The sequence below is a fragment of the Aquarana catesbeiana genome, linkage group LG03 (assembly GCF_042186555.1).
Source record: "Aquarana catesbeiana isolate 2022-GZ linkage group LG03, ASM4218655v1, whole genome shotgun sequence".
Taxonomy (NCBI): Eukaryota; Metazoa; Chordata; class Amphibia; order Anura; family Ranidae; genus Aquarana; species Aquarana catesbeiana.
Genome location: NC_133326.1, coordinates 123,890,140 through 124,034,318, shown reverse-complemented (window position 1 = coordinate 124,034,318; position 144,179 = coordinate 123,890,140). Strand labels below are relative to the sequence as shown.

At 42.4% G+C, this 144,179-nt stretch overlaps 3 protein-coding genes across 14 annotated transcripts in view; 1 reads left to right on the top strand and 2 right to left on the bottom strand.

The window, feature by feature from the left end:
- The window catches only part of HERC1 (HECT and RLD domain containing E3 ubiquitin protein ligase family member 1), a 253,741-nt gene extending 220,655 nt beyond the window's left edge, over positions 1-33,086 (top strand). For all 12 annotated transcript variants that reach the window (XM_073619149.1, XM_073619158.1, XM_073619159.1 and 9 more), the window contains 14 exons: positions 352-533; positions 12,342-12,497; positions 16,080-16,202; positions 17,324-17,426; positions 17,617-17,786; positions 19,648-19,786; positions 21,652-21,821; positions 22,210-22,379; positions 22,492-22,657; positions 25,045-25,121; positions 25,350-25,602; positions 26,892-27,044; positions 29,232-29,537; positions 32,503-33,086. In XM_073619149.1, coding sequence (XP_073475250.1) covers positions 352-533; positions 12,342-12,497; positions 16,080-16,202; positions 17,324-17,426; positions 17,617-17,786; positions 19,648-19,786; positions 21,652-21,821; positions 22,210-22,379; positions 22,492-22,657; positions 25,045-25,121; positions 25,350-25,602; positions 26,892-27,044; positions 29,232-29,537; positions 32,503-32,688 — 2,354 coding nt within the window. In that variant the 3' untranslated portion in view covers positions 32,689-33,086. The remainder of the gene's footprint in view (positions 1-351; positions 534-12,341; positions 12,498-16,079; positions 16,203-17,323; positions 17,427-17,616; positions 17,787-19,647; positions 19,787-21,651; positions 21,822-22,209; positions 22,380-22,491; positions 22,658-25,044; positions 25,122-25,349; positions 25,603-26,891; positions 27,045-29,231; positions 29,538-32,502) is intronic.
- Positions 33,087-38,100: 5,014 nt separating this feature from the next.
- Positions 38,101-46,511, bottom strand: FBXL22 (F-box and leucine rich repeat protein 22). The gene is made up of 2 exons (XM_073619160.1): positions 46,067-46,511; positions 38,101-41,383 (listed from the first exon to the last, which is right to left on the bottom strand). The coding sequence occupies exons 1-2, from the start codon at positions 46,417-46,419 to the stop codon at positions 41,020-41,022; spliced, it is 717 nt and encodes a 238-aa protein (XP_073475261.1). The 5' UTR covers positions 46,420-46,511; the 3' UTR covers positions 38,101-41,019.
- A 10,424-nt stretch (positions 46,512-56,935) lies between these two features.
- Positions 56,936-120,830, bottom strand: USP3 (ubiquitin specific peptidase 3). Its single transcript, XM_073619147.1, has 15 exons — positions 120,643-120,830; positions 105,239-105,299; positions 102,809-102,946; positions 101,909-101,992; positions 101,591-101,669; positions 98,457-98,539; positions 98,247-98,360; positions 91,808-91,921; positions 86,527-86,673; positions 84,783-84,889; positions 81,629-81,709; positions 78,600-78,718; positions 63,948-64,061; positions 62,131-62,198; positions 56,936-62,029 (listed from the first exon to the last, which is right to left on the bottom strand). Exons 1-15 carry the CDS (start codon positions 120,731-120,733, stop codon positions 61,864-61,866), a joined length of 1,566 nt encoding a protein of 521 aa, XP_073475248.1. The 5' UTR covers positions 120,734-120,830; the 3' UTR covers positions 56,936-61,863.
- Between the last annotated feature and the right edge of the window lie 23,349 nt (positions 120,831-144,179).

Here is a 144,179-nt window from a genome sequence, read left to right as displayed (position 1 = left end):
GTCAGGTTTTGGGGGACATCAGTAATCTGGGATTTTCTCTCAGTTATGGAAGTTTTCCTCCTGTCTCTGGGAAAGGTACTGAGGGAAATATCCTTAATGGAGACCACATTAAAAACTGGATCAATGTTCTATCCAGGGTTTTTTTTTTTTTTTTTTTTTTCTTTCTAAATAAAATGCATCCTTATACAGAAATGACACAGAACACCCAAAGCAGAAAATATCTAACACCATCTATAAAAAATATAAGGCAGACAAATTATAAAGAAATTCAGACAAAAAACTCATTTGTATTTAAATTTTGTTGTGCAAAAATTTAAATAATTCTCAAATCAGGCTTTTTCTTGATAACAGGATTTGTGGTGACACAGCTTGTGACCTCTTGTGGCTCAGATGGACACTCCATGGCACTGACAGAGAGTGGAGAGGTGTTCAGCTGGGGAGATGGCGATTATGGCAAACTGGGACATGGAAATAGTGACCGTCAGAGGAGACCCAGACAGATTGAGGCATTACAAGGAGAAGAAGTGGTGCAGGTACACTCACACACACTATTTATTTGGTACTATGGATGTACACAGGACTTTTTACATAATGTTCTCCTATCTGTAATGCTTAGCTCAATTAAGCCTCTTTTCCTGATAATGTATTTGACTATTAATAATCTCTTTCTAACAGTTTCCCTAATACTATAGCTATGAATACTCAGAGAGGCTCTTGTCTTTCCCAGGTTCATTTTAAAGTGTGGGGAGCCCTGGGTAGTATGGCTGTTACTAGCCACAACATCCTTTTATCTTAATCGTACAGTACAGGACACAGGCAGAGTATTCATACACCATGGGTTACAGCAAGGGTAGGTAACCTTACAGAGGTGGAGATCTACCTGAACAACATGGGAGAAGTCAAAGATCACTGGGCACAGTGTCACCTTTTTCACACCTGATTTAAACCTCTAATTGCTGTACTACTGTGTCGCAGTTGTGTGCATTGCAATCATGGGTTTAAATCAGGTAGTGAGGAGGCAAGATATTGCTGCCTCGTCACCTGTCAAACACTTTGCTTTTCAGAGGAGCAGAAGTGCCTGCTGCACTTGTAAATGAGCCCTTGTTTGCGTTCATTAGCAGCACCCTTAGGGCTTATTCACACGTAAAGTTGGGGGGTGGTTGAGCCCCGTTTTACCACCCCCAATCCCTACCCCGATTTGGTGTACACATGGCGCAGCAGGAATTAAGCCCCATTGCTTTTGGTGGGTGCAACCGCCTGCCAATCGCAACCAATTCAAGTTAATGGGGCCACTCTGCAAGTGCCCCACAACTCATGCTTCTGAAGGGTCCAAGAAGTTAAAGCAGGTGGTGAGAAAGCAACACAACGCTGCTATTATGCCCAGTGTATTGCTTCACAATGACCCGACGATCTCATCTTTCCTGCTTCTGGCACCACTCTGGAGACCGCTAGCAAGGAGGAGGAGGCATCGACATATGCGGCTCTTGCTTTTTACTACAGCTTCAACATTACAAGTAGTCCCTTTTTACTACAGCTTCAACATTACAAGTGGGTGCAACTGCCTGCCAATTGCAACCAATTCAAGTTAATGGGGCCACTCTGCAAGTGCCCCACAACTCATGCTTCTGAGGGGTCCAAGAAGTTAAAGTAGGTGGTGAGAAAGCAACACAACGCTGCTATTATACCCAATGTATTGCTTCATAATGACCTGACGATCTCCTCTTTCCTGCTGCTGGCACCACTCTGGAGACCGCTAGCAAGGATGAGGAGGCATCGACATATGCGGTTCTTGCTTTTTACTACAGCTTCAACATTACAAGTAGTCCCTCTGCATTGCACTCTGATGCTCTGGAATAGAGGGTCAGCAAGCCCAGACCGCAATCTACCAGTCACCTGTCCGCAGTCTACTGGTAAATCGCGATCTACAGGTTGCTGACCCCCAGGTTACTGGCATATACCTTCAGGTTATTAGACACGGGTAAAGCGTCCCCTCGGCACCCCCTCTATAACCCTACCCCACTTTGTGAATCCTCAGTTTTGTGCTAGTGTTTGAAGGTGGACGGACCTTTTCTCCAGTATAGAAAAAATCGCCTTTAAATTAACTAGTTTATTATTTTTTCTTCGGGTTCTTCAATCAACCTATCACTATCTTCCAATGCCAACATAGACCCAATGCTGTGGGGACGGCCTATAATGTTTCAGGCACTGGATCCTGCATGGGTGCTCATGTTGACACTTGTTGTAACGTGTTGAGTCTGCCAGCAACAGGGTGCTTTACAGGGCTAGGGTCCATCACTATGGAATCTAATTCCTGAAGACCCCCTCAATTGTATTCCCACCATAGCGATGAAGCCTGGACCTTATTTACAGTCCAGCATTGTGGACAGATAAGACAGGGTCACCCTGTATCTCTAACTGTACTGTGAAAACAGAACTATGTTTGGAATGTATTCACCTTGCAGTGTACTGAAAGCAAAAATAAAAATTAAGTACAGCGCTACGTTTAGAAAGAAAGTGAAAAGCAGCCAACACACCTATAGACTCAAGGTAGAAAAAAAACAAAAGTGTGGCGCTATATATCACATCCACAGCCGTGTGTATTACAATAAAGACATATAAAAATGGTGAATACTACCAAAAAATGTATGACCATAAAATGGATAGTGTCAAATAATCAGTGTTGATCACATATAAGGTAAATACACAATAATACTTAATCATCAGATGTGCCAGTGATTAATAAAAACCCGTGCTGGTTCCATGAGCCAGACACCAAACATAAAAAACATAAAACTTTAGAAGTCCATAAAAAATGTGTATAAAAATAGTGAAGAAAACATCAACAGAGTTCAAAGGGGGTGATGCATGGCCAGATGGTATTCACAGAATTTTAGTCGCACCAAATCTGGCGAATGGGCAGAAGGGATACCACAAGTGTGCATATATTGTACATCAGTGCCGGGGCCAACACCAGGAGTAGAGGAGGCTTACCGGAAAGAATTGACCTGAAATGGCGTACGCCAGACAAGTCAAAAAAGCATAATAACCACTGGTTCTGGGAAATGCGTCTTGTCAGATGTCATCAACAGATGGTGGAAAGAAAAGGGGGGTCCGCACGGCTTCCTCTCCCATAGGTAATCCAGCATAAGCCAAACGTGTAGTTTCATATGCCATGCAAGGAGCAAACAAAACTCACATAGCGTAAAAACGTTTTAAAACACTAGTTTATTAAAATAATAAAAAACAGACTCACATTTTGGAAGAACGAAACAGAGCTCAAATATCAAATAGCGGCGATCGTGAGGGGTCCACCCGACATGTTTCAGCTAAGGAGCCGTCATCTGGGGTATGGACCACCCTCACCTCACCGCTCTATAAACAGAAGATGACCCCCACTGGGAGTGTCTACAAACCGGAAGTGCAACAAGTAAGAATCTCTTCCAGGTTTTCAGGGTCATAGGATGACTAATTGAATAGTTATATTAAGAACAAATTAATGAAGCAGAGAACCATGTATCTCATGTTTCTAAATTAGAAGATTAAAAATGAAAAGTAAGTACAAAAAAACGATAAGCTGTGCCCTGAATCAGTCCATCTACCAGGAACTGGTCAGAGCGCTAGCCAAGCCTCCCTTTCAGCCAGCCTGCTCCTCAAGCCTCACTTTCATATGTGATGCACTTCCCATCACACAGAGAGGAAGTAATACCACTGCACTCCATAAGGAGGAAACCAAGCCTCAATCTGAGGCGAAGTGTCAGCAGAGAGGAGAAATAAATCAGTGCACTGAAAAAAGGCATTAGTGTTAAAATAAAAACAGATTGGAAAAGAAAAAGAAAAAAAGGGGGATAAAAATTATTACACAAGGCTAATGCTTGCAATAACATTACCTTATAAAGGTGATACAAGGACATTCTAATAAGGTAAATTGGTGATCAATATTAGAATCGTGGACCATAATATTAAAGGGACACTGCCAATGGGGGACATCAACTGCATACATATCAAAAATTACATTCTGAATTAAACCGTAATTATCCCGGACTCCATGACATAAATTAAGACAACCAATAATATAATCATCTTGTATAGTAAAAAAACAATAAGAGAGATCATATTTATGTTCATGCTTGGTTAATAAAAGAGTTGATGTCCCACTCCACGTTGATACCCTGTGGAAAATGGGACCCCAACTCATATACCCAGTAGGTCTCTAAACGCGAGACACCTCTAAGAATCGACCCGCCCTGCCAGGGGGGCATGTACCTATCTATAATGAGGAATTGAGTACCCACAGGGTTTCCGATCGGGAACCTCCCTGTAGTGTCTAGGGACAGTGTGTTTAGTACTGCCCGCTTTAATGAGATTAATGTGTTCCGAAACCCGTGTAGTAAAAGATCTGATGGTCCGGCCGACATATTGCTTTAAAGTTAAAAGATAAACTATTCCTGTAGTGGCACACGTGCAGAAATGTTTAATTTTGTAAGTACGGCCGGTCACGGTGGAAGAAAAACTATGACTAGCCCTTCTGCCACAGGTATTGAGTTTACAAACCAAGCACTTTTTACAAACATAAAATCCAATCAAGTTGTGGAAAAAGGATGGTCTCTCTGGTGGGTTGATGACATTAGGTGCTAACCTATTCCGGATAGATGGAACACCCTTAAACACCACCTTTGGAGTCTTAGGCAACAGAGGTCCCAAGATTTTATCTGTTTTTAAAACATCCCAGTGATTTTCAAAAATTTTCTTAACATGCTTGTGCTGCATGGAAAAAGATGTCAAGAAGGACCATTTGAATTCATCATTCGTTTGTCTAGGTCTATCCTCTAATAATGACTGACGGTCTGTTGCACAAGCACTTTCGATCTCATTATCTAAATCCACAGAGTTATAACCCTTCTCCAGGAACCTATCTTTCAAGGTCATGGCCTGTAGTCTAAAAGTGTCTGAATCAGTACAGTTCCTTCGTAATCGTAGGAACTGACTTTTGGGAACAGATCTGATCCAGGCACTGTGGTGGCAACTATCAGTCGATATGTATGCGTTCCTGTCGGTGGATTTAAAATAAGTACTAAATATAAATGAGGACCCACTTCTTTCAATGACAAGGTCTAAAAAGTGGATTGAGGTGGTACTAGTTTCAAAGGATAAAGCAATACCCCTATCATTGTTATTCAAAGTTGTGAAAAAATCAACCAGACCACCATGACTCCCTGTCCACAGGAGGAGGATGTCGTCTATGTACCGGGCCCACAACAGAAGGTGTGGGTTCTCCATGGCATAGACGACATCCTCCTCCCAATTGGCCATGAACAGGTTGGCCAGGCTGGGAGCAAATTTTGCTCCCATAGCCACCCCTTTATGTTGGCGATAGAATTTACCACCAAACCAGAAATAATTGTGTTGTGTTGCAAACTCAATTAAATCAATAATGAATTCTATCTGGGGTGAAGCAAGGGAGGCATCCCTGTTTAGAAAACAATGTACCGCATCCACATCTTCACGGTGTGCAATGCAGGTATAAAGGGACGCAACGTCCGCAGTGGCCATGATAAGGTCACCAGAATGGCAAACATTAGATAACAGTTTAATCTCATCCTTAGTATCTTTTAAGTAGGACGGCATCTTAAGTACAGATGGCTGTAGGAAAAAGTTGATATATTTCCCAATCTTTGAGGTGACCGAGTTGATACCACTAATTATAGGTCGACCCGGGGGGTGGAGAGGGTCCTTGTGGACTTTGGGCAAGTGAATGAATGAATGATTTGTAAAGCGCTGCAAATGCGAACTGAATCGCCTCAAGGCGCTGGATGCATTCTCTGTTGTCAGCTTCTTAGAAAAGGAAGGTCTTTAGTTTTTTCCTGAAGGCCTGGTGGTTTTCTTCCATGCGGATGTTGGTTGGAAGAGCATTCCATAGTCGAGGTCCTTGGACTGCGAACCTTCGTTCTCCCTTTGCTTTGTAGCGGTATTTGGGAATGATAAGCAGGTTTTGGTTAGCTGATCGAAGACTGCGATTCGGTGTGTAGTGTTTTATTTTCTCACGGAGATATAGTGGAGCGTTTCCTTGTATGCATTTGTGGTTGAGGCAGAGGGTCTTGAATGTGATCCGATTCTTCACAGTTAGCCAGTGTAGGCTCTTTAGGGATGGGGAGATGGATTCCCAGGGTTTTTTTCCTGTTAACAGTCTTGCCGCCGTGTTTTGGATGAGTTGTAAGCGTGCAAGCCGATATTGGGGTAGTCCTACGTAGAGCGAATTTGCGTAGTCGAGTCGGGAATTGATGATTGTTCCCGCAACTGCCGCTTTGTCCTCTTCTGGGATGAAGGGGATGAGTCTACGTAGCTGGCGGAGGAGATGGTGGGATCCGCTGACCACTGATCCTATTTGTGCATCCATTGTCATTCCTGAGTCAAAAATGACTCAGAGACTCTTGGCTTTGGTGCTTGGAGAGATGGTCTGTCCGAGGATGGTGGGAGGTGTCCACGGAGTCTTTATTTTGGAATTTTTGTTAGCTTGTAGAAGAAGAAGTTCTGTTTTTGATCCGTTGAGTTTGAGGGAGCTAGTGGTCATCCAGTCATCTATTAAAGTGAGGCATTTCTGTAATTGCTGATGAAGGTCTTTTTGTCCGTTGATGCGAAGGTAGAGTTGGAGATCAGCGTATGAGTGGAAGCAGAGATCGGTTTTCCTGATGATATTGAGAAGTGGGCGGATGTATATGTTGAATAGTACTGGTGACAAGGGTGAACTTTGAGGGACTCCACAGGAGACTGCCCGGGTCTCCGAGGTGAATGTTCCTAGTTTCACTGTCTGGGAGCGATTCTCTAAGAAGGATGTAAACCATTTTAGAGCAGAATCTGTAGCTCCTGCAACTTCAGCGAGGCGGACAAGTAAAGTATTGTGGTCCACTGTATCGAATGCTGCGCTGAGGTCTAACAGTACCAGGAGACTCTGTTCTCCGTCGTCTGCTGCTTCAAGGGCGTCGTCCCATATTTTGAGAAGTGCTGTTTCTGTGCCATGGCCTGGGTGGAAGCCTGATTGCAGAGGGTCCAGGAGTTGGTGTGTGTCCAGGTGGTGTTGTAGCTGCTGTACTACTGCTTTCTCTATAATCTTGGAGATGGCGTTGAGGCTAGTTATTGGTCTGCGGCAGTTAGGGTCCTTAGGGTCGAGATTGGGTTTCTTTAGCAGGGGTTTGACGATGCCTTGCTTGATGGAGGTTGGCACAGTCCCTTCTTTGAATGATTGATTTATGAGATGTGTTAGGGTAGGGGCCAAGATGTCGGAACATTCTTTAAACAGTTTAGTGGGGATGATGTCGTTCGGTGATGTGCTGTCTCGAAGGCTTCTGATGATGTTTTTAGTCGTGTCTGTGGTGATTGGGGACAAAAAGAAATTCGGTGGTTGAGTGATGTTTGTGTCGATATCCTCTTTTTGCTTTGGTTGAGTGAGGTTGGTTGTTATTTTCTGATGGATTGATATCCGAATGTTGTCGATTTTGTTGATGAAGAAATCTGATAACTCATTGCAGAATTCTTGAGTATCGTTTGCTGGGGGCTCTAAGCAGGTCGGGTTCATTGACTGAGCAATTATTTTGAAAAGTTCCCGCGGACGGTTTAAGGCGGATGAGATGGTGTCTGAGAAATGTTCTTTATTGGCTTTGAAGATTGCCTTGTGGTATTTCACAGTGAGTGCTTTGTAGTTAGCATGGTTTTCCTTGGTGATATTTTCTTCTCCATGCTCTAGAATACAGTGATTAGACTGCGGCTGCAGTGGTGTCCCGGGGGGGGGGGGGTGGATGGAAGGAGGGACCTAGGGATTATGGGTTCAACCGGGGGGTGACCCGGCGGGGGGCTGGTGGCCTCAGGAGGGGGGGTCCTAAGATGCTGCACCGGGGGGTCCTCAGTTGCTGCCCCGTCGGCACTGGGTGTGCCAGTATGGCCGCCGGCTAGGCCTGAGCCGCGGGCTGGACGGCAGTGGGAGCACCAAGATGGCCGCCGGCCAGGCCCGAGCCGTGGGCTGTCCTGCGGTGTTCCCAGACCGTCCAATGAAGGTGGGCGGGAAAATCCGGTGAGGATGATCAAGCAGGGAAGGGGGGGGAGCGGCCCGCCGGTCGGGCGACCGGTCGGAGAAGAAGGAAGCGATGAAGTGCTGCCGGCTAGCAGCCGAAGCTAGACCGGAGCCACGGAGTATCCTGAGAGGCCGGCCGGCTGGCTGAAGGCGGCGTCTGGAGTGGTAAGTGCGGATAGGAGGGGAGGGGGTCCCGATGAATAGTGCAGGGGGAGCTGGGCTGGACCGCGGAGTGGCCTGAGCAGCCAGCCGGCTGGCTGACAGAGCGTGGGGTCCGAATGGAGGTCAGTCAGTGTGCGGAGGAGGGGGGGATCCGGTACTGCTGCAGGGGGGACCGGCTGGAGCCGCAGAGAGCCCCGAGCGGCTGGCCTGCTGGCTGACGCAGCTTGTGGATGTGGGTCGGTGGCGGATAGGAGGGGAAGGGGTCCGGTGTGCTACTGCAAGGAGGAGTAAGGGATGAGTCAAGGATGGGTGGCCGGAGCTGCTTACAAGCCGCTATAGGGATTGGATAGGCCCGAATGGACGGTACCGGACGTTGCCGCCCTGGCCACATTCCTAGTGGGGTTTGAAATGATGTACCTTTGGACATTAACTTTTCTAATGAACTTTTGTCGATGAACGTATCAAACTTATTAAGTTTGTACGGAGGGGCAAATTTGAGACCTTTGTTTAAAACAATTTTCTCTTCTTGAGTGAGAATTGTATTGCTCAAGTTAAATACCCCCTGACATGTTAGGTTCGTTTGCGCTTTTCTTCTCTGGACCCTCCTCCCTCCTCTGGACCCTCTCTTGTTTCTGGGCCTCTTTTTTTGTTATGGGTACCCTCGTGAAAATCCCGAGGGGTCCGTGAATCGGAGTAAGGTCGTATACGTGGGGATGGATCATACCCTACATTAGGGAAAGGATAAACGTTCTCATTATGGTGATCACGTAGAGGGGAATACCTATTATTATATGTAGAACACTCGTTTATTAAAATAATAAAAAACAGACTCACATTTTGGAAGAACGAAACAGAGCTCAAATATCAAATAGCGGCGATCGTGAGGGGTCCACCTGACATGTTTCAGCTAAGGAGCCGTCATCTGGGGTATGGACCACCCTCACCTCACCGCTCTATAAACAGAAAATGACCCCCACTGGGAGTGTCTACAAACCGGAAGTGCAACAAGTAAGAATCTCTTCCAGGTTTTCAGGGTCATAGGATGACTAATTGAATAGTTATATTAAGAACAAATTAATGAAGCAGAGAACCATGTATCTCATGTTTCTAAATTAGAAGATTAAAAATGAAAAGTAAGTACAAAAAAACGATAAGCTGTGCCCTGAATCAGTCCATCTACCAGGAACTGGTCAGAGCGCTAGCCAAGCCTCCCTTTCAGCCAGCCTGCTCCTCAAGCCTCACTTTCATATGTGATGCACTTCCCATCACACAGAGAGGAAGTAATACCACTGCACTCCATAAGGAGGAAACCAAGCCTCAATCTGAGGCGAAGTGTCAGCAGAGAGGAGAAATAAATCAGTGCACTGAAAAAAGGCATTAGTGTTAAAATAAAAACAGATTGGAAAAGAAAAAAAGGGGGATAAAAATTATTACACAAGGCTAATGCTTGCAATAACATTACCTTATAAAGGTGATACAAGGACATTCTAATAAGGTAAATTAGTCATCAATATTAGAATCATGGACCATAATATTAAAGGGACACTGCCAATGGGGGACATCAACAGCGTACATATCAAAAATTACATTCTGAATTAAACCGTAATTATCCCGGACTCCATGACATAAATTAAGACAACCAATAATATAATCATCTTGTATAGTAAAAAAAAAACAATGAGAGATCATATTTATGTTCAAGCTTGGTTAATAAAAGAGTTGATGTCCCACTCCACGTTGATACCCTGTGGAAAATGGAACCCCAACTCATATACCCAGTAGGTCTCTAAACGCGAGACACATCTAAGAACTGTGTACTGTAAACTTTTCAAACTTGAGCACTAAAACTCAACTACTCAGAGTTTAGTTTCAGGTAGATAACCAGGTATTACATCACACCACTGGTCGCACACTTTATTGCCCCTATAAGGTACTCAGGCATTTCCTTCTGCCATTTCACCACAAGAATTCATTACATGATAGTCTGCACCTTGGCTATTCTCTATACCCCATTGGGAAATACCCTCACTTTCAGCTATGGGGGAGACCAGGCAGGCAAAAAAACTATGGAAAATCACAGCCAAACGTTCCCTCTGCTAAAGGCCTGCACAACACTCAACCGCAGTGAGTCACGATGCATCCCATGCACAAGTGCAAGAACTGACTCGAACACTGGTCTCCGCATATGATTCTAGCTCTATTTCAGGCACACAAGTGGCATATTTAGCTAAAGCAAAATTCTCTGCATCTGTCACATTTCCTGTGACAGGTTCTGGCCTTAAAGCGGAGTTCCACCCAAAAGTGGAACTTCTGCTTTAAGCACTCCTCCCCCCCTTACATGCCACCTTTTGGCATGTAAATTTGTTTTTTTGGGGGGTACCTAGTTTTGACAGGGCACCCAGCTCCCAATTCCGCTTGGCTGCCTAGGTGACTCCTCTTCTCCCACTCCCTCCCTGCAATCTCCTGAGACATGTCACCGGTCCTAGAAGATTGCCTGGCCACTGAGGAGGCGCGGCACGACTTGGGCATGCGCAGTGCGCACCTGGCTGTGAAGCCGCAAGCTGTCACACACTTGCAACGATGGCGCAGAGAAGAGGGAGAGGAGCGAGGCTTTGGGCGGCCGCATTGCTAGACCGCGGACAGGTGAGTGTTTATTAAAAGTCAGCAACTACACTTTTTGTAGCTGCTGACTTTTAATAAACTTAAAAACGAATGGAACTCTGCTTTTAATACAGTCATCTTCATCCGGGGCCCAAAAATGCCTTGTCCCTTCTTTTATTCCCATTTTTCACCTTAAGTTGAATTTCGATATGCCGTTCCTTAGAAGACATAGACACAGACGCAGGGTATGAAAAGGACAAAGTTGTCTTACGCCCAAGGCCATCCTAAGTGAGGACATCTCCTATCAATATGACCTGCTTCTAATCATGCAAAGGAGATCTCCCTACAATGCCTGGATGTAGTCAGCCTATAGAGTATACCTCAAAACTACTGCTCGAATCAGATAGATGGATTCTCTTTGTCCTGTCCTTGGGACCTCCCAAGGCACACCCTGCTTCAAAGTCCACAATTGCACGATAAATAGGGAATATGATTGCAAGAGCTTACATTCCAAAAACAAAATCTCCTCCTGCACTTTTACATGCCCATTCCACCAGATTGGTGGAAGTTTTATGGGCATTTCAGCACCAAGCCCCTGTAGCCTAGTTGTGTAAGGGCCCACCTGGGTTTTCTGTTCCTACAGTACATTGTCAAAGTTTTATTAGGTGACGTTCAATCTTATGTTGATGCAGCTTTTGGCTGCAAGGTTCTTGTAGTGGCACTCTGAAGTTCTTGTGACCCTTGTTGTTGGGTCTGTTGGCCCAGTTCTGTTTGCCTCATTGTTACCCGCCCCCTTCTTCATTGCTTGTGGTCATTCCATGTTGTATGAATACTCTGTCTGTTTCCTGTATTGTACGATTAACATAAAAGGATTTTGGAGTACAGTACAGGACACAGACCAGCCTCCTTTCCATTTCTTAGTTTACGCTCCATTGCTTGCTACAAAACTGAGGACTCGTGGAGTGGGGTAGCGTTATATGGGAGGTGCCTAGGGGATATGTCCTCTGAAGGTACACACCTATAACCCATGACATATGAATACTCTGCCTGTATCCTGTACTCTACTCCAGGATATAGAATTTACAGGTCAAAATGTCTCTCTTCTTCAGTGGCTCCTCCTTTCAGGTTCATTGGTTCCTTTACAACAGACTGGAAACAGAACTGGTGAAATTATGTGAAGTTAGCAACAAAGGACACGAGTCATGATGACAAAGTGACAGACGTTTCCACCCATAATTGTGACCATTCTTGGGATTGTGTCATTATGGCTCTAAACAAGTTGATTGGGCCCCATGAGCATGACAACAGTAGCAAGGCATTAACTGTCTGCGTAGACATGAAATATTGTGTGACCACTTTTGAAGATTGAAGCCCTAGGCACTCCTCACACCTTAACACAAGTCATTGTTTTTTCTCAAGTTATGGGCATGCATTAGCTATTCTAGATCGAAGTACAAACATGTATAACCGATGTTACAATACTACCAAAACATATTTCTTTCTGATCAAATTCCAGATGTCCTGTGGCTTCAAACATTCTGCAGTAGTAACAGCTGATGGAAAGCTTTTTACCTTTGGAAATGGAGATTACGGCCGTCTGGGCTTGGGAAACACATCCAACAAGAAACTGCCAGAACGTGTGACTGCACTTGAAGGATTTCATATTGGTCAGGTAATATGAATACATTACCTATCTGTGACTCTTTAACACTCTATAACAGCAGACGACGCTGCTGTTATATTTTCTACCCCCTGTTCTCCTCTCCCTCAATGTATACCAAGAAATGTTTGCTCTGTTCATGACTTATTATTTTGGTTTGTGCCAAGACATTAACCCTTTCATGACTAAGCCTATTTTTGAAATTTGGTGTTTACAAGTTAAAATCCATATTTTTTTATTTTTTAGCAGAGAATCTAGAGAATAAAATGGAGATTGTTGCAATATTTTATATCACACGGTATTTGTGCAGCAGTGTTTTAAACGCAAATTTTTGGAAAAGGGACACTTCCACGAATTTTAAAAAATCCAAACAGTAAAGTTACCCCAATTTTTTTGTATAATGTGAAAGATGATGTTACGCCAAGTAAATAGATATCAAACATGTCGTGCTTTATAATTGCACGCACTCATGGAATGGCGACAAACTATGGTAGCTATGAATTTCCATAGGCGACGCTTTAAATTTTTTTTACGGTTACCAGGTTAGAGTTACAGAGGAGGTCTAGGGCTAGAATTATTGCTCTCGCTCTGACGATCGTGGCGATACCTCACATGTGTGATTTGAGCACCGTTTACATATGCGGGCGCGACTTCCGTATGCGTTTTCTTCGCTGCGTGAGCTCGCGGGGACGGGGGGGGGGGGGCGCTTTAAAAAAAATTTTTTATTTTTTTATTTATTTTTATACTTATAAATTGTGTTTAAAAAAAAAAATGTTTTTTTTTTTACTTTTATTGCTGTCACAAGAAATGTAAACATCCCTTGTGACAGTAATAGGTGGTGACAGGTACTCTTTATGGAGGGATCGGGGGTCTAAAAGACTCCCGATCCCTCCTCTGCACTTCAAAGTATTCAGATCGCCGAAAACGGCGATTCTGAATACTGTGTATTTTTTTAAATTCAGCGCCATTGGCAGCCGAGTAAACGGGAAGTGACGTCAAGACGTCGCTTCCGCGTTTACATTGAGAAGGCTGGAACGAAGCCGCCCACAGCTTCGTTCCAGCTCGCCCACAGCCGCAAGAGGCAGCCGATTGGACACCGGGCCTCCCGATCGCACGGGAGGCCCGGTAAGAGCGGCGGGAGGGGGGGGCGTCCCCTCCCGCTCCTCCGGTATAACAGCCGAGCGGCTTTTAGCCGCATCGGTTGTTATATACGGATAGCAGATCGCCCGCTCGAAACAACGGTACCGGGATGATGCCTGCAGCAGTGGGCATCATCCCGGTATAACCCCCGAAAGCCGAGTACGCAGATGTGCGTACGGTCGGCGGGAAGGGGTTAAACAATTTAAAAATTCTTACCAAGCAGTAAAGCTTTTAAACAAGCTATCACACACCTCCAACTGCCTTTAACGTGAAGATAGTCTTTCTCAAATATCAACACAAAGAATATAGCTCAGTGATTGGCCCTGCCAGACTCGCTCTCTTCTGAGAAAGTTGAAACTACTAGCTGGAAATTTTTTGGCCAAACAGCAGCTGTGTATCCAGTCAGATGTTTAGAGAAAGCTAGGTTTGTGGAGAAAAAAAATGACATAACTTTTATTTGTGTACAGCATTTCATGACAGCGCAATTGTCAGTTAACCGGTTCCTGTACATATACGAGGGCAGAATGGCTCCCCTGCGTGAAACCCCATACAGGTATCGCGATCGTGTGCACGAGCGTCAGCACGGGGATTTCTGTGTGTAAACACACAAATACCTGTGCTGTCAGAGGAGAGGAGACATGTTGTTCGTTCCTACTGTGTAGGAACAGCAAAATGTCTCCTCGTCCTATCCCCATACAGTTAGAAACACTCACGAGGGAACACATTTAACCCCTTGATCACCCCCTAGTGTTAACCCCTTCCCTACCAGTGTCCTTTACACAGTAATAGCACTGATCGCTGTATAAATGTCAATGGTTCCAAAAATGTGTCAAAAGTGTCCGGTCTGTCTGCCGCAATGTCGCAATACCGCTAAAAATCGCAGATCACCACCATTACCAGTAAAATAAAATAAAAATGCTATAAATCTTTCCCATTGTTTGTAGACGCTATAACTTTTGCGCAAACCAATCAATATACGCTTATTGCGATTTTTGGTTTTGTTTTTTTTACCAAAAATATGTTGAATATATATTGGCCTAAACTGATGAAGAAATTTGTTTTTTTTAAAAACATTTTTGGGGATATTTATTATGGCAAAAAGTAAAAAATATTTTTTCTTTTTTTCAAAATTGACTCTTTTTTTTTTTTTGTGTATAGCGCGGAGGTGATCAAATAGCACTAAAAGAAAGCTCTATTTGTATGAAAAAAAGGAGGCAAATTTTGTTTGGGTACAGCATTGCATGACCGTGCAATTACCAGTTAAAGCAACACAGTGACAAATTGTAAAAAGTGCTCTGGTCAGGAAGGGGGTAAAACCTTCCGGGGCTGAAGTGGTTAAAATAACGCAGTGCCGTATCAGAAAAATTGGCCTGGTCACGAAAAGGAGGTAAATCTTCCAGAGGTCAGTTGGTTAACATATATATCCCCTAGTGTTCTAAAGTCTGCTGAAGAAGCAATGTACCGCAAAACGAGTTGGGACCATTGGGATCTCTTTATCTGTACTTTCTACGGACACAGAACCTCCAATTATTGAGGACCATTGTCCTTATGCTTTATTTATTGGTCACATGATATCGACGTTATGCATTGATATAAATGGGCGTCTGGTTTGTTAATAACTTAACACATGGTGTAATAAGGCCCGATACAGGGGAATAGTAAATATATCTCCAGAAATCGTGCTGCTACCACAAAATAACCCTTAATAATAAACAGAATAAGTTGGAGACTCATGCTCAGCCCCAGTACCCAGGCATTCAATTGTCCAATCATATTTAAAAAATCCAGCACCGCAATGTCTCAAAGATAAAACATATGTGACTTTATTAGATCCATCCATAAAAAAAGTCAATACTTGTAATTATTGACGTGTTTCAGCCTCTTATATGGGCCTTAGTCATAAACGCATCAATAATTACAGGTATTGTTTCCTTTTTATGGATGGATCTAATAAAATCGCATGTGTTTTATCTTTGCGACATCGTAGTGCCGTATTTTTTCCTCTTTGATTGGACAATAGTATGTATATACCTGATCATTTGAGATTATCCAATTCATTGTTTTGTATACTATAAAATTTAATGCTTTTTAAAAAAAAATTTTAGCTGTGACTTAATTCCTGAAAAATTGATCACCGAAAAAGCACCTACTGTTTACATTAGAAGGCTAACAGTCTGCCAAGATCTTCTCTCATAGATTAACATGTTTTTTAAAGTGAGTATACCGTATGAGTGTATGATCTGGATACAGGTTCTGTTAAACATTTCAGTGACAATAGTAGATCTTCTATGTGCACTGCAGACTAGTATTTCTTCTGAACTTTGTTGTTAGACTGCTGGCTTGGTAGCAGACGCAGTTCATTTCTCTGTTTGTTGATTATTGCACTTTAGTTTAATTGTAAACTACTCCATATATGCATAAATAACTTCCCACTAAATGTCCGTCTGTCTGCAGGTGGCCTGTGGATTAAATCACACACTAGCTGTGTCTGCTGATGGTTTATTAGTTTGGGCATTTGGAGATGGAGATTATGGAAAACTTGGTTTAGGAAATTCTACTGCCAAATCTTCTCCACAGGTGACTACTCCGTTCTGTACTCCGTTCTGTAGGTTTGTGCTATTATTTTTTTATCTCCCTGTATAGACTGACGTGATGTATGATGTTACATACCAACCAAAAAGTTTGCTTTATTTATTATACTATTGTTTGGCTATATTAAATCATAATTTAAGAAGAAAATGTGCAGTCAAACCCTAAACAGGTGGAATGGCTACGAAATCCTGGTGTGCCTAGTGCAAGCGTATAACTTTTGTTGCCACTGATATGTAAACCTTTCATCCAATTTTTTTTTTTTTTACAGAGAATTTTATATGTTTTCATGTTTCAAGGAAGAATGCACAAAGTGTGATGGTTAACACCATAATAGTACAGAAAATTTATATTGGGGTTAGAGAGCATTAGGATAAGCACAATGTGAAGCAGATAAGTGTGGTGGGGGGTGATATGACACAGAAACCTTGGAGCATGACAATGTTAGTGTAACCTGGCAGGTTAAGAGGACAACTGCCAGCCGTGATTTAGAATAAAGCAGTACAATATACTGAGATCATATGCATTGAGGTTATAAAGATGGGATATTTTCTATGTTGTAGGAATGTACAGCATTTGACGTTTGTTCCTGTTGCTAGTAGCAAGTGAAAGGAAAATAGGATCAAGTGCAGACCAAGAGGATTCCAGCTGAGGAGAGAAAGGATTAGTGGAGAAGAGCAGAGTAATGAAGAGAGATGGGAGAGAGAAAAGTGGAAAAGGGCAGGGGTTAAGAGGGAGGACAAGGAGACCTGTGCATTTCGGACACCCTTCTTCCAATTTTTTAAATCCAATATTGAAATTCAAAAGCATAAGGCTGGGACACATGTTGGGGTAGTAGTCCTTCATGGCTTGGTAGACTTGCTCTTTCAGCAAGTGCAGGGTAAATGGTCCAGACATCAAGGCCAGCCCTCTTGCATGTGTAATGAGGCATTTTAGCACTATAGCAGACCTGTGGTTTAGGGGGCCAAGTCTGGTGCCAAACACCCCATTTTAGTGTCCATTTGAATACAACTAGTAGTAAACATAATTCATCATAGGGGGCTCCAACCTTTGGGCTTTGAAATCAAGAATCTTTGCATTAATTCCTGTTTTGTTCTTTTACTTCATAGAAAGTGGATATTCTGTGTGGCATTGGCATCAAGAAGGTGGCTTGTGGGACACAGTTCTCAGTTGCGCTGACTAAAGACGGTCACGTTTACACCTTTGGACAAGGTAGGTGCCATGAAGCTTGCTATTTTTCTAAATAGTGTGTTGTAAATAGCAATCTCCTTTCCTCTCATGCTTTTTTTCATAATCGCTTTGCCCTACTTTCCTTTTTCATGTTTATATTCGCTGTGATGTACACAATATCGTATTCTCCTTTTTAATACAATCCTTTCCTGTACTTATGTTGCCCTCCCAGACCGCTTGATTGGCTTACCTGAGGGTCGAGCTCGAAATCACAATCGTCCTCAGTTGGTTCCTGGCCTTTTGGGCATTTTCATTGAGGACATTGCAGTGGGAGCGGAACACACACTGGCTCTCTCCTCCTCTGGGGAAGTGTATGCATGGGGAAGTAACTCTGAGGGGCAGGTTGGTGTTCACATCTACATGCACTTGGTGAATTGGCACCATCTTGAATGCACTTTGTTTGAACCAAAAAAAAAAAAAATGACCAAATTACAAAAGGTAAAGATGGTCAGTCATGAAAACTAAGGAAAGAAGAGTTTTTATTGATATCCATGTATAGGCTTATATATTAATCAGAATAAAGTGGTAAAAATGTAATATGTCATCTAATTGTAGTTAAGCATTGGAAAGATAACGGTTATGAATAATTGCACTTTGCACATTTTTTTCCATATTTATGGAAAAGTATACTGTATTTCCAGTAAGCACATATTTTAAGTCATTATTGCAGTTTTTGTTGAAAGTGGCTTTAACTGCTTTACAAGCTTACTCTTCCATATTTTGTTGTATCAAATACAGTGATTTTCAGATTTGCCACTAGAGGGAGCTCTGTATTTCGCTCTGCTTCCCTGTTTGGTACCTGTTGAGATAAGATATAAGCCACAAGGTAGTGGGTTGTTTACATATCAGTAAGCTGACTGATAGACTTGCATCATGGGAAGAAGCAGTAAAGCAAAAGTATTATGTATGAGCATGTATGGTCGTCCACACACATACATTTATAATTACAAACTATTCATATAAGCAACATTTTTACAAATATGCATCATTAGCTTTTTTTAAATTAAGCTGATCTCTAATACATGCATGCTGGTTGTACTATGTAAGACGTAATCTAATGCAGGGATCAGAATAATTGAAAAGAAAACCTGCACAATGATGGTTTCTTCAGACAAAATTAACTGTCGTACATCAGCACATGGTCCCACCTCTAGGGCCACGCCTCTGACATGTTTCACCCACTGGGCTCAGTCTTGGACAATCCTCTGATTGGGCCCATCAGGTGTAACGTGTCAGAGGAGTGGTCCCGGGGGTAGGACTATGTGCTGAAGCTTGTCAGCAGATAAGACAAGTTTGCTTGTGTATGCCTTAATCAGTGTGCAGCTTTTCCTTTTTCCTTTTTTTTTTTTTTTTTTAACTATGTTGAGCCATGTGTGGGGGAGTGATGGACTCCAGTCCAGCTCCTGATTCCAGCGTATGAAGGGAGCCCTTGAAAGGTTGGAGCTGTGCACTTTTCCTTGACTCTACAAACTGTAACTTTATGCAGTTTGATTCAGCATTACCCTTCTTTATAGCGAAATCCAGGCAAAAGTATATTTTCAGTAATATCCACCACATATACAGTATATGTTTCCTTAGTGTTATAGATGCAAGCATTATCCATGTGCACAATCAACAACCTTCCCCTTGAAACCCTTGTAATGGTACTCCATCTGTGCGTGACTACAGGGAAAAATGGCTGCTGAAGTTCTTCTTCCTTATACTCCTGTAGTCTATGATGAGCAGAAGATTGATTCAAGGATAACTAAACCCAAGAGTAAAAATTGAATTTCTATCTTGTCCATTGAGGGACATAGGAATTCAGATACAGTTAGGGTATTAGTCCATAAAGATGATCCGCACAACCACTATTGCTCTAAAATTTTGTTTGTTCAGGAAACCACCGTGTACACACAGAGGCAATCAGTTGACGTGTTTCAGCCTACACGGCTTTAATCATAATAGTTAGATACAGATACAAGATAAAGTTAGGATAAACGGTTGCCTACAGGGGGACTGCACACTGGCCAGCAAAAAAATCCTAGACCAGTCCAAGAGCAAGAAATAGTTTTTCGTACTCACTGTAAATTCCAATTCAGGAAGCTGATACCAAGACCGATCCATTTCTTCTAGTGCTATGTAAGAATACACGAATGCTTTTGTTTTTTTAATGAATGCATAACTGGATTCATTTTTTCTTCATGTGTTTGTTTTTTGTTCTCAGCTTGGCCTTGGTCACACTAATCATGTACGGGAGCCTACACTGGTTACAGCCCTACAAGGGAAAAACATTCGTCAGATCTCAGCAGGACGGTGCCATAGTGCAGCATGGACAGCAACTCCTGTCCCTCCAAGAGCCCCAGGTGACTTTGCTACTCACCCGTGTTTGCCCATCCTAATTCTTACATCAGTATTATGTTCTAGTTTAACCACTTGACCTCCGGAAGATACAGCACTGCGTTATTTTAACTGACAGTTGCGCGGTCATGCTGCGCTGTACCCAAATAAAATTTGTCATTTTCTTCCCCACATATAGAGATTGTTTTTGGTGGTGTTTGATCACCACTGCGTTTATTTTTAGCACTATAAACTGAAGTAAAACTTCTATAGGGCAGTCAGAAAGTGGTTAAAGGGGCTGTAAAGGTAGAATGTGTTTTATTTTAATGCATTTTATTCTATTAAGATAAAAAGCTTTCTGTGTGCAGCAGCCCCCCTAACACTTACCTGAGGTCCCTCTCTGTCCAGCGATGTCCACAGATGTCCAATCCGCCTGAGATTCTCCCTCCTAATTGGCTGAGACACAGCAGCCATTGGCCGTCACTGCTGTCAGCTAGCCAATCGGGGGAGATAGGGGGCCGGGTCAGGGCTGTAACTCGGCGCGGGTGCCCCCATAGCATACTGCTTGCTGTGGGGGGACTGAGGGGCCAGGATAACAGGAGAGGGACCCGAGAAGAGGAGTATCCGGGCTGCTCTGTGCAAATCCACTGCAACAGAGCAGGTGAGTATAACATGTTTGTTATCTTTATAGGGGAAAAAACGAGACTTTACAATCACTTTAAAGTGGGAGTCCGGCGACCAATCTTCTTTTTTTTTCTTTGATCATTGTTTCCACATTGAATCTTGGGAAGCCTGACACTAAGCTCCCAGGAGACAGTGCGGCGCCGGGGAAAGGCAATAAACATGCCTACTCCCATGGGAGGAGAGACAGGAAGTGCCACAATAAAGTACAATATAAAGGTAATTACAGCGATAAAAAAAATGTTTGTGCGGCATTTGAACATCTATGCAATTAACTGAAGGGGGTAAGATTACGTTAAAAATTTGAGTGGAGACCCGCTTTAAAGAGTAACTCCAGTTTGTTTTTTTTTGTTTTTTTTTGTTAAGACAGCAGCAACATATATACTGTAGCTGGTGACTCTTCAAAATCAGGTGCTTACCAGTGCCTGGGGTCCAACGTTTTCAGCAGCCGCTTCTTACTGCTGTGGGTCACCGGCATTGCCTTCTTGGATGTGGGAGGTGGCTTTGGCTTTCTGATGCAGTGGCTAAAGGACAGAATCTGACATATTGCACCAAGACCCAGTTAGGCCAAGCTAGGCCACTGCCCTACTGTCTAAGATACCACAAAATAAAAGTAAGAATGATTAGAGCTGCCAATATCTCTAGCAAGAAGACAGATCTAAGGCAGGCCACAGATTATGCAATTTTCTTTCCTTCCACCATGGGTGGAAGAAAAGAAAATGACTTGGTTCCTCCATCAATTCAGTCGGTGTTGATGGGGGGGGGGGGGGGGTTTCCTCCTGCAACGCTATTGTGTTCTGCGGGTGGGGAGCCTTCTCTGCTGGCAGAACTCAATGATTAGTGTTGCTGGCCCTAATTGTTTGGGAAAAACTTGACAGGCTGGTTGTATCTCTCAATTGACTTGTGTAGAACCAGGATGCCCATATGAGGATAGAAATGCAGTTGGTCCCTACTGAACTGTACAAATTTCGATCCATGTATGGCCAGCTTAAGTGTCACTAGAATGAACTGGGTAATTTTGATGTACAGTTAACATATTGATTAGAAGGTTGGAGTTTACAGAATTCCTTCACACATGATAAATTCTCTGCATAGGTGTTTGCTAATTTTCTTTACCTCAAGGAACAGGAAGGAAAAAGTGTAAACTCTCTTGCACAGAACGAGAACCTGAATTCTGCATAAATGATGAATGATTGGGTTGTATTTGCAGGTGTTTCTGTGCCATTACAGTTGGGTCTCCCTGATGTCGTCCCTCCACAATACAGCTCTCTCAAAGAGATCTGCACCCACACAGTTCGTACCAGGTTACGTCTCCTCTACCATTTCTCTGATCTCATGTATTCATCCTGGAGACTACTGAACCTCAGCCCTAATAACCAGGTATTAAGACCATCTCTGCCATCTTCCCTCTCCTTTATTTTCATGTTTCTTAGTTAGAACCATTTATTTGTATTGAACATGCACCCATATGAGGATGGCCGTATGTTATGAATTTCTCTGGATTCCTTGTGAAAGTGTGTTTGAATAACCGTTCTAACTAAAAAGAGACCTGCCCTGATTAGGTAATTTTTTTATATCAATAAATGGGTGACAACAACTGTACTCTGGGGTCTATGTATTTCATGATGAGCTCCCTGCCCTAACAGCTGTTGGGAGCAAGTGCCCTTATTCTAAAATCCTCTTTGTGAGTCTCCAATAGTCCTTCAATGGGTAAACCTTGTGCTGCTTCCTTTCTGTATCTGATTGTTATGTTTGTTTATCTTTGCAGAGTAGTACATCCCACTACAATGCAGGAACATGGGGTATTGTGCAGGGTCAGCTCAGGCCATTGCTGGCTCCAAGAGTCTATACACTTCCCATGGTACGATCTATTGGTAAGACAATGGTTCAAGGGAAGAACTACGGACCTCAGATTACTGTAAAGAGAATCTCCACCAGGTTAGTCATATTACTGTGGGCTTTCTGCAATGTCCCTTCTGACAATTATTTATTTACTTTGAATATACTTTTATATCCAACCAATGTCTTTTTTTTATTGTCCATCTGACAGGGGTAGGAAGTGTAAACCCATATTTGTGCAGATTGCCCGCCAGGTAGTGAAGCTGAATGCATCTGACTTGCGTCTTCCCTCACGGGCTTGGAAAGTGAAGCTTGTAGGCGAGGGAGCAGATGATGCTGGAGGGGTGTTTGATGATACAATAACTGAGATGTGTCAGGTGAGCTTTCTTCTAACAGACCTTCATTAATGTTACATCTACTTGTGTGCTTGGTTTCCAGCATGTAGAATACGTTCTGTGTAATACACGGAATTTAATAAAATCAATATTTAAAGGACTATTCGCACTAATTTTGATCTCTCTCCTCACAAACCCTATACTGAAATACTTCTATCTGTTTGATCTACACAGTTTTAGGTGAATCTAAACTCAGCATTTTGGTCACTTTAAATTATTTCTCAAAACATTAGAGAGGCTAAGCAGGCATGAAAGATCTGCAGCTCGCCATGTGAACTGGAGCTGCACTGGTGCAACTAACAAATTTCTGGAGAATGGGAAAAAGAAATACGTTATAACCAAATCCACCTTTCTCTTTCGTTCATTGACAGACACAGCGCTCCATTATTCAGAACCATAGAGTTATATTGCCCCCTACAGGAGTAGGACACTAGGCAGAAAAAAAGACTTAGCTACGCCTATGGGCAGTCCTAGGTGATATACACCCCCCCTCTGCTATAGTCCTTCAGTTTAGTAACAAGCAGTATCAGAAGCATCAAAACTCATTAGAGGGGTGGGTGCTGTGTCTGTCAATGAACTCAGAGAAATGGATTTTACGGTAAGTCAAAAATCCCATTTTCTCTTTTGTTCATTGACAGACACAGCCCTCCATTATTCAGAACCATAGGGACGTCCCAAAGCAGTGCCAAACATGAGGGGTGGGAAAACGAAAAAAGAGCCAACCAGGTAACAGGACCTAAACACAGAACTGGAGCCCAACCTGAACAATATACCACTAAGAGAGATAAGCTCCTAAACAGCAGCCCACAACACCTTGCGGCCAAAATAAGCATCTTCAGATGCCAGCACATCCACGTTATAGAATTTTGCGAAAATGTACATCGACGACCAAGTGACCTCCTTGCAAACCAGTGCAGCTAACGCCTGATGATGGAAGGCCCAAGAAGCAGTAAGCAGCCAAGTAGAATGCGCCGTAACAGGGAAAGGAGGAACCCAACCCCTGATAGAATAGCTCAGAGTCATCGTCTGTCTGATCCATCTAGAAAGGTCGCAGAAGAAGCAGACAGCCCCTTTTTTGACCCGTCCATGATCACAAACAGTGAGTCTGATCTCTGAACAGACCCTGTGACTGCCAAATATACCTGAATCACCCAAACACATCCATGGCATGTAAGGTAAATCCCTCAGGACATTTTGACCTGGGACACAGGGAAGGCAATACAATGTCCTTAGTCAAAAGGAATCAGAGGAGGGAACCACGGACAAGGGAGAAGAACCACTTCATCTTTGTGGATTACCAGGTAAGAAGTATGACATGGTAACGCCTACAGTTCTGACACTGCAAGCAGAGGTGATAGCAACCAAAAAACCTTCTGGGACAGAGCAAGCAGAGGAACCTCCCGAATATTTTCAAAGGGAGGCTCCTGTCCCAGGAGGCTCCTGTCATATATGGGGCAATATAACCCTATGGTTCTGAATAATGGAGCGCTGTATCTGTCAATAAACTCAGAGAAATGGATTTTAGGGTAAGTCAAAAATACCATTTTTCTTACAATAATATGAAACTGGTAATTGCTGAGGTCAAGCAAGAACTTCACATCCTATAATAAACAAATGTGATTGTACATTGCAACATTTTTGTCCTACCAATTTTGTATTCCTTATACAGCTGTCAGCAATAAGTCATGTTTTTATATATTTTTTCTTTTTTTATTGTAATCCTTTGTTCTTAAAGTAGTGAGCCATTTTAGGCATACAAAAAAGAAAGGGGAGCATAAAAGGGCTTCATTATTCCAGCTAATAAGCTAATACTCAATATATGTAGCCAGTTTCAATATACATTAAGGCTGGCCATAGATGATCCGATTTTCTTTCCTTCCACCACGGGTGGAAGGAAAGAAAATTGTTTGATTTACACACTCGGTGTTGATGGGGGAATGCCTCCCACTGCACTATTTTATCTTGCCAGCGGGGGCATGGTGAGCATTCCTGGCTGGCAGAATACCTTAGCCGCTGGCCGTAACCGTATGTAGAAAAATCCAACATGCTAGTCGTACCTAAGTTAATTGATTGATCAACTTTGGTACAAGCAGCATACTTGGTTCCCCAGCAGGGACCGGCGGGTATTCAAACCATCTATGGCTGGCTTAAGTAAACAACATAAATATACATCATAAGTGATATATGTATAAATAAATTCCACTGACGAAAACCGGAGTCTGTCATTGTCATGGTCATGAATGTTTAGCATTGCTTATAGAACAGAAGTAAAAGAAAAATAGGTAGGAAATGGTAGAAAACATACTGGTTTTTAATGCTTCTTGGTGTGCCTTTTATTTTTTATGTTTTCTGCTGCTGTCCTTTACTAGGAGCTGGAAACAGGAGTGGTTGATCTCCTCATTCCTTCACCAAATGCAACTGCTGAAGTGGGCTATAACAGGGACAGGTATGCACAACCATTTTACTGTTATTACGTGTATTTTATTGTTTTTTCTAGTGAATGTCAAACGGGAACCCATGATTTTTAAGTACTCTCCACTGTTGTTTATCCCAGCTGATTAGTAAATGTATTATAAATTTGTTCATCTCACTGTTCTGTCTGAAAATACTAATATACTAAAAACCTACTATGTGGAAATTCTGGGTATAATACTGCTGGTGTTTCTATCTTCAGGTTCTTGTTTAACCCCTCTGCTGGATTAGATGAACACCTTATGCAGTTCAAGTTTCTGGGTATCCTAATGGGTGTGGCTATCCGCACCAAGAAGCCGCTTGATTTGCACTTGGCCCCCCTGGTCTGGAAGCAGCTGTGCTGTATCCCACTAACACTGGAGGACCTGGAGGAGGTTGATCTGCTCTATGTGCAGACTCTCAATAGCATTCTTCACATTGAAGACAGTGGCATCACAGAGGAGACCTTCCATGAGGTATCTGCCATCATGGCACACTTTATTGGGACTTACAGAACTGTCACATAAGATCTTTGCTTGTTATTGTGTTCTACAGTATTCTAATGGATGGGAAATTAAATAGAATAATACCCTCAGAGACACAAACTCAATGTTCCACTATGCAGTAAGCTGCTGAAAAAGTGGAGTAACCCATAGAAGCCAATCAGTATCCATCTTGTACTGATCTGAGGTCAGCAGAGTGAAATTGGATTGGTTGCTGCACATATGAATAAGATTCTTTTTTTTTATTAAGGTCAATAGTGCATAGATGTAGCAGTGATTTGATTTATAAAGAATTGTACATTTTTAGTGATGATTGGAGGGAATCCTACATTACAGAAATCTTATATACAGAGTAGGGGTCGACCATTATCATTTTTTCAGGGGCGTTACTGATTTTTCGGCTGCCTTAAAGGCTGATAGCCGATATTGGGTGCCAATTTTTTTGTAGATTTAAAGTTTATTTTTACACTGTCCTCTTTTTTTTTTTTGCATCACTTTTATTGCTGTCACAAGGAATGTAAACATCCCTTGTGACAGTAATAGGCATGTGACAGGTACTCCTTTATGGAGGGATCTGGAGTGTCTATAAGACCCCAAACCCCTCCTTTGCAGATCAGCATTTTTGAATACTTTCTATTTTAAAAAACTGGGGCCTTTAGGATGAGAATAATCCAGAAGTGATGTCATGACATAGCTTCCGGGTTACTAGATTCGAACAAAGCAATCGGCTTTGTTCGGGTCTCTGGCCAGCCGGTGGACGTGCTGGCTGGTCGCTTGGGCCTCACGGTGGGATGGGAGACCCGTTGAGTGGCGGGAGGGGGACAACGTCCCCTCCCACTACTTGTGATAATGGGCGAGTGGCTGCATAGCCGAATCGGTTGTTGTTACAAGAAAGCCAACCATCCGCTCCAAAGAATGGTACCGAGGTGATGCCTGCAGCTGCAGGCATCACTCCAGTAGAACCACTTGAAGCAATATCGGTAAGTGTGTTGTTTTTTTTTTTGTTTTGTTTTTTTTACCGATACTGGTTCTTCAAAAAAAGTGAATATTGTCCGTGCCGATAATCGGTCGACCCCCTAATACAGAGCCATTCTGGCCCAGAGGTATATTCTTTCCTTCTGCTTCCTTCTATAAACACACATAGCCGAACTTCATAACTGAATGTAACTGCAGCCAGTGAGTTCTCATCATGCTGATTGTGGACAAGGAATAAGGTAAGGACATGGAATTTAAACACTACCATTATTTGTGTTGTTCTTCAGATGATCCCTCTCGATTCCTTTGTGGGTCAAAGTGCTGATGGAAAAATGGTGCCCATTATTCCTGGAGGGAACAGTATCCCTCTGACTTTCTCTAACCGCAAGGAGTATGTGGAGAGAGCTATAGATTACAGACTGCATGAGATGGACCGACAGGTGAGGAGCCAGTAAAACTTATAATGGAAACATTTTTTTTACCTTTTAGTGTGATTCTTGGAATGGTATATGCTGTACTCCAGGTCTTTCACGCAAAAGCTCATAATTGCACACAGCTGCACTTAGGTGCCTTGTAGTGTATTTTATCACAAGCAGACCCATTGTACCTAGGTCTGTAAAGAGCTGTGCAGTATAATGGCACTGTGTATGACAATGTTCATTCATTGAAATACTTATTTTTTTACCCGTGCTAGGAAAATCCACTCTCTGCTATTGTTGATCAGTGATTAAAAAATAAAATATCAAACCAAAAAAATTAAACAAAAAAAATCCTATAAACAATTATTATGAGGGCTACAACTATGATAAGGTTCTACACCCTCAAGTTAGTATACAATATCAAAGCACTGCCTATTTCAAATAAATACAGTGTGTGCTAAACATAAAAGTTCATGCATAATCGGTGTCCCGGTTCATCTTAATTATACTACACAAACCTATCAATGGTGCAATCTTTAGTGGTGCTGCACCATTTCCATCTAAAATTGGTGCAGAAAATGTGCTCTCCTCCTGTGTTCCCACACTCGCCAACAGCTGTGGACATATGAAATAAAGAGTCATAAGCGCTTGGATTGCTGGTGCTTTGGTATTGCTGGGACCTGTATTCATTCTCTGTAATCGCTTCTTCAATATAGCAACAGGGCTGAAATGTTGGTGTACTCTCACTTGCAAAAGGAATGGCAAGGGGGGCCCAAATAGTGTGATTCCATTTTATTAAAATTTCACACAAAATTTGTTACACTCACTTAAAAGCAGAAGTAAAAAAGGACAGGATTGCCGGACCGGAAGTACCGCGTCACCATGCGTTTCACCAGCTGAAAATGACGTTGCAAAAGTCTCCACCTTGCCGCTTTTCACCCCTCCCACTGGACGTCTTCAGAAGTTTCTGAAGATGCCCAGTGGGAGGGATGAAATTCATCAAGGTGGAAACCATCTGTGATGTCATATCCGGTCAGTGGAACGCACATCAATGTGGTAGTTCCAATTTAGTAATCCTGTCCTTTTTTACTTCTGATTTTAAGTGAGTGTCATCATATAAATAGTGCAATCATATAAATAGATCCTCCGTGTCAAACAAGAATTTAACTTTTACAAGTCAGAATATACTGCTTATAGTATACAGGTTTTTAGCCATCATGTTCTTATAGTGATAACCTGGTACTTAATGCAGAACTACAGCTTGGCTCAATGTAAGTATCTACATCTAATATCTATTAGGCCACTGGGTTTGTTGAAAATCACTATAATAGACCTTGCTTCCTACAGTGCTAGCCGTGATCATCCTTGTATTTTTTTTTTTAATACAAGGCATCCCCTGATTGGACAAGGTAACAGGGAGGGGCAGAGGACATCACAAATCTCTACCTTGTCCAGTCAAAGAGCTCCTTGTATTCATTGAAATAATTACAAGGCATTCTCTGAATGGTGGTAGTGCCATTGAAAATCACGGCTATCACTGTATGTATCGCAGATTGCTACAATAGTTTTTAGTATACCCAGCGGCCTTCTGGATATCATATAATGAACATTTACATCAGGCCCAGCTGGAATGTATGTTTGTAAAAAAGATAATTCCTGGAGTTCTGCTTTAAGCTGCCACCCCTTGCATATGTCAATCGGTTCCCAAGTATGTAGAAGCAGAGTACGTGTTGCCTTGAATATGGACAGACATGGCATCCTTATGTCAGATCAGCATAACTCGCCTCTGTTTTTACCTGAGTAGCTTATGCTTTAACAGGATTCTGACCTCCTGTGGAAAATGTTTGTTCCCTGGTTGTTCAACATTTTTTGAGTAATTGTCCTGAAACAACCATCCTTACCTGCATACTTGTTTAGAGTTAGTGACTTAGAAAGTTCTAAAGCCAATGGTGGTTTGACAGCCAGGGATCTAGTATTTTCAGGGGAGGTAAGCAGTGGCAGGTTTCCCCAGTACTAGTTTCCCTTACTGCTAAGCAAATTTGTTTACTCATTACAGTTGTTATCTGCAATGTAGGCAAATCTCCATCTCTGTGGTGGTGTTACCCACCTATAGAAATCACTGTGGGGAAGATTTTGTAATACTTTAGTTATTTTTTTTTTGTGTTCAGGGTGATTTCAGAAATGTAATAGACTTTTTGATTTTGTCAGGTCGCAGCAGTGAGAGAGGGCATGTCATGGATTGTGCCAGTTCCCCTGCTCTCTCTCCTCACTGCCAGACAGCTAGAGCAAATGGTATGCGGCATGCCAGAGATCTCTGTGGACGTCCTGAAGAAGGTAGTGCGGTACCGAGAAGTGGATGAACAACACCAGTTGGTGCAGTGGTTCTGGCAGACTCTGGATGAGTTCTCCAATGAGGAGCGGGTCCTTTTCATGAGATTTGTTTCTGGAAGATCCAGGCTTCCAGCCAACACCGCAGACATCTCACAGCGTTTCCAGATCATGAAGGTTGATCGGGTGAGTAAAATATTTAGGATTTTATTAATGAGAAATTTTAGATAAAGTATCAAACAGACACCCTACGCAAGCCCTGTTCAATTTTTATTAGACCTCCAGTGGTCTCGTCCCTCACCGGTAGCATCTTCTCTGTGCCAGTTGTCGGCCATCTTTATTGGCTGGCGCAGGATAACGTTACTCCTGTGCATGCACAGGCGCTAGTAATCCAGGCACACAGAGTTCAGGCCCGCTGATGTAAGCTGAACTGCATGTGAGCAGCTCAGTTTACAGTCCGGGAATTGCTGTGAACAGGTAGGTAAGTGTAGTTTATTACAGAAGAGACATTACATGTGTCTCCTGCAATAAAAAGCTGAATACTCAGAAAACTTTAGTTCTGCTTTAATATTGGAGCAAGAGTTACAGCTTCTGCTAAACAGTTACTCTTAAGAATAATCAGAAGAATTGTGCCAGTGTAAAGCATTCTTTCAAGATGTCACATTTCTGTGCATTTTTATTATTAGAGTGTGTAGAAAAATGAAGCAATATTATGCAGACAAAAGCGCACCTAAACTGTTCGCAGGGTTCTAGTACCCAACATTTGTAAGTGGTCCAAACATGACAAATTCTTTTGTTTTCTTAGTTCCCTGCCTGTACCCCAATACCATGTGTTTGCTCAAAGTATTGTCAGAAAATAGTAGAGTGAATCTCAAGGTATGTGTGCTCCAGGGATAGAGAGAAGTTTTGTATATCATTAGGTTATCCTTTTAGGCTGGCCATACACTAATCAAAATTCAGCAGCTTATTCTGCAGGGACCAGCAGAATTTTGATCAACGTGTGACAGTCCACGCTAATCAACTTTTGTTGGAGACTTGTTGGTCAATTTTTATCAATCTGCAGCTGCTTATCGGTGTATTCCTAAAGCTGATGGTGCAACTGTCCAAATACTATGTACCAATGGGGAAGATTCCTCTATCTACCTCATTTGATGGGGATAGAGGAACCTGTTAGTCTTTTTTTTTTTTTTTTTGTTCAGTGTATGGGCAGCTTTGGTCTTCAGTTTTGTTTTTCGTTAACTTGTAGAGGCCGTCACATTTTGCTTCCTGTACTGAACTGAAGTTGTTTAAATGAAACTCCAGCTTTTTTTTTTTTTTTTTTTTTACTTTTCTTTACAAAACTACAAAGCTAAGGTTTATAACCTATGACAAGGAAAGTTTCGATTTTTTTTTTTTTTTTTTTTAAGCTCCACGGTGAAGTGAAACACACTAACAAAACTTAACAGGTACATCAAAAAAGGGTATACACATGGTCCTCCTCTGAAGAGAAAAGACTATGGCCCTGATCCTCCGGGATGCAAGGCTCTTGACAGGGACAGCCAGGCGGACCCCTTTCTTCTGGAGGCCTGGCGAAGCAGGCCTACTCAAGTACTAGGGGGGATTCCCCAATGGGAGGGGGACAACCTGACCAAAAGGCCATGTGCCCTCCTCCCCAAGACTTTTCAGGGCAAATCTGAGGACCCAAACACTACTAGTCTGGGTAATTGCCAAAACTGTGTACATGCAAAAAAAATAAAAGGCTAACACACATAGAAGGGAGGTGGAGAAAGTGCTTTGGTGCCAATGTGAGGTACAATAGGGGGCCATTCAACCAGGAATAAAAATTCCTTCGGTCCTAGCCAAAAGGCCCGTCCCAGGAGGCAGGTGCAAAAAAAGTGTGCAATAATGCAATTATTTTGGAGCCATAATAAACTCAAGTGAGCGCCCCCACATGAGAATTTCTGGCACCCCTGGACTGTCACTCCAGAGGCACATACACCATGGACTTCTCTCAGCCTGGCCCCTGACCAAACCAGTGCACCACCATCCCTACCAAGAAGACATTAGAACTTGGGAAGCTTAGGGAGAGCTTTGCCTTCAACCTGATGACTAATCTTGTGCACCAGCCCAGAATCAACCTGGGAGGAAAAAGGTCCTCTCACCATTCCCGCCTAATTACAACAGGCCAGATACTAGACTGCGCCTAAACCCCCCCTCCCCCCCCAACCTTACCATAGATGGTACTCCGTTCTCTCTCCCCAAAACTGATAAGAACATATTCTACACTTGATCTTAACCTGTGACAGTTTTATGGGTATCTGCTATCCATTGGTGAGGTTGTTCCTCTATTTTAATCCCAGTGACAGTGGTCATTACCTAACAGAAGGTTATGGTAACAATACAAAAAAACTAGTCCGTTCCACAGTATTGGCTTCCACTTTAATGGCTGTGTGAATTTAAAATTTTAGGTTAAAGTGACACTAAAGGTTTTTTTTTTTTTTTTTTAAATAACAAACATGTCATACTTGCCTCCACTGTGCAGCTCGTTTTGCACAGAGTGGCCCCGATCCTGGTCCTCTGGGTTCCCTCGGTGGCTGTCTTGGCTCCTCCCCGCATCAGATAACCCCCTGGGAGAAGCACTCTCCCGGGGGGGGGTTACCATGCGGGCGCGCTCCCAAGTCCAGCATTCGGCGTCCGAGCCCCCGGGGGCCACGTCATTGGATTTGATTGACAGTAGCGGGAACCAATGGCTGCACTCCTATCAATCTATCCAATAAACAGCCGCGAACCCCCTAGCAGAGATAAGGCGTGTCCCCATGGAACAAGTTTGAGGGTTCAGGTAGGTAAAACGGGAGGGGCGGTCACCGACAGGTGTTTTTTCACCTTAATGCATAAGATGCATTAAGGTGAAAAAACACAAACCTTTACAACCTCTCTAAGGGTTTGGAGTGGAGTGACAGAGAGGAAGATGCTCTGTAACACATCATGGCCATAACACATAGGTGACATGGGGCCACGGCAGAGTGAAACCCTTTTAAGTAGGTGTCCCTGAGTTTTTTTGACTGGCATCAGTAGCTTGTTAACCTTTTCCAGGTGTTGAGGATAATTGTTATTCTTGTTACTCTACTTGTAATATAAGAGAGACATTTACCCTTTTTCTTGCCTTTTGCAGCCTCACGACAGTCTGCCTACCTCACAGACGTGCTTTTTCCAACTACGACTCCCTCCGTACTCGAGTCAGCTTGTGATGGCCGAACGCCTGCGCTATGCAATCAACAACTGCCGATCTATAGATATGGACAATTACATGCTGTCTCGCAACGTGGACAACGCTGAAGGATCAGACACAGACTACTAAGCTTCGCTCGCTCTCCAGCAGTCAAAGGGTTGTTCTTACACCAAGCATTTTACAAAACCTGCAATATTTTCTTTTAATAACAAGAAAAAAAGTTTGTATTTAATTTTCTCCCTACGTTGTAAATTAAAATAAAGTGAACTTGCCCCTCCCTGAATCTAAGAATAAGTTGCATGGAGAGCGGATTTTTTTATTTTTTGAGGAACGGGGAATAGGCCGGGGCCTTGATAACGTTCTCCACATGACCCTGGTCAGTGCTGTACTTGAATATTGTACATTGGTGCACTTAATGTTCACCCCAAGAAGAGTTTTACATGAATATTCCTATTTATTTTGTTTTAATTTGAAAAATGCCTGTGCAGGACTAGTTATGCAGGAAAATAAAAATAGACTGAAGAAGATTGTTGCTGTTTTTGATTGCCTTTACTGCAGATGCTCACATAGGTCATGCATCTGTTGGGATAAGTTCCACACAACCTATATGGGGAAGAGGGGGGACATTGTCATGAGAAATGCTGCTGTCAGCTTGGGGTATACTCAGGAGATAAAGCTCAAGGTCAATTTTTAGAGCTTATTTCACGTCTTTATTTCAACACCAAATGCATATCTTTCCTAAATAGTGAATATCTCACCAGTCTGGAAAACAGCAAATTGTCATAGTTAAATTAGTATGCATGTTCAAAGCCATGGGGTTTCATTGCCCTTAAGTGACTCAGCATTTGGCTATAGCAGACGTGAATGAATGCTGCTGCTTTGGGTGGGGACCCCCTAGGTGCCTACACTTTTTTATTAACATTACAGAGTCACTTTAAAAGTAATGTATAGTGTTTTTGTATATAGTTTTATGTTCCAGACCAAAAAAATAAAAAAAAAAACTTTGAAAACATTTTGTAATTTTTTTTACCGGGTAAAAATTAATTCTTACTTATGAATGTTTGATCTTTATGACCTCCGGACAGTAATCAGACAACCTGAAGGCACTATTCTTGTCTGATGACTGGCAAAGGAAGCCATATGCTGATGGGTTATGCTGCCACCTACAGAAGGAACAAACCTGTAGACTGGACCACAATCAACAATCTAGACTGGACACAATCTAAGTATTGCTGTGTCTCACCATCAAGAGGGTACAGGAGTCCTTATTGCACCAGGAAAGGTTGTTTGTTTCCAGTTATGCATGGTACTGTGGGTCTCCATTTTACCAACGCTGATCCCCCTAAGGGCAATCCCCAAGAAACCAGCTCTTCCCAACTGGTAATTTAAGGACATGGATGAGAGCTTTATGCTAGAATTTGCATCTCAGACCCTACATTGCTGGTGAAGGTTGTCAGGGGAGGGGTCCATGTGTCCCCTGGGCTGCCGGCAGGCAAAACAACATGGCCTCCTGCTGCAGGTATCCTCTGCCTGGAACAGGGACTGCCTTAAGAACTTAATGAGACCTAATCATCTCAGGTTAGGCCCCTCTTCTTCCTTGGCTGATCTGCAGATTCATTAAGTCCTTTCTGGCGCTGATTCCCGATATGAGTTCAAGTGAATAATAATCGCTATCCTGATAAGACTCCTGTCACTTGTTCCACAAATGCTGCTGATCCATTGGATCTGGAGAGTCTGCGGCATTCTTAGCCCTCTGACGATACTGATTGGTTGCCAGGCACAGTTGCTACTGATTTGTCTGCTCCAGTTTTGATAAATCCCCACGCCCCACTATGCAAAATATGGAAATGGATCTGAAAAAAGGTGCATTCATAATACAGCTGTCTGATTGTACAGTATCCTTTTAGATATGAGGTCCTACCTAAACAATACATTGAAATTTTACCGAAATGAGGAGGACTTTACATTACCTAGATCTAAAGCCATTTCTACAATTGGAATGCAATGTGTATTGTGAATTCTGGCATTGTGCTATTGTGTTGCACTAAAGACATTCGTAGCACAGCCCTGTCAGTGCCGATGAGGATGAAGGGTGCAGTTTCTTACTGCTGGGCAGCAGAACAGAAATGCTGTAAACTTGAAGCTTTAACTTGCTCCTTCTCAGTATTTTAGACCTTCCTTTGACCGAAGATAAAATACAGATTACTTATTGTTTAAAAAAAAAAATACATATTACTTAAAACACATTTTTAATCAAGTCCATTAAATAACAAAATCTACAATATCAAAAAGCCTTTTTATAATTAAATATAAAAACGTTAAACCATTCTAATTAATCAGTAGTGAAACAGACCATTATGAGGATCACTGAAATTTGGAATGCGAATGAGGTCCTATTCACATTCTGCTTGCATTAGCATGCATTAGACAGCTCATTAATTTTGAAAGGGCTGATACTGCTGAATACACACCAAACCAGACTGGATCTTTTTTTTAATAACACAACGTATGCAGTACATTGTCTACTTCTATAATAGTGCATTGGGATGTCATTCATAATTAATGGCACCGCAGCATTACCGCCAAGTTGTGGTAATGTTTGTTTTACTACATGGTCCCACAACACAAAGATGTGAATGGGCCCCGAATGATGGATATAAACATAAAATTAGATGACATGCTTAGAGATTTAACATTAGAAAAAAAAAACGCTCATCTGTTTCTATTCTGACCCTATAAGGCAAGGTATCAAAACCTTGTTACGCAATGACACTTTGTTTTTAATCCTTTTTTTAAAGTGGATGTAAAACTCAGACATGAAATACGAAGAAAGCATATCCCTCTATAGTGTGTATTTGTCTCAATCGAGAGCTCTAACTGTCATTTCTCTCTGCTGCTTCATTCCTCTGCTATCAGCATGAATCACCTGTGACAAGTTTTCCTGACACCAAGAGAAAAAAGGTGACATGGGAGGGGATCTCCAGCTGATTAACAGCCTCAGCTTTGTTCCTGTGTGCTGTGTGAAGTGGGGGGGGGGGGGTCCTTCCCTCCAATCAGCTCTCAGACCTCTCCTCACTGAGCTCTTTAAATTGTAATTTCAGGTGTTAGTATTTTTTTTTACTTTTTTTTTTTTTTTGTCGCAGACAAGCTTTATAATTTCTGGACTTTAAACGGATGAAAGGAAGACTGCAGATAAACAGGTACAACTTATGTAGGAGGATTTGTTTCATCTCTGTATAACCTGAGGTCAGTCACTTCACTGGGTATATGGAAGGGTTTACAACCACTTTAATGCAATGAGTGGAGTAGAGTACCATGGCCTTCATTCATGTAACAGTATGGCCTCAAATCTCAACAATAACCAGGTACACCTTTCAGTGGAAAATTTCAACCAAAAATCAGTAATTTCACAAGATGATCATATGACTCCTCCTTTGTAATATTGATATTGTTGGGTTCTATGAGGTGACTCTGAGGATAAAATAATATCATTTAAGGTTTGCATGTGATAGGATAAAGACTGAATATCCGCCCAATTTTTAAGTACATTAATTGTAAATCACGGAGTGATTTTCTTTCCTGCAACCACGGGTTGTTAGTTGTTGCCATAGTTGGTGTTAATGGGGGAATTCCTCCAGTGGAAACATTGTTTTTTCCTGGCGGGGGATGCCGCCCCCGCTGGGAGAACACAGTGATTGTTGCTAGCGGCTTTAATAGCCGCTAGCAATAATCGCATGTAAAATCCGACAGGCTGGTTGCACCCAAGATGATTGATCGGACACCTCGGGTAAATTCAGCCTGCCCATACATGGTTCGAATGGTTCAGCAGGAGCCGGCTGAGATTTGAACCGTTTATGGCCAGCTTAAGTTCCTATTCACACTTGTGTGTTTTGATGCAGCAAAACTCTTGGATGAAAATGCACATCAAGCAGAAATTTCATTCTTTTTAGCATGTTGCATTGATATGCAGTTGTTTTTTTTTTTTTGGGGGGGGGGGGGGTTGTTGCTCACAGCAGGAGCCAAAATATGTTGTAGATCATTTTTCTTAATGTGCATTGCAGTGCGCTGTGAGAAATTTGACAGGCGGTGAAGAGGCAATATATGATGATGCCTCCCTAACGCCTGTTTTAACCCTGTAAATGCTGCACCGATGCGCTGCAACTGCATGCAATGCACACGGTTGTGGGGCATTTGCGGCGTGTCCCCATTCACTTGAAAGGGTCATATAGGCAGTGGTATTGACCACCAAACGCAACAGGGGGGACCATTTTTGCCGCAGACGTGAAGCAAAGCATTGTGACCTTGCCATGTGAACACCTCAGCTGGGGGGGGCTTTAAGAACCGCTTGTTTGAAACACACACCCCCCTCCCCCCACCAGCCGCTAGTCCAAACGAGCCTTTAACCAGAACAAGTAAGCAGACAAGCACTTTTTACCTTGCTATGAAATTCTCCTGAACTGCATACTTCTAGGTATAGCATATTTGTAAACTATGTTTCCACGTGAATTTCTTTGTAAGAAAAATCATTTTCGGTATGAAGATCCATCTAGGGTTACTGCATTGAGGTCTGTTACTATAGAGTGCCTTATGCCGCGTACACACGGTCGGACTTTTCGTCTACAAAAGTCCGACAGCCTGTCCGACAGACTTCCGACGTACCTTCGGCGGACTTGCGGCAGACTTTCTTACGAACGGACTTGCCTACACACGACCACACAAAAGTCCGACGGATTCGTACGTGATGACGTACACCGGACTAAAATAAGGAAGTTCATAGCCAGTAGCCAATAGCTGCCCTAGCATGGGTTTTTGTCCGTCGGACTAGCACACAGACGAGCGGATTTCGGGGTCCGTCGTACTTACGACGTAAAGATTTGAAGCATGTTTCAAATCTAAAGTCCGTCGGATTTGAGGCTAAAAAAGTCCGTTGAAAGTCCGGAGAAGCCCACACACGATCGGATTACCAGCCAGCTTTAGTCCGTCAGCGTCCGTTGGACTTTTGTAGACGAAAAGTCCGACCGTGTGTACGCGGCATTAGAGTTGTCACTGCAGCCCTGGTCATGCACTTGGTGTCAATGCAAGTTGCACGTGAAATTGCCAAAAATAGTGCAGGAACATTTTCAAAGTCGGTGCAAGTTGAAGTCGCACCGATTTGAATGGTTCCATAGCCAGAAATAGGGTGCGACTTGTGCAACTTTGATCTGTCAAATCGCATGACAAGTGCACCCTCCAGTTCTCTGAACATATTGGACAAAAAAAAGAATACATGTTGTATACCACTACTGGATACAATGAAATATTGGATATACACACACTGGTTACGTTCATATTTCTTAAAGCAGAACTATAGGCAAAACTTTTTTTTTTTTTTTTTCATTTTGGATAGAGTAAAGGAGGGTTATAATCCCTGTAAGGTTTATTTTTGTCTTCTTTGTCCCATTGGAGAGATTTCCCTTCACTTCGTGTCCCTTATTGGCTATGGGAACAGGACGTGGGAGGAAATCCCTGCAAATTACAAGAATCTCTTGGGGAATCCCAGGTCACCAGAACGGGTGTCCCCATCAGAAGATTTCACCACTAATATTTTTCTGGGAACCAAAATTTGGTATTTTCTTTTACTTTCACTTTTAATTATAATGGCAAACAGGACAAATAGAGTGAATCTCCCTAACAGGGATACAGACAGCAATAAAAACTGACCAGCGTTCTAATCCCTCTCCACTCTATCCAAAACTAAAAAAAAAAAAAAAGTCGCCCCTGTGTGAAGCGGCACTTAGTTATAGTTTAAATTCCTATGCCACACAGAAAATTTTTCACTCCAGTATTGCTTATATTTCCACAAAATCAGAGATCCAAAATAATGAATCAACTGAAAGTAGCCTGTCTGTGATGACATGGTGGCATGGGTCTGTGCTGCTTGGCTGCCCGACACAGCATCTCTCTATTGAGCCATCAGCCTGCTACAAGATGTTATATACACGGATCTAACTATCTTTTTTACTGTCACGTGGGAGCTGCCATACAATAAATGGACTAAGTTTATTACATATTTCACCATGTATACTATTTTTTTTTTTTTTTTTACTGATGACCTCGAGGCTGGAAGCCGCTGACGTAGGTTGGAGGAATCATGTCTGCCCTGATATGTTGAGCGTTTATGACCATTTATAATCTAATGGTCCAACCAATCTGGTAAGAGGTACATTTGATTTAGTTCACACAGTGGTGGAGTCTCTCTGCACAACGGAAGGAATTCAGAGGGTGGATCACTTATGAGTGAACACAATGACTATTAGGACTTTCTTTTTGGACACTTTGTTCTAACTAAACTCACATTTATTTTCACTTTGATTTTTATGTATTTATATTGTAGTTAATATGCTTTTTATTTGACAACACTATTATTTGAACTAGCGCTGCTTTTTTTGCATATTGTTTAACTGGTATCACGGTTTTAGGTGGCTGGCTGCTGGTTTACACTAATTGACCTAGCGCAGATATTATTTTGATGACTATTACCAATTATGCCCTGGAGCCCAACCTGTGGTTTGGCAATCTTTGTGTAGCCTTGAGGCATTGGAACAGAAATCTGTTTTCCTCCTTACCTAGGTGCTTACACAAGCTAGTGCATGAAAACTATTCTTTAGACTTGCTTCTAGGAGTTAAATTGTTTGGTTTATTACTTTCCAACTATCCTACATTTTCTGTGTTGTGCAGCCCTTTTTATTTTTTACCTCTGATTATTTATAATGGATCTTGCAGCACGAAAACCTCAAATGTGGCTCTATTAATTTTTTTAAGGGGCTGTAGGAAGCAAAAATGTGGAAACATTGTTTTGTTAAGGAGCTGTAATAGCTGTGATTTCTAACAGGCTCATGTAATGTGTTTCCGCTCTATGAATACCTCCCGAAGCATGCTCTGTCTCCAACAACTTCTATGGCATTTTCGTAGTCTCTGGCCATCTCTTGTAGCATACCATTGACCATCTTCTGTTGCATATCTGCAGTCTCTGACAGCTTTCTTTGCGATTACATTCAGTAAATGTTAAGCTTGGCTCTTTGGCAATGTCAGGGGCCGCACTCTAGGCCCCCTATTCTAGGAGAGTTGACCACCACTGTTTTAATGGCTTATCGGTGGAAATCATAGCAAGCTTTTAAGACCCCATCATTAGGTTTATCCTCTTCAAACCTTGTAATGATATCCTCTACATTTAGCCATTAGAACTCTTCTCTCTGTCAATCCTATTTTTGTTATACGCTAAGGTCAGCTGACAGAAAAAAAATCCAGCCAATCAGTAAAGGATGGATAGATTGTGTCATTGTAATTGGGCAGACCAAGCCTGGCCATACACTGATGGTGCCTGCAGGCTGAATCCAATCCAAAAGATTCCTCCATTCACACTATACAGGATGGATGGACAAATCACTCTATTGTGCTATTGTAATCTGCCAGCGGATTCAATAAAACTGCTGTTCAAATGACAATTTTCTGCCTGGCTCCTTCTTTTCAAATGAAGGATGTCGTATGGGAGGGGGCTGACATGGCCAGGCAAAAAGCAGTTCATCAGGAACTGGCGGATATCTGAAATCTGGTTAGGATCACTATCATTGCAGATCAGTTTCACAGCTGCTATACAGGGATTACTAAATTGTTTTGACAAAGGAAAGGAATCAATAAATACCTTGCAATAGCCTCCAAGTACTATTTGATAAGATGGCAATAGGAATTGTATTGGTCACTTTAAAGTGGAACTATAGGCAAAACTTTTTTTTTCATTTTGGACAGAGTAAGGGATGGCTATAACCCCTATCACATTTTTTTTCTCATCTGTGTCCCATTGCGAAGATTGCCCTTCGCTTCCTGTCCAACGGCCAAACAGGAAGTGAGAGGAAATCCCTACGAATTAAGGGAATTCTTTGGGGACCCCCAGGTCACCAAACTAGTGTCCCCATAGGAAGATTTCTCCCCTATTATTATTTCTGGGGACAACCCAGAATTAGGGGGTTTTCTTTTACTTTAAATGATAATGTTAAACAGGACAAATAGAGAGGGTGAATCTCCTTAACGGGACACAGACAGCAATAAAAACTGACAAGCATTCTTATCCCTCTCCACTCTATCCAAAACAAAAAAAAAAGTTTTGCCTTTAGTTATACTTTAAAGGAAACCTGTGCTTGAAAAAAATATGGAGGCTGCCATTGCCAAGTAATCCTTCTGATGATGCTAGTTGCTTGGCTGTCCTGCTTTACTATTGAATTCAACACTCTCATAGCCCAGACCAGACATGTACATATCAGGAGTTCTGATTTCACTTTTGTTGCTTACTTGTCCTGGGTCTGTTATCCAGAAAGGCTTGGATCAGCACCACAGCCAGGAAAATAGCATCTTTACAGTAAAGTATATTGGCCTCAATATTTCTCAGTACAGGCTTCATTTAGGTGATTGTGACCTAGGAAAGTACTATGCTTCTATCCAGTCCACATTTAGTACGAGTCTTCTTGGTATCCTCTTTATAGGAATACTTTCACTAGGTAACCTGTCAGTGAACATGTCTGCACTCCGATCTGCCTGTAGAGTTAGCTCTGGACATCCTTGTCGCACTAGTGAGAGCCCTTTCTTTGTTACGTTTCTGCAGAAGTTCACATGAAGAGTGTGAAGTCGTTTACAGTGCAAGGGTACCACAGCCAGCAGTCTATCTGTTACCCCAGAGCAGTTCTCCAGCTGTAGACTTTGGAGATCTGGGCAATGTCTCATGATCTGGAGAAGAGGCTCATCAGTCACATGGGCACAGCCCGACAATGTCAGCGTCCGAAGATTTGGGCACCTAGAACACAAAAAAAACCAGTAGTCCAATGATGAAGAAACACTGCTCAAGGTATGAGTGCTGCAAGTCCAAAGCAGAGGTGCCTGCAAAACTCGCCTTCGAGATCAACAGGGAATGAAGCCAAAATCTTTAGTGATCAACAAATAAAAGCATATACAGCACAGCGAGTACCAGGAGATAAAAATGTTAACGCGTTTCTCGCAGATAACTGCGCTTATTCATAACACAATTAAGTGCTGGTATCTGCGTGAAACGCGTTAACATTTTTATCTCCTGGTGCTCGCTGTGCTGTATATGCTTTTATTGATCACTACAATAAAGATTTTGGCATCCTTCTGGAGTGTGCAACCATTCATCCATTTTTGCCAGACAAACAATAAGTTTAACAGATGTAAAAACACCATTTCACCCAGTTATGTATTTTTTTTTAAATCTGTAATTTTAACATAGTATTTGCATATGTGTCTGAGTCTGTCTTGATATGAGCCACTTGAAATTCTTGCACAGCAGCACTGATAGGTTGGATGTGTGCAAGTCGATCGATGGATCAACTTGCGTACAACCAGGTAGCCCATACATGGATTGAAATTCATCCAGTTCCTGCTGAGCTGGTCAAATTTTGATCCGTGTATCTGGCTTAACCTGCAACCCAGGACTGAGAGAAAGTCAGGGGCTTCAGTGGAGGATCTTATGCTTTGTAAAAGATTCTTCATAAAGTGGAACTCTAGACAAGTAGTTAAATAGACCCGCCGAATAATTTGTAATATTTCAGCCAGTCTTGTGATCCAAGCACCATTGTCAGACAGGACAGCTTGGTTAAAGAGGAACGTCATTCAGGGTTTCCTAAAGATTAAAAGTCAACAGCTACAAATACTGTAGCTGCTGCCTTTTTAACAGACAGGTAGTTACCAGCTGATGGAATGCAGAGCTGTCTTCCCTGGAGATGATTCTTTGCCAGACTGATCCCTCTACTATCCACTCATCCCACCACTATTTTTAATGTGGGAGCCAGCTGTGACTTCCTGATGTCTCACAGCCAGCTCCCCACTGAACATGGGCGAGATTACACAGCACAGTGAGACTGGTCCAACAGCCTCCTGGGATGTGTGACATGTCCCAGAATGCTGTAGGTGGGGGAAAGGAAGGCCAAACTGACATCATCCTCACTTACGTGACAATTGAGGAAGTGGAAGTGGGTACCTGTCAAAAAAGATACCTATTCCCCGAAAAAAAAAAAGTTTGAAAATAAGGGCTGGGGGGAGGTAAGCAACACTTTGGTTGAAGGTCAGCTTTATGGATCCATCCAAATCTAAATGTGTATCACTGAGGGAGACTAAGCACATTGGTCATCTTTCTGCTCTCCCCTCCTGTTTATTGCTACTCTGACAGCACTATGAATTACAGGAGGATCATATGAAGACAGACAATAAACGGAAAAGGCTGGGGAAAAAAATGAATGCAGCCACCACATACAAGGACCAGTAAACTGCAATATATTTTGTTTTGGGTTTAACCACTTCCCTACCAGGCACTTTTACCCCCTCCTGCCCACACGAATTTTCAGCTTTCAGCGCTGTCACATTTTGACTGAAAATTGCGCGTTCATGCAACACTGTACCCAAACAACATTTTTATAATTATTTTTTAACACAAATAGATTTTTCCTGGCTATCAGCTCTCTTCTCCTATCCTCACACTGTCAGCATGAGGAAAGGAGTGCCGATAACTGGCTTCTGTGTACATCTGTGATCAGCTGTGATTGGACACAGCTGATCATGTGGCAAAGAGCCGCTGATTGGCTCTTTACCTAAATGTGATCAGCAGTGTCCAGAGGTCACAGAGCGTGCCGCCCCTGATCACGAGAGGCTGTCATATGACGGTCCCCCAGAACTAGTCAGCCACGCTGTAGCCATCAGTCTGCTATAGCATGGTCAGCAAGTGGTTAATTACAAATTACACTTTATAGTATAACTAAAGGAAACTCTTCTCTCTCCACTCTATCCAAAAAAAAAAGAAAGAAATTAGAACACCTGTCAGGTTTTTATTATGATCTGTGCCCCCAATTAGGGAGATTCACCCTCTCTCTTTGACTGGTTTACTGTCATCTCCGAGGCTGTCACCAGATCAAGAATATAGATGAATTATTTAAATGGGGACCATAGTTCTGGTGAAACGCTTGGATTTCCTGTTTTGACTGTGGGTCATGAAGTGAATAGAAATACCCCCAATAGGATATAGCCAAAAAAACAGACAGGGATTATAGTGCTCCCTTAGGCCTCTTTCACACTGGGGCGGTGGGGGCGTCGGCGGTACAACAGCGCTATTTTTAGCGCTGCTGTACCGTCGCTCTTGCAGCGGTAGTCGGCCGCTAGCGGTTTTAACCCCCGCTGACGGCCGAAAAAGGGTTAAAATCACTCGTACAGCGCGGGTATAGCCGCGCTGTCCCATTGATTTCAATGGGCAGGAGCGGTGAATACACCGCTCCTTCACCGCTCCAAAGAAGCGGTTTGCAGGACTTTTTTCACCGTCCTGCCAGCGCACCGCTTCAGTGTGAAAGACCTCGGGCTTTCACACTGAACAAACAGCGGAGGCTGTTTAGGGGCGGTTTGCAGGCGGTATTTTTAGCGCAATACCGCCTGCAAACCGCCCCAGTGTGAAAGGGGTCTAGCTCTATCCAAAATAAAGAAAAATAAGTTTTGCCTTTAGTTCTACGTTAACTGTAAAACATTCTGCACCGATACAGCCAGCATATGCCCATATCCCTTGTCACTCTAAGCAAAGAAAGCATAAGCCTGGGTTCACACTGATGCAATTTTAGATGCGCTCCGGAACGCACTGAATCACGTGTGTGTTTCTATGGAGGACATTCATATATACACACGGTGTGATTTTGAGTCCTAGAGTTGAATGGTAACTTCAGGAAAACACATTGGTGTTCAAATGTAATGCGATTCCAGTGCGTTTTCCAGGAGAGAGAGAGAAAGGTCCACTATACCAGCAATCGGTTTTTCACCATGGGAGGCTGTTATGTGTTTCTTTTGCTGGATTAACATCTGTGGAGTGAATGAGGTTATCTGACCAGTCTCCCTGTTGGTGTTGCCCTGTGGTTCCTCTATTGCTGGATGCATTGGCTGCAGCAGTATTCACGTATTCTAAGGCTTTTAGACCAACTATAATTTGGGGATCTTCTCCCCAAACTTGCTGTCACAATTTAAAAAAAAAAAAACAAGCAGCCATGCAGGGCCCACCCAGCCACGTCATTCATTCACAGAGTCCTGTGAATGGAAGAACTACAAGTACCGATAGTCTTTGTAGCTGTCATCTTGTAATTCTCAATGACCTACCAGGGCACTGTTGAGTGCTCTAGGTAATTCATTGATTCTTCCTGCCATTGTGTAACTGCCTGCCCATACGAGGAGACAGCTTACATTGACAGCCTGCATTACACCCACGATCTGCTGGAGCAGGCTCCGAATGAAAAATAAATAATAAATACATATTTTTTTACCTGCCAAAATGTGTGCATTTATTATTTTTTTTAGAAAGGCAAATCTATCCTATCCTAAGGGACATTAAACATGGAGTTAGGCTTTAAGGCTATTGCCAGCTTCAGAGACTAGAGAAAACAAACAAACTTCTCAGCAAACAGTTCTAGAGAATGTCAGAAAGTCCAGTTATAATAAGTGACACCATAGGGCTTATGGAGACTTCTTCCTGTATAGCGTAAAAACCAGGTGTAATCTGGCGCCAGGTAGGTATAGGGTACAGTCAACTGGCAGCAGCCCTGCCAAAATCTATGCCAGGCTGAAATATGTAACGGCGGTACACTGTTGTGAATGGTACTTGCATTCTGGGCCATATGTGATCAGAGACATATGCCCAGAACAGTGTATTTGAGCCTGTCATTGACTTTATTGATTGTATATACTAGGCAGCAGAATATGTCCAGTTTTGCTGCAATAAGGGCAAAAGTTCCCATGTGTATGACCCCTAGGCCTCCTTCACACAGGTGTACCCGATCGTACCCCCACTCAAGGGCTTTGTTTGCCAGAACGGGGAGTGTTCTGTGCATTCTTATGCAGGCAGTCCAAGTCATGTCAAGTCAATTAAGACGCAACAGCCGCACAGACACAGCCGCTACTCCCAACTTGACAAATATGTTGGTGTGCAGGCCCGTATAAAGACAGTGTGCGTCCAGGGACTCGCACCTGCACGTATGTGAATTTGGGAGCAGCGGCTGTGTCTGGGCAGCCCAATCTGTATGAATAGGATTGCCTGCTTAGGTTCTACCATGTAAATGAGGCCTTAGAGACATTGTCACTTTGCCCATGTAGGGCACAGAGCTAGGACCTCTATAAAGGCCTCACCCTGACCCCTAATACTCCCCTTACCTGAGCTCCCTTGCCACTCAGAAGTTGAAATTAGCAGTGCTAGTGACCCGGAGTGAGGATGTCCCTCGGTCATACAACCTGAGTGGTATCACAGGGGAGCAGGTCACATGCTCTTCCATACCAGTGTTAGCAGCAGTGGGGGAGTGTAGGCAAGTTGAATTAATGGGGGTCCTCCTTCGCAGAGACACTGTTACTTTGCCTAGCATAGTCAGGGTACCAGTGTCTCTACTTCCAGAGCACTTTTATTGGGTCATTTATGACCAGCTTAATTTAGTGGTGAATTTGGCATTACCTCTTGGAGACCTGGAGCAGGAAGTCGCTGACTGTATTAAGATGGTGGCTGCACATGGATTTTTGGAGTGTGGTTTTCACCCATTCCTCAATGTTGCAGATTTTTACCCTGCTGGAATACCAACAAATAGACAACGATTTCAGAGCTGGTCCCAAAACAAAATTCTTCTTGTTCAGTTCAGTTGGGGAGCTGAAATGTAGCAGTTTCCATAGTGAAGGCTCCTGGAAAATGTCCATCAACTTGTGACATGTTTGTGACAGGCATCTCTTACTGTCCTTATCCAGGAAGGAAAACAAATGCAGAAGACATTCGGGGTTCAGATCAGTTAGAGTTGTAGTAACCATTCCTGGCATGGTGCAGACCACAGCTGGATCCAGATGCCACGGTAATTGTGGAGACTAGGGAAGAAATATCATCATAGACAGGCTAGAATTCTTCACAGATGTTCACATACACAGCTACACTTATGGACACATATAGCTTTATTCAGAAAGTTGTTCTGAATGTTTAGCTTTTATGTGCAGTAACCCAGAGCAACCAGAATTCATCTTGTACTGGCCTGACTTCAGCAAAGTGAATTCAAATTAATTCTCGTTACTCAAAAAGGAGTTTTTTTTTTTTAATAAGATTTATTTGTATATATAACTGAAAAATGTCCAGTTCACACCTGAGTGATTTGAAGCACATTTCCCAAAGCACTTCAATACTCATTATTGAGATTACCATTATATTCAGTGGTGCCCACTCACACCTAAGTGTCATGTTGCTTGAAGCTGGAAAAAGTAACTGAGCCTCTCTACGGCAGACTCACAGGGTTTGGTCTCTATATGGAAGCCCCTGAAAACATGCTTTTTTTTTTTTTGCACAATTTTTTGCCTCTCCTTTCCTTAGTAAATAGCTTTCCATTGCTTAAAACTAAAATACTTAAGCTTGAAAATTCTAAAAAAAATGCACGTACAAATGAGCATAAAAAAACTCCAAAAAGAGTGCTTGCATACAGTACTGATACACTATATTGTCAAAAGTATTGGGACATCTGCTTTTACACGCACATGAACTTTAATGACACCCCAGTCTTAGTCCGTAGGGTTCAATATGGAGTTGGCCCACCCTTTGCAGCTATAACAACTTCATATCTTTTGGGAAAGCTGTCCATAAGGTTTAGGATTGTGTCTATGGGAATGTTTGATCATTCTTCCAGAAGCGCATTTGTGAGGTCAGGCACTGATGTGCATGAGAAGGCCTGGCTCGCAGTCTCCTCTCTCGTTCATCCCAAAGGTGTTCTTTCGGGTTGAGGTCAGGGCTCTGTGCAGGCCAGTTAAGTTTCCCCACCCCAAACTCGCTCATCCATGTCTTTATGGACCTTGCTTTGTGCACTGGTGTGCAGTCATGTTGGAACAGAAAGGGGCCATCTCCAAACTGTTCCCACAAAGCTGGGAGCATGAAATTGTCCAAAATGTCTTGGTATGCTGATGCCTTAAGAATTCCCTTAATTGGAACTAAGAGGTCAAGCCCAACCCCTGAAAAACAACCCCACACCATAACCCCCCCCCCCTCCACCAAATGATTTGGACCAGGGCACAAAACAAGGTCCATAAAGACATGAATGAGCGAGTTTGGAGTTTGGTTCAGGCATCCCAATACTTTTGACAATATAGTGTATGAGCTCCAGATCTTCTTGACTAAAATTTCCAGTGCAAAAAAAGTGAGTATGGACCGTATAGTGCATGTTCACATGCATATATGTGCACAGAGATTCTTCTAGCTCCCAGAATGGCAAATATAATCTACCATTCAAAGGTTAGGTGTGATTTACATGCATACGCTTATACTCACGTGTGAAATACGGAGCAGGAAGGCAACATTTTTTTTTACTGATCTAAATATGAAACTCGTTCATGAATATGTATGCACCTGTGTGTACAGGGCTGTTAAAAGTAAATAGGCTGCATTCAGATAAAAAAATAAAAACACCCAAATGCCTACAAATGTTACAACCCATAGGAAAGAGCCCAAATGCTTGAAGAAACTCAAGTGTGAACCACAGTGACCAGCCATATAAAGTGCATTTTGCTAACTGGCAAAACTACATGCTGATTTTCTTGCCTTTTAAACAGCACAAATCGACCATCAGTAAAATATAAGTGTAATATGTTTCATAGAAATAAAATAGAAATTCAAGACAACATACATAATAATGTGTCTTGCAAACGAATGCTCTTGAGTTGAAATAAATGTTTCACTTAGGACATTAAAATGATCCATGAAATAAATCCGTGTACAGACTTACCAGTTCCTGGAGGATGGCTCAGCTTCACAATATGATCTGCTGTGTAGTGGAGCTTTGAGGTTAAAGGGCCCAGACATATATGGAAGGAACCACATAGCAGCTGCTGGGTTATATTTAGTCACACATATCAGCTCTTTAAAAAAAAAAAAATCAGCCTAATCTACCCTTGTCAGAGACGTGTGTCTGTCCAATCCAACTACCTCACACAAAATATAGTACGGATATTACAAATGATGGTTTATGGTTAGAGAGGACTTATTAACAACCTTACTAACACTTGCAAGATGTCATAATAAGTTAGGAAGTCCGTAGTATAGCACACACCATACTTTATTCTAACCTAGAAAGTTTTGTCTAGAGATACACTTGAGTAAGTAAAGTAGGGAATAAGTAGAATCCACTATTTTATTTTTGGGGGCCTTTCTAAGGGAATTTAATGAAGCAGTTCTGACACTTTGGCAGTATAACACCTTTAATACAGCCTGTACATAATTTAGGAAAGCCTTGTGACAGTTTTGTAAAGCTTTTTAGCACGTGCATCAGATTAAGGTAATTATTACTGAAACTTTTAGAATCTGTTGCTATGGCTACAGCAGTTTCAAAAAGAATTACTGACAGTACACCAGATAAGCAAACTGGCGATAATTAAGACTAGCTCTGATAGATGCCGGTACTCCGCATGGGGAATGTACATGCTGGTAGGTGGTCAAGAATATGACGGCTTCCTGCATGAGGCTCTTTGGTTGCTATGAAGCCAGCTGCTCCCACCATCATAGCATCTGATGACCCATCTCCTGCCCCATTCAGTTGACAGCTGGGAGATTCCCTGGGCGCCAGCCCAAACAGGAGGTAAGTTTGGTTGATGTCATTACCCAAAAATGGCAATGACCGTAATTAGACAATGACATCTGCCAACAGCCAGCTGTTAGCCAGGAAATCTCCTGGCAGGATAGGGCCAGGAATGAGTTATCAGTTGCTATGATGCACAGCCAACAGTGCAGTGTCCTAGCTAGCAAGGGGCTGAACATGCACTGTGGATCAGAATGTCCGCGGTATGGACACTCCATCCTGAGTGTTGGGACACTCAGGATGGGGTGTCATGCACCTGTTCCTGACAGGTACATACATCTATTGCCCGCACCGATGGAATTTTAAAGCGCATCTACGCCACTTTTTATGAATTATAGGATTTGTGTCCTCCTTCTTTTTCTCAGCCCCCTAATGTGGCTCAAGACTTTGTGCAAAAACAGCAGAGTGAAAGGGCTATATTTTCTTTTCATAACACAGAGAGGAATCTATCCCTTTCATAGGGAGGTGACACTTTGAGAGAGAGGCATTGTGGCCTTTGAAACTCCAGTCCAGGATACCTCAGGTGTTAATTCAGCTAAAATGTGAGCCTTTGTTTAAAATAAATGATTTGTAATTCTTTTTTTCCTGACGCCAACATAGCAGAATACACATGGTAGTAGCAACATCTACTGTGGGAGAACAAGTATTTGATACACTGCCGATTTTGCAGGTTTTCCTACTTACAAAGCATGTAGAGGTCTGTAATTTTTATCATAGGTACTCTTCAACAAAAATACAGAAAATGTCATTGTATGATTTTTAAAAAACTAATTAGCATTTTATTGCATGACATAGGTATTTGATCACCTACCAACCAGTAAGAATTTCGGCTCTCACAGACCTGTTATTTTTTCTTTAAGAAGCCCTCCTGTTCTCCGCTCATTACCTGTATTAACTGCACCTGTTTGAACTCATTACTTGTATAAAGGACACCTGTCCACACACTCAAACAAACTCCAACCTCTCCACGATGGCCAAGACCAGAGAGCTGTGTAAGGACATCAGGGGTAAAATTGTAGACCTGCACAAGGCTGGGGTGGGCTACAGGAGCAAAATGTCATTTCTTCAGTATTGTCACATGAAAAGATATATTTGCAAAAATGTGAGGGGTGTACTCACTTTGTGAGATACTGACTGTGTGTGTGTGTATATATATATATATATATATATATATAACAGCCCTCAAAATATCCACTCGCCTGCTCGCATTTTGCGAGTGGATTTTGAGGGCTGGCAAGGAAGGGCTGCCTGGGAGTGGGGGGCGAGCCGGCAGCCAGTGTGGAATGGAAGTCCTTCTCGCAGAGGGGAAAAGAGAGAGCCGCCCAGGTGTTCAGAGTGCATCGCGGGGAACACAGCGATAACAGCTTTCATTTCAATAGCCGTGTTCCCCGCAGCTCGCTGTCAGATACAGCCCCTCCTCCTGGTCCCGGGACTTTGATAGACAGATCACCCGTCCAATCCCAGTGACGGGTGATCTGTCAATCAAAGTTCCCTGGCCAGGGGGCGGGGCCGTATATGACGTTGCGTGGCGGGAACACGGCAATTGAAATGAAAGCTGTTATCGCTGTGTTTCCTGGACTGCGCTCTGAACACCTGGGCGGCTCTCCTGTTCCTCTCCTCCCCTGCACAGGTAGGCTGCATTGGTGGGAACAAAGCTGCATTGGTGCTCACAAGGCTGCATGGAGGGCACAAAGCTGCATTGGTGGGCACAAGGCTGCATTGGTGGGCAAAAGGATGCATTGGTGGGCACAAGGCTGCATAGTGGACACAGGCTGAATGGTGGGCACATGGCTACATGGTGGACACACGGTTGCATTGGTGGAAGCAAGGCTGCATTGGTGGGCACTGGGCACAAGGCTGCATTGGTGGGCACTGGGCACAAGGCTGCATGGTGGACACAAAGCTGCATGGTGGACACGCCGCCTGCATTGGTGGGCACGGATACAGTTGTTGTTAATATTTATTTTTATAACTTAATTCTGCATAATACATTTAAGTGTCATTTCATGAGATAATTTATGAGGGCATGTTTAGGGGCGGAATTAGGGGAGGGGCGGGGCGGGGAGGGCTGGGTGGGGCAACTGGTGGCGAGTAACCCTTGAGGCCTGGCTAGTAGCTCAGGACTTGAAATTTTGAGCCGTGTGTGTATACACACACACACGAATATATATATATATATATATATATACACTGCCTGAAGTGTATTAGAAACAGTACACCACAGAATGCACTGTAGATATAGGCTACACTGGATGCAGAGTATATATACATGAGACTGTATATATTAATACACTGCCTGCACTGACTATCGAGTAAACGCTGAATATATAGTCTATGCTAAATGCGCGGTGTGTTTTGTTTGTGTGTGTGTATATATATATATATATATATAAAAATGTTATTATTATACAGGATTTATATAGCGCCAACAGTTTACGTAGCGCTTTACAACTTGAGGGTAGACAGTACAAATACAATACACTTTAATACAGTAGGAATCAGAGGGCCCTGCTCCTTAGAGCTTTTATATATATATATATATATATGTTTTTTGCTTTTTTTTTTAACCACTTCCCGCCCGGCCTATAGCAGAATGTTGGCCGGGCGGTTGTTCAGTTATCCTGACTGGGCGTCATATCACGCCCTGCAGGATAACAGCTGCCGCGTGCCCATGGGGTCAGTCTGACACACCGATACATCGATCTCGGTATAGAGCCTCCGGCGGAGCCGTGTCCAATCACGATGTAAATAGGAAAAGCAGTTGATCGGCTTTTCCTCACACGCGTCTGACACGCAAGTAGAGGAGAGCCGATCGGCAGCTCTCCTGACGGGGGAGGGGGGTCTGTAATGATTATCAGCACAGCCCCCCCTCGGATGCCCACTTCAGACCACCAGGGAAGCACATATGTGGATGGCCAGGTACATCCCCCATGGCCATCCACATGTGCCAACATATGCCCAATCAATGAAAATCAGTGCCCACAAATGGGCACTGACTGGCAGCATTATGAAAACAAAAACATTCAGTGATGCCCATCAGTGCCACCTATAAGTACCATCCATAAGTACCCATCAGTGCCACCTTATCAGTGTCCATCGTTGAAGAAAACGTACTTATTTACAAAAAAATTTAACAGAAACAAAGAAAACTTTCTTTTTTTTCAAAATTTCCGGTCTTTTTTTTATTTGTTGCACAAAAAATAAAAATTGCAGAGGTGATCAAATACCACCAAAAGAAAGCTCGATTTGTGGAAACAAAATGATAAAAAATTTGTTTGGGTACAAGTGTAGCATGACCGCGTAATTGTCATTCAAATTGTGACAGCGCTGAAAGGTGAAAATTGGCTTGGGCAGGAAGGTGTATAAGTGCCTGGTATTGAAGTGGTTAAAGTCAGCAGCTACTGACTTTTAAAATAAGGACACTTACCTGGCCAGGGCGCCCACGATGTTGGCACCCGAAGCCAATCTCTCCCTCGGCTCTCAGGTGCTGCCACCGCCATCTTCAGTAAGGGAATCAGGAAGTGAAGCCTTGCGGCTTCACTTCTTGGTTCCCTACTGCGCATGCGCCAGTAGCACTGTGCAATCCAAACGGTCCCTGCTGTCTCTGGGACCCGTGTGTGTCCCAGCAGACAGCGCGGGGGGATGGGAAGAGGCGTAGACTCCCGCGGTAATCTATGTCCGGAAGTGGGTGCAAATACCGTCTTACCCGTCAGGTATCTGCACCCCCCTCCCCCCTGAAAGGTGCTAAATGTGACACCGGAGGGGGGGGGGGTTCTAAAAAGCAGAAGTTCCATTTTTGTGTGGAACTCCACTTTAAGACAGAAAAACCTAACGATCCAGCAAAACCCATAGAGCATCTAACAGGATTCTTGTCAATGTACTACATCTGCCTGAGCCAGGCTGAAACAATGAGAATTAAATAGGAATGACCACTATCTCAAACCTGCAAAGCAGCAGAGGAAGATGCTTCAGGGAGAAAAGGCATAAATCTGACTGTACTGATTCCCTCAGAGCCACCAGAGTATCCTATGCTTCCGCCACAGGATTCCTGACCTAGAGACAAACCAGTCAAGTTTCTTGGTGAACTTGGATGCTAGGAGGTTGCCATCTGGCATCCCCAACCTGCAACATAGGTCCTGGACCTCTCTGTCATGTCCAGATGTTGCCAGCTGAGGTAATCTGCCTTTGAACTGTCCAAGCCTGCAATGTACACAGTGGACAAGGCTGGAACACGAAGTGCCTAGGACAGGATATGATTTACATCTCTTGCCACAAAAAGATATCCAGTTACTTCCTGATGGTTGATGTATGCCACAGTCATGGCGTTATCCAACTGAATCTGCACCAGATGACCCTTCAGGGGAATGGTCTAGCCCTACAGAGACAACCAAATTGCCCTGAGCTCCAGGATGTTGAACAGTACCCCACCAACAATTAAAAAAATATAATAAAATGGATCTGTCCAGGGATTTGAATGAATTGGCCCATGATGAGAGAATGGTGTGTTGGAGTAAAACTGGGCAAACAGGACTGCCGAGAAGGAGGCTACCATCAGGTCCAAGACTCTAATGCAAAATCAAAGAGTCAAGTGGCATCTGAACTGAAGAATTCAAATATAAGATTGCAGAGCCAAATTTCACCTGTGGAACAAAGACCCTGGCCTGAGCTGTGTCTGTGACTAGGACCGAACAAGTCTGTCCCAATGCGGATTTCTGAAGGTTCAGGATCCATGCGTGCCGCTATAATGTCTGGAAACTCAGAGATCCATTGTCTAACAGAGCCTGTGCAACTAAGTGAACACCAGTGGTGCATATAATAGGCTGAATGGAAGCGCCACTAACTGGTAGTGGTGCAGAGGCCCCACAGCAAAACAGAAAACGTGGGAATATGGGATATGTATCTCTGATTTCAATAGGAGGTGAAGCGAGGCTAAGACAGACCTGGTAGATTCCATGCAGAATGTCTGAGCTTAAATGCATTCAGAGCTTTGTGATCCAAGAAGCCAGATGTCCCCTTTGGGTTTAGGAATGATGAACAATTTGGAGTAGAATCCTTGAAACTGTTCTGTCACATTGGGTCAGAAAACATTAGATGGGGATCTGCTAATCTGTACAGAAACACCGGAAGCTTAGAGATGAGAATTTGAGAAGGGGATGAGAGAGAAGCCCTGGGATATGATATCACCTTCTACACTCAAGCATATGAGATGAAAGCTGTCCAATCAAAAACAATGAAGCCTGTCCAATCATCTGCACTGGTTAACAAAAGAACCTTATGTGGAAGGCAGCTCGTCTGAGCATTTGGCAGACTTGGAGCCCCAGGCCATGCAGACGAACTGGGAACCAAGCTTGAAGGGTCTCGACAAGGAGAGAGTGGGAGTGGAGAAGTGAAAGGGATATTTCTTAACAGATAGCAAGGTAGTAGATTTTGTCTGTGGATTAAACCTAAGAAACAAACTGCAAACACGAGTGCTCTTGCTACCAGTAGCGTCCTTAATTTTGGTGGCACGAGTAGATCTGAAATGAGCCATGCAGTCCAGATAGGCCACATGAACAGCTTCTTAGCAGTTTCTGCAGTCCAGCAATTTAAAAAAGTGTCCTACACTAGTACTGTATACTGACATGAGACCCATGCTGGAGATATGCCGGGAAGCCTCCTGGAAACCATGAAAACTGAAGTTTAAAGCTACAACCTTTTTTTCTGTGTTCTATAAGTAAAGGATAAACTGCAGCTCAAGATCCCAAGAGGTGTTGACTAGTATGCCATGGTCTGGCAAAATAAGGTCACAGCAAAGATGGGGAGAAGAGAGGACCCGCCAGGAAGAACAGCGTTTTGAAAATGGCTTCCAACTGCTTATTATTTGGATCCTTTGGCAGAAAGACAGCCTTTAAAGTTACAATATGTATGTGCATGTTTATGCGCGTATAGCGTTTGAGTGTAAATATGTTCCAATGGCTAGAATATTGATTTAGCCTAGACATTGGAATACATTTTTGCACACGTTTAGATGCATTTATGCATGCTTTTTTTCTGCTCAAAAGCTCCTTTCAAATGGTGGATGCTGTGTTAAGGTGGGAAACTGCCAGATTCACAGAGGGCATAGTCCACTTATGTTCAAATTCTTCCCCAAATGAGTACAAAGCTATTAAGCATTTGTGAAAGCAAGCAGCTTGTCGGGGTGTTTCTAATCTCTGTAGAGCAGGGGTCTTCAAACTATGGCCTTCAGGAACTACAATTCCCATCATGCCTAGTCATGTCTGTGAATGTCAGAGTTTTACAATGCCTCATGAGATGTGTAGTTCCGCAACAGCTGGAGGGCCATAGTTTGAGGATGCCTGCTGTAGAGAAAGCGTTGGAACAGTAGGTGCAATGGCAAAGTCTTTGCAGCTCTAGGGGCTCTAAAAGACCCCAGGCTGGAAACAGCACTGGTAGTAGCAACAGGATGATTCTCTAGTTTCAGAAGTATGCTTACCACATCAATAAGTGCTGAAACAGTCTCTTCATTTAGAAGTAAAAGCAGGAGACTATGGGGTAGAATTATTAAAGCTGGTGCTCTAAGAATCTGGTGCAGCTGTACATGGTAGCCAATCAGCTTCTAACTTGTTCAATTAAGCTGTGGCAATAAAACTTGGAAGCCGATTGGTTTCTATGCAGAAGTGAGCCCGATTGTGTACTCTCCAGCCTTAGTAAATAAACCTCTATGACTCCTCCATGATAAACTTATCTGGAAAACACTGGATTGGCTCAGAATCTCCGTAGTCAATGGTGCAGAGATCAATAAGGCTGCAGATACAGAATATGCGGGGGAAGGAGTGCCCCAGAGCCATGTGTGCGAGCTGAGGGCACACATTACTTTGGGGCAACTGATGAGGCCAGTGCCTCTGGACCTGGAAATCACTCTGCAGTTAACTTGTTGCCAGAATGGAGTCTGGAAAGAGTCCCACAAAGAACCGAGTAATAAAAGGTAATGTATAACTTATCCAAAAGCCTGGCTGAGGACAGCCACACCAGAAAGCTGCAACTGAAGAGCCCAGTTCTAGCAGTGAAGTGAAGCAGTGTTTCTCAAATCCAGTCCTCAAGTACCCCCAACAGGTCATGTTTTCAAGCTTTCCATTCTTTTGCACAGGTGATTTGATCAGTTTCACTGCCTTAGTAATTACCAGAGGCGTTTCATCTGAGGGAAATCCTGATGACATGACCTGTTGGGGGTACTTGAGGACTGGAGTTGAGAAACATTGATGTAGAGAAGAGTCTTGATTAAAGAAATTTTTTAAAGCAAAAAAAAAAAAAAATGGTACTATTAAAAATAGGTTAGTCTTTTACACAGCAGGGTTAAAGTCATCCATCCTCCTAGGATGCTAGTAAATGACTGATGCATGCTGGTAAGTAGGAGGGGTTATCCTGGGCTAACCTACAGTTTATTTGCCAGTGTTCAATCTACCTATGGGCGGCAGTAAAACTCCAAGGTAAAAAAAAAAAAAACATCTTGGGGGAAGATTTACTAAAACTGGTGCAGCTGGGCATAGTAACCAATCAGCTTCAAAGTTATATTGTCAAAGCTTAATTGGAAAAGCTGAAGTTGGACACCGATTGGTTACTATGCACAGCTACACCAAAATTCTGTGTGCACCAGTTTTAGTAAATCCCCCTCCCCTTTTGCCCCCAACGGACGAGAAAGAGGTTTATAAAGCTCTCATCTAATTGATACAGAATGTAATAAAGCACATCAGCACTCTTCCTATCCAGTTTATTAAATATGGCCTACAATCCCAAGAGGAAACCCATTTTGTGTATGATTATCAATGTAAAAAAAAAGTTTCAACTATTACATGAAAACATCAGAACAGTAGGGCTGAATGATGACAAGAGAAGTAACAGACAGACATGCACAAGACCAGTGCTGCTGCCAAGGTCATTCTAACACTACTACAGAGATTTACATCCATTTATAAAATGGGACATTACATATTTATCATATCTCATCCCAGGAATGTAACGTGAAGGTAAACTGGAACATACAACTTAGTTTTGCAAGTGACACTGGAAAATACCTTACCTGCTGTATGCTCTGCTGGTATGTAGAAAAATTCAGTTTATTACGGGGAGACCATAGAAGACTCATGTTGCTGTATGAAATAGGTTAAAACAACTTCTAATGTACTCAACATGCAATGGATACAAGCTGAATAAATATCTGAGACCGCTCGGGTGACACTGATGCCTAGAATCACTGAATCTGACCATCTGTGGATGCCTAGAGGACACCCTTAGGCCCCGTTTACACTTCAGCAACATACTGCGTCATGTTTTTGGAGTGGCACCATTCCTGAATGGACCTTCCCCCGTTCCAAAATCACGCTAAAGAAGCTCATGTACCAAATTTTGGCAGGAAGCCCATCGTGTTTTGTGCCATACACGCTTTGTATGACTACTACCCATGTTTGGAATATCTTTAAGAAATAATGACACCGCAAGCGTGTTGTGCATTTGCAGAAACATGGGCAGAAATGCTAGTTTCTGCTATGCCCAGGAAAAAAAGGGGCTTTAGAGAACTATCAAAGTTTCAGTTGTGTCACACTGCTGGTTTTGCATGACTGAATTCGTGATTCAATGATATTAGGAATGACGAGTCACCAATGTTTAAAAACACCTGTAATTAAAGGGCATTTTTCTGTAAGCTAAAAGACATGCAGCATTATTTCATAAATAGTTCTGGTCCCTAAGAGCTTATTTCTAGGGCTTATTCCCGACTGTGTGTGATTCAGCGTATCACGCGCACCTTTTTTTTTTTTTTTTTTTTTTTTTTATATACAAACTTTATTTGAAGTGTACAAAAGTACACTTCATTCATGTCGCTATACAGTGCACTGCCATAAAATGCAGTATGCCGCACAGCTCTATACTGCTTGGCAGTTTGAATGGGGCACACAGAAAACAAATTGTTTTCTGTGTGTCCTTCCGGGGACAAGTGTTTTACAAAGCAGTAAAACTTCTGTCACCACACAGTGTGTGAATTCACCCTTCAAGTAAAACCAATCCTTGAGTAATCCTTTTGATCCTTGCCCCAGGCTGTACAAGAGGCCTCAGTCTGCCAACCCTTGTCATTCAACTGTCAAATGTTAAAGCCTCTACAGTTCACTGAAGTACCAGTATTTGACAGCTGAATGAGTGGGGTAGAGCATAAAATGCACCTGTGCCAATACTATAGACCTTAAACTATTCACATATTCTTAAGCAGTAGGAAAAAAAAAAACAAACCCTTTAAGCACTTGAAGCTGGGCGACGTATGCATACCGCCCGACTTTCAGTGGTTATACAAGGATGATGCAGGCGATGCGGTTTTTTCATCAGGATTGCTTTTACAAGCCACTGGATTGCTTTTACAAGCAACGGAAGGGGGTCCTGCTCCCCTCCCTCCATCTTTCTCAGCTCTTACGTTACTGCTTCTTCAGAATATGTAAATACCTAAGTCTGAATGATATGGGCACAGGTTCACTTTAATATCAGCTTAGGCAGAAGTCCAGGACCCATTTACAGCCTGGGCCTAGGATCCACTGGGTTCAAAATTCCAAACAAATAAACCTCAAACTTTACTGGCATGAAGGGCAACATACACAGTCATATGTAAAAAAAAAACCATATTTTTATTGTTACAAAACATTAAAATACATGCAAATGGTCAGAATGATCCATAAAAACATATTGTGCTTGTTGCACAGCCAATTATACACTGCAGCTTGTTCATCACTGTTCTTGATAGAAATATATTTACACAGACAGATTGCCTTTGAAACAACTAATACCAAACTCGGCTGTAGAGTATAAATTAATGTCATTTTTCTGTTTCAATGGTATTTATTGAAATTATTTTTACAAAAAATATGAAAGGCAGACATTAACATGAAAGGATAAGGCCTGTAATCGGCCCTGCCTGATTTATCGAAGAGCAATAATAAGTGTGGAACTGCTATGCAGGCTGCATAAAGTGTCAACATGGAAATAATGACAACAATGAGCTTCAGGAATAACATACTGACAAGTCATAGGATCACTAGTAGGAACATCAACATTACAAACCTTGATAAAAAGAAAAAACTCAATTGGTAGGTTAAATTCAGCTACCCACCCATCCAGTGGGTAGAAACAAATTCCCCTCATTCAAAATATCCTCAGAAAATAGACAAAGTGCAAGCAGAGTCATAAAGGAAAAAAAAAAGGGGGGAAAGGATGAAGAATTAAAAGTAGAAGAAAAGGAGTCGAGATCTGTGCGATCCGCACCCCCAGAGTGCTCCCTACGTAGGTGCTTGGCAATATTGTATCCATGGATTCCAGACTCTCTTGAACCAGACAGAAGTATCATGAAGTATGCTGACTAGCTTTTTATTAGTCACTATCTAGGTAAACTTACACTTCATCATCACCAACTCAGCCACAGGTTTCTTCCAGGCAGTGATGATAGACATTTTGGCCACCAGAAACATAAATTAGAGCCTGCGTTGAGGTATCTCATCCACAGGTTCAGTTAGTAAAGCAATTTTGGAGTCTTTGATAATATTCACTATGGTTACAAAGTATATTAAAGGAGAAGTATAGCCAAAGCTCGGGAGACGCCAGAGAGTTGGTCCAGGCTCAGGCAAGATCACGACAATGAAGTCGGAATCCGCCCATGTCTGGACCGGCATTTCAGGCTCTCAGCAAACCGCCAAGAGCCTGAGCTGGGCGCTCCTGCCCCCTACACTGACTTCAAGGGGGTCAGGCGGTAGAGACAGTGGTGACTGACAATCACCAGCTATCTGCTCAGGGAGCCCTGAGAACCAAACAAGTGGCAGTGTTTGCTTACTCAGTTCGGAGTCCTAGAGCCGGCGGGGGGAAATATGCTGCATCTACTTTGGTAAGTAGGATTCTGAAAAAAAAAAAAAAAACCCATACTTCTCTTTTAATAAGTGGGCTCTGATCCAGAATTGCCACACTTTAGCACATGACCACGTGTGGAACTTTGAGCCCACTTGTCCACAACCTTGAGAACAAAGAGCAGAAGAATCTGGGTACATTCTGTGTAAGCCCTCGGGCTCCAAGTACCAATGAGAGACCACTTTAAAACCAGCCTCCACTAGGGAGACATTGATGATACCCTTGAATGTCGACATAGAGCATTCCTTTCATTTAATGAGTATGTAACTTTGATATTTGTATAGTACGTTTGTTTTCTTTACTCGTAGGTTATCACTACTTAAATTCTCATGCGTCCTGAAGAAGCAGGAACGAGAAACGCATGGACTCATGAGGGCTAGTTTACATGTTATAGTTGTTTCTAAGGCAATCTGTCTATGTGTAAATAAATTGATATCAATAGGAGTGATAAAAAAGCTGCAGTGTATAATTGACAGTGCAACAAAGCACAGTATGTTTTTATGGATCATTCTGACCATTCGGTTGCATGCATTTTAATGTTTTGTAACGATAAAAATTACGTTTTTATTTTTTTTTACATAAGACTATGTATGTCCCTGTTCACGCCAGTAAAGTCGGAGGTTTATTCGCTTGTAATTTTGAGCACATATTTTTGGATGCAGCATTTGCAGCGGTATCTAATTCAATGATCCATTGGGTTCAGTTGGAACACAGCATTATTCTGAAGACTAAAAGAAAGTGCATGCAGTTCAACACTATTGTTACCTTAGAAATGTTTTAGGCAATGTAAGGATCAATATAAGTGCAATAACCCTTAGCGACCAACCAAAAGTCATTCTGCTGTGAGAACAGGTCAAGGTGAATTCCTATTTGCTAAGGGTTAGAGCACTTAAGGATAACAAATCTTTACTGAATAAGGATTTTAGTGACTTGTCAAGTGACAGTCTCTCAAATAGAAAGATTACCCAAAAGTGATTTAACGTTGCTTCAGATGACACATTACTCGAGAAAATGTGTAGAAGAACATTAAAGAGTCTCTTCTTACCAGATCCCAAATTTGGGATCATCTACAACACAAGTTGGTACAGGATTGACAATACATAAGGTAGAACTGCATTATTCCAACTTCACATTGAATCGTACATAAACCTAAACTATTTCACGTGTATCCAGGCCTGAGTGCTTAGACATTGCGCTATGGCAGCGCATTAACAACTGCTGAATGTACAGAGTGCAAATGTTCAGATCATTGTAATTGCCCCATGAAACTGATAATCATACTTCTTCCAAAGGCCCATTTTCTGTAGTCATTAAAGAGGCACCATGGCTAGAACTACATTATTTGCCTTTAGCTTCCAGTTTAAGGCACTGCATCAAAATGTCCCCCAAAAAAGGAAAGTTTCTAGAATTGGGCCCTCACTGTAAATCAGCAGAAAACGTAGCCAAATTCAGAGTTCCACTATCGTTCATCAACTTATTTCATAATCACATTGACTTTTTATTTATTTATTTTTTTACCTAGTCAAAATTCAGGTATATACTGCATCATTAAATTTTGTTGAGAGAACTGTAGATCTCTATGGCAGCAGAGGTGGTGATGGAGTTCTGTAAATACATCTTACTCTATCACTGACAGCCAGACAATGCTCAACAGAGCCGTGAAAGTGCATAAAGTAAAAATAAAATCCAATCAAGTATTAGTGGAAAGGTGGACATGTGTGAAGTTTATGGGAATGAAAAGAGGTATTTAGAGTTTTTCCGGAGTGGCAGGGACTGGACGCTCCACATAAAACAAAATATAGGCTTTTGCTTTTCCCACGGTCTCCTCTTCTGTCACGGTTACTGTACTGTCATTGAAGTGGTACCAGCGACCTTCGTGAGTGGCATAAGCTGTGTAGTGACCAGAGCCAACGCTGACCAAAAGAAAAGAAAAAAAAAAAAAAAAAGGAGAAATTGATTATTTTGTTACCCATATCACCTCCAAGGTAGGAAGATATACAAATTCTCAACTCACCCTGAGCCATGATGGACAACTACAGCTGCTAGATCATAAAGACAACTTTCTGGGCCCATATTTTCTGGCTGTTGCAAGGAAAAGTTAAAAATATATATTTAATTTATTAAGAAGTGATAAACTTAAGAAATCATTTGACAAAATGGTACACAATAACACTACCGGATGTCAAATCAGCCCTTTATTGGAAAAAGGCTGAATAAATAAAGAGGTCACCCACAGACATAATGTAATGGGGTAATATTCAGTTACTGGTGACTCTCTGCTGAGCACTGCTTTGTTGGTATGCATGCAGCAATCATACAACAGCTTCTTTCATTTTTTTTTTTACTTGATTCAAATGGAAAAAAAAAATGTTTTTATATAATTAATGTCTAGTGCCAGATATCACACAACTTAAAACTCAGGCAACTTGAGTGACAGCAGGCCGGGATAAATATATAAGCTGCCATTGTTGACTTCCCCTACTGAAAAAAGAATCAGTTGCCTGGCTTTTACTGCAATACTTTAATTTACTGTATAACTGAACACGGCTGAAAGGAAAGAAATTTGCTCACTCGATTCCTCCCCCATCAACACGGTCAGCGTTGATGGGGGAAATGCCTCCCGCAGTGCTATTGTGATATGCCGGCAGGAGGCGAGGGGAGCTTTTCTGGCCGGCAGAATACAATGATCACTGCTAGCAGCTAGAGCCACTGACAGTAACCACAGGTAGAAATACCCGATAGATTGGTTGTACTCAAGTCGATCGATGGATTGACTTGGGTACATTCAGCCTTTCCCATACATGGATCGAAATTCGGCTGGTCCCTGCCTAACGGGCCAAATATCAATCAATGTATGGCCAGCTTTAGTGATTCAAACTAAAATTCAAAAAAAAGTCAGGTGACAATTCTTGTAGGTCTCCCAAGGCAGACTTCCTTTATTCAGGCAAGCACAAGAAGAAACCCCCTAAATGGACTTTAAAGGCACTGGCAAAATATAATTTATTAAACATAACACAAAAAATAGCAATAAAATGCATTGGAATGATTACAGTTGCTGTACACACAGGTTGCACTATGAAATTCCCTGGCTTCACCCGGCGCTTTTCAGAGTATCCAAAGTCTCTTTCTTCAGGGGTGTTATGAGAAGGTCAGTTGTGTATGTATATTGTAGTGGTGTCACAAATGACAACTGTATCTCCATAAACCTCCTGCTTAAAGTAGCTGGTCTTGCTGATATGCATTAGTATTGCATAGAAATGATGGCATTGAAATAATGCCAGATTCATCCACCTTTTGGTTTGGATGCCAGGACGTGTCTCCATGTGACTGCCGTTTATTTGCAAGTATATACCATCTCCATACTTTCAAACCATCTTTGCACCACCAGCCTGTCCCTATTTGGCACAGAGTGAAGCCATCTTTTTGGCTTCAGTGTCCTTAGCAGTCCATTGCCCCTTGGGGGGAGTCTGTCATTATTTTATTGCTATTTTTTGTATTACGTTTAATAAATCATACTTTTTTCAATAACTTACTAGGCCAGTGCCTTTAAAGTCCATTTAGGGGTTTTCTTCTTGTGTTTAACTAGCTTGGATGTTGGCACTCTATAGAAATATGATCACCGATGCAATTTATTAATTTATTCAGGCAAGTTACCATTAATGATCAAAAGAGTGGAACTGCACCTCAATTATACATGTGTAAGTGCATCTGAGTTATGTTAACAAGATATTTACAAACCAAAAAATAAAGATAACATATATAATAATTCTAACAAGTGATAAGTCTCCAACTAGCCTGTGGCCATGCTGAAGTAAAATGTACACACTTTACCTCCAACAAGAAGCACTTCATATCCAATCCTCGCAGAGGAAATTCTACATATGTGTCCACTTTGTTTCTAAGGTATGCTGTCCAATGGAATCTTTTCAAGTGTAAGCATAGCACCTACAAAGAGAGGCATATGAGGTAAATATCATTTATCTGTGAATCATCCAATTCCTTGTTCACAGGAATAATAGATCCTTAGTTTTAGTTGGCACCCCCCCCCCCCCTTTATTGCATTTATGCCAGCTGCTGCTCTGAATTATCACCTGTCTACTCTGAAGCAGCTGACAGGAAAAGAAACACATGTGGCCTGTGACACAAAAACAAAAACACACGCAGCTCAGTCTGCTAGCGTACAGCTATATACATAACAGACAGACACCAAATACATATAATAGGATTTTTGTACTCCTTGTAAAATCATTTTCTTGGATACTCATACGGAGTGCAGTATGCCCTCCACAACTGATAATGGTTCCCCTGCCCCCTCAGAATCTGGGCTACAACAGCCATGCTGTTAACACCAGCAACTGTAAAGTAGGCATCTGCCTTGGCCAGTCCAGAGCAATGAAGAGCACCAGAATGCCCTTTGCCTTCCTGCGAAGCAGACGAGGAAGACGTTTCAAGGGAGGTAATGCATATATCAGCTTGTGCTGATCCAACAGAGCATCCACTGCTTATGCTAAAGGATCCTTGTACCTGGAGACAAACCTTATCCGTTTGAATCTGGAAACCAGGAGGTCCACACCTGGCATTTTCCACCTGCCATGCAGGTCCTGGAATGCTTCTGAATGAAAGTACCAATCTCCCAGGTCCATGCAGTAACAGCACAGGAGATCTTCGTAACAATGTCCAATGCTTAGAGTGCAGAGTGCCCAGAACAGAATCCATTCTACCTCTTTAAGGTGAGCAATTTGGATGCCTCCCTGATGATTGAACACCACCATGGCCTTGTCCAACGCCGGATTGGATGACCCTTTAGCAGAATGGCTCAATGCTGTAGAGACAACCAAATCTACCAAAGCTCCAGGATATTGATCAGGAGAGGAGATTCATTTGACAACCATGACCCCTGCACTGACAGAGTGCCCAAACTCCTACCCTGCCTGACATTCTAGCATCCACCCTGAGGATACTTGAAAATATGTCTCTAAAAGACAAGTAGGAAAGATTTCAGGGCCAGATTTCAAGCCAGGGACAGCCTGGTCCTCTCAATGACAAACTGACACCAGATGGAAATTCCCACTAATGACAGAATGTTGCATTGCAAAGGTCTGGACAAATGCATTGAAGGAGGCTGCTATTAGGACCATGCAAAAGTGACTAAAAAGTCTCTACTGTGGAAGGACTGAGCTGTGTCCAGGACCAGACCCAGATATTCCAACTGATGGAGTTGATTCCAGTGATATTTCTGGTGGTTAAAGATTGATCTGAACTACTGTACTGTCTGGAGAGTTAGACACGCTGTCCAACAGAGCCTGCACCAATTGTTCACTCAGCGGGAGGTCATCCAAATATTCCATCATGAAAATGCCATAAGAAAGCAGCAGGGATAGTACTGGGGTCAGCACTTTGGTGCATACTCAAAGTGCAGACGAGAGGCCAAATGACAGGGACATGACCAATTAGTGCAAATGCCCTACAGCAAAGTATAAGAATCGCTGATAAAAATGGGAGCATGTAGGAAAGTATCTTTGATGTCCGCAGAAGCCAGAAAGAAAGACCTGATAGATTCCATTCGGAAATTTCTGGACCCAAATGAAGACATTTAGAGCTTTCAAATCCAGAATGGGGTGAATGCCCTCTTTGGGCAAGGGAATGGTGAACAGATTGGAGTAAAACCCTAGAAAACAGTTCTGCCACAGGAACTGGGCAAGGACATCTTGATCCAGAAGACCTAAGAGGGCTTGATGGAGATATGAAAATGTGTTTGGTAATGCAAGAAGTTTGTAGGTGAGAAATCGAGACGGGGCAGGGATTGGAACTGCAGAGGATGGTTTGTCTGAGGATTTGGCAAACCAAGTGTCACACATTGTGGGGACAAGCTAGGTTGATCTTGATGAGGTTGGGGGGGCTGAAGAAACGAAAAGGGTTGTTTTTTAACATTCACAAAAAAAGGAAAATACTTTGCAGCCTATTCCTTAGGCTTCTTCTGCTGAGGAAGATTGATGTTCTAGCCAACAAGTAGCATCCTTGATGATATTGTCAAGAACATGTCAGAAAAGATGCTGCCCCTCTAAGGCTATGCGGATTAAATACTTTATAAAAAAGAATTCAGTAGTTCAGCACAACACTACTAATGGGCCCTGTACATATGTACCGATATAACACATGGGGGTGAAATAAGACAGGAGGCGTCCAGCAGACCATTCCAGCTGAAATGGAAAGGGCTTCTAACTGCCTAGAAGTTGGGCCCTTAACAGATGCGCTCTTTACTGGAAAAGTAAGTGCCTTGTTAGGCACTATATAGAATAGACCAATTCTATATAAAATATGTACAGAAATAGCCCTTGTAGAAGCAAGAGGCTGATCTGTTTGATTCAGAGTGGTGCACACTGCATCAAAAGGAGCCGAAAAGGCTGTAGTTTGGGAGTAATTGCTGTAGACTGCGATTCCTCCAGCCGGCTATAGACAGAGGGATTTTTCCTGCAACAAAAGAAAATGGCTCGACTCCCGTGGAGGCATTGTTGGGGGGGTGGTTGTGGGGAGTTTTCCTGTCCAGCAGAATACAATAATTACCGCTATCAATGGACTAAGGTATAATCAGCCTGCCCATAGATTGATCAAAGTTCGTCTGGTTCCTGATGAATGGGACGAATATCAATCCATGTATGGTCGGCTTTAGTGATTCAAAATTATTAAAGTCAGGTGACAGTCCTTGTATGTCTCTAAAGGCAGACTTCCTTTATTCAGGCAAGCAGTCCCTGTTGACTGAACACAGTGATTATTACTAGCGGCTATAACAACCGCTAGCAATAAATCGCATGTAAAATCCAACAGCCTGCCCATACATGGTAGGAATCTCAGCCAATTCCTACTGAAGCGTCTATGACCGGCGTTAGGGGTAAGCTCATCAGTCAAGGACTGGAGTGACAGAGAATCAGATAGAATCTCTGTAGGCGATGACTCAGAAGCCACTAAGGTTGTGGGCAAATAAGATATACAAAATGAAGGAGAGGGTGCAGGAGCTTGCTTGTGGCCCTGTGATCAAAGTCAGCAAAAAACTGAGACATGCTGGTGGTAGGAAGGGTTATCCTAGGCTGACCGAGAAAGCAATTGGATAGATCTATTGAATTCCATGTATTACAAACAGAATATATTCTACATACTGAAAACCAAACACACATATTAATGTCATAAAAATGGAGGTCTGTATGATAGATGAAACATGATTTTGCACAATGAACTTTATTTGAGACAGATTAAAAAATAAAATTACCAGTTACACTTACCGGTAACAGGTTTTCTAGGAAATCTCCCAGGACGGCACACCTGAGATGACAGGTCCCACCTGACAGGAAACACAATCAACAACGGAGTTCAAAAGGCCCATCCTGTCCATCAGTTATGACAAAGTATAAAAACCACACCGGTTCCAGAGGGTACATTCTGTGAGAATTAAACACCACCGACAATTAAGGGTAGGGAAGTAGGCCTGCCGTCCTGGAAGATTTCCTAGAAAACCCGTTAACGGTAAGTGCAACTGGTAACTTTCTCCAGTCATCTTCCAGGATGGCACACCTGAGACGATGAGCAAGAACTTCAGGCCTACCTTAGGGTGGGACCACCGCCTGTAGGACCTTCCTGCCGAACGAAAGTCCTGAGGGGACAACAGCTCCACTCTGTAGTGCCTCAGGAAGGTATTTTGGCTCATCCATGTTGCTGCCCTGCATATCTGATCAATCGAAGCGCCTGCCCTCTCTGCCCAGGAGGTCGCCAGAGATCTATTTGAGTGAGCTTTGAGATGAGCTGGGGTAGGTATTTCCGAATGCTCATAGGCTACTGTGATAGTCTGCTTAATCCACCTGGCCATCGTTGGCTTGGAGGCCTGAAGACCTTTCTTTTGGCCCGAGAAACTAATTAGTAAATGGTTTGATCTCCTGAACTCTCTCTAGATAGACCAGTAGACACCTTCTAACGTCTAGTAAATTAAACTTTTCCTCATCATTTTTGGGGTTCTGACAAAATGAGGGAAGTAAAAATTCCTGTGACCTGTGGAAATCACTGTGAGGTCACTTTTGGTAAATATAAAGGATCCTGTCTGAGGATTACCCCATCCTCTAAGAGCAACAAAAAGGGCTCTTTAATGGTCAGAGCCTGTAGGTCGCCAACCCTTCTGGCTGTCGTGATCGTCAGAAGGAAGGCCATTTTAAGTGAAAGAAACTTAACTGAAACTTGAGTCACCGGCTCAAAGGGCCCCTTATAGTTCGGGCATCTAGTACCAGGGCCAAGTCCCAAGGTGGGAACCTGCTTGTTCTCACTGGGGTTACCCTCTCCCTGGCTGTCTTTTTATAAGGGGGTTCAGGGTCAGTTTACTATCCAGAAACACTGATAAGGCTGCAACCTGGACCCTGAGGGTGTTGACTGCTAGGCCCTCGTCAGCCCCCTCCTGGAGGAAATCCAGGACCGTCGGGATTGTTTGGAGAGAGCCTTCTCTAGACTGAGCCCAGCGAGAAGACTTTCCAAACTGTTGTATAAATCTGTCTAGTGGCTGGTTTTCTACTTAGCAAAAGCGTATCAATCACTTTTTCAGAACAGCCCCTATGCCTGAGGATCTCCCTTTCAAACACCAGGCCGTCAGGGAAAGAAACCCCGGATTGGGGTGTAAAACTGGTCCCTGGAAGAGGAGATCGTGTCTGGATGGGAGATGCAATGGAAGAGCAATTCGACCATCTCTTCAGGGTGGGGAACCATGCCTGCCTCGGCCACAAGGACGCAATTAGAATAAGGCACCCGCTTGACCGAGACAGCTTCTGTAATACCCGGGGGATGAGCACCAGGGAAGGAAACGCGTATGCTAGGCCAAATTCCCAGCTCTGGGCTAATGCATCTACTCCCCGGGAGCCCCGCTCCCTGGTAAGAGAGAAGAACTTGTGAACTTTTCTGTTCTTCCCGCAAGCAAACAAATCTGGTGAGCCAAAGAGTTGGCTCACCAGAGAAAAAACCTTGTTGTTCAGCTCCCACTCTCCCTGATGAATGGGTCGCCTGCTGAGAAAGTCTGTCTGAGCATTGAGGGACCCTCTTATATGGACTGTCGCGACAGAGGACTGTTTTCTCTGCATCCCCCAGAATTTCCTGGGTCAGCTTCATTAGCTTGCTGGACCTTGTTCCTCCCTGGTGGTTTAGGTAGGACACAGCCACTGCATTGTCCGAGAAGATTTGTACTTCCCTTCCGCGGACCTTGTCTTTGAAAAAGCTTAACGCTTTTCCGACCGCTAGCAGCGGAGGAAGCCATGCTCTGCTCCCTGTCCCAAGGACCCTGGACGGAGAGATCTCCCAGGTGAGCTCCCCAACCCCAGGCACTTGCATCCGTAGTCACGTTCAGCGGGTCCTGTTGGGTCCAAGTCCGACCTCCCGACAGGTTGTACGAACTGAGCCACCAGTCTGGGGAGTTTTTTACCTCCCCTGAGAGGGATAACCATACGTCCATGGATTCCCTTCTCCCGTCCCAGGAGCAGAGAAGGAATCCCTGGAGCCCCTGAGAGTGGAACTGGGCCCAGTGGACCGCTGGAATGCAAGATGACATAAGCCCCAGAATTCTCATAATGGTCCTAAGAGAGGCCTCCCCGATTTCGTGAAGAGTGGACACAGCCCTCTGCACTTTTGTGATCTTCTCTTGGAGAAGGAGGATCCTTTGGGTCACTGAGTCTACCCGGTAACCTAGGTACACCTTGGATTATGAGGGATCCAAGGAGGACTTCTCCCGGCTGACCATCTACCCCAGAGATTCTAGAGTGGACAGCACCTTGTCTCGGTCTGAGCAAAAAAAAAAAAAAAAACACAAAACAGGTGGGACTTTATATGAGGCATGCACCCCAGGAGATAACACGATAACGATGAATATGGCAAATACCCAAAATAATATAATAGAACCAAAAACGTTGCATAGAAGCATCATGTGGCATCAATTGGCATGAAATGAATTAATTGTATATAAAATATGACAGAAGTAATAATATCATAATTCATACTGTAAATACTATAAAAACCTGAATTCATTGGAGACAAGTCTCCAGTTGTATAAATAATATAACAGAAATACAATAAACATGATTAGTTCATACTGTAGGTCTATGTAGAGGGAGAGGAGGGGGGGAGAAAACACCTTATCTGGGTCTGACCTGAGCTGTTCTAGGGCCGGACTGTAAATTAGCATATCATCCAAGTATGGAATCAAGGCTACCCCCCTGGAGGTGTAGAAGAGGATCTTTGTAAAGATTCTCGGACTGGCCGCTAGGTCAAAGGGGAGTGCCCTGAACTGCCAGTGTTGGACACCCTGGTCTGTCTGAACCATGAACCGCAAGAACTTCTGGTGTTTCGGGGCAATGGGGACATGCAAATAAGCATCCTTCAAGTCTAATGTGATCATGAAGACTCCTTCTTGGAGGTGTCTTTTGACCGTGTAGATACTTTCCATCCAGAACTTTTTGTACAGTAAGTACCGGTTTAGCTTCCTTAAGTTTATGATCAGTCGAAACTTGCCCGAGGGTTTCGGCACCATAAATATGTGGGAATAAAACCCCTGGCCGATCTGACCTACAGGAACAGGGATGATGACCTCCTTTTCTGCCAGCTCGCGGACACTCCCCAAAAGGCCCCTTGTTTTCAGTGGATCCCTGGGGAGATAGGCAAGGATAAAGTTTGGAGGGGGGGTGGATAGGAATTCTAATCTGTAACCCTCCCTTATAAGACTTAGAATGTAAGGGCTCTGTGTAATCTTCTCCCATTGGGGGAGGAACCATGAGAGCCTTCCACCAACCTTTATGAGTAAGCACCCAACATAGGTGCTAAACGCGTTAGCTGATTGCCTGTACTTTCTGCCACAGTATCTTGTATGCTATATGCTCCTGAATTTACAATAGTTTTTGAATTATATCTTCCTGGAGTGCGTCTGTCCGGATTTTCTCATCTACTTTCAACATGACTCAGCATTAGCCAACACCTGGGGCTCTTTATTCTTGGAGACAATTAAGTTTACACCTGATGTGGATCTACACCAGTGCGGTGAGAATCTTCCAACCTTTATGTTGGCGTCATTTGGTCTCCTTGTTGGAAGGTCCAGGCCCGGAGAAAAAGATTCCACCATTTTCCTTGCGCTTACCAAATGCCCACTTTTTCCTCGGCTCCTTTTTACCCTTAAACCGGTCTTTTGAAGGGGGGGCCTCGAAAAAATTTCTTCCCTTTATCTCTCTCGTTTTGTTGGTAATTTTTTGCCTGTCGATCGGGATAGGACTTGTTCTAGGCTCGAACCAAAGAGCAGTAAGCCCTCAAAGGGTATACCGCAGAGACGTGACTTAGAAGTAAAATCTCCATCCCACATTTTTACCCAAAGGGCTCTTTAGCAGAATTTAGAAGAGCTGCTGACTTGGCAGTTGTTCTAACGGTTTCTACCGCAGCGCCTGCCAAATAGGCTATTGCCTTACCAATAACTTCCAGAGAATCTAACACCACTTTTTTTTTTTTTTAATTCTTTCCTTTTATTGTTTTTCATATTGCAAAAGTTAAAAACATACAGCGTCATGAGTTATGATTTAATATTGCAAAATGCAAAAACACTATTATTGTTCTATACCTCCACACCAACCTAATCCCACCCCCCTACCACACATCGCTCAATCATTATCTATGCCTGTCATCATGTTTGTTGTCTATCTCAATAACCGGAGAGAGAGAGGAAATCCTCACCATGGGCAGATGGAAGATATATGGAAGAGACCACAGGATAGATAGAAAAAAGAGAAAAATAGAAAAGGCTCCTCAGCTCGCCGTCATCCCCTCATACGGGGCATACCATCTCCTGCAGCCAAGGTCTCCACATTTTCTCAAACTTTCTGAGGTTGTCCTGTCTAATATACAACACTCTCTCACTCCAAACCATAGAATTGATAGTTTCAATCCAGTTCTCCACCATCAGGGGGGTCTGAGCCTGCCATTTCTGTGCAATTAATTTTCTCGCTTGGAACAGACATCTCAACACTGCTTCGGTAGTACTCCGTTTTCTTCCAAGCACCCTAAATAGGCATGTCTTGGCCTCAGGTTCTAATGAGCTCCTAAAGGTTTTAATTTATCCTAGTAATTATCTCTCCCCAGTATCTAAGAGCTTTGGACACTTCCATACCATATGAATGAGGTCTCCTGTCGCCTTGCACCTGGGGCACTCATCATTTTGTTTCCATCCAAGTTTAAACATTTTTTGGGGGGTATAATAGACTCTATGGATTAGAAACAGATGGGAAAGCTTCTGCGAAGGGGAGATCGAGACCAGAGCTCCTTGTTCTAAGATATTGCCCCATTGTGCCATAGTTAATGTCCCTACATCTCTCTCCCACCCCTCTCTACTCTTAAGAGGACCCACCCCGCTTATAGTTCTCTCCCCCAGACTAGCATACATCTGAGAAATTAGACCTTCAGTAGATGCTGAATTGATGATTTTCAGGAGTACGGGGATCTGGGTCCATTCTATAATTTGAGACCTGAACTGTGCTTGAATGGCATGTCTAATCTGCAGGTATTTATAGAACGCCTTGTTTGACATGTTAAATTCCCGTCTTGGATCTAAAAAAAAAAATTTACCAAGGTTGCCCTCGTATAACTGAATCAGATGGCTAATACCATGCCTTTCCCATTCCCAGGGTCTCTCTGTACCCCTTATTTCAGCCAAGTTTTTGTTATGCCATAAAGGGGTATATTCTGTAACCCCATTGTACCCCATTAGTGCCTTCGTTACTTGCCACACTTTACTAACTAATTTTATCGTCGGCATCTATGAGTAAAGGAGTCTGCCTCTAATGCCTCCACTAGTGTGTTGTGTGGAACCCCCTTTATCATCATTCTATTATTAGAATTCCCGCCACCTAGGGTTCCACAGCCCACTAGGTGTTACAGCTGAGAGCTCTTTAATCGGTAATTGCAACGTTTGCAAGGTAATCCTAGATTGGCCCTTTTTCCAAATTAATTCCCTAAAAAGGGATTCTATTTTCTTAAACCACTTTTGACCTATCCAGGTCGGAGAATTGTGAAGCGTGTACAATATCTGCGGTAGCCATATCATCTTTATTAAATTACAACGCCCTGCAACAGATAGGGGGAAGCGGCACCAAGTGTCTCCCTTTTGTTTTAATTTCAATAACAATGGGGCTAAGTTATTATTAGCATACTGGTTTATATCACTCGGAATCCAAACACCCAGGTATTTCAACTTGGCCACTACTTTCAGGTGGGAAATTCCCGGTGGTATCTGATCACCAAATGGGTTGATCGGTAACAAAGCCGACTTATCCCAATTGATGACCAGACCGGAAAAGCGCCAAAACTCACCCACCATTTGTATCACTGGGTTTAGCGAGGTTTCAACGTCCCCAAGAAAAAACAGGACGTCATCTGCGAACAGTGCTATCCTGTCCTCTTCTAGCTGGCACCGAAACCCCTGTATGTCTGGCCTTGATCTAGTCATGATTGCTAGGGGTTCCATTGCAAGGGCGAACAATAGGGGAGACAGGGGGCAGCCCTGCCTCGTCCCTCTCTCCAACTGGACACTTCTGAATATTCGTTGTTAATTTTAATTTTTTCTCTTGGTTCATTATATAGTAGCTTCACCCAACTAATAAAGGAGGGACCAAACCCAAATCGGATTAGCACCTTCCATAGGTAGTCCAATTCTAGACTTCTAGACTCAAAGGCCTTGGCGGCATCCAAGGCCAAAATGGCCTTAGGACGTAAATTATCAGTGGAAATCTGCATGTTTAAGAAGACTCTTCTAATGTTAATGCTTGTTGATCTATTGGGAATGAAACCCGACCGGTCCGGATGTATCAGCCCTTGAATACATCTATTTAAACGGGTTGCTAAAACTTTCGCCAAAATTTTTACGTCAGTGCATAGTAATGAGATTGGGCGATAGGAGGAGACATCCAGTTGGTCTTTCCCCTCCTTGTGTATTACGATAATAGTGGCTTCTGACATTGAAGTAGGAAGTCTCCCATTAGCTAGTGCCCATCCTAATGTTTCCAACAGTTCTGGGAGAAGTATCTCACCATATCTTTTATAATCACCGAGCCTGGGCCCGGTGATTTTTGGCTGGACATCCTAGCCACTGCCCGTTTTAATTCCTCTAAAGTCACTGGTGCCTCCAAATCTGTTCTATCCTGCTCTGACAAGGACGGGATTGATCTAACACCACCTTAAGATTTGTTCTCGCGTGCAATATGGTCCAACCTGCTGACCCATGCATCCGCGTTTCTGACGACACAAGCGGAGGCCACTGCTGGACCCATAGCTGCAGCATTGGCGTCCCAGGCTCTGCGTAGCAAAGTTTCTGATCTCTTATCCATCTGATCCCAAATGTTTCCGGAATCCTCAAAGGAGAGATCCGAACATTTGGATACTTGTGCCAAAGAAGCATTCAGACGCGGTACTTTAAAGAATTTTTCTTCTTCCTCCACTTTAAAAAGGGCATCTACGCTTCCAGGTCTTAAGTTTTAAAACTTTACGCTCAGGTTATTTCCATTCTCTTAGGATTATATCCTTAAGAGATTGGTGCACTGGAAAAGACTTGGCCTGAGGTTTGCCGAGTCCCCTGTACATTCTTATCCTGTGCTGAGACCTGAGTGGACGGCATCTGAATATCCTGCCTTGAGGAGACCCTCCATGTCTTCGGCTGCGAAGAGATGTCCCCCAGGTCTAGCCTCAAGCTGACTATCCTGGTCCGAATCCTCTCCTTCCTCTCGAGAGCTCTGGTCCAAGGCCTCTGCCTCTTCCTCATCAGAGCAACAGGGGGCCCCCTGGGACCCCCCAGTATTACTTGCCGAGGTCCCCTCCTGAGAGAGGGGGGTCTCCCTACCAGAAGGGGCTTCTTCCTGCCGCTTCTCAACCGTAGCCCTGAAGGACTGGAGGGTTGCTAGCATCTCAGACTGTAGCGCCCGGCATTCCTTCATAGCTTGCATAGTCTCCTTGCCTGCTAACCTATAGATGCATCTGAAGCAAAAAGGTTTGGTGTGGTCCTGCAGGAGTTTCTCACTGCAGTTCCCACAACGCTTTGATTTAGCAGTGGCTTTGGATTTAGACCTACTGGCCGTCCCCTGGGCAGGGCATTCAGTCTCTGTAAAAGACAAATAATAAAAAACCCTGTTTTAGCCATTACCCTTCGGGTTTCCTGCGGGGGAGAGGGAAATAGGGCCACCCCAAATCCTCCCCCCACACCAGTTGGGTCACTCCCCTCCTGTGGTGACCTCTGATGCTGCCAAATTCGGTCTGTCCTCCTTCTCCATACCTTTAGCAGACCAACAGACTGGGTAGGATCGCTCCAGGTAGATTGGGGGGGGGGGGGGACACAGGACCGCAGACCCCCGCTCCGCTACCGCTTTTATCCATGCTTGCCGCGCCGCAATTTTGACGTAGCCCAGAGTCGGCAGAAATTACATCATCCGAGCGCGCCGTACCAACATCCAGACATGCGCAATAGCAGCCGGATGACGCCGATACAGCACATCGGCAAGCAGGAGATCCCTCGACCCCACCAGCCATACCTGACCCGGGGCACCGCGCCAAATGCATCAGGGACTCCCTCCCCACCAGATGGGGATATTTGAGCGGCCCCTCCATGCTATCCACCACTGTCAAGTAGGAGGAGAGAGTGGGATGTAAGGTCCCTGGGGTTATGGACACCCTCACCGTGTCCAGTGCCGCCGGTTTCTCAGGGGGGTTCTTGACATACCTGTACCTCCCCCTGAGTATCTTTTGGAAGAAAGAAGAGACCCCCCTCGGAAGGAGCAGAGCCCTGTCAGACCCTGAAGCCACCACTGGCTGCCCTAGATCTGACATCCCAGGGGGGAGACCTTGGCCCCAGACCTTGGTCTTAAAAATAGAAAAAAAATAAAAGGTTTTGCTGCCATCCTGTGGGAAACACAATCAATAACGGAGGGACAGAGGGAAGGGAGGGGCCTTTTGAACTCTGTTGTTGATTGTGCTTTCTGTCAGGTGGGACCCGTCATCTCAGGTGTGCCGTCCTGGAAGATGACTGGAGAAAACTGAGCTCATGTGCCTTTTAACACAAATCATGGTTATGCATAGCAAAACTCTATGTATGTGGTACACTGCCATTCACCATCAGTTGCACCTCAATGCACATCCACACTCTGCTGCAGCAAACACTAATAGATGAATGCAAATGGTCCATGTGTTGAGATGAGCTGCGTTTTGAAAAATGCAGCAGGAAACTTTTTGTTGTGAGTGGACATATGCTGACCCAGCACATCATATAGCTGTACATTTCTTTAACTAGTTCAAGACATTGGACTTGCTACACACACCCAAAAAATCATCACCATAGTACACAGAACGTGTGCAACATGTCCAGTCTTTCTGTGAGGACCTCCATTCCCACTCCCCAGCAATTATCAGGTCTGATTAATCAAAGCCGGAGTTAAAGTACACAGAGCAGCTCTGGCAGCGGCTTGTGTAAAAAAACAAAAAAAACAAAAAAAAACACAACACTGTTCAGAGGGAAATCTAAAGATACAAAGTAACATTGTTATTCTGTATCTGATCTGTTTAATTCATCTGCAGATGAAAGGAATGAACTTCAATATGCAGATGCTGTCAGTTAAAGCAGTATTAAACGCAAAATAAAACATTTATTGTATTGCAGTTTACCAATTCCTAGATGTGCTGGCTGCATTAGTTTCCTATTTTTAGGCTTTCTTCTATCTTCATCTGGTGATTCCGCCAGTAAGTGCTATTTTTCAAAAGAACAAGCACTCTTGCAGTTGCAGGGATGAGAAAAAACATTTAACACTGGCAGGGGTGCTTACAAAGATCGGCTTTTGTTTATGTATGGAAACCCTTCCCAAAAGGAAAAAAAAAAAAAAACTGTTTGCAGCAACTTATTATGAAGTATTAGATGAAGTTCAGCTTCAGTTTGTTAAGGGTTTTTAAATCTGCTAGAGCATCTGACACTCCCCTCCCCCAAACTGACAATGCTGCTGTTCAAATGTGCCCCCTGTGCTCATTCACCCAGAGTGGAGGCACTCTGTGTTATTGGACAGATCACCAGGTGAAAACAAAGGGCATAAAGCATACAAAAAACAAAAAAAAGAAAAATAGTGCACCCACCACATCTAATGATTGGCGAGCTGCAATATATTACATTTTGGGTTTTGGGTTTAATACCGCTTTAAGGAATAACAAAAAAAGTTACTTGCCTAGAGCTTGTAGAAACTGGAAACTAGGGATGCACTGTGATTGATACTGATACTCTGCATTATTTCACGGGTATCAGTACTCATGAAAAAGTTCAGATACCCGTAAACTGATACCGGAAGTGGGTTCAGCTTGGGAATGGAACACCTCCTCCTCCACTCCGGCCATCTCCTCTGGCCCATCTTAATGCATGGGCCAACCTGGGTACTGCCTATGTGGGCGGGATCTGTAGTGCTCCAATCACAGGGCATGGAAAGGAGAGGCAGCGTGGATTGGAGCAGTACAACTCCAGCTCAAGTAGCAGAGGTAAGATCATGCCCCGATCTAGGGGGGTATTGGAGAAGGGTGGGTTCCCCCCCTTCTAAGCCCTCCACCATTCCTGACGCTTGCCGGCAGTCTCACATCCCCACATGGCACACATCTTGAGCACAGGACTAAGAGTTCCTCCTCCCCATCCCATTCCCTTACAGCTACGATGTGCATAGTGTATAGCTAGCTACTGCATCTCCGTTTCTACCATGGAATTTCACAGGTCAGAACTGCAACCAGTAGCTAGCTATACACTGTGCACATTGTAGCTGTAAGGGAATCGGATTTCAGCTCCAGTGTGTGCTGTATGGAGAGCAGGAGCTCTGCCTGTGTACAATGCAGGAATGGGAAACAGCTCTGCCAGCAGTGACTGTGCCCCCCTACCCCCTGCACCGTACCCTCTAACTCCCTGTACGGTAACCCTCCTAACCCCCTATACTGTGCCCTTGTTGTGTTTCTTCCTCCTGCCCTCCACCAGCTGTCACCTCTGCCCCCCATGTCTCCCAATGACCCTCCCATCCGCATCCTCTTCCCCCCAGCAATCACAGCCTTTTCCATCCCAACTCTACCACCCCATAATCCCTATTTCCCCCCACCCTCAACTACCCTGCCCTCATTTACCCCTCTAACCCCCCCACCCCCACCCCTGGCGCCCTCATCCTCACCCACCTCCCAAACCACCCCTCTATCTGCTTTTCCTAAGCGATAGGTATCAGTAATTGGTATTGGCGAGTACTTGAAAAAAAGTATTGGTACTCAGTGTTAGAAACATGGTATCTTTTTCAGGGAAGAACGTAGAGTTTTGACCGTGAATAGGGAATTATAGCTTTGATTTATATTACTTTACCTTTCACTGTCTGAATTTAAAATCATTTGAATAACATGGAGAACAGCAATAAATAACAAGAAGGACTTTACTGCTTAATAACAAACCTTTGGTAGTTTTTGGATCCAGAATTTTTTGGTGGATTTCTGCTTCTTTTTACATTTCAAGCACATGTAGAGCTCTGTCTCGTCTAGCTCCTCCAGGTCTGTGAAGCTGCGCAGGCAGTCTGTAATTAAAAGACAAGTTGAGCCAGCTTCAAAGCTGTGTCCTCAGACACCTGTCTAGAAAATGCCACCACGGCTGTTCACTCACTGTCTCCAATGGGAGACTCCATTCCTCTGCTAAAAATTTTCACATTTGAGAGCTGGAGTGAATGAGGAAATTTATGTGGATGTTTTGCCAACAGCGAGTACAATTGTCCCTTGCGGAGTACAGTGTAGGCATTCTGTAATTTTCAGTTAAGAAAATCATACAACAAAAAACAGCAGCTCCAAAAAAGTTTTGACAGGGTGTTTTTTGGCAATACATCAAAGCACAAGGAGTGGAATCCTGCGAGAGGGAGCCATTTATCAATTGCCACACAGCGGGTCTTTAACTGCAGGGAAAGTGGAAACCAAGTTTGCAAGCGTAACTTAAAATTTATGTGAGCGACAAGTGAAAACTGGTTTGGTTAAAGTGAGATTTCAGGCTGTTTTTTTTATTTAAAAAAAAAAAAAAAAAGACCAAACATGTTAAACTTACCTGCTCTGTGCAGTGGTTTTGCACAGAGCAGCCCAGATCCTCCTCTTCTGCGCTGGCGCTGCTGGCCCCTCCCTCCTCTTGAGTGCCCCCACAGCAAGCAGCATCCTATGGGGACATGTGAGCCGAGCCACAGCTGTGTGTGTCCATTCAGACACGGAGTCACAGCTTGGCCCTGCCCCCTCCATCTGCCGATTGGCTCACTGGCTGTGATGGACAGCAGCAGGAGCCAATGGCTCTTGCTGCTGCCAAGAGCCAATCAGGAGTGCGAGTCCCCAGGGAGAGAAGGCTCTCCTGGAAATCGCTGGGGGCTCAGGTAAGTATTAGGGGGGCTGGGGATACTACTGCAGACAAAGCTTTTTACTTTCATGCATAGAAGGTGCATTACAACCACTTTAAATGAACTGCAATTGAAAAACTGCCAAGATTGGGAAAGTTCATCATTAAAAGTAGTATTAAACCCTCTGCATTTTCAGCAGCTGATTTATTCACTTACTGAATATGCAGCTCATCTTTTAATCCTCATCTATGTTTCAGTTTAAGCTCGTACCATGACTGCTCCCCCAGGTTTCCTTTTCAGGGTGGCTCCTTTCTCTTGCAGCATCCAATTGAGCTTTGCATGCGTCTCCCTACGCTGTGCATCAATAGAAACACAGAGCCCTTTAGTCCAGGATAGCAGAGAAGTGCCCTGCATCTCCCTCCTCTCTCTTCCCGAAGCTAATAGACTGACTGGAGACTGCACTGTCCAATATTATTCTCCAGCAATGTTTAGGCTCCAAGTCGCAGCGATTCCAAACAAGTTGTCTATAATAATCAATTCTCCCCAGCAGCTTCACAGTAAACACACCAGGAGAGTTGTCAATAGAAACATAAGCCAAAGAAACCAGATACACAGTGCTTGGGGATACTCTTATATGATGTATAGTCACAGTAATCAATAAAATTCAATGTATACATCAAGACAACAGCCCAATTCATATCTAATGTCTGGTTTGCTTGCGCTCCACAGCCACTGGAACTACTACCTGCTGCCTTTATGTCACTGCACCAACGGCACACTGAAAACACACCTGCGCACAGTAAGCTAACTCTTGTGGGTGTATTGTTCACTAGGATTGTTTATCAACCCACTGTGTTTTAACAAAGTCGCTTTGGTTTTTACATTGCCATTGGACAGAATGTTGGTTAATGTCTAAATATATTATTATGTTTGAAAAGACTGGCTGCGTAACAAAAAGTATACATTTGATTTTATTGATTAATGTGAATAAACATCATATAAAAAAAAAAAAAAAAAAAAAGTACCCCATGAGCGTTGTGCAGATGGGTTCTTTGGATTACTGTCCACTATTAACTCTTTCCTTCAGAGAACGGAAGCAGCACAAAGAGCAAGAGCCAGCAGAAGCAGTTGTAAACTCAAAGTGCTGGGGTAAGAATTTTAACAAAAACAGTTTTTTATTTTATTTTTTTCATTTTTTATTTAGAGGATTTGCAGCAGTTAACAAAAGAATGCATGACTCTATATATGTATCCGACAATTGTTCCGAAACACTTGCAAGTTACATTTCCAAAAATTTATAGCTAAACATGGTGAAAGGATTCGGTTAAAAGTGAACAGTAAGGTCCCTTCCTGACCAGAGCATTTTTTGCGATTTGGCACTGCGTCTCTTTAGCTGACAATTGCGCGGTCATGCGATGTTGTACCCAAACAAAATTGACATCCTTTTTTCCCCACAAATAGAGCTTTCTTTTGGTGGTATTTGATCACCTCTGTGGTTTTTATTTTTGCGCTATAAACAAAAAAAGAGCGACAATTTTGAAAAAAAAAAAGCAATATTTTTTACTTTTTGCTATAATAATTATCCCCAAAAATATATAAAAAAAACAAATTTCTTACAGTTTACGCTGATATGTATTCTTCTACATATTTTTGGTAAAAAAAAAAAAAAAAATATATCGCAATAAGTGTATATTGATTGGTTTGCGCAAAAGTTATAGCATCTACAAAATTGGGGATAGATTTATGGCATTTTTATTTGTAATTTTTTTTTTTTACTAGTAAAGGTGATTAGCAGGCGGTCCGTTTTCATCCAATCTCCATAGAGGACAGCGGGGCTTTGACAGGTTCATCTCTGCACAGTGAGCGGAGACGGACCTGTCATCTGCCTGCTCAGCAGGGATCAGCAGATCGATCCCTGCTGAGCAAACCGCAGTCTGTACACGGACAAGGCCATGTGAAAGGAACCTTAGAAAAGGTTTATTTAATGGTTGTCAATGTTTATTTAATGGTTGTCAATGCTTAGTAGAACTAAGCATCTACTCGGGGTATAATACTACTTTAAAATTCTAGACAGTATAAATTACACAAATGTAAGTCAAAATGTTTACAAAGTCATACCTCTGAGTGTGCAGATTGGTCCATTTTCTTGGTTCTTACTACGTTTATTACGGAATTGACTGGGAATATCTAAAGAGAGATCTGTTAAAATAAATAAATAAACGATCAGGATAAAGCACTTCCCTTCCCAAAGTTTTAATCCATAATTTTTCAAGTGTTAAGCTTCTAGTAACATTTTCATTCTGATGATTAATTTGTAGAGTGTTACTAAAAGACACATCTTCCTTGGGTGAGCAAGTGAATTATCTTAAATCATATGGACTGCATAAGGAATGGTCCATCTAACTTTAGATAAAAATAAACAGCACTGATGCTTCCAAGGAATCATTATGACAGCAGGGCACATATAAATTTTATATATAAACATGCAGTGCAATACTACCTAAACCTGTATGATATACCCAATCTTTAACCTTTATACATTGTTGTTTTACTGTAAAATATTTGCCTGGACTTACAATAAATCAAACTTACTGATCATAAAATAATGTAACTAATGATGTACTAATAGCATGTAAACTTTGGCACTTACAGCTTTTTTGAAACAAGTGCATTCCTGATAATTGCAAAGTCCTACAGATATATCGGCAGCCCATTTGTGCAGTCCCTGCAGACAGCTAAGAAAAGTGCCAGCTTTGATGTTCGCTGAATTTTAAACACAAATTAAATCTCTATGTACAGTACATACTTTGAATGCTAATATTTACAAATCCCAAACAGGTTTAGGGACACTCATGGGTCTTGCAGAGAAGATAGATCGAAATAGAGTTTTTATTGTTGATGTTTCGATGAAGCTCAGCCTCTCGGTGCCTCTATACCCATTTTGAATTTGTATGGGTTTCTTAAACCTAGTACACATGAACCAATTATCAGGCTACATAGGCCGGCTCAATAAAAAACCGAATGACATTTGTCTTCTGTCGAACAAGCATGCTGGAAAATTAGCAGCCGACCGGCTTCCAATCAGCACTTTTAGCCAATGGCTGAGAGCGCTGACCAGAGTGTTCTGGGGGGGGGGGGGGGGGCATCCCCCTGTCAGAACATAATAGAACAGCAGGGAAGAACACTGTACTGACATCGAATTGTTGGTACTGTGGCTCAGACCTGAGCTGTCATTTTTTTTTGTTCACCCCAAAAAAATAAAAATAAACTAGTGGTGTGTACTAGGCTTTAGTGTGTGAGCACCTGGGTATTTACCTAAAACAGAGTGCAGTGGCTACCATTAGGACCGTTGAATGCTAATCTTTGTAACTGCACACAGCTCTAAGACCTCTTTCACACTGGAGGCATTTTTCAGGCGCTTTATTGCTAAAAATAGTGCCTGTAAAGCGCCTGAAAAATGCCTCATCTGTAATCCCAGTGTGAAAGCCCGAGTGCTTTCACACTGGGGCGCTGCGCTGGCAGGACGTCAAAAAAAGTCCTGCAAGCAGCTTCTTTGAGGCACTTTAGGAGTGGTGTATACACCGCTCCTAAAGCGTCCCTGCCATTGAAATCAACAGGCAGCGCCTGCAAAGCGCCTTGGCAGCGGCGATTTGCAGGAGATTTTAACCCTATATGCGGCCGCTAACGGGGGTTAAAATGCCCTGCTAACGGACGAAAAAAGCGCCGCTAAAACAACCGCAACGTGCCGTTAAGTGCCCCCGCGCCTTCAGTGTGAAAGGGCTCCTAACATGACAAAAGAGCTCTCAGGATTACAGATGCAAACACATAGTTGCATAGGTAATCTAGCTAAAAAACACGTCTATTCAGTTCAATCCACAGAAAAAAAAAAAAAAACACACACAAATCAAAACCTCTATATACAATATCTTATACCCACAGTTGATCAAGAGGAAGGAAAAAAAAAAACACCCACAAAGCATGATTCAATTTGCTCCAGCGGGGAAAAAAGAAACCTTCCTGATCCCCAAGAAGCAATCGGATATTCTCTGGATCAGCTTTACCTATATACAGTGGGAAAAATAATTATTTTATCCCCTGCAGATTTTGTAAGTTTGCCCACTTACAAAGAAATGAAGGGTCTATAATTTTTATCATAGGTGTATCTTAAATGATCGAGACAGAATATCAACCAAAAATCCAGAAAAAACACATGATACAAATGGTATAAAATGAGTTGCAGTTCAGTGAGTAAAATAAGTATTTGATCCCCCAACCAACCAACAATAATTCTGGCTCCCACAGACTACCTACAGTATGTGTTCACGTGGTACACAGATTAGTTCTGTCCATTTAAGAAGGTGCTCCTAACGACAACTCGTTATGTGTATAAAAGACACCTTCACAAGCTCCTCCCAACTACACAGGAACATCTAAATCATTCAGAGAAGGATGAGAACGTGCTGCTGTCAGATGAGACCAAAATTAAGCTCTTTGGCATTACCTAAACTCGCCGTGTTTGGAGGAAGAAAAATGCTGAATATGACCCTAAGAACACCATCCCTACAGCCAAGCGCGGAGGTGGAAACATTATGCTTTGGGGCTTTTTCTCTGCTAAAGATACAGGCCGACTTTGCTGCATTGAGGGGCCAATGGACGGGGTCATGTATTGTAAAATCTTGGATGAGAACCTTCTTCCCTCAGCCAGAACACTGAAGATGGGCCTTGGATGGCATTACAATGACCCAAAACATACTGCCAAGGCAACAAAGGAATGGCTCAAGAAGAAGCACATTAAGAGGTCATGGGGTGGCCTAGTCAGTCTCCAGACCTTAATCCTATAGAAAAATTATGGAGGGAGCTGAAACCTTGCGTTATCAATAGACAGCAAAGAAACCTTAAGGATTTAGAGAAGATCTGTAAAGAAGAGTGGACCAAAATCCCTTTCTGAGATGTGTGCAAATCTGGTAACTCAATTTATAACATTTGAATTATGTGTTTTTTCTAGATTTTTGGTTGATATTCTGTCTCTATCATTTAAAATACACCTATGATAACAAATATAGGCCCTTCATTTCTTTGTAAGTGGGCAAACTTACAAAATCTGCATAAAATAAAATAATTATTTTCCCCACTGTATATATTAGTATCCAGTTTTGGAGTCTTCCAGTTATTTGTGCATCCACTGAGCTGGCCAGAACCAGCTCTTGATGGAGTCCATGGAATTAATGGATATGTAAAATTATACTCAGCACTATGTATTAAGAAAACAGACCTAAAAATGGGTCAAACTTTCGGGATTCTGTTCCACAAATTAGGCAGTTCACTTCGTTCTGCAGAACTCCACCAAACACAGAGGTCACCACTGTTGTCGCTCCATTTCTGTAACATAAAATTGGCTTCAATCAACAACGAAACCAGACACTTTCACACATTGTCTGAGTAATATGTGAAACGTCTCTATAAATGTGGCAACATCTGAAAGCGTCTGCAGATCAGTTTAACACTCTAACCCTTTGCTCCATTAAATAAAACTACAGTATGCAATACATGCGAGACCTGGAGGGCCTGTTTACACATGAATGCGGTGCAGGCAAGTCACGTTCCCCACACATGAACACGCTGCATTTACAAGACGTGCACAGGTGCAAATGCATCTCACTGACACAGCGAGTTTGTGGCCACCAAACCGCATGGTACTGCAGTACCATGCAGTTTGCTGTGGTGCAATCTGAAAAAGTAGTGCTTGCACACTCCAATACGTTTGGCAGCCGAATGAGATGAATGGGCAATCAAAACCGAAACACGAGGGGCCGCACAGGAATTTGTGAATTCCAGTGTGAGTCGGCCTTAAAGCAGATTTGTTTTAGTTACAAACTGCTAGAAGAAAAACGTGCTTGCAACAGTACGCAAAAAAAAAAAAAGCATACAGGCATATCTGTACCGGAGTTCCCAGCTATTCACACCTGCTGAGGAAGTAATAACGAGCATTACAAAATTGCTACCTATTTACACTGTGGGTAATGCAAGAGAGAAAATCCATTTCATGCCATCGATAATGGCTCTGACATGGGAGCAGATTCAGGGTCAAAGAGGGAAGAACTTCCCACTATTACCAGTACCTGATTCAGTCCACTGAGTTAACCGAAAACAAATTAGAAGCTTGGGTGGACTTAGCCTTAGGCATTACGTAAAATAAAATTGTAGCTCAGTTTGGAAAAACGACATGCAATATTTATGCCTATATCTAATTATTTTACTCTGCCACATACACATTAAACAGTTGTGCCTGCCCAAATACAATCTTTTGGAAAAAACAAGCTCATATTTTAAAGTGTAAGGATCACAATAATTTTTGTACTTTGCTGAAGATTTCTTTGTGCATCAAGCCTCAGTGACAACTAAAGCCTTCCCACACTCAATACTCAAATAATTAAACTTTTTATTTTTTTGCAACAAACTTTAACATTTTTTAAAAGAGAAGTAAGGCTTTAAATAAAACAAAAAAAAAAAAAACAAAATAAAAATTATACTCAGCTAGGCGGATGAAGCATTTATCTGATGCTGCATCTGTTCCCAGCTGCCTCTGTGGTGAGAACAAAGCAAACACCGCTGATCGCTCAGTTCTTCCACTGCACTCTGAGCAGAGAGCCGGGACTGTCCATCAGCAGCTCACTGCTCTCCTCTCCAGCGCTCACTGGAGTGCTGGGTTGTGGAGGGGGTGGGTCGGACAGGCTCAGGCTCTCAGCGGATCGCTGAGAGGCTGAGCTAGGTGCTGATCCAGGCTTCTGGGCTTCTTTCCAGAGCCTGGACCAGCTCTGTAACATCAACGGGCTTCAGCCCACTGTCTGCTGAAATTGGGTCGCAGGAAAAACTGTACTCCTGTGATCCATAGGAGAAGTATAGACAAAAAAGCTTTGGCAATACTTCTCCTTTAAACATTTTTTTTTATCATCTTATCTTTGTTTATAAAGCAAGGGAAAAAAAGAATAAGTCTTTTACACTGCTACATCACTCACATACAACACTTGCTGCTTGAAGGTCGGCTTGTGTTCTCCTGTGATATGACTGAATGATTGGAGCCATTTAGTTCCCCCTGGAGCTCTAGGTGTAAGTGGTCCAACAAATAGCGCATGAATTCATGAGCATCTTGCTGCTGGTAACCCCTGCAATAGAAGCAAACCACATGATAAATGTCATAAGAATTTATAAAAAAAATAAAAATAAAATAAAAAAACCCACACACAACACACAAAACACAGGAAGCAATTTACAAACACACAAATGCAATACATGTGTACATCTACATACTTCCTCTTTAAAATCAGAGTAGCTATTGTTCAAATAAAGCTTATACTGTCAAAATTAAAAGCAGCAATAAAACCAAAAGTACACAGCTATTGCAGATCATCTGGTGGTTGGTTTACTGCTTTGTTACCCTAATGGCCATAGCCTGTAGTTCGCCAAATAACATCTGTGCAACATGCTAAATATGACAACTTCACCCAGTGGCCGCAGCGAAGCATTACAGCTAACTAGACATAGAAGTAGAAAGAAGATTTTGAGAATAAAAAAAAATTATATATAACACACACACTGTATATGTATATATATATATATATATATATATATATATATATATATATATATATATACACACACACACACACACACACACACACACACACACATACACACACTTTAGACATACAGTTCTTACTACTGAGGAAACCTCTACATATATTTCTCTAAAGAATCTAACGGATGTCAAAGTATAACTAAAGGCAAAACTTTTTTTTTTTAGTTTGGGATAGAGTAAAAATGGATTAGAACACCTGTTTTTTATTGCAGTTTTTGCCCTTGTTAGGGAGATTCACCCTACTTGTCCTGTTTACTATTATTATTGAAAGCAACAGAAAATCCCAAATTGTGGATTGTCCCCAGAAAAGTAATATAGGGGAAAACTTCCAATGGGGACACTGGGGGCCCCAAGGGATTCCTTAAAATGTTACTAACCCCACAACAGTAATATCAGTCTGTATATGCAGTAAAGCATGCTTGTTATACTCTGTGGAACCTAAGGGGTTAATCCTCTGCATTGTGTAAAAAGGCAGTCTTCTCTGATCCTACCCTACTTCCACTGACTCCAAAAAATAACCTGATATATACAGAGTCTATGGAGTCAGGCTGCACATGCTCAGCTTGGTGTGTATTGCTAGAGAGGTCACAAAACTGCTATATACTGCTGATGAGAAAAGGTATTTATCAGTTTATATTTACTAAAATAATTACATTTCCATGTTTTGTGTACTGTGGTAGACCAGATATAATGAATGCAGTTTATGGGTTTAGTAACACTTTAATTTACAGAGCTTTCCTCTCACTTCCTGTCACCAGCCCATCAGAGTACCCGAGTACCTGTCTGCAGCTCATCAAGTTACCCGAGTACCTGTCTCTAGCCCATCAGAGTACTCAAGTACCTATATGCAGCCTATGCCTCATAGAATATACATTTGTTTGCTTTCCAAAATGGGGTCATTTTGTGGGTAATTCCACTGTCCTGGTGCTCCAGGACCTTCAAAAGTGCGATGGGTAGGAATGAAATGAGATGTGTAATTTATGCTCCTAGAACGCCTGAAGGTACTACTTCAATGTTGGGCCTCTGTATGTTGCCAGGCTGTGTAAAAGTCTTACACATGTGGTATCGCCATACTCGGGAAGAGTAGCAGAATGTATTTTGGGGTGTAATTTGTTGTATGCATATGTGGTGTGTGAGAAATAACCTGATGATATGACAATTTTGTAAAAAATAAAATAAACAATCTTCATTTTGCAAAGAATTGTGGGAAAAAATTACAATTAAAAAACTCACCATGCTATTTACTTAATACCTTGGATTGTCTACTTTCTAAAAAGGAGTCATTTGGGGGTATTTGTACTTTCCTGACTTGTTGGTGTCTCAAGAAATGAGATTCACCTGATGTACTGAAGGCCTGATCAGATGTGATCAATTTTCAGTGATTGGCACCATAGTTTGTAGACTCTATAACTTTCACAAAGACCAAATAATATGCACTAATTTGGGTTATTTTTATCAAAGCTATGTAGCAGTAGAAATTTTGGCCAAACTATATGAAGAAAAATTACTAAATTAGCTAAATTTTATGACAGAAACAAAGAAAAAGGCATTTTTTCACAAAATTTACGGGTTTTTTTTTATGTATAACACAAAAAATAAAAAACCCACTAGTGATTAAATACCACTAAAAGAAATCTCTATTTATGTGGGAAAAAAAAAATTCCAGACTCTGCTTTAACCACCTCAATACAGGGCACTTACACCCCCTTCCTGCCCAGACCAATTTTCAGCTTTCACACTTTGACAATTAGTCATGCAACACTGTACCCATATGAAATTTGCATTCTTTTCTTATTACATAACATTTATACAACATAACAAACATTTTAAACATCTACAGTCAACACCACCAAAAAAAAAACTAAATTTTTTTTAACCCACTAATTCAATATTTGCATGATGTATTGAAATAAATATATACATATGTCTATAAGGAAAGTTACTGCTACAAGTGGAAAAGTTCGAGCAATTCTTATCAACCCACTGGTGTGGCCATCCATCCCCATTTTCCTTCCAAATCCATACTTACTAACATAACAACCAAATTTCTCATTAATGAGTGGCCAATTCACAATGTCATATCAAAATTATGCACTGTTACTGTACTAATGATACTGGCAGAAAAGAGGTTAACATCAGGGGCGATCAAAGGGTTAAGTGTGTCCCTAGGGGGTGCTTGCCAACTGTGTGGGGGATTGTCTGACTGGATGAAGACAGAGATCTGTGTTCCTGCTTAGCAGGAACACAAGATATCCATCTTCTTCCCTGCCAGAACAGAGATCTGCCTTGTTTACATAGGCAGATGGTTGTTCTGCCTCGCTCGGTAACAATCGCAGGTGGCCGGCAGACATCAGGTCCACCGGACCCGCTGATAGGACAGAGGGGGAGCCAATCACTTAACCCTTTGATTGCCCCTAATGTTAACCTTTTCCCTTGCCCATGTCATTAGTACAGTAACAGTGTCTATTGCACGAAATGGCCGACCTGCCGCTGTACATCTGAGGTAGGCAAGTAGTTAGGCTTTGAAAATGAAAGCAATAAGCTGATTGGTTGCCATGCACAGCTGCTCCAGATTCTGCTGAGGAGAATTTACTTGCAGTAAAAAGCTTATTTTTTTCATTTTCTAATATGACTTTGTATTATGAAATCAGAAATTACTTTTTTTGCAAAAAGCAGCTCATACTGACTTTGTATTATGAAATCAGAAACTACTTTTTTTTTTGCAAAAAGCAGCTCATACTTGGAACTGCTGAGAGCAAGTTCCCTTTATAGTTCCAATTTGTAACAACTAAACATTTTATTACATTGCTTCTTACAAAATGATCTAAACAGCCATTTGAGTCACATTCCAAAGCAAAATAAGATTTTTCTACTTTTTGTAAAATCTTTTTCTTAAAGTCCACTGAGGTATACAGGAAGTTAGGAATTCATAAATTCAGTTTATACTGCCAATGACAGAAGGATGGGACACAAGCAAACCAAAAAAAAAAAAAAAAAAAAGTTAAGCCAGCCGCACCCCCCTCCCCACAAAAAAAAACACAAAAACCTGTCTAACCAATTAATAAATATACAATTCTAGAAATCATCCAAGCTACCCCTGTAACAAACAGAGGAGTAGGAATTCTAGTATCAGGACTAGATATATTCACTTGACCGAGAATAAAAAAAAAAGAAGAAAATCGAAGGAGTCTTCCTCACAAGACCGCAGCTCAATCACAGAAGAGGATCTATCTTCCAGTAATCAGGTCCCCAAAAGGCCTCTGGACTTACATTATCCCTCCTAGGGAAAAATCTACAGCAGGGTAACAGTATGCCCTACCTACTAACCCTTCTGGGGAGCATAGGACCTTCTAGCAATGGATACTTATTGCAAGGAAGAAAAGAGGCAATGATCTGCAGAACCTTTAGTCTTCAAAGTGGGGGATCATTAGATGACAGGATACAGAAGATAATGCCGACAATACCTGGACTCTGGAAAAAGTGTGGCGAAGAATCACATAATCAACTATTATGTGGCCAACGTATGGAGTAGGTCACCCAGTCTGTTACGGGGGGGGGGGGGGTTCTCAAATATTTCTGGAAGTGAATACCTTGTAGCTTTCAGAAGAAGCCTAGAGGAGATCAGATCAAAAGACAGACCAGCCAAGAAAATTCAGGAATAGTATGTTCAGAAAAACCAGGGTGAAGGAAAGGGAGTCCTCTCAGGATAGGGACAAGGGGGAGGGGGACACCATGTTCACCACATCCAGAGTCTGGCAAATAGCATTTGGGATTTCTTGGTCTGAAGAAACCAGTTTGGTGCCTTTCCCAAATTCCAGAATCTAACTCAGAGGAAAGGACCAAAAAGGACAGAGAATGCATTAGGGTAAAACCTTAGGGTAAAACCTTTAGAGTTTAAAACGCCTTTAAGGTTGGTTTCCTCTACTCTATTCACAGATTTTCTGCACTGAAGCAGGCGCACCATCCAACCAGCAGTATCATCGCGAATAACATTGTCAAGGGCAGATCCGAGGAGACAACTTATCTTAGATAGGTGAATCAGATGTTCCTTGAGAGTATCCTCGCCATCACAGGCATGTAGCCAAAGTGTCCTACACACATTAGCTGACATCACTCCTATGTGAGACACAAGCTTAGATGCAAGAGGCCATCACAGCTGAAGTGCAGTGCTCCAGACATTTGTCCTTGTGATGGAGAAGTACTTATTAAAGGGATTTTATCCAAGGTGACAAGGTTTTACCAATCAAAGTCACTGTCAAGAGAAGACAGGTAGTCACTCCTAATAGTTCAAAAGGGAACCATTTATAGAACACCCAGTATCTTGACTGAAGAAAAATAAAAAGAACAAAGTCCATAAAGGGTATAAAAATATAGCTAGACTATCTCAGCAGAAAAGGCATCCAACTCTTAGGACACTAGCAAAAATTGAAGCATGGTGGTTGTAGCAGTGGTTATACGAGCGCTGGCTTAACATTTATTTTTTAGTTTCTGGTGTCCCAAACTCCTGTAAGCAGCCGTATGACCAGACTGTTTAAGACTTTACATTCCTGTGGCCCTCAATAGATAATGAAATTCAATTTTTCTCATGCTGCAGTGGAGCAGAAAACTCAAAGATTCAGCCATTTCAAAATCTCTTACCCCTTTAACAACAAAGTAGTTACCTGAAATTTGGCATGATTTTCCATACCACATAGAATAGGGAATCTGGACTAAACGCAGATTGATTGCCCTGCCACAATGCACACAGAGTTTTCCGGAACTCTTCAACCAATGACCTACAAAAACAAACATGTAAATATTATCCACAAGAATACATCCCTAGCAGAGCAGGCATATTTGAAATTAAATGCGAGAAAAAAGAAGAACCTTTTCACTGATGTGGAAGGTACTACATGCTGTCAATAAAACATATCCACCAGCATTACTGTGTTAACTTGCAACATAATTATTTAAAATCAAAAGAGGCAATGGCGGGGACTTGGCCTGGAGCGGCATGAAGTAGAACGCTGGCGAGCAGAGCTCCGCTGAACCAATATCCTTTCGGACACATCCCGTGACCCCATCAGCTGCAATCCACCCACCTGAGGCTGTCTATGAGTCTGGAACCCTCTGAGACCATGTCCAAGCAAAAAAAAAAAAAAAAAAACTTATGGATTTGGTGGCTAAGCTGGGCAAATATCGCCGGGGAGATCAGGACACCTCTGAGCAAGATATCGGCGCCACGCTGGGAGAGGAGTCTAATGCCGGGACAGACACAGCACGGGTGCTAGATGCTATTACAGCCTGCCAAGGAGCTATCACGTCCTGCCAAACTGCTCTGACCGCCAGAATTGAGGAGGTAAAAGTAGACATAGCCCTTGTGAGACAGGATTTCCAGAAGCTCCGAGACAGAGTCAAGGATGCTGAAGACAGACTGAGCACAGTGGAGGATTCCCTCCCCCCTTTCCAAAACTCCTCAGACAACATGCAGCTGCAAGTGAATCAGCTCCTACAGAAGCAAGACGAAATGGAGAATAGACTCAGAAGGAGCAATCTGAGGTTCATTGGTCTGCCAGAAAGAGTTGAGGGAGCAAACCCATCCTCTTTCCTGGAGCAACTCCTATGCACCATATATGGTAAGGAGGCTTTTTCGCCCACCTTTGTAGTCGAGAGGGCTCATCGCATGTCTGGTAAACCACCCCCAGCCGGGGCTCCTCCACGTACGTTTATAGCTAAATTTGTAAATTACAGGGACCGTGACACCATATTGCGTCTGAGTAGAGGTAGAGGTACAGCGCCAACCGAAAACCTTCACTGAAGCTAAAAGACGTCTTCGCATTAAACACGTGAAGTACGCCATGCTCCTTCCTGCTTGCCTTCGGGTAGAGGGGGAGGACAGACTACACTTTTTGCTGAAGCCATTGCCTGGCTTGAACACAGAGACGCCCGCAATTAAGTATGTTATTCACTTATTTCTCTATACTTCACCTCCATCACTGGCTGACTAATTTTCATTTCCATGATCCCTTTTGCCCAGCCTGAGTGCCACCTCCTCACATTGTGCATCCCCCCCCCCCTTTTGAAATATTGGCTGATACCCAGCCTTTTGCACTCTCCTAGTTATGCAGCTATACAGCCTTGACATGCAGTCTGACCTATCTTCCTGCTGTGCCTGACAAAACTATGTACCTGGGTTCTGTACATGTCCCTATACATGCAGGAATTTCTCCCCAACTTTGCACTCCTTCACCACTGTAGGTCACTGTTGTTCCATTTTTGTCTCCACCTACGCTTATACACCTAGGGTCAGAATACAAAGCTTTTTGTCTTCTTCCCTTCATCGCTCCGGGTACTAACCAATCATCTCCTCTGTTTTCGGTGATGTTGGACTAGTCGCATTTCTTCCTTTTGTTCGGCGGAAACGTGAACAATTCACCAAGAAGCTCACTTGAACACGTGGGCTGAGTCCTATGGTGTGTTTCGTTATGCAGCGTAATTTCGCTCCCCTTTTCCCTTGGAATGCATTATTGTTTATCCCTTATGTTATAATCCTTTTACTTACAGCCGGGAAGTGCTTCCAAGCACTGAACCGTGTGCCATGCTCTCGTTGGATCCTATGCATTTCCTTCTCAGGATTATGTTGTTTTCGTCTTGGCAGTTTGGGTACTATGCCCACACAAGTAGGAGGGTTTTTTATGTTGGTTAGAGATGCGTGATCACATTTTATACGGGTAAATGACAAATGGTACAGTAAACAATATATGATGTTATTATGTATTCCTCCTGCATGCATTCTGTAGGTGAAGGTGGGCTGCGGTGCTATTTCCAAGAACCCTGGAGCCTTACAGAGTTATTTCCAAAATACATGGCCTCCTTGAAACTTCTTACCTGGAACGTTAGGGGCATGAATGATAAAATCAAAAGATCAGCCGTATCCTCCTCCCTTAATAAACAACGTACTGACATAATTGTCCTGATAGAAACCCACATAGAAGGACGCCTGCAGGTGGCACTTAAGTGCCCCTGGGTGGGATGGGCATATTCTGCCTACACCTCCCACTCAAGGGGAGTCACCATGCTAATTGCTAAATCCGACCACTTTGAGCTCCGGGGTTCTAGGATTAACCCGTCTGGGAGGTTTGTTTTCTTACATGCAATTGTATATGGGGAATCTATGTTGATACTGGCGATGCATATACCTCCACCGTTTAATTCTACACTCATATCGGAAGGTCTAGGCTACATGGCTTCATTCCCTGCTGTCCCAGCCATCTGGCTGGACGATTTTAACATGACTCTTAACCCTAGCCTTGACAGACTACAGGTGGCATCGACTTCACCTGCCCTGCCCCTATCCACTAGATTTTCGAAACTTATTGGGAGTTTTAATCTTCTAGACACATGGAGGTCTGTGCAACCTGATGCCCGGGCCTTCTCGAGTTTCTCCTCTTCCCATCATTCTGTATCTGAAATTGATTTGATCCTAATCACTCACTCACTGCTGCCTAGACTGCAGGATGCAGGCATCTCCCCGAGATCACTCTCAGATCACAGTCCATGTTGGGCTACTCTAACATTACCCTACAACCGACCACCTGCTGTTTGGAGATTGAACCCCATCTGGCTCTGCTGCCGGAGGATGATGATACCCTAACAGCTTGGGGACAATACTTGACTGACAATGACGGCTCAACTCCATCCCATATTAGTCTGGGATGCCTTCAAATCCACCCTTGTCACGCGCATAAACAGGTTAAAACAGGCCTCAGAGGCTGATCCTGAGAAGGTGATAGCCAATTTAACAAGCGCAGAGCAAGAATTTCTAGCTGACCCATTGACAGACAAGGCCAACTCACTTACGCTACACTCCAGGGCGGTCACACAAATGCAATATGAAAAATCCAAATGCAAACTATTTTTCCGTAAGCAGAACCGTAGTTTGAACACGGCGAAAAAGCCGGTAAATTACTAGCCTACCTAGTGCACTGTGAGGAGCGCCCTGCAGTGGTTATTTCACTTAGATCTAGTGAAGGTACATTGGTACTAGAAACCAAAAGAATCACTAAAATATTCAGAGACTTTTATGCCTCCTTGTATACCTCCACAGTAGCGGATGGTAACCTTACCATTGATTCTTTTCTAAGTGAAATACAGCTCCCTCAACTCACGGAACAACAGGTAGAGGAGCTGGATAGACCCCTCTCCACGGAAGAAATAGCTGAAGCCATAGCAGCTTTCCCCCTCTCCAAGTCACCGGGGTCCGATGGACTCCCGGTGGAACTATATTCCATCTACTATGAATTTTTGGTCCCTAGGCTCCACAATCATATTTTCGAGTCCTCCGTGCTACCCGCCTCCACGCAGGAGGCCTCGATAGTATTGATGCCCAAACCAGGAAAGGACCCACACCGCCCAGATTCCTATCCCCCCCATATCCCTCCTACAAGTTGATGTCAAGATCTTGGCTAAGATCCTTGCCAATCGTCTCACAGTCATTTTATCCCTCATACACGACGACCAAGCGGGCTTTATGCCAGGTAGAAATACCTCCTTTAATTTGAGGAGGCTATTTATTAACCTGCAGACTCAACACGACAACATGGGAGCTAGAATGGTTGCTGCGTTGGACACTGAAGGCGTTTGACTCGGTCGATTGGACCTACTTGGAACGGTTTGGCATTGGGCCAAGGTATATAAAATGGGTTCGGCTGCTTTATCAGAGTCCAGTGGCTAGAGTTGTGGCCAACGTGTGTGCATCGGAACAGTTTCCCCTTACTAGAGGCACACGACAGGGGTGTCCCCTCTCCCCTTTGCTGTACGCACTGGCGGCGGAGCCTCTGTCGGTGTCACCACGCTCCAATCCCGACATAGTGGGACTTTACGTGGGACCCGTAACGGAGACAGTACCTACGCGGATGACACACTATTGTATATTGACGGCTCTACAGATGCCCTCCTTAAGGCCCTAACTGTGATAGAACATTTCAGTTCTTTCTCAGGACTCAAAATCAATTGGGATAAATCGCAAATACTCCCCCTAGATAGCTTCCCAGAGACTCAAATGCAGGGTCACCTCCCTCTGCAACGAGTTGACTGCATCGAATACCTAGGCATACACATTACCCGGACACCAATAGATTATGTCAGGCTAAATGTACAACCCCTCTTTGACATGCTCAAGCACAAGACCCAAACCTGGGCCAGATTTCCGCTAGGGGTCATGGGACGCATCAATCTTGTTAAAATGGTGCTACTACCAAATATCCTTTATGTGCTCTGGCACTCCCCGGTATATCTGGTGCTTCGGCACTTCAAGGCTAGGAGGTCATACTTAAAACATTCGTTTGGGGTAAAAACAGGCACAAACTTCCATGGAACAAATTAAAGAATCCCACAGACCTAGGGGGGACAGCGTTACCTGACCTTAACTTGTATTACATAGCAGCGCAACTATCACAACTGTTTCATATTGAGAAAACTGATAGAGCCAGATTTTTGACCTTCTTGTTTCCCAACTGGTCCCACTCTACTGGAGATCCTCTAATAGCCATTGCAGGGCGGATGCAAATGGTAAACCTGACTAAAGACAAGACGTCTCTGCTCCATCATTACAGGCGCATATGAGCCACAGCGACAGCCAAACTACAACTGCCCCCCTTACATGAACACACCCCATTCTGGTACAATCTTGATCTATTGGAGTTTTGCTCCATGCCTGATTCGAAGCTATGGAGTTCCAGAGGGGTATACTACTTATCCTACCTGGTCTCTAATGGCGACCTGAAGGTGTTTGACATGCTGAGAGCTCAACACGGGCTTTCGCCCCAAATGTTTTTCAGATACCTTCAACCTCGCCATGCGTTTAGAACGCAATACCCAACTGGTCCCCCCTCACTAAAAGTGAACCCCTTTATGGCAGTCATATGCAGTCCTTACCCCAAGAAATTGATATCCACATTCTATAGCATGCTACTCACGCCCTCGGCATCCAGGTCAGCTAATACACTTAAAACCAGGATATAGGGGCAATAGAGGATGAGGAATGGAGCGAAGCCCTCGATAACTGCAAACTGGTGTCCCTTAAACTTTCAAACAGTCTCACGCAAATATACATCACCCACCGGGCATACCTCACTCCACTCAGGGTATTGCGGTATAAATGTGACCAAACCGCCAACTGTATCATGTGTAACCAGTAACCAGGAACGTTCTACCATCTGATCTGGGACTGCCCTAGGGTACAAGGCTTCTGGACACAAATCGTGCAATTCCTCCATGACACCATGGGCTCCCCCATCACCTTGCACCCCAAGCCATGCTTACTTGGTATATAGCCAGAGCCAGACATCAACAAATTTACTAAAATATTTTTAAATGAAACACTGTTTTCTGCCAGGAAAACCATAGCAAAGCAGTGGATGAGGCCCACTCCTCCTGAGTTTAAGATGTTGGTGGAAGTGAATAACAGCCTGAAATACAAAAAGCTTATATACTCCCATAGGGGATGTCCTACAAAATATGCTAAAATTTGGGATAGGTGGCTACAGGCTCCGGAGACCTTGGGCTAATATATCCTCTCCTGTACGATCCGGAATGTATGCTGTCACGCCTCTCCCACCACCCTTAATAAACCAGGAATTATGAGGAAATTGTGTATGTACTGTACCATAAGTAAACTGTTCTCATTTCATATATTACTCATCACTGTACATTCCTTTTTTGAACCTAACTGTAATCTCCTTTGTATATGAGATGATTTTATTTGTTCCATGCTGGTCATATTGTCACCCTTATTTGACGCCTTCTGTGATAATGTAACCTTTAAACACCGTGTTTTTTGAACCAATAAAAACTTGTTTGGAATTGAAAAAAAAAAAAGAGGCAATGGCCTTCCAGCACATGGAAGCTAGTTACTTTACAACAGGGCTGGGGGATTAAAGGACAAGGATCAATACCTTAGCAGTATGCAAGCTGGAGGTCAGCACCGAATGTGTCATGCTAAAATGTTGTAAACACATAGGTCTGAAAATATGTGACTTAAAGCAGATTTCTAATGTCCCAATATTAGCTAAATGAGATATGTCCATTCACGAGCAGACTGATGTAAGAATAAGGGCTCACACATTAACTTCTCCTTGACTCCGCGTATGGTACATCCGCCGACCAGCAGTTTTTCCATTGCGAAGTTCCACTGCTGGCAGCTCCTTGAAGTAACAGCAAAACTGTTGAATGTTACTGCAAGATTAAAAAAATAAATATTACTGGTACCTAATAAGGTAAATAATCCCCCCCATCAGAAAGAAAGCAGGACATTAGAATGTACTTGCATACCTTAATGACTGCAGAATAGCATTCATGAAACAGGTATTTCCTAGATTCCGCAGACCAGTAGCGCAGAGCACCGTGGTACTTCCCTTGGGAGATAGGAGAAATACAGCTTTATAAGAGCTTTATAAAAGTATTGTTCATATTGTTGAAATGAAACTGAAAGGTTATAGGGAAATAACTCTTAGTTTAAGGGCTAAGTTCATGTTTTGTAAAAATAAAAAAAATGCACATGACTTTGCAGATAAAAACAGTGCATTTTTTTTTTTTTTTACACAATGGAACTTGCAAAGCATTGCACCCGTGATCAGTAGACATGGGGTGCAATGTCATGCTCCTGCAGACATTCATTACAGCTGTCTGCCCGTACCTCCTGTATGGGCAGACAGTTACTTAAGAGCAGAAAGAATCAGTGAATTACAAGGGCACTCCACCAGCACCCTTGCAGTTCATTGAAAACTACAAGCCATCTGCCACAGTGGCAGACTGGACTTGTAGCTAATTTATACGCACAACTCTGTGAAGGACGTGGCTGTGTGGGCAGTGGCTGAAGGGAGAGCATCCCCTGCCTGCGGTCACAGTGAGGGAATTGGGGGGGTTGGGGCTGCTGCATTAGTAACATGTTACATCCTGAATATGGGTGCAACACGTTATTAAAAGTGAACTTATCTTTTAACAAAGTTTGTTTTTATCTACACATCTCTCGATCATTTAATGGCTTTTAATAAAACAATAGAAGCAGTGAATCCAGATCGCTGCAACCTCAGTAAAATCTTGGGAGACGTATTCTGACCCCAAGCTGTGAGGGCAGCCTGCAATGTTGGTTTTGGCATTGGACCCTCCACAGTCACTCACCTTGGCACATGTATGTCTGTCTATTACTGTAAAAACTGGGTTCATGTTTGGAATGTATTCACTTTACAGTGTAAATTTTTCAAACACCCAGAGCTTAATCTCTGGTGGCTATCCAGGTGTCACATCACACCACAAACGGCCACTTTTGCCTAGAGCAGTTATAAAGTACTCAGGCACCCCACTGCATCTTGCCAGGAACTAACGTGCATTGGACTGCAGTACACTGGTACACTGACAAAAAATGGGAAATTTGAATGTGCCCAATGTGCATTAACATGCATGCAGTAATGCACTGCAATAGTGTGAAGGGGGCTTAAGTAAATTCACAAATTAGGCCTCTTTCACACGAGGCGGGCTCCGTTTCTACGGAGCCCGCCTCGGTCCGCCGGCTCAGCGGGAGATCAGTCCGTTGATCTCCGCTGAGCCGGCGGATGACAGGTCCCTCTCTGCTCACTGAGCGGGGAGGGGCTTGTCAGGCGCCGCTGCCGCCTATGGAGGGATCGGACGAAAATGGACAGCGTGTCCGTTTTCGTCAGATCTCACCCGATCCGATCCGCCAGCGACGGATCTGGACATAGAGCCATACGTCTGCTTTTAGCGGATCGGACGGGGTCGGATGTCAGCGGACATGTCTCCGCTGACATCCGACGCTCCATAGGCTAACATGGATCGCCCGTTCAGGTCCGCCGTCAAAACTGACAGGCGGACCTGAACGGTCCGATCGTGTGAAAGGGGCCTCAGAATGAACCATAAATACATAAAAATGTAAATGCCACACAAGTAATGTTATTTTATTAATTGAAAGAAGCCTCAAAACTACCAAGAAGAGTATAGCCAGAGCTTTGCCCATCAGAATTGTTCAGTATCAGATGGTTTTCAGCACAATATCTATATATACACACACATACACACATCTCTCTCTCTCTCTATTAGACATATATATATATATATATATATATATATATATATATATATATATATATCTATATATCTATCTCTATTTATATAGATATCTATATCTATATAAATAATTTTTTTTATTATTAATTTCTTTTTTTCCCCCTCTTTCCCAATAATATTTTTATTTGGGACAGTGAATGGGTGCATGGGTCAAGAATGCCCATATTGGGCCTGAATGGGTTATCATGAGTGTTGGAGGGATAAAAGGGATGGGTATGGCAATGGTAAGGGTAGAATCGGGGAGGTGTATTTTTCCCCAAGTTGTTCCCCTCTCAATTATCACATATTTTTTGGCACAAAATTTTCCTTTTTTCTTGTTATGTCGCAAACATGGGGAGTTTCGGGAGATGGAGGATGATTTAGGAGTGAAAGGATTGGAACTTCTAGATTTCTTTTGGTGGGGAAGACTAGTTGAAGTTTTTGCTTCTGGATGTGGGGTGTCACCTCTCTGGCCTCCTCTATGGGGAAGAATTTTTTATGGCAATGTTTTTTGTTCTGTAACTCTTTCTTTAATTGAATAAAAATAATTTAAAAAACAGAGAGATTAAAATATGAAAATAAATATTTTTAATGTTTATAAAAAAAATAAATAAAAAAAAAGGAAATTGTTCAGTAACCTCGAGACATCACTTTTAGGAATCAAGCGTAACAGATGAAACATATTTACTGGCTACTAGTATACAACCAAGGTTAATTCAGCAAACTGGAATTCTAGGCAGATATCACAGGCTCCCGGTCTCTCCGCAATGAATGCTTTTTAATCTCTAACTCAGACACAAAAATGTATTATATTGTAGCTTACCAGCCCTTAGAAATGGTGGCTGTATAATATATTTCAGGCTTTTTCCCCCTGTAAGCTCATCTGGTAAACCTGTGAATAACACACAATCCTGTCCATTAGTATCTACACTATTTTCTCTACTGCATCTGTGGGGGCAGTTGTCGTCACAAAAGATGGACTTTAAACATGTCTGTCTTTGTTCATCTCCAACACATGGTATATTGAAGGTGCTAGTAGTTTACACCGTCAAGATAAGCTTCTGCTTTCTTTTTGCTCACGGGAAGAGACAAGGGACACTTTTTGCTCACGGGAAGAGACTAGGGCACTGCATTTCCAACAAGATCAAGAGGTATTTTCTATACTTGCTAAAAACATTCCGAAAAAAGAGAATTAATGCAGCCACCACACACATCGAAGAACTGGTAAGTTTCAAAACATTTCATTTTTGTTTTTGGATATGCTTAAAACAAAAAACCTGTTGGACAATATCTGCTGCTGTACATCACAATTAATGATTAAAAATATGTAGCAGACGGTTACCTACATTTAATTTAAGTATTTTCTTATGTGAAGTGTTTTCCAAGAATTTCCTCTTTCTGTGCCTCTCTGCTGTGAATGCAGAGCTGTTGGGAGAACAAAGTAGTAAGAAATGGCAGATAGTCTGTTTACAATAAAACTGCCATTTAAACAGACCTTTATGACAAATACATCTTTAAACAGAATATTATGCTTGTGACCATAAACTGAATCAGAATATTAGACTATTGTAAGATACAGGACAGCCAGGCTAGAAAAGCTTTGCAATGCTCAACAATACGAGTTTCTAATAAAAATATCAGAGCAGAAGAAAAATGCTACTTACTTTTCCAGGTTCTGTAAATGCTCTCGAACTTTCTGGACCGAACACATCTTTGTGTCATTCACAACAAAGTCATCACACCGGTAACTGCAAGCAAGAGATTCTTAAAGAAAACTGGACGTCTGAGGTCATTCTCCCACAGAACGGTATAAGAATAATATTAAAAAGAAAAAAAAAAAAAATCCTGATGCTCACTCCCCTCCCCCTAAAGCCCCGTACACATGGGCCGAATGTCGGGAGACATCGACTGGTTTGATTAAAACTGTCCGACATTCGGCTCGTGTGTGTGGCACCCTCTCTGTCAGAAGCCGGCAGGCTTCTGTCGGTCGACTACTGGTTTTCCAGCACGCTCGTCCGACTTCCGATAAGCACTATCAGCCAATGGCAGAGAGCGCTAATCGGAGTGCTCTGGCGGGGGGGGGCATCCCCCTGTCAGAACATAATGGCTCAGCAGGAGAGATTGCTGCATTAACTTCGGATAGTTAGTACAGCGGCTCCGACTGGTACTGACAGGTTTTTTTTGTTCAACCCGCTGGGTCACTTTCCAAACTTCCTACGGTGGACATCCTTCCTTTCACTTTCCTTATTGCAGATCAGGTTTATTCAGACTTTATGTCTTGATCTGCTTTTGCGCCCTGCGACAAATTTACCTGGCTCATTGATACCTACTCTAACCTGCAGGCTACAGGTTTTATTAATATGCTATTTATACTGTTGGATGTTTTTACATTCTCGGCAGCTACATTCCAGCTGTCTAACATTGTCTTGGCAGTTTAAAAAAAAAAAAAAAAAGTTCTCATACGCCATGTTTTGTTCCTTCAATTTTTTCAATAAAAATCTATTGAAAGTGAAAAAAAAAAAAAAAAAAACACAAAAAAAACCACAGTAACTAAACAGACTTACCAAAATGTACTGTAGCTGCTGCAGTCCATACACACAGTGTGCTGTGTTTTTTCCCTTTCCAACTTTTCAAATTGTTTGTGGCTGGCAAGTGGCACTTGGGCGTCCTCATAATGCTTCTTGGCATGGCCATTCACATACCTTTATGCCATAAGTGATAATTACATTATTACATTCAATGTACATGTTTGTTAACTAATTTTGTTTATTTCAGCACAAGAAAACATTCCAGAAAATGAGCAAAATGAAGGAGAGTGGGCATGAGTGCCAAAGACAAGAAAGATCAGAGCGAAAGAGAGCAGACGTGGGTGGAAGAAGAAGAGAACAAGCAGAGTAATAGAGAGTGAACATGGGTAGAAGAGGAGTAGAAGAGCAGAGTGAAGGAAATCGGACATAGGTGAAAAAGAAGCACTGATTATCTTGGGGAGAATTGGGATGGGTTTTCGCACTTGCTTGATTGGCGTTTCAACTAAAACTCTACTGTCAGTGGGCAAGTGTCTGCCAGTACAGATATCACATTGTCAACTGACTGGACCAAAAAATAGTCAGATTGAAAAACGGTCTTCTCATGTTTATTGGCTGCCTAAAATTGAACTCCAGGCAAACAGCTAAATACACAATAAACTGCATATATAGGATCTGTTTTACCAATTAAAGGATTTGTATTGCAGTCTATCCAGTCCTACAGAGTTACACAGCTCTGTCACATTGCACAACCCTGTCTATCAGCATGCTTCCTGCAGTGCTGCTTTGTCCTTACAGTCCGAGGTCTGCAAGACGCTGATTACAAGACAAATTCTGGTACTTAAACTGCTAGTATAAATAATAGGATGTATTAATGAACACAAAATTGCATTAATTTGTGTCTTTTAGACCTGCCTGGAGTTCAGCTTTTAAATATGCCTGTCAAAACTGAATGTTTTGCCAGGAATCCTAAACAGAATTAATGGGCAGACAATTAGTGTCTGTGTCTCATCCCTGTCTTTGTTGAGAAAATGCCCAATGCCAGAGTACTTGCAAAGCAAAGCGCTCTGACATTTCTGCAGCATACTGAGTAGTAGATTTACCAACCCGCATGTAAATTCTGCTGCTGGAAGGCTGAGCAGATGAGCCTTCATCTGCTAATATCTAATACAATTTGGAAGGACTCTTTAACGTGGATCTAAAGCTGAAAAACAAAAATTGCAAATGCGTTTTTTTATTGCAGAAGAGACATGCAATGTTCCTTCTGCATTAAAATACACTTCCCTACCTATTTGCAATCCCCTGTACAATGTATGCTAAGCTGCGGATATGCATCCCAGTTTACATTCTGGCACACTGTATGTGTGCAGAGATAATTTTACCCTTCATCCTGTGAAGGCCAATAAAGACAGCTAAACACCAACACCCAGAAGAAGCCCGGAATAAGATGCCAGAGCAGAACCTTGTAGGCGATGGACTTGTGGAACTAAGGAAAGTATTATTGCCTAGTTATGCTTTAAAGCCAAGGTCACTGAGAAGAGGATGAGAATGCACAGAATGCAATGCATAGTCGGATAAAGACAGAGTCAAGGAGAGGGAACAGAGAGGATGAGAGGGCACTTTCTACAGCACAGAGTCAGGGGGTTAGATGAGAAGATACAGTGCCACATATCAAAAATGGCATAAGTTATATGCAAAATAACATTCTAAAGTATCATTCACCCAAGTAAAAAAACAATTTTATATATCCCTTTCACTCAGATTTTTTTTTTTTTCCAAGCGGTTTTTGCATTAAAAAAGTCCCTGAAAAGCTCAAGAAAAATGCTTCACTTTAAAATCAATGAATGTGTTCACACTGGGGCGGTGAGCTTCTGTTGTGGTGAAAAAAATCCTGCTTGCAGCGTCTTTGGAGCATGTTGAAATTGGAAAAAAAAAAAAAAAAAAACACACAACACACACCCACACCAAAAATGCTCCTCCCCATTGAAATAAATGGGAACCACCTCAAAAATGCCACTGCAAAGTGTTTTTGGTGCAGTTATTGAGTCAAATATCCTTTAAAAACTGCACCGCAAATGCAAAAACGCTCCATTAGCACATAGGCGTTTTACTGGCAGTTTTGAAGCATACCAGTGTGAAAGTGCCCTTAAGTGCGGTGAATATTTCGGGAGAAGCATAACCACAGGGCAAAGAAATGAACTACAAAGTTGTTTCAGGTGCTTGCAAAAACCCAATCTACTATACCATAATTATTTAAGTTTTTCATGTACATAGACATGTATCATTTCACTCATAGGACTTCAAAATCATTACGCAGTACAGTAAATCAGTCACATATATTGTGTCTATAAATATGACTACTTGGCTTCCGAAAGATTTAAATGTTGCTTGAGGAACTGTAGTTAGTCATACAAATCAACCATTTACAGGGAAAAAACCCTAATCCATACAGCGTTATCCAAAACTCACCTTCCACAGTGCACGCTGGAACATGTCAGACAGACCCATGGACTTTTATTTGAACGACACACTGCAAGAGATCAAAATATACCCAGGTATAAGTCTTTGTTCATATACAGAAAATAAAGAAAAGGGATACATTTATTATTACATTCCCTACACATAAGCATTAAAAGCAGAGTTCCGGCCAAAATATGACTTTTAAGATAAAAATACCCCAAGAATACTCATGCCTCGTGCAATGTAACAAAGGTATGCTGTAAACTATGCCCAGTTTTCTATTTGTGCAGCATCGTTTTCTTACTTTGTGAAGTTCCTGCACAACGCCATCATCTCCAGTGTGGGCATCTGAAGCCACAGTGTCCTTCCTGGATTCCGTGCATGCTGGCTACCCAGCATGCACCTGTCGATCTCATGCATGTGCAGTACCGTGCAATCTTGGTCAGCTACCATAAAAGCGGTTTTACATTTCATACATTGTATAAGCCCAGTGTCATTCCCTGCCCTATTCTGCCAGTACAGTTAAGTGACATTGCCCTCCTGGCAAAGGTATGTCCAAAAGCTAAAAAAAAAAAAAAGACTTGAAAATCGTTTTTTCAAAATTGTCGCTCTTTTGTTTATAGAGCAAAAAAATAAAAACCGCAGAGGTGATCAAAATACCAACAAAAGATGTTTGGGTACAATGTTGCACAACCGCGCTATTGTCAGTTAAAGCAACGCAGTGCCGTATTGCAAAAAATGGCCTTATCAGGAAGTGGGTAAATCCTTCTGGGGGTGGAAGTGGTTAAATGCCCATCTGAGCTGGGTGTCAGTCTAGGGAACTGGCGGATCCCAACCCCAGTGTCATAATGACGCGGTGCCTGGACTGACAACAGTGACGTCAGCAGAGAGCGGACTTCAGTCCGCTCTCTGCTGAAAACGGGTCACAGAAGTGCAAAACGAACTGCACTCCTGTGATCGATAGAAGTACAGCCAAATGAGCTTTGGCTATATTTCTCTGTTAATAATTATGCTGCCAAACTTAGCGTATGCTGTAAATTGCCTCCAGAATGGCACCGGTTCTTTCTCGCTGGACGCCACCATTTTGTTGAAGCCCAGAGCAGTCATTTTTTTATTGGAAACTCCCCCCTTGTCCCAAAAACTGTGCGTCACTTTCTTCAATAAAAATAAGTACATTTCCAGCCTTGACTCAGAGTGGAAGGCTGACAAAAGCTTTTTACAGTGCTGAAGTTCATGGGAGAGAAAATCAGGGAGATAAGATGAGACACTATTCTTGCACTAACTTTTTTGAGTCTCTCTGGCAGCAAAGTTTGTCCTATCATCAACAATCTGTGTCTCCTCAGTACAGTTTGTCTCATTCCTGTTGCTTTCTTCCCCCTTTAACAATTTTAAAACGGTCAGCTGATCGGCCTCTAGTAGCTCTGATTATAAGCACAGTGCCAAAAATAGAGAGTACATTACTGGATTCTAAATAGTACAGGCACTTATTTTTCACCTCTTCACGCCGGCCGTAAACATATATGCGGCCTCTCAGCAGGTGGGTCTTAATGCCTAGAGGTCGTATATATGTGTACCACAATGTAATCAATGCCAAGCCCAGAGCATGCACCCTGTGCATTCAGCTCTCAGTTACCAGCAGGTAGCGGAAAGCTCCCGATCCCTACTTGCAATTAGGGAGCTTTCTAATCATGTGACAGCCAATCACAGCGGTCACATGACCAAAAAGCCCACAGCCCAGCCTCTGAAACCTCTTAAAGGGCTGGGAGCTGCCAGTTCCTAAAGGGTTAATGTTTTATAGATTTATACCTGCAAAAGGGGCCAGCCTGAAGTGATCTATCAGGACTTCTGACTAAATTTCCACTTTAAGGGCTGGCCCAGTGTCACAAAGCCTATTAGCCAGCAACATGTCTGGCATATTGCTTTTTAGATGGACTCCAGTAAAGCATAGGTTCAGTTTCGTTTTTCAGTGAGATAGCTTTGCTTGATGAACAGGAGTCAGGTGGGATTGCAAGGCCTGGAAGGGTTAGAGGAGGTTGGCCTCAAGTTGTTTAACCCCTTTGCTCCTAAGGGTAAAACAAATGTTAATGCCTAAGCACAATTTAGCAAGTTAGACATGTGTTAATAAAACTGTACATATCACCACAACTACTTTGTGCATCCAGGTAAATTATACCTAGATTTTTTTCAAGACAAATTGGTCTTTCATTTGGTGGTGAACGATAATGGACATCTCCCGATTTTGCTTTATTATTATAAAAAGGAAAACATGCAGCTGTATATTTATTGTTACTACCATAACTTACCACCAAAGAAAAAACAAAAATAAATTCTCCTGCTCCCCATGATCGCAGCGATACCACATACGTGAATGCAATTTGTTGTCTGTATCCATAGTACAGTCCAGAAACAATAGTGTGCATTTTGTTTTATTTTTATCCTACCTAAAAACAAACTGACACTGATACTAATTTAAAATAAATAAATAAATTAAAAAAATGTTTAATCTTGTCTAAAATATCCTATGACCTTTGACCCTTACTTGACTCAAACACAAAGCCTGACACTGACCTGGATCTAAGCTTGATCTAGGCATTTTTTAATTATTAATTTTTTATTTTGCAATTCCTTATTTTCCAAAAAATTGCAGTTTACAGTCAGATACAAAAAAAGGAAAAATGCAGCATAATCAAATGACAATGACCAAGAGGGTCACACAATTAGATCCGCAAGCCAATAGGCCTAGCAGGACACAGTATGTATGGGCACGTATAACATTACCAATATTAAAAATGGTCATCCATGTGCAAGGCATGTGAGAGACCCAGAACATAGACTCAAAGACTTAAACCTGTGCAACTATATAGAACACAACAATATACTGGGAAGCTAAGCATCCCGGTGGCCAGCGGACCCAGACAGTAAATAAGTTTACCACAAACTTTTTTTTCTCTCTGCAAGGAGAATGATAGATACAGTGTAGCTTTTCTCTCCATTCACAGAGAGAGAAAAACACAGGGGCGGGCTTCCCAGTGACTGATCACTGTGGTAGCCGATCAGAGGCTTTCACAGCGATCAGGTGACCTTGAATCGGGAGTTCGGGTCCTGATCGTTACTATGGGACCTGGGGACCCCAGTTTCTGTGCTGGGAGCACAAGTTGTTCTACTAGCAAAGTAATAGCCTGATCTGAATTTGTATTGCTATTTAATTAAAGTCTGCTCAAAATGAACATTTTTTCCTTTAAACTGTTGCTTAAAGGGCAACTCCACTTTCATGGGGAAAAAAAAAATATGGAAATAAAAAATAATAATACTTGCTACGCAAGTCATATTGTAATTGAATGTTATTAAAGATGACCTTTCCTTTTCAATATGCAGTGCTGTCATTTTCTGTAAAATAACATGCAATATGGCAGCCTAGAGGCATTCTGTACACAGAATGTGTACAGAGCATCTCCAAGATATGTCGTTTCCTGCTTGTGTGATTGGCTCACCGATTTTGCCAGAAGTCTGCACTAAGATACAAGTCAGATTTTGGACATCCCCTGCAACAGAAATGCCATTTTTTGTTGAGAACCACGTCTAAAGGGATGCAAACCCTGTTGCTTTCCTCATTAAAACCCTGCAAGTGCAACTGATTGAGAATTATAAAATCATTCCCATTAGATTCACTCAGCACATGAACACAAAGAAATTTGGAGTGTATTGCAGAACCTTTTACATGCCCAATCATGAAGAAATAATGAAGGCGTAGCCTGCATCTGGCTATGAAACAGCCTTTGATTTAGACTGCTTTGGATTCCTTGAATGGGGGGTGGTGGTTATTTTAGCCCATACTGAATATGTCACTATAGAATGGGTTGAGGTTGAGGTTGTGCCTGTGTCCGGGTGAGAGCAGATCTAGCTTTTTTATTTTTATATATGTGCTAAGAGCTAGTGTCCGTAGTGGGAATTATGTGTAAGGGATGTGTTTATGGTCTTTGGACCAACCTGCTACTTTGCCATTATAGTTCATAGTAGTTGAATTGGTCAGAGGCTATATGTTGTGTAAATCAGGAAACGGTTTGTTTTGTTTTTTTCCCCTCTTAGTCTATTACACTAGTTCTGGGAGATCCCTGTGTCTTATGTATGAGAATATATGCTCTATGGCAGGGATCTGCAATTAGCGGACCTCCAGCTGTTGCAAAACTACAAGTCCCATCATGCCTCTGGTTCTGGGTGTCATGCTTTTGGCTGTCAGAGTCTTGCTATGCCTCATGGGATTTGTAGTTCTGCTGGAGGTCCGCTAACTGCACATCCCTGCTCTGTGGGGTATTGAGTTGTTTGGCTTACTCTTAGAGATATGGGTGATTGTGGCAAAGGCTGACATCTCCCTAGGGTCTCATAATGGGGGGTGTGTGTGGCCCACTCCCCCCCCCCCCCCCGTAGGTACACCAGCCCTCTGGTAAGGCTGGGAGGAAATTTTACGTTTGTTTTTGGATAGTTCCCTTTTTCTATTTTTTTTTCCCCCTTTCCTTTCCCTCTTTCTTGCAGCCAGGAAATGGCAAATGACTTGTCTTCACCATCTTCATTGAAACTGTGTTCATATAAATGTTTATGGCATTAACAATCAATCAAAAATAGGCCAGATTTGATATGCCCTCCTCGAAACTAGGGTAGATATTATACTTTTTCAAGAAACCCATTTTAGAGAAAATCATATCCCAACGTGCTCCCGCAGATATTATTTCAGATGGTTCCATAGCACCTTGTCCTCTTCCAAGACTAGGGGGAGTCTCCATTGCTATTCATAAGCGCCTGAAAATCTTGCCCATTGAGCATGTGGCTGATCACGATGGCCGGTATCGTTTTTTTAAATTTCAAATATTTCAAAATATTTCTTACAACCGTTTGAGGGCTCTTAGAAAACAGTTGTTTGAACATTGATTGCTTGATCTTTGGCATACTTTAAATCCTAAAAATCACAATTATACTTATTATTTATCGGTCCAATCTTATAGCATGTTAGACTATTTTTTCGTGGGATCACATTCTGGAATGGAATCCCATCATGGATATTGGGTCTTTTATTTGGTCTGATCATTCATCTCTTTTTCTGACAATAAACCCACCACAGACTACGCGTTCCGACTGGTCCTGGCGTTTAAATGAAACTCTTACGTCAGACTCACTGCGTCATCAGGCAATTGTGGTAGTAATTCAAAATTTGATCGTCGACCAAGTGCATGAGGAGACTACCCCTTCCCATACAATAGGAAGCCTTGAAGGCAGTGTTACAAGGATTGTTCATACAACTTGGAGCTCGCCTTAAAAAAGAAAGATCTGCAACTATACAAAAGGTCTTCTGTCTAAGCTTTGCTTGTTGGAGACCTCACATAAAAGCTCTCCGACCACAGAGCTATTGGCCGATATATCTCCGTCAAGGTCATCATTATTGCAGACTTTAGAGGTTTCACATAATAAATGGTCAACGTAGATATGCTCTAGGAAGGTATTGGTATGAAAATAAGCCTGGGAGACCATTTGCTCGGTCATTACACCCCCGTTCCTCCCAGACCTTTATACCAAGAATCAAGTTGCCATCAGGGGAAATCACTCCATATCCACATTCCCTCCTACAGGCTTTTTGCGATTATTTTACAGCTTTGTACAATCTTGCACCTCAACCTTCTTCCGATCTAGACTCTTTTAGTTCTCGACTACAGGGGTATGTACATGAAACTGCCCTTCCAAAATTAGATGAGGATAGAGGGAATTTTTTAGGAATCTCCATTTTCACTGCAGGAATTATTGCTTATTGCTTAATGACCATGTCCAAGCAATAAAAATACCAGCTTGCCTTCTTTCGGTTGATGCAGAGAAGGCTTTTGATCGAGTGGGTTGGCACTTTTTAGAACAAACCCTGGCGCAAATAGAAATGGGGCCAGGTATGTTCTGAAAAATTATGGAACTTTATACCAAACCAAGTGCCAAATTAGGGATCAATCTTGATCTCCAAGTTTTTCGATTCAAAATGGTACTCGTCAGGGATGCCCGCTGTCTCCCATCCTGTTCGTCTTGGTAATGGAACATCTTAGTCTTAAGACTAAATTCTATCATAAGTATACCAATAGATGGACAGGAGGTAAAGTTGGCAGCATTTGCTGATGATTTGCTTCTTTATGTCACCAATCGACACATGTCCATGCCTTCTATTCTGTATGAATTTCAGCGTTTTGGGGCTATGAGTAATTTTAAAGTAAATATATCCAAATCAGAAATTATTGATGTGTCTCTTTTACCACATCAAGTCCAGTTTCTGGGGAATAATTTCCTACTTAAAATTTGCTCTGAAACGCTCAAATATCTGGGTATTAGAATTCCCGCAGATCTCACTAGGCTGTATAGGGAAAATTATGACCCTCTTATGCAGCGTACAATACAAGATCTCGAGAAGTATGATCAAGCTCAACACTCATGGTTTTGGAGGATCAACATCTTAAGAATGGACATAGTGCTGCGCTTCCTTTATCTCTTTCAAACTATCCGACGTTCTTTTTTTGTTATTTTACAATCTGCTTTTACAAAGTTAATTTGGGGAGGTAATAAACCTAGAGTGCAAAAGAGAACTGTATTTCTCCCAAAAACAAAGGGTGGTGTAGGGGCACCAGACCTATATCATTACCACGTTGCAGAGGTCCTAACTAGGCTAATGAACTGGTTCATATAGAACATTTGATTGCCCCTTTTGATCTTCAGGAGCTTCCCTGGCTAGAAGCTTCTGCCCGTGGCCCACTCTCCTCCTTATCCTTCCTTGCAGCACATTTAGTGCGTGTTTGGGATAAAATGCAAACACAATTGGGACTTTCTCCCAAAAGAGGACCAATGATTTCCTTATTCGGCAACCCTCGGTTTCCTCCGGCAGTTGTATGGGAGTCGTTTCCTGTCATGGAGCAAGGAGACAAATCCTTGAATCTCTCAAATTCTTTACCAGGGAACTCTCCCACTGTTGTCAAGTTTGATTCCTATACAACAATCAATTTCACATTGGCTGGAATTTTCTGCAATTATATTTTTTATCAATATTTTCTTCAAGTGATGTATTTAATAGAGAATTGGATAACTTTGAATCTCTTCTTTTACAGGACACTATACCAGATCATATTCTCTCTGCGGTATATAGGATTCTTACTTTGAAAATCCATCTGCACCTCCCAGAATTTACAGATAAGTGGAATTTAGATTTGAAGGTTCAAATTAAAACAAGAAGAATGGGAGAAAGCGTTTACCCTCAATCGCTCTATGTCATTAGCAACTAAGGCACAGGAGACGAATTTTAAGCTTCTTTCTTGGTGGTATAGATGTCTGACGTTGCTCCAGCGGATATATCCAAATGTCTAAGATTTATGTTGGCATTGTCATTCCGCTAAGGGTTTGCTATTGCATATCTGGTGGGAATGTCCATCTATCCATAACTTCTGGGGGCGATTTTACAGCTCCATACCCATGCAACTGGGGTGACTGTCCCCAATACACCACAATTTAGTCTGCTATTTTACCTGCCTCATATAAAAGCATTAAAAAAGGCCTCCTTAGGCATAGCCTGAAGGCAGCAAAAGCAGTTATACCACGCCATTGGAGATCGGTACAGGCTCCACCTCTGATAGAGTGGGTTATAGAGATGGACCCTATTGAGATGATGGAAACACTCCTGTCACGTGAACTGGACTCATATGAACAATGTTGTGAAATATGGCGCCTCTGGAAATTGCTTAGGGAATCCTCAAAAATGCAAAATATATATATGGGTCGACCGTAAGACTCAAACCCAGCCTAGAGTTGAGATGAGTGAGGCGATGTCTGTCCATGAGCCTAATCCTGGCTGCGTTATATTCCCTTTATTTATTTTATTCTTGTTTACATTTGGTCTCGGTATGTGTGATGTGTCCTAGACCCTTATGAGAGTTGAAGATGGGGAGTAATAAACCATAGACCACAATTATGTTGGGGTGAGGAAGATTGGATAGAGCTATTCTTGCAAGGGGTCAGACAATCTAAGTAACCCAGTGTATTTTTTTTATTCCTTCCTTATAATATATAAGCTTCTACATTGGTAGACCATTCCCCCAATCTAGCCTAATTAGCTTACGCCATTTATTGGATAAGAGTGTAGTGGGTTTTTTTGTTTTGTTTTTTAGGGTGTCTGTATATGATTATGTGTAACATATTTTTATGTTATGTACATTTCTTATAATATTCTTGATTTGATTGTTTGTGGTATGTGATATATTTTGTTCTATATATTTTGGTCTGAAAACATCAATATAATTAGAAAAGAAACAGCCATTTCTTCAAAATAACAAAAAGGTAGGATTCTGCAACAGTTTGTTAAAATCCTTATAATGTACATAGATCATCCAGAGGGGAGTGTTTTTTTTAATTCTAGATATGGCAATGTTTGCATAGTAACTTTGTTCCAGCTTGGACCAATGTAACTATTTATGTGACAAACCTGTGGGATTCCTGTGGAAGCTGGAAATCATTGTAGTGGTCACCTCGGGCTTCCAGGTGCGCCGTTGCATTGCGAACACAGAAGGTCGCCCACTGTTAGCACAAACACATTAATTTGTTCTATAATTGGATGAGGTGGAGATGTCACAATCTCCAACTTGGCCATGTCACACCCACATTAATCATTTCAATACCAGGCACTTTAACCCCCTTCCTACCCCGGCCAATTTTCAGCTTTCAGCGGTCACACTTTGAATGAAAATTGCGTGGTCATGCAACACTGTACTCAAATTAATTTATGATTTTCTTCACACAAATAGAGCTTTCTTTTGGTGGTATTTAAGCACTGCTGGGTTTTTTTTATTTTATTACACAAAAGAAAAAGAAAAAAAAAAAAAGGAAGTCATTTTTCTCCTTCACTGATGGGCGCTGATAAGGCTGCACTGATGGACAATGAAAGGCAGCAGTGACTGGCATCTCTAATGGGCACTGATTGGTGGCACTGGGGGGCTTTATATATAGTCTGTGTGAATGTTATAGAGTCTACAAAACTATGGTGTGTGTATAGATTTGAAAATTGATCAATCCTGATATACTGACGGCTAATCTCATTTCTTGGAGGCCCAAAAATGTCAGGACAGTACAAATACCCCCCAAATTATCCCTTTTTGGAAAGTAGAAAGTCCAAGGTATTCAGTAGGCGTCATGGCGAGCATTTTTAAAGTTGTAATGTTTTTGGAAAATGAAGAGAAAAAAAAAAAAGGAGGTTTTTTTTTACAATTTTATTTTTACATCACCAGTGCCGTTCAGTATCATCATACAGTGTGGTGGTGATCAGAGACACCGACTAGTGACAGTATGTTAAAAAAAAAAATAAACAATGTAATTACTTATTACAATTTTTTTAACACACTGTAACCAGAGCAATACAGTGTTACCATAGTAACATTGTACTGCTCTGGGGAAGTGATCAAGATTTTAAATTTTTTTTTTTTAAAACACACATTATGGATTGCTTATACCAGTGAATTTCACTAAGCATATATTATATATAATTCTAAGCAATCATTTTTACTGAATGAAATTGACTCATTCAGCGTTTACTATTGTGGTTAGCTGTGATTGGCCACAGATAATCACATGGTACAGATAGGCTATGATTCGCCCTGTCTGTACCATGTGATCAAAGTACACATGGATGGCATGCTTGAAAGCCATCCATTGTGTACAATTGTCATGTGATCTGCGGTGATTGATCACAGCGATCACATGGTACCAGCAGCAGCCAGTACACCGATCAGTCATCCACTGTGTCTGGTGGGCACAGTGGGTGACAGAACATGCTGCAGCACGGCCTGTGGGGTGTGGTCCGGGAGGACCTGGAACGGCGCGTGTCCTGCCCATCCGTCATTTGTCTATAGGCCAGGTGAAAGCTGGTTAAAGCGAAGTTTTACACAAAAATTGAACTTCTGCTTTTTGGAATCCTCCCCCCATCCGGTGTCACATTTGGCACCTTTCAGGGGGGAGTGGGGGGAGCAAATACTTAATACAGGTATTTTGCACCCACTTCTGGGCATAGATAGCCGAGCCACCCACGGGTATCTACGCCACTTCCAGCGCCTTCTCTGCCCCCCCCCCCCCCCCGCTCACTTCTGGGAGACACACAGGTCCCAGAAGACAGCAGGGACCAGTGGGGTCTCCCATGCGCAGTAGGGAACCAGGAAGTGAAGCCACAAGGCTTCACTTCCTGATTCCCTTACCGAAGATGGCGGCGCCTCCACCTGAGAGCCGAGGGAAGGGTCAGCTTCTGGTGCCGACATCGCAGGCACCCTGGACAGGTAAGTGTCCATATTTTAAAAGTCAGCAGCTGCAGTATTTGTAGCTGCTGACTTTAAAAAAAATAAAAATAAAAAATTAGGCGGAGCTCCACTTTAAGAACAAAACACTGAGGCATGCTGGGCAAAGGAAGGATTATACTGGGGGTGGCTTACAATTTTTCTATTTGCCAGTGTCTGACAAACCTCCCATAGGCATAAGTATAACCCAACTGTATCAGGAGTTCCTGTGTCCCTCAATAGACAAGAAAAAAAATTATGGATATTAAATTGTGAAAGTATGAAATTGAACTTTTTACGCTGTGGCTCCTCTATTGACTTTTTTTTGTCACTGAACCCCAAAGTACTAGACAATCACTTACCATCTTCAACTGACTTGTGGAACATACACTCACTGGCCACTTTATTAGGTACACCTTGCTAGTACCGGGTTGGACCCCCTTTTGCCTTTAGAACTGCCTTAATTATTTGTGGCATAGATTCAATAAGGTGTTGGAAACATTCCTCAGAGATTTTGGTCCATATTGACATGATAGCATCACGCAGTTGCTGCAGATTTGTCGGCTGCACATCCATGACAAGAATCTCCCATTCCACCACATCTCAAAGGTACTCTATTGAATTGAGATCTGGTGACTCTGGAGGCCATTGGAGTACAGTGACCTCATTGTCATGTTCAAGAAACCAGTGGTGAGATGATTTGAGCTTTGTGACATGGTGCATTATCCTGCTGGAAGGAGTCATCAGAAGATGGGTACACTGTGGTCATAAAGGGATGGACATGGTCAGCAACAATACTCAGGTAGGCCGTGGTGTTTAAATGATGATCAATTGGTACTAAGGGGCCCAAAGTGTGCCAAGAAAATATCCCCCACACAATTACACCACCAACCTGAACCATTGATACAAGGCAGGATGGATCCATGCTTTCATGTTTATGCCAAATTCTGACCCTACCATCTGAATGTCACAGCTGAAATCGAGACTCATCAGACCAGGCAACGTTTTTCCAATCTTCTATTGTCCAAGTTTGGTGAGCTTGTGAGAATTGTAGCCTCCGTTTCCTGTTCTTAGCTGACAGTAGTGGCACCTGGTGCGGTCTTCCGCTGCTGTAGCCCATCTGCTTCAAGGTTCGATGTGTTGTGCGTTCAGAGGTGGTATTCTGCATACCTTGGTTGTAATGAGTGGTTATTTGAGTTACTGTTGCCTTGCTATCATCTCGAACCAGTCTGTCCATTCGCCTCTGACATCAACAAGACATTTTTGTCCACACAACTGCCACTCACTGGATATTTTCTCTTTTTTGGACCATTCTCTGTAAACCCTAGAGATGGTTGTGTGTGAAAATCCCAGTAGATCGCAGTTTTTGTTTTTTGTTTTTTTTTTATTCAGACCAGCCCATCTGGCTCCAACAACCATGCCACATTCAAAGTCACTTAAATCCTTTTTCTTTCCCATTCTGATGCTCACTTTAAACTTCAGCAAGTTGTCTTCACCACATCTAGATGCCTAAATGCATTGTGTTGTGGTCATGTGATTGGCTGTTTAGCAATGTGTGCGTTACCAAGCAATGGAGCAAGCGTGCATAATAAAGTGGCCGGGGAGTGCATCGAACACATAGGAGAATGCAAAAAAAAAAAAAAAATTGTATCTCTTGTCTGCTAGCATCAGGCTGTTTGTGGCATGTCCCAAGGCACTGTGCTGATCCTAGTCATCTAGGGCTTGTTGGGCTCCTATACAAAAAGTGGAGCTGTCATTCACAGCAAACAGGTTTCATCTTTCAAATAAAACAATGAATGTGACAGGTTGCTATAGGCAACAGCCACACTTATACACAAAGGATGTAATAAATAAGCTTCTACCCTGTCCAACGGTCATGTGATATAGATCTATTACTGATAGAGGGCTGCTATTCTGTTTATGTAATGGACATAGAAGGCTGCTTTCTGTAATGGCTACAAATCGTCAATATGCCATTTACTCACAGGATATCCTCCCAACATTGATGATGCTTTTTACTTGCAGGATATCCTCCCAGCAATGATGAAACAACACCATTTGAAAACAGCCGCCTTATAAAGTCTAACCTCACAACTCAGTTATATTAAAGTTTTTTTTTTTTTCACATTTCTGATACCGTATCAGTTTTATTTTTTGTTTTGCTTTCTGTGCCCCAGAGACAAAACTGTATTCAGGTAAAGATCTCTTCAGAGCGATATGAAATCACCTCTAAAGCTAGCCATATCCACAGGCTAAAATAAAAGAAAATCGATCAGGTTCCTCAATCCATGACTATCCCCTGACGACTATTGTATCCTGACAGCCTGTGCCCATGAAGTCAGAATAACCAAACAGTGATTGCAGCTGATTGGCTGCAGTCACTGTCCAGCTGACCATTTTCTGTCCAGCTCCTTTGATTTTCAGATCCCAGTGGTGTCGGCATGGCCTCCCATGGATCGAAATGGCTAAAATTTGATCCCTGCTGTCAGAATACAATAGCACATTGGGGGGAGATCTCTGCATCCACATAGCTTGTGTGGGTGCAGGAAGAATCTCAGTTTTTTTTTTGTTTTGTTTTCAGCCCACTGGTTGAGTTGTTCCCCCCCAACATGTATACTCAGCTTTAGCCTCTGCTTGATCTGCAGTTGCCATGGTGCTGCACACGCAATCAGTTAGGACAACAGATATTTGATGATCTGACAGTTCGGTTGACAGCAAAAGCAAATGTAACAGTTATTTGGCGCATGCCTTAAATTTGACTGTTTTGCGAAATCGTTAGAAATTGGTGGGTAAAAAAAAAAAGAAGAAGAAAAGAAACACAATAAACAGAATAAAAAAAAAAAAAAAAAAAAAAAAAGAGAGAAATTGGTGGGTTTAGTTCTGCTTTAATTGGCTCCTGTGTACATTGGGCCTAGTAAATGTATGTATGAATGTGAGAGGGACCTTAGATTGTAAGCTCCTTGAGGGCAGGGACTTATGTCAATGTACAGTATGTAAAGCGCTTTGTAAAATTATCAACACTATATACATACCTGTGATAAATAAAATACAAACATATTCAACCTAAACTATTAGATTGTAAGCTCTCGGGACCGGGACCCTCCTAACCCTTGCATATTGAATTGTAAAGTTGTTGTACTGTCTCCCTTTATAATGTAAAGCACTGTGTAAACAGTTGGCGTTATATAAATCCTATATGATAATCGTAATAATAAACTGCTGCCATGGCAATTCCAGATCACAGAGGAAAGGGTACCAGACAGGAATGTGGAAGAAAAAGCGACCACTACAAGCAGCCTCGCCCAGACAAATCAGGATTCAGGAACCACAAGCATTGCAGAGAAGGACTTGTAACAATAAAAGAGGCACGTTCCCATGTCGTCACCTCCCCACCGCCATCCTCTGTCCAGACCCACACCTAGGGATTTCCTCGCTTCTCTAGAACAGGAACAAGAACTCAGAGCAGCAGAAAAAACGATGCAGCCTGTGTGATACAAGAAGGAGGACACAAAGGCATGCTGACACTGCCTCTCCTGCTATTAAATAAAAGGAACTTAAAATAAATGCAATATATTTTATTACATAGATTTGTCTGATATGATCTCATACAGACCGCAAGCTTGACAAATTCACTGTACAGGCTACAAAGAAATGAAAAAAAAAATTAAAATTAAAAAAAATTTGACGCATCTCTCATGATGTGACGCCTTTGCTGGCAAATTTTTTTAGAATGGCTTTGGATTAAAATTTAGAAGCGAGTCAGTAACATGACATAGCCAGGACATGATGACCAGTGTGGGTCAGAGAAAGCATAGACAGGGCTGATGACCAATGTAGGATGATACCAGCATGGCATGGACAGGACAGGGCAGATGACCAATGTAGGATGATACCAGCATGGCATAGACAGGGCAGATGATGACCAATGTAGGATGATACCAGCATGGCATGGACAGGGCAGATGATGACCAATGTAGGATGATACCAGCATGGCATAGACAGGACAGGGCGGATGACCAATGTAGGATGATCGCAGTATGGGATAGACAGGACATGATGCCAAGTGTAAGATGATTCCAGCATGGCATAGATAGGACATGATGCCAAGTGTAAGATGATGCCAGCGTGGCATGGCCAGGACATTATCACCATTGTAAGATGATCCCAGAATGGCGTGGACAGGGCATGATGCTTAGTGTAAGATGATCCCAGTATGGCACAGACAGGACATAATGCCCAGTGTAGGATGATCCTAGCCTGGCATAGATAGGACATGATGCCCAGTGTAGGATGATCCTAGCCTGGCATAGATAGGACATGATGCCCAGTGTAGGATGATCCCAGCCTGGCATAGATAGGACATGATGCCCAGTGTAGGATGATCCCAGCCTGGCATAGATAGGACATGATGCCCAGTGTAGGATGATCCCAGCCTGGCATAGATAGGACATGATGCCCAGTGTAGGATGATCCCAGCCTGGCATAGATAGGACATGATGCCCAGTGTAGGATGATCCCAGCCTGGCATAGATAGGACATGATGCCCAGTGTAGGATGATCCCAGCCTGGCATAGATAGGACATGATGCCCAATGTAGGATGATCCCAGCCTGGCATAGATAGGACATGATGCCCAGTGTAGGATGATCCCAGCCTGGCATAGAAAGGACATGATGCCCAGTGTAGGATGATCCCAGCCTGGCATAGACAGAACTGATGAGTGCAGGATGCCCAGCACCCCATCCCCCGCACACACAATGGCAGGCCCTATCCATGCAGTCTATGGGAGGGCTGGGTGCACGTGTTTGGAGGGAGGCTTTGTTGTTGTCAGCCTCCTCTAGGTGCAGGCACTGTAATAGCGGCTTCCATTTCTCTTTCAGGGTAGACACAGCAAAAGCTGCATATATATAACAAGCTTTACACAGCCACAAGGCTCCCCAGTGCTCACTGTATCCGGGCTCTCCCTGCCCTTAACAATAACAATTCCCCCACTAGGCCGCGCCCGGAGCCGGGGACTTTCCTGAGCACCACAGGCAGGCGGCGCTGCGTCCCTCCTACGGGCGGAGCGCGGGGAGGAGGAAACCACACTCACCGCTGCAGCACCACGAAGAGGGGCAGCCGCTGGGGAAGGCAGCGGAGTCCGGAGCAATGCAAACACTGGTCGTAAGGTGCGGGCACTCCATGTCTGGGCGGAGGGACACTGCTGCCTAAGACGTATCACACCGAGCCGGAACTTCTTCCACCATGGGAACCATAGGGCGGGGCATTGCGACGTCAGCTCGGACTGCTCCGCCCATTGCATCCTCCCGGTGGTTTCCCTGGTAACTTGCCCACATAGCGTGATGATAATAAAAAGTGGAGACTGTATGATGCAGAAGGTGGCTTCTTATTCGGCCAAGCTTCTTATTCGATTGCATAAGGTGGCTCCTTATTCACTTCAGCTCCGGAAGGTTTTACCCCCCTTCATGACCAGGCCATTTTTTGAGATATGCACTGCGTTAATTTAACTGACAATTGCGCGGTCGTGCGACACTGTACTCAAATAAAATTGATGTCCTTTTTTTCCACAAATAGAGCTTTCTTTTGGTGGTATTTGATCACCTCTGTGTTTTTATTTTTTCTACAAAAAAAGACAGACAATTTTGAAATAAAAACAAATATTTTTTATTTTCTGCTATAAAACATTTCTAATAAAAAAATCTAATTTTCTTCATCAGTTTAGGTCTATATGTATTCTGCTACATGTTTTTGGTGAAAAAAATCCCAATAAGTGTATATTATTATTATTATTATTATTATTCAGGATTTATATAGCGCCAACAGTTTACGCAGCGCTTTACAATATAAAAGGGAGACAATACAGTTATAATATAATACAATACAATAGGATTAAGAGGGCCCTGCTCAGAAGAGCTGTATATCGATTGGTTTGCTCAAAAGTTATAACGTCTACAAACTGCGGGAGAGATTTAGGGACTTTTTATTTTTTTAGTCTTTTTTATTAATAACGGCGGTGATCAGTGATTTTTAGCGGAATTGTGGCGGACAAATCTGACACTACACTTTTTAAGGACCAGTGACACCAATACAGTGATCAGTGCTAAAACAATGCACTGGCACTATATAAATGACACTGACAGGGAAGGGGTTAACATCAGGGGTGATCAAAGGGTTAAAGCGGGGGTCCACCTATCTATCTTTTTTTTTTTTTTTTTTAGTTCATTTACAAACTTTTCTTCTCAGCATTACATACTCACATATTGTGTGTAATATGTCCACCTGTGTCAGATTTCATTGGAAAGAATAACTTATATTATTCACTGCAGGCGGTTTCCATCTTCATTGTGGGCATTTGAAGCCCACAAGCATTTATTTCCTGGATGTGGTGAATGCTGTGCTCCCAGCATTCACCGCTCATTCCCGCACATGCTCAGTGGCATCCTGGGAAGCCTGAGACTAACTCCCAGGAGTCTGGGAGAAGCTAGAAACACGCCTACTCCCGCGGGAGGAGAACCAGGAAGTGCAAAGAAGAATAGAAAAATAAAAGGTAATTACAGCAATTTAAATTTTTTTAAACGGCATGTCAGCATCTAGGCAAGGAAGAGAATACATACAGATATTGTTCAAAATTTGGGTGGAACCCCGCTTTAAATGTGTTCCCTGTGTGCTTTCTAACTGTAGGGGGAGTGCTTTGACTAAAGGAAAGCAGAGATCCATGTTTCTGCTTAGCAGAAACATGAAATCTCCATTTTCCTTTCTGGCAGAACAGCGGTCTGCCTTGTTTACATAGGCAGACCGCTGTTCTGCCTCTCTACGATCAATCCCCGGGTTCCCGGCGGCCTTCGCGGATTGGCCCACTGATTGGCTCAGAATGTGTCCAATCACAGCGGAAGCAGGGCTCCAGCGGTGCGCGCGCACGTCCGACAGCCAAAGACGAGAATGATGTACAGGTACGTGATTTTGCGCAGTGAATGTACGTGGGGCGGTCCTTAAGCGGTTATTCGGCCAGCTTCTTATTCAGGTTGGATCTTCATTCACAAAAGTGATTATTTACTAAACAATCATCTGCACCACTTTCTTACTGGGCACTTAAACCCCCTTCCTGCCCAGACCAATTTTTAGCTTTCAGCGCTGTTATACTTTGAATGACAATTGCGCGGTCATGCTACACTGTACTCAAATGACATTTTTATCATATTTTTCACAGAAATGGAGCTTTCTTTTGGTGGTATTTGATCACCTCTACGGTTTTTATTTTTTGCGCTATAAACAAAAGAAGAGCGACAAGTTTGAAAAAAAAAAAAAAGACAATATTTTTAACTTTTTGCTATCATAAATATCCCAATTTGAAAAAAAAAAAAATTTCCTCAGTTTAGGCCAATATGTATTCTTCTACATATTTTTGGTAAAAAAATCGCAATAAGCATATATTTATTGGTTTGCGCAAAAGTTATAGTGTCTACAAAATAGGGGATAGATTTATGGCATTTTTATTATTTTTTTTTTCAATAGTAATGGCGGCGATCTGCAATTTTTATCATGACTATGACATTGCGGTGGACACATCGGACACTTTTGACACCATTTTGTATAAATGTCACTGGCAGGGAAGGGGTTAACACAAGGGGGCGATCAAGGGGTTAACTGTGTGTCCTAGGGAGTGATTCTAACTGTAGGGGGAGGGGACTCACAAGGGGTGGAGACCGATCAGTGTTCCTCTGTACTGGGAACACATGATCGGTCTCCTCTCACCTGAAAGGATGTGGATCTGTGTGTTTACACACACAGATCCACGGTCCTGCTCAGTTAACGGGCAATCGCGGGTGCCCGGCGGACATCGCGGCCGCCGGGCACGCGCATCGGGTCCCAAGTGATGCAACGCGCGCGCCCCCCAGACGGCCGGGAAGCCCAGGACATCATATGACACTTGGCAGGATGGGAAGTGGTTAATCACCACTTGGGTTTTTATTTCTTGCTAAACAAACAAAAAAAGACAGAAATTAAAAAAAAAAAAAAAAAAGTTTCATAGTTTGGGGGGGCACATGGGGGGGCAGGGACAAAAGTAGGGGGGGCAACTATAAAATGCATCTCTCTCTCTCTCTCTCTCTCTCTCTCTCTCTCTCTCTATATATATATATATATATATATATATATATATCCTGGGGCCCTTTACTACGATCCCACCACGGCCCTTTCACATATTCTGCAGTGAGCTCCCTTCCTACTGTATTGGCTCCCCCCCCAGGGTAGCAGAAAACAAGAGATATATGTCACCAGCATACCAAGAAAATATAAGGGTCCAAAGCAGTGGGAGAACTATCATGGTTGCAAAGGTTGTCTTGCCACCGGGCCCTGGTGTTCTGCCACTGTGGGGTTCCCCAGCCTCCTCTTGCTGTCCTGCCCCTGCTATTGATAGCGCTGGTCTGGCATCTTTTGGAATTTACAGGCTGGTTCTCCTGTCCTAAGGACGGGAGAAATCAGTCTGTTTTTTCAGTAACTGAGAGTCCTGGTGGAGTCCTTCCTGCAACTCGCTCTTCTCCCTGCCAATAAGGATGCAGGGGAAGGAGCAGATCGGGCGGCTGTGGTTGTGTGAGTGCTCGCATTATGCAGTGTCAAATCACCCGCAGGAGCTGACTGGGGGCGCTCTCCCTCTTAGACATTGCCTTTTTGTAAAAAAAAAAAAAAAAAAAAAATTTTTAGGGGGGTGGGTATCGGCACATGGTGGGGCACAGCAAAATGTTGGGGGGTCAGGGCCCCCTCTGCCCCCCCCCCCCCAGAGATGTCATTGATTTGGCCCGAGCCAAGTGATAAAAATCGTAAAATGTGGCAACATGACAGCCATTCATTTCAATGGGAAATTTTGTATAAGAAGCCAAGCTCTTCCTATATGAAAACCATCTTGGCACACCCAAATTCCACTTGTTTTATACTCATTAGGCATTCTACTATATAGAAAAGTTCAATTTGGCCCGAGCCAAGTGATATAAATCATGAAATATGGCACCAAACTTGGCACCCTGACAGCCATGCATTATAATAGAAATTCCGAATAAGAAGCGAAGCAATTCCTATACGAAAACCATCTTGGCTCACCCAGATGTGACTGTTTTACTTAATGTCATATCCTTTATGTTAAAAATACAAATGAAACAAACTGTACAAATAATTATCCTTTCATTTGTTTCATAATTTGGAGTTTGGACTGTGGCGCCAAAACGTAATCAAAATATTAAATGCATAAATGATTACATTACAATAATTGTCATGCAGAGTAGCCTCCAGGCCCTGATCAATTTAATTTACATGGCCAGATTCATATTTTGGCCACCCCCAGCTCGTGTCCTTAACCTCTACTACGGATGTAGGGAAAGGACCCCTGTGCTGTGTAAAGGCTGCAACATAAAATGCCTTTCAGTGTCAGACAGAGATATCGGTCATGGAGCAGAAGCATAGTCTGTGTAAAATGCACCATTGTTGTTATTGCTGTTGTTGTATCTTGTTAAAACAACGGCAGTTAGGCAGAGAAGATGAATGCATGGTGCCCCTCTATAGAGGGCACCTATAGGCGCGTGCCTACTCTGCCTAATTGGACACTAATGCCAATCCATGGATGCAGCACTCCTGCATGTTATATAACCCGCCCCTGTAATGTCTGTATACATGTCCATGTCTGTATACATTTTATGCATCCCAGTGCTAAGAAGACATGTGCACACTGTAAAACTTTGCTTCAGATGAAAGGCTTTGTCTGAAAAATCATTTTCTTTAGTTGTTGACTAAATCCATTTATACATGTTTTGGACTTTGACTAAATGAATTTGTCAAAAAACAGAATGCATTGCACATTGGTCAAGCTGTGGGAGAGCAAGCACTGGCACTGCCAGTAGGGTTGCCACCTTTTGTTCAAGCTAGAGCCAAACACTCTAGCGCTGTAGTGCAAAACCTACCGTAACCCTTTCACTGGGTTCACACTCGTGCGATCACAGACATCACATGCGATTAACACCGCATTGCTGTGCAGATTCAGGTGAGATGCGGGAACCCGCACAAGATGAAATGAAATGAAAAACACATTCACTGTTAGAAGTTTTTGTTTGAGAACATTTTTCATCAAAAATGTTGGTTGATTTGAACCCATTAACTATTAGAAAATTGAACAAACAATTTTTTTTAAAGAAATTCTAACTGTGTATAATTTACTGTGGGACACATGGCATTATGCTATAAGCCAGATTTTAAAGAAAAGTTGACCACTTCCATGTGGTCTATACTCATGTGTGTCCTGCCATGTCTAGATCTGAACCAGATTTAGATAAGTGAGTGTAATAATGACATTGTCCTGCTTTTTTGGTGTCTAGTCCACTATCTGTTCTACTATCTATAAGTTTGCTGAATGATGTATATTATAATTTATAGTTACATTGTGTCATTTTCAGGGGGTATGGACTGCATCCGACTTGGGGAAACAACTATTGAATATTCAAGTGATTTTAGGTTCTACATGACAACTAAACTCAGAAATCCACATTATCTGCCTGAATTGGCAATTAAAGTCTCTCTGTTAAACTTCATGATCACCCCTGAGGGTCTGGAAGACCAGTTACTTGGGATCGTTGTGGCGAAAAAAAGGTTGGTACTAGTAAAAGGATATATACAGTATATGGATATAGATTAACCGTGTTGCTTGTTGAAGTAAGGGAGCATTTTTGTCTAGTTTTAAAACATTGATTAAGTAGCATGAAATGAGAATCTCAACACTGTTTTACAGAGCTGAAGCAGTATTGGGATGAACCCCAAAAATATCTTGCAGATTAATATATCCAGCATGATATACCAAGCATAAATCCAGTGTACTCCACTGGGATAACTCAGCTCTTTATAGGAGAAGGGGGCTGACCTAGCGCCAGAATGACAGGGAAAAGTGCATTTTGTTTTCTTGTGCATTTTACTTGCATTTGACATACGTTTGAGACACTTTATTGTTGGGTGCATTTTACCTCCTTTTGACCACCAGTTGACCTGCTTCTAAGCTTCTAAGCTTCCATGCTCCCATTGACTTGTACAAAGAGATAGGAAATGCTGACATGAACAAAAGCCCAATAACTCAGGCCTTAACAATGGTTTTATGAGCCTGACATTGCAGTACAGTGGTTTAAATATTGTTCCTTCATGGGGGAGGAGCTGCTACCCAAGATGGCCGCTGAGTAAACCAGACGGGTAGACACGCTGACATGCTGCTGAGACCGAAGACGCTGTGAGCTGGCGGACTGCGGGGAGCTGACACATAGCTGCGGTCTGTCCCATTAAATACGGATATCATATTAAAACAAAAAAAGGGAGGATCGCGGATTAAAGCCCTACCTGTGGAGTGCCGAGTAAGGGACCGGAGACCGGACTGCGGGAAGGCGCATAGCCATACGGGTGACTGACGGGTCTGCACACGCAGACGGCAGATCCGGCAGTGACGGCTCGTTAGTGGGAGCGCGCAACGCGGGAAGGTTCCAGGGCTCGAGCCGGCAGTGATCCAGGAGGAGTAGGAGATCTCAACATCTTGCCAAGTAAGACAAGGAGAATAGTATCAGACAAGATTATCAGTACGGGGAACTGGTAAGATGAATAAATGAGCCAGAATTGTAACTGTGTGGATATACTATACATGATACCTACAGCTGATATATAGGAAGTTTGTGGTAACCCTCATAGTTTAAAAGACTGACAATTCTGGTTGGATTCTGCCTGTAATCATATGCTAGCTGATTATATGGCCTTGTCTGTGTGGCTTGTGAGAGTTGTGCTCAAACTAATGGCCAAAGGAAGATAAGCAATACATATAATTAAATTACACTATAAATCGTAAGCTGACCTGGAGGAGAAGTGACGAGAAAGAGATACGAGAAGGACAAGTAATCCAAGATAGTGGCAACATCTGATATCACTCCCTTATAACATATATTAAAGAGCAGAAAAGGGGGGTTTTTTTAACCCTTGGACTACATATAAGTCCTGATAGTGTAGGTGGTTGGAAGGTGTAACGCAAAGGGAGGGGGTGTGTAAAAATCAGTAAAAGATACATCGCTATGGCGCCTAAAAAGGGAAATAAAACACCGCAACCCCAGAAGAATAAGAAAGATAAGGAAGAAAATAAAAGTAAAAACCCCACTGGGTCACAAACTACACAAACGGCAGATATCAAGGAGATATTTCAACAATTACAGCTACAATCTCCCCGCGCAATACAAGCCTTACAAACGCCACAGGATATCTCAGACATAGCAGAAATCTCGGGGGGATCCAGATCTTCAGGGGAAATTCAACCCCAGCACCCCAGAAGTAGCTCACTAATAGATACCACAGGCTCGGGTAGTGATCCAAAAGAAGTGGAAAAAGAGAATTGGGACATGAGAAAATATATCCAATCCCTGCCAACTAGGGAAGATATGGACCAATATGTGTTTAGATTGGAGAACTTATATAAAAAGGAGGTGCTTGAGCTTAAGGTGTCTATTAAAAACACACAAGAAAAAACAGCCACGTTAGACACTAAACTTTCGAATGTCGAGCAGGAATCAATGAAACTAAAAGCAAATATACATAAACAAGAAAGGCAAATTCATCACCTAATTAACAGCATCGACGAGCAAGAAAATAGAAGTAGGAGATCTAATATTAGAATAAGAGGATTAAAAGAGGAAGTGGGGGCTAAAGAGCTAATAAATACCCTACAAAAGATCTTCCAAGAGTTAATTCCGGGGATAGAAGTAAAGGAACTGATAATCGATCAGGCCCATAGAACAGCAGGAATAAGAAGATTGGATCCTAACAAGACACGGGATGTCATTTGCAAGATGCATTATGTGCATATAAAAGACAGGATTATGCATGCTGCACGTTTAAAGAATGTTATTCTATTTGAAGGGGCCCCAATACAATTCTTTCAGGACCTGTCCAAATTTACTTTAGACCGTAGAAGAGCGTTAAAACCCCTAGTGGAACAACTAAAGAAGAGTAATCTCCAGTATAGATGGAAATTCCCATTCCAACTACAAGCACAGAAAGAAGGACATATTGCTGTATTTAGAGATCTAGAGGACCTGCCGCAGTTTGTGTCAACCCTCAGTTTGCCAGAGATAGAATTACCGGACTGGCCTATCCCATATATAAAAATGTATAGATAAATCCAGGGGGAGGGTTTTTTTTTTTTTTTTTTCTCCTCTTCTTTTTTTTCTCTCTTTTTTTTTTTGGTTGAGGAGGGTGGTAGGGGGAGGATGAGTCCCTAATATTATTTGTTGGGGGGAGCAGAAGAGAAAGAAAAAAAAAAAAAAGGAAAAATTTTTTTTTTTTCCGTATATATACAGGAGTACAAAGATTTTCTCCATATTTGTTGTGGCCACCTCTTGTCCGAATTGAATAGAGATGAAGGATTTTGTTTTATAGTCAATGCATTTGCTTAATCACTGTATCAAAGATGATGGGTATGTGTGAGGGTAGGGGGTTTGGGTGTGGGGGGGTTGGGTTTTTTTTTTTTTTTTTCATATGAATATATATGAGCACAAAGATTTTCACCACATTTGTTTTGGCCACTTGTGGTCCATATTGAATATTTTATTATTAGCTCATGCATTTTCTTCACCACTGTATTAAAGATGATAGGTATGTGTGAGGGTAGGCTGTTTGGGCGATGGGGGGGTAGGGATGGCGTTTTTTTTTTTTTTTTTTGATACACTTTGCACACTGTTAGTCTTACACTTAATGGTGTATGTATATGATAGGGGGGAGGTGTGGGGTGACCCCCCCCCCACCCCCCCTTTTTTTCTTTTTTTTATACAAATATACATGAGCACAAAGATCTTCACCATATTTGTTCTGGCCACTCGTGTTCCATATTGAATATTTTATTATTAGTTTATGCATTTGCTTTACCACTGTATTAAAGATGACGGGTATGTGTGAGGGTTGGGGGTTTGGGTGACGGGGGGGGTTGGGGTGGGTTTTTTTTTTTTTTGGTATATCAATACAAGAGGATATGTCAGATTCATGATTATAGGTTTTTCACAGATGATGGTTTTAATATTTAATAGTAGCACTGATGATGAGGGTATTTTTGTTGTGATAACATTATGCATAATATTAGTTTTTGCACTGAATGATGTACGCATGTGAGAGGGGGTAAGTAGGGGGATCCCCCCTCCCCCTTTTTTTTTTTTTTTTTTTTTTTTTTTTTTTTTATTTTTTGTTTGTCTCGATTTGTATATAGAAACGCATAGGTTTTGGTGATAATTTTGAGCACCAACATTGGTCAAAAGTAAGATGTAATGGTTTGTTTTTGTATAGGGATAAGCACTGTACTAAATATTACGCGTTAGACGATAGGGTATAGGGGGAGGTGGAGGTTTTTCCCCCCCCTCCCCTCCTTTTTTTTTTTTTTTTTTTTTATATCTCTCTCTCCCCCCCTTTATTTAGGTATGGCTTATTTAGGCCATTAAGATAGTATGTATATGCTTAAACATGATATAGACTGACATAGATATGATATCGGTGAAGTTTATTATCCTCTATGAAAGTTTGTTCTCTCCCGTAACCATCGGAACCAACCAGACAAGGGGAAATATAAGGGATTAAAAAGGTTTATAATACACAAAAAATTCAGCGTGTAGCCACCGACTGGTGGGCGGTAATTCGAGGGTACGCTCCGTTCCCCCTAGTATAGGGAACTTACGTTAAAGTAAGATAGACTGTTTATAAGTCAATTAGGTACAAATTGGTGTGTGTGTGGTGGGTGGGGGTGGGTAGGATAGTTCTTGGGGGGTTAATTTTTGAATTTTCTTTTTTTTTTTTTTTTTCTTTCCCCTTGTGGGTCCAGTTCCCGTAAGCCTTGATTAGTAATGAATATATGTTCCTATAATATTAGGGGTCTCAACTCGACATCAAAAAGATCACAGGTGCTATATTCTCTTCACAAACAAAAGGTGGGGATCATCTTCTTTCAGGAGACGCATTTCCGGTCGGATCATATTCCTAACCTACGAAATAAATATTACACCACTTGGTTCCATGATTCCTATGGGTATTCTAAATCGAGAGGGGTATCTATCGCAATCCATAGAACAATTCCAATTCAACTGCTAGAGGAATGGCGCAATAGGGATGGTAGAGCAATACTACTTAAGCTTAATATATATGGCCAAAAATACACATTGATAAACATATACCTACCTAATCAAAACCAGATCAAAGTAGGCTTACAACTGATTAATCAGCTGTTGGATAAAGCAGAAGGTATAATAATAGTCGGGGGTGATTTCAACTTCGTTATGGATGGAGGGATTGACACCACAGCACCAACGATAGTGCAGTGTAGTAAAGATAAGAGGAAATTTAAGGATTTATTGGCTAAACGTCAATTGGTGGATATCTGGCGGTTACTGCACCCAACTGAGAAGAACTTCACATTTTACTCTAAGGTGCATGGATCATACCACCGTATAGATTTTTTCCTAATAAATCAGAGAGGGATAAATGCCATTCTCGCGGCAGAAATAGGCAACTCAATATGGTCCGATCACGCACCCGTGTTTTTAAAAGTAGGCTTACATACGGGGGAGAACAGTAGGGGTAACTGGCGTCTTAACGATAATTTACTGTATAACGAGATGTGTGTAGAAGAAATAAGAAAAGCAATAACGGACTTTGCTGCTGACCATATTGGAGATATTACATCACGGCCTACACAATGGGAAGCATTGAAATGTGTGCTACGAGGCTTATTTATAAAACATGGGTCTAGATTGAAAAAACAGAAAAGCTGTAGAATTACTCAATTATTTAAAGAAATAGTGACGGCAGAAACACAACATAAACAAAGCCTAACGAGGGAAACACTATTGATAGTAACAGAATTAAAGGCAGAACTGCAAATATTATTGAATGAAAAGACGCTGTATGTTAGAGATAAAAATCGAGCCCTATTTTATCAGCAGGGCAACAAGCCAGGTAAACTACTGGCAAGGGCCCTAAAAAACAGAAGCACTACACTACCCATTGCCAAAATAAAGTCAGCGGATGGAGACATGAGATATGATCCAAAAGGGATTCTAAAAGAATTTCAAATATTTTTTACAGAGCTGTATAATATTCCTAATGGGAAGATGTATGGCAACCCTGAGATGGCCCAGCAAAAAATACAACAGTACATTAAGGAAACTGCAATCCCGACTTTAACATCCTCAGAGTCAAGCCAGCTTGATTGTGATTTCTCTATGGAAGAAATACAAAGAGTAATTGACTCATTAGTACCCGGGAAAAGCCCAGGACCGGACAGATTTACCCCTGGGTTCTATAAGACATTCAAAACGGAACTTATGCCTATAATGAAACAGACATTTAATGCAGTTTCCATGGCAGTACCTTTTGGTTCTCAGAGTATGCAGGCTTATATTACCCTCGTACCAAAAATGGATAAAGACCATACCCTATGTGGGAATTATAGGCCGATATCTCTGACAAACCTTGATCTCAGAATATACTCCAAAATCATCGCCAATAGACTTACCCCTATAATACCTCGTTATATCCATCTGGACCAGGTGGGATTCGTTAAAGGGAGAGAAGCCAGGGACAATACCCTGAAAACGCTTACTCTAATGGAATATTTACAGAGAGGCTCCATCCCATCCTGCTTGTTAGCAATAGACGCTGAAAAAGCTTTTGACAGGGTGGGATGGAGCTTTCTCAAAGAGACCCTTATACAGTGGGGGCTGGGAACTGTAATGATAGACAAGATAATGACCTTGTATCAACATCCAACAGCCAAGATCCGGGCGAATAGTAACCTATCCGGAGAAATAATAATAGCAAATGGAACCAGACAAGGCTGCCCACTGTCCCCAATACTATATATATTAATTATGGAACACTTATTAAATGCTATTAGGGCGAATAAAGATATACAAGGTATAAGAGTGGGGGATACAGAATACAAGCTGTCTGTCTATGCAGACGACATCTTGATGTATGTCACAAACCCGTTGATAACACTACCAAACCTCATAAGGGAATTTAATCGCTTTGGCATCTTGAGTAATTTCAAAGTCAACTATAATAAATCTGAGGCAATGAATATCAATATGACTAGAAGTATGGTGGAATTGCTCAAGAAGGACTTCCCCTTTAGATGGCAGGAAAAGGCTATTAAATATCTGGGCACTTATATCCCTACGGATTTAAAGAAATTAGAAGAGTATAACTATGTCCCGATGTTGCAAAAAATAACAAAAACTCTACAGCAATATAACAGGGGTACCTTCTCATGGTTGGGTAGGGTAAACGTCATAAAAATGGACATACTCCCAAAAATACTGTACATACTACAAACGATCCCCGTGTTTCCTGTATTGGGTTTTTTGAAAAAGGTTTCCAGGATTATTGGACAATTTGTATGGGCAGGCAAGACCCCCAGAATTAGTAGAAAAGTGCTAAATAAGACCAAAGCAAATGGGGGCCTATCCCTCCCTGACATAGCAGTATATCTTAAGGCGGTAATGGTCACTAGGCTAGTGGACTGGTTCCATAATAGGAACAAAAAACAGTGGGTGGGACTGGAGGAAGAGATTACAGGGTTGAAACTGAAATCTCTGCCATGGATCAAAAGGATATATAGCTCACCGTATGGCTATACACCCTTCTTAGTGACCTCAACAATGAAAGCGTGGGACATTCTGATTAAAATGGGGCGTGTCTCCACCTTTAGAGGACCCATGACCCCTCTCTTTGACAACCCAGAATTCCCGCTTTCACTCGGGGTAAAATCATTCCTTAAATGGTACAGTCATGAGGATACAAAGGTAATAGAAACACTGGTGGGAAATAAGGTTCTTCCTCTAGAGTCCATGGGGGAGGAACATAGAAAAGATTGGTTGAAATATGGATTATTCCAAAAGTATGTTATATCCCTGTTCAAAGAAGCAGAAATAACCAGACCTCTAACGGCGCTAGAAGAAATCTTTATTCAAGCTGAAAGACCCTCGCACGTGCTATCGAAAGTATATAAAATCTTAATTGAGGACGGCCAGGAGTTGGAGTTACCATATATTAAGAAGTGGGAAGAGGAACTGGGGATGGAGATCCCCAGGAAGGAATGGGAAAAAGCCTTAGCAGTCACGCACAAACTCTCTGTTTCAACTAAACATCAAGAAAGAAACTATAAGATTTTAGCTAGATGGTATAAGTGCCCCGTAGACCTCTATAGGATAAGCCCTACGAATAAAGAAGTATGCTGGAGGTGTCAGGAAAGTCGTGGTACAATGTCCCATATTTGGTACTATTGCTCTAAAATCCTTCCATTCTGGCAGAAAATTTTCGAAATTTTTAGGGCCATGACAGCGAGGGAAATATATCCAGATATACAAATGGCAGTATTATCCATGATCCCCGGATCAATGAGAAGTATAAAGAAAGGCCCATTTAATTATTTCCTAACGGCTGCCCGTACGTGTATAGCCAGAAAATGGAAATGTACAGATGCACCCTCTATGGTAGAGTGGGAGTGTGAGATGACGGAGATGCGGACCCTGGAAGAAAGAAAGGTGAGAGAGGAAGGATCCAATAAACAGATTAAACGGACAACGGATATTTGGAAGGGGTGGGTAATATATAGCGCCTCGGCAGAATTACTATGTGATCCATAGGAGGCTAGGTACCCTTAGGGACATGGGAATATGTGCCCCTCCCTTTTTTTTTTTTTTTTGTTTTTTTTTTTTTTTGTTTTGTGGGTTAGGTATGAATGGCATAGTATGATTAATTGGATGGGATCGACTGTTAGGATGTTTGATGTTCGAGCATAGGCGATCAGTGATGGATTAGAGCATAGTAAATAATCATTACCTATGGTGTTTATGTGTTCTTAGTATGATTGTTTTTATTATTGTAGGTGTTGTATGTTAAAAATGAAAATTGTTTGAATAAATAAAGATATTGAAAAAAAAAAATATTGTTCCTTCATTATAGACCAGAGCTTGAAGAAGAGAGGAATGCGCTGATCTTATAATCGGCTGCTAATAAAAAGCAGCTAAAGGAAATTGAAGACAAAATACTGGAGACCTTACAGTCCTCAGAGGGAAACATCTTGGAAGATGAGAGTGCCATCAAGATCTTAGACTCTGCCAAGATCATGTCCAATGAGGTTGCCAAAAAGCAACAGGTTAGCATTAATTAATGGAAACCTGTAGTGGTAAGAAAATGGACGCTGACATTATTGATCTGTCCCCCTGGAACTGAGAGTTGCCTGGCTGTCATTCTAACCTTCTGTTTTCAGAAACACATGAATAGATCAGCGGTGTTGACTTCACATGCTGCATGCTTGTTTCAGGTCAATGAACCTGAAAGTTTTGAAGCCATAGATAACCAGGCAATTAGTATTTTACAGAAGCAGGCCAAAAGTGCGATCCTATGTGTGTATCTCTCACGACTGTATTTCCCTACATATCTATTTGCTGTATTGTAGAGCCATGTAATTCTTTCAGTTTATATTCTGTTATTGTCTGTTTCATATTTCTATAGATTGCAGAGAAAACTGAATTGAAGATAGCAGAGTCGCGAGAAGGCTACAGGCCCATCGCAAAGCACTCATCTGTCCTTTTCTTCAGTATTGCTGACCTGGCTAACATTGACCCCATGTATCAGTATGCCCTCAACACCCTTCACAACAGTTGACCAGATCAAGAACACTCTCCAGGAGGTAGGTGTATGTGTGTCAAAGTCAACAATCAAGAGAAGACTTCACCAGAGTGAATACAAATGGTTCACCACAAGATGTAAACCATTGGTGAGCCTCAAAAACAGGAAGGCCAGATTAGAGTTTGCCAAACAACATCTAAAAAAGCCTTCACAGTTCTGGAACAACATCCTATGGACAGTTGAGACCAAGATAAACTTGTATCAGAGTGATGGGAAGAGAAGAGTATGGAGAAGCTCATGATCCAAAGCAACCCACCTCATCAGTGAAGCATGGTGGTGGTAGTGTCATGGAGTGGGCATGTATGGCTGCTAATGGAACTGGTTCTCTTGTATTTATTGATGATGTGACTGCTGACAAAAGCAGCAGGATGAATTCTGAAGTGTTTCGGGCAATATTATCTGCTCATATTCAGCAAAATGCTTCAGAACTCATTGGACGGCGCTTCACAGTGCAGATGTACAATGACCCGAAGCATACTGCGAAAGCAACCAAAGAGTTTTTAAGGGAAAGAAGTGGAATGTTATGCAATGGCCAAGTCAATCACCTGACCTGAATCCGATTGAGCATGCATTTCACTTGCGGAAGAAAAAACTGAATGGAAAATGCCCCAAGAACAAGCAGGAACTGAAGACGGTTGCAATAGAGGCCTGGCAGAGCATCACCAGGCATGAAACCCAGCGTCTGGTGATGTCTATGGGTTCCAGACTTCAGGCTGTAATTGACTGCAAAATTTGCAACCGAGTATTAAAAAGTGAAAGTTTGATGGATGATTGTTAATCTGTCCTATTACTTTTGGTCCCTTAAAAAGTGGGAGGCACATATACAAACTGTTGTAATTCCTACACCGTTCACCTGATTTGGATGTAAATACCCTCAAATTAAAGTTGAAAGTCTGCAGTTAAAGCACATCTTGTTCGTTTCATTTCAAATCTATTGTGGTGGTGTACAGAGCCAAAAAGATTAGAATTGTGTCGATGTCCCAATATTTATGGACCTGACTGTATATAGCGCCAACAGTTTGTTACATTGTAATATAAAATTAATGTGCTTCAATCATCCTGACAACAATCAAGCATGGTGTCATGGTGACTGAAGCGCTAGCACCAGCCATTGCCCCAACAAATTACCTGCAAGCACCGCCGTCTTTAACGCAGGGCAGACGGGGCAGCTGCCCAGGGCCCAGTCATTGTTTTAAAGCCCAAAGCAGCTGCCCCTTAAGCCTGCGCTGCCTGCAAATTTGGAGCCCCGTTGGTGCCGCAAAATGACCGCTGTAGTCCACTCCACACGAGCAACAGCCGACATAAGCGCACTGTGCTGTAAATTCCTTGAGCAAGGAGGGGGTGTGAGCTCCAATGACACTCCCATCCTGTGCCATGCCTGTACATCAGGATCTGACTCGGGAGGTCTCGGGTAGGAGCCGATGTCTGAGTGCTAGTGGCAGCCGGAAGCATGAGAGTGAGCCCGCGGATGGTGAGCGGAGCTCGGCAGACCAGTACCAGGTATAAATATGGCTTTTATTTAGAGAGCATGCAGCATGGAGGCCCACAAGACCAGTGGCACTGTGCTAACATCTACACACAGTGAAATGCAGCACTGCTCGATGGGCTTCTTTTACACCCGGTTCATATGTATGCAGGTTTGCACAGGCACAACAGCCTATTCCCCGCAGAAAAAAGTTGCATGCAGCATTTTAAAAACACAGTGGTCTTGAAATTGCATCATGCTTTTGCACTATGCAATTTCCCTGTAGCTCCTGCACCTGCAAACATGCTGTGTTTTCAGATGCGTGGGCCACGCTTCTAAAAACATAGCACGTTTGGGGTATGGGAACTGCAGTTAAGTCGCATGATGTAAATGCATGATGCGATTTCAAGGCCACTGTGTTTTTAAAATGCTGCATGCAACTTTTTTCTGCAGGAAATGCATGAATGGGCTGTTGTGCCTGCGCAAACCTGCATACATGTGAACCTGGACTAAAGCGGTAGCAAAGTATTTTTTAAAAATAAAAAGTTAGTATATTAATAGGCCTTGAAGCTGCCACATCCCAATTCTAATGTACCCAAAACTACATGGAGTATATACCCCTATCTATGACAGGATTTTAGAGGCAGTACTACAAATATAGTTTAAAAGTTTTTATTACAAAATGACATTCATTAAAAGACAAACATTTTAAAGAAATCTGTCAACCATACATGAGCCTTTCCCCAGATAACTGGGTTTGGTATTAAAAACAGATCATGCACAGTTCTAACCACTTCAGCCCCGGAAGGATTTGGCCCTTAATGACCAGGCCATTTTTTGCAATACTGCTTCAACAATTGCGTGGTCGTGCGACGTTGTACCCAAACAAAATTTACTTTTTTTTTCTCCCACAAATGGAGCGTTCTTTTGGTGGTATTTGATCACCTCTGCGGTTTTTATTTTTTGCAATATAAACAAAGAGCGACAATTTTGAAAAAACAATTTTTTTTACTTTTTGCTATGATACATATCACAAAAAATATATATAAAAAAACTAATTTAATTTATTCATCAGTTTAGGGCGATATGTATTCTTCTACATATTTTTTGGCTAAAAAAAAAATCGCAAAAGGTGTATATTGATTGGTTTGCGCAAACGTTATAGCGTTTCCAAAATAGGGGATAGATTTATGGAAATTTTTATTTATTTTTTTACTAGTAATGGTGGCTATCTGCAATTATTTATTTATTTTTTCTCCTGTCAGAACGGGGAATCGCCTTGTTTAGAAATGCAGTTCCTCGTTCTGCCTCAATCGCAGGTAGCAGGCGGACATCGACCCATGGGCATGCTCGCGCAGCGGGAGCGAGCGCGCATCCGGTGCCGTATAGCTACGGCGATTTGCGCAGGAGAGCCGGCCTGCCACCGTATAAAGACAGCGGCTGGTTGGCAAGCAGTAAAAATAAAATGAAGATAACATGTTCCACTTACTTCCTCTGTGCAGTTGGTTTTGCACAGAGCAGCCTGGATCCTTCTCTTCTCAGGTTCCTCTTTGCTGCTCCTGACCCCTCTCTCCTATTGAGTGCCCCCTCAGCCAGCAGCTTCCTATGGGGCACCGGAGCCAAGTCCGAGCTCCGTGTATCCATTTAGACACGAAGCCCCAAACTGGCCCCGCCCCCTCTCCCCTGGTTGGCTTACTGACAGCAGCAGGAGCCAATGGCGCAGCTGCTGTGTCTCAGCAAATCAGGCGGAGTGTCCCGGAAGGCTTAGACACTCGTGGACATTGATGGAGAAAGAGGGGGCTCAGGTAAGTAATTGGGGGTTGCTGGGGAGGCTGCTACACACAGAAAGTTTTTTTTATCTTAATGCATAGAATGCATTAAAGGGGTTGTAAACCCTTAAGGTGAAAAACCTCCTGTGATGCAGCAGCCCCCCAGAGCCCCCCTGAGCTCCCCTTTTACATACCTGAACCCGGTCTTTCCAGCGACGGGGACGAGCACACCAGCTCCAGCCGGTGTCTCTGATCCTGATTGGGTAGATTAATAGCAGCGCAGCCATTGGCTCCCACTGCTGTCAATCAAATCCAATGACGCAGGGGGCGGGGCGAGTCCTGTCTGTGTCAATGGACGCAGCAGCAGGACACAGGAGTGCGTCCGCACGAGTGCCCCGAGTGAGAGCGGCTCTACAACAGGGCACTCGAGAAGAGGAGGAGCCTGGAGCGCCACTGAGGGACCCCAGAAGAGGAGGATCGGGACCACTCTGCAAAATCAACTGCACAGAGGAGGTAAGTATGACATGTTTTGTGTTTAAAAAAAAAAAAAAAACCTTTTACATATCCTTTAAAATAAAAAATCTTCTGCCTTTACAACTCCTTTTAAGTAGCTTCTTCAATAAAAATCCACTTCTTCAGCAGTTAATTGGTGGAGCATTTTATATATCAACTAGTTGATATATAAAATTAATATCCATTATTACATGGTCAACATCAAAAGGTTGTTATTGTATCATTAATTGTTCAAAACTATGCAAAAGGTCAACTAAAGTTACCTGAACACATGAACGCAAGAAGGAGGAAAAACCCAACCACTCTAGTAGGAAAAACACACGGGTCCAAACCCCTGGAGAGAAACCTCAAATTCTGTACTCAAAAAGGGCATTACAGCAAAAAAGTATTCTTTACATCGTATCTATAGAGAAAGGAAAGGGGGGCATTTATATTGTGATGGCTCAAATAAAATATCTCTGTATTAGATCAATAAAACCTTAAGGATTACTTTACCTATCAAGCTCATAGTTTAGCTTATGTTTATGTTGATTTAGTCTGACCCTCCGATATTAAAGCGGAGTTCCACCCCAAAATGGAACTTACGCTTTAAGTGATGGTGACCCCCTGACATGCTACATTTTGAGAGGCAGCTCCCACTTCCTCCCGGGGCTCCCCGGCACCTGAAGGAATGTCACCTCTCCCCCCTCCCTCTCTCCAATCTTCTGGGACATGTCACAGGTTCCAGAAGATTGCCCGTCCATTTGCAGCGCAGCTCGTGCATGCGCAGTGCGTACCCGGCTGTGAAGCCACAGCCGGTGCGACCACAGTAAGAATGCCAGCGCTGTGGAGAGGAGGGGGAGAGGAGCGGGCTTTCGTACGCCTGCATCGCTGGACCGTGGGGCAGGTGAATGTCTGATTATTAAAAGTCAGCAGCTACACTTTTTGTAGCTGCTGACTTTTATTTTTTTTTTGGCGGAACTCCGCTTTAAGGATCTATAAAGAAAAAGTTACCAGTACAGTGGTACCTTGGATTACGAGCATAATGTGTTCCAGAAGAATGCTTGTAATCCAAAGCACTCGTATATCAAAGCGAGTTTCCCCATAGAAGTCAATGGAAACTCAGATAATTCGTTCCACAGTGACTCCTATGGTATGCAGTACCGCATGTGGCCAGAGGTGGGGGGGCATCAGATGCTCGGAAACCGTGTGGCTCTGAGTGTCACCGGTGCCCTCCGCACCTCTCGCCAACTACGGTACTGCACACCGCAGAAGCTTGAATCCTGCTCATTTTGGGAGACAACGCTCGCAAACAGAGTCAGAATTAAAAAATAAATAAACAATAGCTCGTATTGCGAAATGCTCGTTAACCACGTTACTCGCAATCCAGGTATTACTCGAATTCAACATTGGCTCAGCCAGCCAGTCAGCCAATTTTCGAAAGTTTTTTTACCACTTTCTCCATTGAAAAGAGGGGAAAAGTGAGTATGGAAAGAAATTTTGGAAACGATTGAAAAGAACCTAGATGACAAATCGATCCATCAATGACTGTGAAGATCTGAGAATTTCGTGTGGAAATCAGCTCAGAGCATAAAGAAAACATAAGAATTGGTGAGACGTTTGCGCACGTGCAAGAAAAATCTGTTTCATGATGACGTAATTTCCCGCCAAGAGAGGGAACGTGTGTTACATGAAGGAATCCATCTTACATTGGTAAGTTATGGATTTAATTCATGAATTGTCTAGAGAGAGCAAATTAGAATTTAAAAATCTGTCAAAGTTTGTTAAAGATGATGAATTATGGTGTTACATGTTCAATTAATGTTTACAGGCTAATATGAAAATACAAAAGTCAAAATTCACATTTAAGAAATTCAGCAAACAGGTTAGGAATTTGATTAAGTTAATTAAAGTTTATGATACAATGACATCAGGAGTTCTTGAAAGCAATGTAGTTGGTACAAAAGGGGAAACAAAGGACAATAGTTTATGTACTAATTGTCAGATTTTGACTGAACTGATTGATTTGCAGAGTCAATTCAAATAAAGGATATTCAGTTGTCTGAGTTACAGAATAATGTAAAGTTTAAAACAGAGTCAAGCAAGAGTTTAGAGATTAATGTTAATGCAGACTCTATGAATGTTAATGCAGATTCTATGCAGAAGTCTTTTGTACAAGATATGCGGTCTATCAAAGTTGATGACTATGAACGGAAAGGTTTGTTTAAACCAAAATTATTTTTTGTATCAGTTGAGCGGTCTATAGGCCAGGATCATGATGAAAATGCTGTTATCACAAGTCTAGACAGACGAAAGCAAAATGGTTTTTGTTGCCACATGTAGAGAGTTGCCACGTGTAATGCCACAGCCAGGGATGGTGAGATACACGTCACAGGCGGAACTAAAGTTCCAGGAATTTTAAAAACAAATATAGACATCTGGTGTTGTCAAAATACAGAGAATATTTTAGGCATGGATGTGATTAGTAAATTAGATTGGATTATTGATTTAAGTAATTCTATATGGAAAGATTCATCTAGGCCCAAATCTATGATAGATTCTTCCATGTACAGTAATGTTAGAAGTATTTGTACAGCAGTCGCTGACATTTCTTCAGATTTTAATTGGCCACACACAGGAACCAATCTCGAATTGGAACAATCGGTAAGAGCACATTAAAGTCTTTGGAGTCAGAACAAAATGGATACAGGTTTATTTAACAATATTGAAATAGAAATACAGGGGAGAGAACCTGAACCCCAAATTCAAAATAAGTTGCCACAAGAATCAATAGGTCCAGTTTCTGACATTGTACAATCATTTTTACAACAAGGAATATTAAAGAAGGCACAATCAGTGGTAAATAATTGTATTTGGCCTATCAAGAATGCTGATGATTCGTATTCTTTATCAGTTGATTTAAGAACACTGAATAAATGCATTACAAATAACAAACCTATTGTTCCTAATTTAAATTTAATGTCACAAATGGATGCCAAGGCCAAAGTATTTTCAGTACTGGAAATCTCCAATAGTAATTTTTCAGTACCATTAACAAACAGCTGTCATTATAAATTTGCCTTCAGTTTTAATAAAGAAACTTATGTATTCACTAGAATAATTCCAGAAATAGAAATTAGTGACGGGATAGTGCACGAGTGCTTGGAGAAAGTTTTATCAAAATTTTCTAGACCAAAATGTATTTTCCAGCATGTGGTAAAAATTTTGTTGTCTACCCAAAATACAGAGGAACATGTTACTCTGTTGACAGAGTTATTTACTCTGTTACAAACAGCAGGGCTGAAATTGAACACAGTTCAATTAATGAAAGATAAAGTTAATTATCTTCATATGCAAATTAGTCATGGACAGAGAAAGTTATCACAGGAAAAAGTTAGAAACATTTCTGCTATTCCAGTTCCAACATCTTGCAAGGCATTAAATCAACTTTTGAGTGCGGTAAATTCTTGCAAAGAGTTTTTACAGGAATATGATGATAAAGTTAAACCATTGTTTGATTTCCTGAAACAAAAAGATGTTGTGTTTGATCAATGGTCTCAAACCCATACAGATGTTTTTGAAATGTTGAAAAAAGATTTGCAGAATGCTGTTTCATTGCATACAATCGAAATTGGAATATCTATGCCTGTTTTATTGTCTACTAAGGTATCTGAGAATTCCATCTCAGTAATTTTGTTTCAGGTAAAAGATGGTGAACCGGAAATAATAGTTTTTTTTCTCCAGAGGTTTGACAAATATGGAAAAGACTTTTGACACAAATATGATGCAATTGTTAAGTGTTTATTTTGCAGTCAAAGTAACAGAAAAGATTATGAGATCTAGTAGGATCATATTACGGACACCTGATTTGTCATTAAAAATTATTATTTTTTATTTTTTTTATTTTTTATTTATAACAGAGAAGGAGGCCCACATGGACCGACACAGTACAATGTACAGGAAATTGTCAACAAACCAATCACATAACACATCAATGTGCATTAGTCAGTAAAAATAGGTGTAGACTTAATACTTTAACGATATTCGGCTCTCCACCCTGGAAAGGAACCTATATGCGTCCTATTATGTGCCACATTAGGTTAGTACCGTCCCATGAGCTCCCTCTCTTACTTTTTCCCATTTTCCAAAGAATTGTAGGAGTATCCTACAGGTAGAGGGAGAGAAAAGAATAAGGAAAGAAGGGGATTGAGGGGCGAGGAGAAGAGGTAGGGGAGAGGGAGAGAAAGGGGTATAGGGAAGCATTCACCGCGATCATGGAGTGTGTTAATAAGGTGTAACAAAGATGTAACTGTAGCGTCATTATAAAGGGTCAGTTAGTCAGTGAGGCTTCTCTCATAGCTTGGCCTTCACTGGAGTATATAAACATGTTCCACAGCTGCCATGTTTTGGAGAACTTTTCCTGTTTGTTTTGTGCAGTGTGGATAAGATCTTCCAGTCTCTTAATTTCTTCTACCTTGTTCATCCAAAGGTCTATGGTTGGTGGTATTGTGGACTTCCAATGTAGTGGGATGCAGGCTTTAGCTGCGTCTAAAAGGTGTCGGGTCACTGAGTTTTTGTATGTCTTTATTGGAATGTCTGATGCATGTAGGAGGAAAAAGGCTGGGTCGTCTCTGATGTTGTAATCTGTGAATTTACGTACTGTCTCCCGTATTGTTTGCCAAAAGTTCGCCAGTCTGGGACACGACCAGAAGATATGCAATAGTGTCCCTGGTTCTGTCTGGCATCGCCAGCAGTGGTCAGATGTCATCGGAAAGAATTTGTGTAGCAGTGCTGGGGTTCTGTACCAATGAGTAAGAATTTTGTAGTTTGTCTCTTGGGTTTTGGCGCAGATAGAGGACTTGTGTGTGAAACGGAGGATTTGTTGTCTCTTGGGTATGTTAAAGTTGCAGTCTAGAGCCCTTTCCCATTTAAGTAAGCCCGGCGTTACAAAGTCCGTCGGTGGCGTATTTAACAGGTTGTATATCAGAGAGAGTGTGTGTGGTACTACCCCCGAGGTGGAACATAATTCTTCTAATGTGGTGAGAATTTGGGCGTTCGTGGGGGGTTGGAGCGATTTCAGGAAATGGCTCAACTGAGACGCCCTCAGAAAGTCTAGGCGATACGGACCCATGGGATCTGAGAGTTCTGTGGCTGTTTTCCAGCGACCTCCAG

What these genes read in the sequence shown, in the direction of transcription:
- FBXL22 (XM_073619160.1), bottom strand. Translation starts at nt 46,419, where the DNA reads ATGCCAGGAATGGTTACTACAACTCTAACTGATCTGAACCCCGAATGT. An exon ending in CTGCTCCAGGTCTCCAAGAG is followed by an intron (nt 41,384 to 46,066) that starts GTAATGCCAAAT and finishes TTTGTGTTCTAG; the next exon opens with GTGCCCAAATCTTCGGACGC.
- USP3 (XM_073619147.1), bottom strand. Translation starts at nt 120,733, where the DNA reads ATGGAGTGCCCGCACCTTACGACCAGTGTTTGCATTGCTCCGGACTCC. An exon ending in TCCAGCGTGCACTGTGGAAG is followed by an intron (nt 102,947 to 105,238) that starts GTGAGTTTTGGA and finishes TATGGCATAAAG; the next exon opens with GTATGTGAATGGCCATGCCA. An exon ending in AGCAGCTACAGTACATTTTG is followed by an intron (nt 101,993 to 102,808) that starts GTAAGTCTGTTT and finishes TCTTGCTTGCAG; the next exon opens with TTACCGGTGTGATGACTTTG.